Source organism: Aedes albopictus, chromosome 2 (assembly GCF_035046485.1).
Source record: "Aedes albopictus strain Foshan chromosome 2, AalbF5, whole genome shotgun sequence".
Lineage (NCBI taxonomy): Eukaryota > Metazoa > Arthropoda > Insecta > Diptera > Culicidae > Aedes > Aedes albopictus.
Genome location: NC_085137.1, coordinates 404831022 through 404955518, shown reverse-complemented (window position 1 = coordinate 404955518; position 124497 = coordinate 404831022). Strand labels below are relative to the sequence as shown.

Below are 124497 nucleotides of genomic sequence, written 5' to 3'. Positions count from 1 at the left end.
GCTTTTGGACATTGATTTGCTTTTTGCTGAGTTTCCGAAATGTGTTCCGTATTTAAACGGGACAAATCTGGTCAGCCTAAGTTTAAGGTGTAAAACTTGTAATAATTTGAAAATAACTCACGAAAAAAACCTTAGCAATGATAGGCAGATTTTACATCATTTTCGATTTTTCACGTGATTTTTAAAGTTTTTGTGATTTTGTAGAGGTTTATTTGATTTTAATGTTCAAGATCAGCAAAAGTATAATGATTCATGCTTAGGCATAAGCTTCAATCGTTAAAATATTTTGAAAAACGATAAAAGCCATGAAACTGTACCCTGTCCATTTTACCCCACCTGTCCACTTTACCCCCACCACCCCTACAAATCAAAAGACGATTGATTTGACCATCGTTCTATGCAAGGAGACAATCATAATTCAAATGAACAGCTGAGATATTAACGAAAGAGAGGGAAATCAAAGAGAGCCTCTCTTCTGCAGATAGGACCTTTAGACATGTTTGGCCTGAACTGCAATCGATAAGCGGCGAATGAAAAAGTTAGTTCATGAGTGACATTCGAATAAATGGCTGTTAGTTGTTCAGAAGGAATTCCCGGATAAAAACTAACCATGGGGTGTTTGGTGAAAACCATTTGTGCACCATACAGTGTACCAGCAACAATAAAGTGTATTGTAATCTTGATTGTAATGGAATGGTTCGCTGAAAGCTTCGCACATTGTTTATTTTTTTATCTGTATTAACGAGATTTTTAGCCCTAGGCTAGTTCATCTCGGGACCCACGCTTTACTTTCCTTCCGAAGGAAGAACTCGCATTTTGCGAGTATGTCGGGAGTGGGATTCGATCCCAGGTCCTCGGCGTGATAGTCAAGTTTTCTAACCATCACACCAGATCCGCTCCCCTCTTCGCACATTGTAGCTACTATACATTTACATCTGATCTTTATGTAACAATATATTGTACTGTTTTTCTTTTATCATTTTTGTTTCAAATTTCTCGTCAAAGTAGCCTGAAAACCACTTTTGGAGCTTCCAAAAACTCGCATTTTCGTGCGCTGAGAATGTTGCTACGTCATTTTGTTTAAAAGATATTGATGATTTTCTAGAAAAATATGCACTTTTCAAGTATTTTTCACTTGAGTTACAAAAATAACACCCCTCCAGTGAAGAGAATTGTCAGACAAAAGAAGCACAAAACAAGCAACAAAGAAGGCGCAGCGATTACTCTCTATCCCAACTGGTTACAGATAATGACATGATCCCGAAAATTTTTGTTGCAGACAAAACGGAAGCTGAATTTGTTGCGTACTTTTCAACTCGTGAATAATCAATTATTACCAACCCAAAATCGAAACTTTTTGATGATACATCTTCAGCAGCGTTGCAGTGTTTACCGACTCGAAGTTACCGCTCGAAAATCACAATGCAAGGCTTAAAAATCTCTAAACTCGTGCTGCATGACCTTTATCCCATTCTTTTAAAGTTGGGACAAACCTATGTCGCATTGGGTAGAATGCCGCAACAAATTCAAGTTGATTTGTTTTATAACATCATCTCATCTTTTGAATGCGGGCAAAAGATATTTTTTTATGTTTGCCCCTCATAACACCTTTTCAAAAAACCATGATTTTTAATAAAAACACCTGTAACTATTGAACCAAAAGAGATAACGACCATCTCAGCGCACGAAACGACGCGTTTTCGAATGCTCTACAAGTGTTTCTTGGGCGACTTTGATGAAAAATCGAAACTGAAAAAGTTAACGCTAGAAAACCGGGTTTTCTTGAACCACCCTAAGCTTATTCAGAAAAATATCTCTAGGTCGGTCAATTTTCAAGCTACATAAAAAGTGTCTTCGGCAAACTTGCTCAAAATTGATAGGTCTATAACTTTCCCGGAGAATGTATATAGATATTCTTGCAAATAAAAAGTTTGGTTTTCAATTTCTTTGAAAATAAGGACCACCCTAATTTTCATGCACATTGGAAATTTTGTAGAAGACCATAAAAACTCATTTGAAAGCGTTGAATGCATCTTTCCTCGTAAATCTGGTTCGTGGACACGGTCGGTTTTTCTACTGTATTTTTTATTCGGGTTTCTCGACCTTGATGCTTGGGAAATTCCTTGCCTGAATTGTCCAAGAAACCGTTTTTCTTCGATCACAGTACACACATAGATAGAATACACAGTATGCAGTTGGTACAATAATACAATAATAATAATAATAATACACAGTTGGTACACAGTTCCGAAAAAAAAATCAAATTGCAGTCTCTGTAGAAAGTTCTTGAAAAAGCCCAGTTTCGTGTTAAAAAGGAATCGCTCAAGAAAGTTCTTAACCGATTCCTGACAGAAACTTTCCACAGTGACAGCCATTTGAATTGTCATTCCTTCGAAACTGCATACTGCGATAGAAGAAAAATAGTTTCTTGGGAATTTCCCATGCATCAAAAAAGGCCAAAAAATTCCTTCCGAACTGCAAACAGCCCTAAAGTAGAAACTAGTAATCGATAAAGATTTTTTTGTGCGATTTCTTAACATTATTGGCATAGGCATATTTTTTACTCTTGTTTGCACTTTAAAAATATCAACAAGCTGTTAGTTTGCCTAAAGCAGGGCTGCCCAACGTACGGCCCGCGGGCCGGATCCGGCCCGCGAGGACATTTTGTGCGGCCCGCGGCACGATTGGACAAAAACGATTAGAATTTAGCCTTAGATATTATTATTCTGAATATTTTCCTTTTTCAATGGAAATGTATTTTAATAATTTTAAAAAATAAAATGACTTTTAAATATGCAAGCATTTGGTTTGAGTGTCCTACAGAATTGAAGTAAAAGATTCTTAACAATAAAATAATGTATAATGTGAAAATTCGCTTGATAAGATTGTGAAACAAAATAGAAAGATTACATCATAAACTTACTTAATTTAGGAAAAACATGAAAAAATTATTCACAATTTTTGAAGCTTTCAGAGGTTTTTTTGTGCCATTCAATATTTCTGTCTGGTACTAGAGTAGTGTGCGGTAGTTCGGCAGCAGCAAAGTTTCGCGCGCTCGCTTTGCTAGATTTTTGCGATTTTATTTTCCTCTTCCCTCTGCGGGGCTCCGACGACGGGACGCCAAGCAGTCAGTAGTGTGCGGTAGTTCGGCAGCAGCAAAGTTTCGCGCGCTCGCTTTGCTAGATTTTTGCGATTTTATTTTCCTCTTCCCTCTGCGGGGCTCCGACGACGGGACGCCAAGCAGTCAGTAGTGTGCGGTAGTTCGGCAGCAGCAAAGTTTCGCGCGCTCGCTTTGCTAGATTTTTGCGATTTTATTTTCTCTGCGGGGCTCCGACGACGGGACGCCAAGCAGTCAGTAGTGTGCGGTAGTTCGGCAGCAGCAAAGTTTCGCGCGCTCGCTTTGCTAGATTTTTGCGATTTTATTTTCCTCTTCCCTCTGCGGGGCTCCGACGACGGGACGCCAAGCAGTCAGTAGTGTGCGGTAGTTCGGCAGCAGCAAAGTTTCGCGCGCTCGCTTTGCTAGATTTTTGCGATTTTATTTTCCTCTTCCCTCTGCGGGGCTCCGACGACGGGACGCCAAGCAGTCAGTAGTGTGCGGTAGTTCGGCAGCAGCAAAGTTTCGCGCGCTCGCTTTGCTAGATTTTTGCGATTTTATTTTCCTCTTCCCTCTGCGGGGCTCCGACGACGGGACGCCAAGCAGTCAGTAGTGTGCGGTAGTTCGGCAGCAGCAAAGTTTCGCGCGCTCGCTTTGCTAGATTTTTGCGATTTTATTTTCTCTGCGGGGCTCCGACGACGGGACGCCAAGCAGTCAGTAGTGTGCGGTAGTTCGGCAGCAGCAAAGTTTCGCGCGCTCGCTTTGCTAGATTTTTGCGATTTTATTTTCCTCTTCCCTCTGCGGGGCTCCGACGACGGGACGCCAAGCAGTCAGTAGTGTGCGGTAGTTCGGCAGCAGCAAAGTTTCGCGGGCTCGCTTTGCTAGATTTTTGCGATTTTATTTTCTCTGCGGGGCTCCGACGACGGGACGCCAAGCAGTCAGTAGTGTGCGGTAGTTCGGCAGCAGCAAAGTTTCGCGCGCTCGCTTTGCTAGATTTTTGCAATTTTATTTTCCTCTTCCCTCTGCGGGGCTCCGACGACGGGACGCCAAGCAGTCAGTAGTGTGCGGTAGTTCGGCAGCAGCAAAGTTTCGCGCGCTCGCTTTGCTAGATTTTTGCGATTTTATTTTCCTCTTCCCTCTGCGGGGCTCCGACGACGGGACGCCAAGCAGTCAGTAGTGTGCGGTAGTTCGGCAGCAGCAAAGTTTCGCGGGCTCGCTTTGCTAGATTTTTGCGATTTTATTTTCTCTGCGGGGCGCCGACGACGGGACGCCAAGCAGTCAGTAGTGTGCGGTAGTTCGGCAGCAGCAAAGTTTCGCGGGCTCGCTTTGCTAGATTTTTGCGATTTTATTTTCTCTGCGGGGCGCCGACGACGGGACGCCAAGCAGTCAGTAGTGTGCGGTAGTTCGGCAGCAGCAAAGTTTCGCGCGCTCGCTTTGCTAGATTTTTGCGATTTTATTTTCCTCTTCCCTCTGCGGGGCTCCGACGACGGGACGCCAAGCAGTCAGTAGTGTGCGGTAGTTCGGCAGCAGCAAAGTTTCGCGCGCTCGCTTTGCTAGATTTTTGCGATTTTATTTTCCTCTTCCCTCTGCGGGGCTCCGACGACGGGACGCCAAGCAGTCAGTAGTGTGCGGTAGTTCGGCAGCAGCAAAGTTTCGCGCGCTCGCTTTGCTAGATTTTTGCGATTTTATTTTCCTCTTCCCTCTGCGGGGCTCCGACGACGGGACGCCAAGTAGTCAGTAGTGTGCGGTAGTTCGGCAGCAGCAAAGTTTCGCGCGCTCGCTTTGCTAGATTTTTGCGATTTTATTTTCCTCTTCCCTCTGCGGGGCTCCGACGACGGGACGCCAAGCAGTCAGTAGTGTGCGGTAGTTCGGCAGCAGCAAAGTTTCGCGCGCTCGCTTTGCTAGATTTTTGCGATTTTATTTTCCTCTTCCCTCTGCGGGGCTCCGACGACGGGACGCCAAGCAGTCAGTAGTGTGCGGTAGTTCGGCAGCAGCAAAGTTTCGCGCGCTCGCTTTGCTAGATTTTTGCGATTTTATTTTCCTCTTCCCTCTGCGGGGCTCCGACGACGGGACGCCAAGCAGTCAGTAGTGTGCGGTAGTTCGGCAGCAGCAAAGTTTCGCGCGCTCGCTTTGCTAGATTTTTGCGATTTTATTTTCCTCTTCCCTCTGCGGGGCTCCGACGACGGGACGCCAAGCAGTCAGTAGTGTGCGGTAGTTCGGCAGCAGCAAAGTTTCGCGCGCTCGCTTTGCTAGATTTTTGCGATTTTATTTTCCTCTTCCCTCTGCGGGGCTCCGACGACGGGACGCCAAGCAGTCAGTAGTGTGCGGTAGTTCGGCAGCAGCAAAGTTTCGCGCGCTCGCTTTGCTAGATTTTTGCGATTTTATTTTCCTCTTCCCTCTGCGGGGCTCCGACGACGGGACGCCAAGCAGTCAGTAGTGTGCGGTAGTTCGGCAGCAGCAAAGTTTCGCGCGCTCGCTTTGCTAGATTTTTGCGATTTTATTTTCCTCTTCCCTCTGCGGGGCTCCGACGACGGGACGCCAAGCAGTCAGTAGTGTGCGGTAGTTCGGCAGCAGCAAAGTTTCGCGCGCTCGCTTTGCTAGATTTTTGCGATTTTATTTTCTCTGCGGGGCTCCGACGACGGGACGCCAAGCAGTCAGTAGTGTGCGGTAGTTCGGCAGCAGCAAAGTTTCGCGCGCTCGCTTTGCTAGATTTTTGCGATTTTATTTTCCTCTTCCCTCTGCGGGGCTCCGACGACGGGACGCCAAGCAGTCAGTAGTGTGCGGTAGTTCGGCAGCAGCAAAGTTTCGCGGGCTCGCTTTGCTAGATTTTTGCGATTTTATTTTCTCTGCGGGGCTCCGACGACGGGACGCCAAGCAGTCAGTAGTGTGCGGTAGTTCGGCAGCAGCAAAGTTTCGCGCGCTCGCTTTGCTAGATTTTTGCAATTTTATTTTCCTCTTCCCTCTGCGGGGCTCCGACGACGGGACGCCAAGCAGTCAGTAGTGTGCGGTAGTTCGGCAGCAGCAAAGTTTCGCGCGCTCGCTTTGCTAGATTTTTGCGATTTTATTTTCCTCTTCCCTCTGCGGGGCTCCGACGACGGGACGCCAAGCAGTCAGTAGTGTGCGGTAGTTCGGCAGCAGCAAAGTTTCGCGGGCTCGCTTTGCTAGATTTTTGCGATTTTATTTTCTCTGCGGGGCGCCGACGACGGGACGCCAAGCAGTCAGTAGTGTGCGGTAGTTCGGCAGCAGCAAAGTTTCGCGCGCTCGCTTTGCTAGATTTTTGCGATTTTATTTTCCTCTTCCCTCTGCGGGGCTCCGACGACGGGACGCCAAGCAGTCAGTAGTGTGCGGTAGTTCGGCAGCAGCAAAGTTTCGCGCGCTCGCTTTGCTAGATTTTTGCGATTTTATTTTCCTCTTCCCTCTGCGGGGCTCCGACGACGGGACGCCAAGCAGTCAGTAGTGTGCGGTAGTTCGGCAGCAGCAAAGTTTCGCGCGCTCGCTTTGCTAGATTTTTGCGATTTTATTTTCCTCTTCCCTCTGCGGGGCTCCGACGACGGGACGCCAAGTAGTCAGTAGTGTGCGGTAGTTCGGCAGCAGCAAAGTTTCGCGCGCTCGCTTTGCTAGATTTTTGCGATTTTATTTTCCTCTTCCCTCTGCGGGGCTCCGACGACGGGACGCCAAGCAGTCAGTAGTGTGCGGTAGTTCGGCAGCAGCAAAGTTTCGCGCGCTCGCTTTGCTAGATTTTTGCGATTTTATTTTCCTCTTCCCTCTGCGGGGCTCCGACGACGGGACGCCAAGCAGTCAGTAGTGTGCGGTAGTTCGGCAGCAGCAAAGTTTCGCGCGCTCGCTTTGCTAGATTTTTGCGATTTTATTTTCCTCTTCCCTCTGCGGGGCTCCGACGACGGGACGCCAAGCAGTCAGTAGTGTGCGGTAGTTCGGCAGCAGCAAAGTTTCGCGCGCTCGCTTTGCTAGATTTTTGCGATTTTATTTTCCTCTTCCCTCTGCGGGGCTCCGACGACGGGACGCCAAGCAGTCAGTAGTGTGCGGTAGTTCGGCAGCAGCAAAGTTTCGCGCGCTCGCTTTGCTAGATTTTTGCGATTTTATTTTCCTCTTCCCTCTGCGGGGCTCCGACGACGGGACGCCAAGCAGTCAGTAGTGTGCGGTAGTTCGGCAGCAGCAAAGTTTCGCGCGCTCGCTTTGCTAGATTTTTGCGATTTTATTTTCTCTGCGGGGCTCCGACGACGGGACGCCAAGCAGTCAGTAGTGTGCGGTAGTTCGGCAGCAGCAAAGTTTCGCGCGCTCGCTTTGCTAGATTTTTGCGATTTTATTTTCCTCTTCCCTCTGCGGGGCTCCGACGACGGGACGCCAAGCAGTCAGTAGTGTGCGGTAGTTCGGCAGCAGCAAAGTTTCGCGGGCTCGCTTTGCTAGATTTTTGCGATTTTATTTTCTCTGCGGGGCTCCGACGACGGGACGCCAAGCAGTCAGTAGTGTGCGGTAGTTCGGCAGCAGCAAAGTTTCGCGCGCTCGCTTTGCTAGATTTTTGCAATTTTATTTTCCTCTTCCCTCTGCGGGGCTCCGACGACGGGACGCCAAGCAGTCAGTAGTGTGCGGTAGTTCGGCAGCAGCAAAGTTTCGCGCGCTCGCTTTGCTAGATTTTTGCGATTTTATTTTCCTCTTCCCTCTGCGGGGCTCCGACGACGGGACGCCAAGCAGTCAGTAGTGTGCGGTAGTTCGGCAGCAGCAAAGTTTCGCGCGCTCGCTTTGCTAGATTTTTGCGATTTTATTTTCCTCTTCCCTCTGCGGGGCTCCGACGACGGGACGCCAAGCAGTCAGTAGTGTGCGGTAGTTCGGCAGCAGCAAAGTTTCGCGCGCTCGCTTTGCTAGATTTTTGCGATTTTATTTTCCTCTTCCCTCTGCGGGGCTCCGACGACGGGACGCCAAGCAGTCAGTAGTGTGCGGTAGTTCGGCAGCAGCAAAGTTTCGCGCGCTCGCTTTGCTAGATTTTTGCGATTTTATTTTCCTCTTCCCTCTGCGGGGCTCCGACGACGGGACGCCAAGCAGTCAGTAGTGTGCGGTAGTTCGGCAGCAGCAAAGTTTCGCGCGCTCGCTTTGCTAGATTTTTGCGATTTTATTTTCCTCTTCCCTCTGCGGGGCTCCGACGACGGGACGCCAAACAGTCAGTAGTGTGCGGTAGTTCGGCAGCAGCAAAGTTTCGCGCGCTCGCTTTGCTAGATTTTTGCGATTTTATTTTCCTCTTCCCTCTGCGGGGCTCCGACGACGGGACGCCAAGTAGTCAGTAGTGTGCGGTAGTTCGGCAGCAGCAAAGTTTCGCGCGCTCGCTTTGCTAGATTTTTGCGATTTTATTTTCCTCTTCCCTCTGCGGGGCTCCGACGACGGGACGCCAAGCAGTCAGTAGTGTGCGGTAGTTCGGCAGCAGCAAAGTTTCGCGCGCTCGCTTTGCTAGATTTTTGCGATTTTATTTTCCTCTTCCCTCTGCGGGGCTCCGACGACGGGACGCCAAGCAGTCAGTAGTGTGCGGTAGTTCGGCAGCAGCAAAGTTTCGCGCGCTCGCTTTGCTAGATTTTTGCGATTTTATTTTCCTCTTCCCTCTGCGGGGCTCCGACGACGGGACGCCAAGCAGTCAGTAGTGTGCGGTAGTTCGGCAGCAGCAAAGTTTCGCGCGCTCGCTTTGCTAGATTTTTGCGATTTTATTTTCCTCTTCCCTCTGCGGGGCTCCGACGACGGGACGCCAAGCAGTCAGTAGTGTGCGGTAGTTCGGCAGCAGCAAAGTTTCGCGCGCTCGCTTTGCTAGATTTTTGCGATTTTATTTTCCTCTTCCCTCTGCGGGGCTCCGACGACGGGACGCCAAGCAGTCAGTAGTGTGCGGTAGTTCGGCAGCAGCAAAGTTTCGCGCGCTCGCTTTGCTAGATTTTTGCGATTTTATTTTCCTCTTCCCTCTGCGGGGCTCCGACGACGGGACGCCAAACAGTCAGTAGTGTGCGGTAGTTCGGCAGCAGCAAAGTTTCGCGCGCTCGCTTTGCTAGATTTTTGCGATTTTATTTTCCTCTTCCCTCTGCGGGGCTCCGACGACGGGACGCCAAGTAGTCAGTAGTGTGCGGTAGTTCGGCAGCAGCAAAGTTTCGCGCGCTCGCTTTGCTAGATTTTTGCGATTTTATTTTCCTCTTCCCTCTGCGGGGCTCCGACGACGGGACGCCAAGCAGTCAGTAGTGTGCGGTAGTTCGGCAGCAGCAAAGTTTCGCGCGCTCGCTTTGCTAGATTTTTGCGATTTTATTTTCCTCTTCCCTCTGCGGGGCTCCGACGACGGGACGCCAAGCAGTCAGTAGTGTGCGGTAGTTCGGCAGCAGCAAAGTTTCGCGCGCTCGCTTTGCTAGATTTTTGCGATTTTATTTTCCTCTTCCCTCTGCGGGGCTCCGACGACGGGACGCCAAGCAGTCAGTAGTGTGCGGTAGTTCGGCAGCAGCAAAGTTTCGCGCGCTCGCTTTGCTAGATTTTTGCGATTTTATTTTCCTCTTCCCTCTGCGGGGCTCCGACGACGGGACGCCAAGCAGTCAGTAGTGTGCGGTAGTTCGGCAGCAGCAAAGTTTCGCGCGCTCGCTTTGCTAGATTTTTGCGATTTTATTTTCCTCTTCCCTCTGCGGGGCTCCGACGATGGGACGCCAAGCAGTCAGTAGTGTGCGGTAGTTCGGCAGCAGCAAAGTTTCGCGGGCTCGCTTTGCTAGATTTTTGCGATTTTATTTTCTCTGCGGGGCTCCGACGACGGGACGCCAAGCAGTCAGTAGTGTGCGGTAGTTCGGCAGCAGCAAAGTTTCGCGGGCTCGCTTTGCTAGATTTTTGCGATTTTATTTTCCTCTTCCCTCTGCGGGGCTCCGACGACGGGACGCCAAGCAGTCAGTAGTGTGCGGTAGTTCGGCAGCAGCAAAGTTTCGCGCGCTCGCTTTGCTAGATTTTTGCGATTTTATTTTCCTCTTCCCTCTGCGGGGCTCCGACGACGGGACGCCAAGCAGTCAGTAGTGTGCGGTAGTTCGGCAGCAGCAAAGTTTCGCGCGCTCGCTTTGCTAGATTTTTGCGATTTTATTTTCCTCTTCCCTCTGCGGGGCTCCGACGATGGGACGCCAAGCAGTCAGTAGTGTGCGGTAGTTCGGCAGCAGCAAAGTTTCGCGGGCTCGCTTTGCTAGATTTTTGCGATTTTATTTTCTCTGCGGGGCTCCGACGACGGGACGCCAAGCAGTCAGTAGTGTGCGGTAGTTCGGCAGCAGCAAAGTTTCGCGCGCTCGCTTTGCTAGATTTTTGCGATTTTATTTTCCTCTTCCCTCTGCGGGGCTCCGACGACGGGACGCCAAGTAGTCAGTAGTGTGCGGTAGTTCGGCAGCAGCAAAGTTTCGCGGGCTCGCTTTGCTAGATTTTTGCGATTTTATTTTCTCTGCGGGGCGCCGACGACGGGACGCCAAGCAGTCAGTAGTGTGCGGTAGTTCGGCAGCAGCAAAGTTTCGCGCGCTCGCTTTGCTAGATTTTTGCGATTTTATTTTCTCTGCGGGGCTCCGACGACGGGACGCCAAGCAGTCAGTAGTGTGCGGTAGTTCGGCAGCAGCAAAGTTTCGCGCGCTCGCTTTGCTAGATTTTTGCGATTTTATTTTCCTCTTCCCTCTGCGGGGCTCCGACGACGGGACGCCAAGCAGTCAGTAGTGTGCGGTAGTTCGGCAGCAGCAAAGCTTCGCGCGCTGGCTTTGCTAGATGTTTGCGATTTTTTTCTTCTCTTCTCTCTGCGGGGCTCCGACGACGGGACGAGTGTGCGCGCGCCGTGGTTCGAGTCGGTTCCGAATTTTTCGCTTCCCTTCGGCGCTAGTTTCCAATACACTTTTAGTTGATAATAAATATTTTCTTTCATTTTTGCATTTACACAAAGGAGTGAAAAATGTTACTTCGGGTTCGCCGGTCGAGAAAAAAAATCCGGGCGCCGACAAGTGAGTCGCGTTCAGTGTATTTCTGTGTGGAATAGACTAAAAGTTTCTGCTCCCTAGTGCAGTGGAGACGCGCGATAGAATTTTCTTTTTGGCTAGTTCTTGCGTCGAAAAATGGTCGGTTGTTAACGGCAGTTTGTGTATATTGATCCATTGTCAAATCATATCACCAACCATAGGTGACTCCCGGACTGACAATGTACCTTACCCTACTAACAAAAAATTCCTTCCTGAGACAAACGTGGAGATGCAGCGATTCGCGGTCTTTTTAACAACGTTTGTCTTACTAACATTCCCTTCCATCCTCGATGACCGTAAGGACGTGGCCGGCGCCGTTATTGACCTTATTAAAGTTGAGAGCTCTCGACCTGTGTACATTGAGAATAGTAAGCTAGTCCCAAGCCCTATTCATTGGTTCCTTGTGCAATTTCGATTGCTCTGGTCAATCACGGAGTAGCAACTACGAATTGTGCGGTCATCTATGCTCATGCTCATGCTCATGCTCATTCAATATTTCTGTCTGGTACTACATTGAAACATGTTATTGAAACTTCCTAAATACTTTGTCCAATATTCTGCAAGAAATCAAAAAACGTGGTGCTTCGAATCCAGTTTGACTTTCTATTCTGCAGAGTTGTAACTTGTTCTGTAGCTTAGTTGGTTAAAGCGCCGGACTAGCGATAACGGAGTCGTGGGTTCGAATCCCACCAAAACAAGTGGTAATTTTTTCACAAATTTATCTCTCAATTTGCCAATTAAACGTACTTTGCCTAAAAAATACTTCAAGTTTTTACTTCTATTTCAGACATACTAGCCGACTGATATAGCCGGAAAAGGGCAATAAAATCATTGTCAAATCAAAAAAACCTTTCAAATTTCATTAGAAACCTTAAACTGCAAAAAACATCAAACTGTTCTTTTCTATTATCTAGCCATGCTCAGAAAAGATAAAAAAATAATGTATTATTAACGAATTTTTATTTCTGGCCCGTCGACTGGTATGCAGTTTCACCAGTGGCCCGCGGTCGAAAAAGGTTGGGCAGGCCTGGCCTAAAGTGTATCAAAAATTTCCAAATTGCCGCTGTCATTTGTCTATTGGTGATCAAAATTAATGGTCAAATAGTTAATATTGAGCTATTCTACATGAAGTTGGAGCAATTCTAGTTTTCAATTTTACCTGATAGCTGTTTTTAGGTGCTTTATAATGCTTTTGAAGTATTTTTCAACATCTGTTCTTTAAACCCATACATAAACCAAATCGCTCTGCAAAACAACATCAACTCAACCATAAACCCGCCATAAGTCTAAAGTATCCCCCTACCTAAAAGACCCTGGGAGAGTTCCCATAATTCCAAGCATAACTCTGCTACAACTCTGCTAAGTAAACTCTTATCATATTACATTTGTAAACATAAATTTACAAATCTGAACCAACAGTAGATGGCATGCAAACAGATGGGCACGTTTGGGTTGGATCTTACCAAATCTTACTCCTCTCTTATGCGGCGTGCCATCTTTACCAGTATTTATTATCTGAAAATCAAAAGGTAAATTTTTCAAAAGTTATTTCTAGAAAAAAAATTTGCAGACAATTGGCTTCTTTAGCGGTGTTGAGATAATACCATATTCTGAATCTGCATGCGAAACTGAGCCGAAATCCAAATTTTCATGAATTTTGGTGCCCGGGAACCTATTTAAAAATCAATTTGAAGTTTGTATGGGAGCGATTTGTTAAATCACCCCTTGTCGCATTTTGTACTGGGTAGAGCTGTCAAACAATTACCCAGCTGTCAAAAGGTGATTTCAAAAAATCTCTTTGAAATTGATTTTAGGTACCAAAATAAAGTTCTAAAAACCTGAAAAAAATCATAGTGGCTCAGAAAAAGGTGTTCTTTCGTATAAAATCAAAAAATCGATACATTTTTCTTAATTTAAAAACCCAATTCTCGAAGGTTTATTCCAGCCATTTTCTCCAAATATTATTTTTTTGGAACATTTAAAATTTAAATTTAAATTCACGAAAAACATAGGTATGAAGCAAGAAAAAAAAGTAGTGCAAGACTAACCCTCGATTTGATTTATATCATAAGAACTTCACTCTTGTCTACCTAGCCGGGGCCCGTGGCGTAGTTGGTCACACGTTTGCTTCATATGCGGATGGTCATGGGTTTGATTCCCAGCCCCGGCACTTGCAATTTTTCGTCAGTTGCTTTTCCCCCGAGAGCAACTGACACTGACCCTCTTCTGAGCCCCATGGCTCAAACGGACCCGGATACCTGGACATCGGCGAACTGCTACTCATAATGGACCCCCAATCGGACTGGAAAGGAACAACGGCCATCCATCATCATCCTTGTGCTCATCATTCTACTAGGTATAAAGTAGAAAAAGTGAAAGCAGCACAAAGGCAACCAGTTAGATAAAGTAGAATAGAATCTAGGCGCTGTACAAAATATAAGTGCAGCTGTCATTTGAAATTGCTCACGTAGTGCCCCAGTGGACAATAGAGCTGTAAATTAGGTTAAGTGATTAAGAATAAAAAAAAAACTGTCTACTTGCAAGATGTATGTGATTCTTTTGAGAAAGACTGCAGCTATTTGTCCAGCTATTTATGAGATTAATTAACTTTAATTTTTATTTGTGCAGTTTCTCACGATAACTTACCGAAGAACCTGAAGAAAACCTTCGATTGCATTCTAGAGGAACTACAAAACTCTATACATAAATTGAAGAGTCAAAAAGTTCCTGCTGTATGTTTTTTTTCTGTCAAAAGTTCTTGAAAACATTTTGAAGAATTTTCCAACAAAGTTCTTGAAAAAGTAGAAATATTTTTTTTCGGAATTTAGAAATATTTTTGAACTATTTTTTAAGAGAAGCAGGCCAAGTTTCAGTTTAAACGTCGAACAAGAAAGAAGAAGTTTTTTTTTATTTCTTGAGTTTGATTTTACTTAAAAAGCTGACGGTTTACTCAAATCGAAGAACATCTCAAAAGTGTTGAAACTTTTTTAGAGGAATTCTAGCATCAATTTAAGAAAATTATTTTGAAGAGTTTTAGCACATAACATAAGTGGAACTTCATAGTCAGAGCGAAGGAAAAAGCTGTATCCTTTTTCCAACACGCGAAACTGTTATATCCTTTATAAAAGGCGTCGAACTGTCATTTATTTAGGTGAACATAAAACATCTGATCCAACCAGTATTGGCAAAGAATACAGGAAGATTGGCGTCTGTGATATGCGCAAACTAGCTGATGGAAATCCACTTATTCATTTTGTCATAAATTCATTGAAATCTTCGAAATAACACATTCACGTTTCACATATCGATCTCCCTTTATATTTAAGGCGTATTTCTGACTTCAGTTTATAAAGTTTTATCATAATTTATGTCCTATTTAAGATCTCCACGTGCTGCCAGTCTAGATCTATGAGGTCTTTGTTTTACTGCACAGCAATGAAAAATGGTATACATGATGAAAAATGGTATGGTAACAATGTTATAACGCGCCCTGAAATCGGAAAAGCATCAACTTTTTGTGCCAGAGTTCCACCTAGTTTATGTGGTTCTAGTCCAAATTTCATTAGCAGAGATACTTGGTTACTGAAATAAGGATGAATGGCGAACTCTTAAAAACAGGCAGATTTCTTAAGAAAATTGCACAAGAAATTTGTGAAGAAATTGACCGAACATTTGTTCGGGTTTTCGTTGAAGATTTTTAAAGTATTCAATAGAAAATGTAATTGGCAAACTGAGCCGAAATCTAAATTTTCATGAATTTTGATGCTAGTTCTGATGCCCGGGAAACTGCTACAAATTTTACTTAAAACTTTTCGAAAAATTCAGCTATAGTCTTTTTGCAGTTTTTCTATGAAATGAATTTCTACTAAATCTGGGATCTAATGCCGTGAGCACCCGATCAGAAAGGCATAACAAAAATGTAACAAATTTATATCAGCGGTTGATAGATATATCAACGTTTGTTATATTTAGATATATTTGACAAAAAGGATTTGAAACCCAGATTTAATTATATCAGAACTATAACAAAGTCAGTTATAATACAAATTAATTCATTTTGATCATCTTTATATGAACATTATAACAGACTCAGTTATAATTTTGAAAATGCAGTTTATATTAAATGAACATTTTACAAGTGGTGTTTGGTACGCAGTTACGCCGCTGTGTGGTGCTACTGTGCTTGTAAAATACAGGATTTTTGACATGTTTGAATCATGATCCAGACCTTTAAGAAAATACAGGTTACTCATTAAATTTATTTATTGACATAACTTGTAGATTGAGGATTATCCCTTATTGGAAGTTCAAAATCGATTTCTTGATTATCTAGGTTCAAATTCACTAACACAAATTGAAATTCAAACCTTAAATAAACTAATGTAGTATTTTTGACATGTTTGAATCATGATCTAAACCTTTAAGAAAGTCCAGGTAGATATTGCCGCGTTAATCTTGGATTCTCAGCCAGCTGCGTTCGAAACGCGCAGTATTAGATCGCGCTAGACCGCGCACCTATGGTTTGTACACGGTGTGCACCTTGTCTAAAACTGTTTTTGCAGCCGCCGGGTGGAAGCTGTCACGTATAATCAGCCGCCTTGTACAAATCAAACGGGCGCAATGTTTCCGCGATAAACTGCGGCTGGTTAACGTTGAACTAAGGACTGTTCATTTTATAAAGAGGACAACTTTGCAAGGCTATAAAAAGAAAACGCGTAGTTCAAATTTGAGCAGCCTTGGTTAGTTGTTCAGTACATTATATTAGCAGATAATAACCATAAATAAATTGGTTTAAAATTATTGAACTTCATAGAAATGTGGCAAAGTGTTTCGAGAGATCAATTTTTCAATTCCCAAAAACTAAAGATAAACACAAAATTTCTGTAAAACATCGGTGTATCGTTTTTAATTACAAAAAAGTGTTTGCCATGCTGCAGCAGTTTGAGTGATACATATTCTGGCAAAATATAAACCTAATCGGAATAATGGTTGTTGAGATATTGAAGTTACAAATTGGACTCGATTTTCAGTATAAAATTTATTTGTTAAACAAAAATGTATAAAAATATTAAATTTTGAATGTTTTCAATGGATCTAGTCGAAAGTACTAATAATGCAAATTCAAATGCAGAAAACCGCTTCTTGATAGCATTGTTGGCTTGGTTACTGTTCTTCATGGCTGTTACCGGAGATAAAACCGCTTCGTTCTATGAAGGTTCTTCTTAATAACGATGTACTCTATTGCAAATACAACGTGACAATGATGTCGGAAATAAAAATTAACATGTAGTTATTTTCAAATAAGGTATATAATTACATAGCGTCAGACCTTGCTGAAAATAAATAATAATAAGCTACTCTAGAATCAAAAACTTGCATTTATGGAGCAAAAAGTATGCAATTTTTCATTATGGCCATCATTAAGTATTAAATTTATCATGAAGAATGTACTTTAAAGCATATTTTTCTTCGGTATCATTTAGAATGCGATTCTCTTCTATACTGGACAAATTTTGAACTGATTCCGTAGTGTTATTGCATCACTGGACCTAAATAAGTATTTTTTTATCAATTTCATTGATAACAAGGCAACTAACTATATCAAGCTGTATAATGCTTAGTGCGTTATTACTAACCAACTATTACACTCTACCTTTAGAAGAATAGTATTAGATCCCAACACATTGAAAAGTTCCTGAAAATTTCAAAGTTATGTATGTGGAAAGTTGTGTAGAATTTTGAGAAATGGGGTTTTATTGAGTTTTAACGAAAACCGCTTCAGTTCCATAACTAAGGACAATTTGTATAATGTTATATTTTTCCTACACTGTAGAATAGCTATGAAAATTTATGCAAAAAACCGATAATGATTTTATTGAAAAATAAAAAAGATATCACACAAATAAGGTGTCCTCTTTATAAAATGAACAGTCCTTAGCTTAGTGTTAAAATACACATTAGTAAAAACAACAAAAAAATCGTGATTGAAATCATCGTCATCATCAAATATTTGAAAGCAGTTTTTTCGATCAAAACAAAAGTCTTTGCTATGAAAATATATTCACTGTACTCTATGAAAGTTTTTATTCTGAAATTAGAAGTTTTATTGTTGTTATTGAATTAACATGATAGAACTGGATCAATTAGTCGTCTGCAAATGAAAATCACCTTAGTTTTTGAAGAATTGATTGATTACAAATTATTTGTGGAGCTTTGAAATTTATTTCTAGTTGAGACACGTTTCATTGCCATGCAATTAACGTCCGTATTAATTCAGTAGAAATACAGCTTCCTATAATCTGCAAACATGTGGTGTGGGTATTACATACTTTCAAAGATGAAAGAAGGCTGTTGATAAATAAGGCTAACATCAATGGTCCTGAAACCGATCCTTGTAGCTCTCCCGATAGAGTACCGATCAGGCTTCAATGATTTCCTTTAACTTCCACAATTTGAAAGCGGTTATTCAAATAGGATTTACTCAATAAAACAGAATCTCAACTGAAATCAAATAGATGTGATAACCTGTGCAGTAACTCAAAATAAGAAACTCTATTAAAAGCTTTTGGAAAACCAACCAATAGCAGAAGGCTATTTTTTTTACCGATATGGACATCGTCATGCATCTTGAGCAAATGCCGAAGCAAATGCCGAACAGGTGTTTTCAACTAGTGGAAGAATTTCTTGTTTAAACTCTTTTTTGCTGAAAATGAAAACATTATATGAGGTCACAAGGCAAAGCAAAACGCCACAGAATTGCATCAGTATGTCAATTCTTGTACCATGTAATGTTAAAATTGTGCATTAAATACTTTATTTTTTAATTCACAAGCCATCTAAATCTGACAATCTCACAGAAATGCACACTAACGCCACAAAGCAGTGAAATTTCTAACCACCAGACTACTGCATAACTTTGCCATAGGCAAGAAGTTCCTTAATGGTGAGGAACATTAGATAATTATTTAATAACATATGTCAAAATGTTCTAATTTATTTGCTCGCAAGCACCAAGAGAAGGTGAAATTGTATGCCACTCTTTCCACTGTTTAAGAGCCATTAACTATCTCTACAACTTTGATGAAGATACGACATTTATTTCTGGTCTGAATCATGAGGTAAAGCATGCCAAAATGCAGAGCAAATTCTTGAGTTACAATTATAACTAAATTATATCCACTTTTGTTATTATATCCTAAGATGACGTAATTGCGATAAAATGTATCAAGAACACTTTTATGTGACGTCATATTTGCTCTCCCCTGTACGTTGGACAAATAAGTCTATTTATAGACCAGCCGCCAAAACGAAGAACCACTTGATCATATACCGCCCTTCACTTCAAGTGCTGCAATGGCCTCATTGATAAAGGCGCCGGATTGCAGGTGAAGGTTGGCGTCCTTGGTTCGATTCCCGTCTGGGTGTGGGTTTTTTATATACTACGTGGGGCAAGTTTTTTTTATACAAAAAACTTTGCGCTTAAAATAATTAACACTCTTAATAAAAATTACCCAAAAATGAGTTAAATTTTACCCAACTTAATTTTTACCCAACATATTTATATCTAATTTATAACAAAATGTGTTATAATTTATTGATCATTCCAATATTTTTTATATCTCACTTTGTTATAAATTTGTTAAAATTGTATCAACACTTGTTATAATTATGTTATGGCTAGAGCAATTTCAGTTATAATTTTTGTTATTTTAACACCTAACCGGCGATTTTTATAACTCATTCTGTTATGAAAAATCTTTGAAATAAATGACTCCATCGGTTATAATTTTGTTATGCCTTTCTGATCGGGCACATTTGCAAAAACCACTGTTCTACATTATATAAATTTCCTTGTAAATTTCTTTTATCATTGTTTTCACGCTAGAATAACAAATCTGTTATGAATATTTAGTGCATATCAATCTTTTCCACAGCTCTGTTTATTGTTCCAAATTCAAATCCTTCTACAACGTCATCGATACCTTCATTAATACATTTTTGAAAAAATGATTGATATTTTTTTGTTCCATATGGCAAAAATATATCATCGAGTCATCTATATAAAGGGCCCCTACAACACTGTGGCCCCGGGCGCCCACATTTGTTAATCCAGCCCTTAAACTATAGGGTTATTTTTCGGAAGCTAACGATTACTTCGACATCTGGTGGAAGGTATCACAATCCTATCAATCCGGTGTTTATCGGCGTGGACATCGAGAATGATGATATTAGAAGCCATTACAAATGGAAAATACAGGGGATACACAAAATGATCGCGACAGGCAAAATTTTCACTTTCCAAAATATGTTCCACTAGCTCTAACTTTTCGAAAAGTGCATCGAATATTTTCAAATTCTTACTGTAGAGCGATTCCACGAACAAGTGGGAAATTTTTCCAGTTTTTATTTTTTGTATTTTCTGATTTGCATGAAACCTTGCATACAAGTTTTTGGGGAACAAAAATGCCGTTTTGCATACTTGGTTCGCCATTTTGAATCTAGCCTTACTTATGAGAAGGGCCTATGAAAAATGCACATGATATCTTCAAAAAAATTGTATCTCGAAAACGGTTTGTCCGATCGGTTTGGTGTCTTCGGCAAAGTTTTAGGCAATTGTTGGTGCTATATGGAGAAAATATGCACGGTGAAAAAAAATGTTTGGTTTTTGTGATTTGAACTAAAATATAAATTTTCCCTCAAAAGTGACATGTCAATATTTTTTTTACTATCCTTATGTTATAGCTGACTGAAAATGCTATCTAGTGCACAGTGAGTTGTTCTGGAGAAAAATAGGTTACAATGAAACAAAATGGTTTTAAAAAATTACGGTTTCCAGAAAAAGCTATTAAGAAAAGTCAAAAAAATTTGTCGCCCTAATTTTATGAAAGTACATCAAATTTGCAAGAAAAAAGTACTTCGGTAACATTTTTCTAAGATGCACCGTTTAGAAGATATTACTAATTTAATATTTATTTTTTTGATAACTTAATAAGTTTTAGCCCTTTTCGGATGTACTCCGTGTTTCTCCAGTTTCAAAAGTATTTTTTTCGGAAAGATTGGAAAATTTTGAGTTAAAATGACACTGACAGCTTAAATATTTGAGTGAAATTCTCTGCCTTAAAAGTATTTTGAAAAACAAGTTACAAAATCCCACTATCAGGAACAATGATTTCTTCCAGTGGTTTTTGGTGTATTGTGTTGAAAATGTGCATTCAACTCTTGCATATCGCAAGCTCCTCAATTAGCAAGATTCAAAAGAGCGAATAAGGCTTATTTTTCAGGGGTGGTATTTGTGCGCAATAAAAATACATACATCATCAGTTATTTATACATACATCATCAGTTTATTTTTATTCCTGTATTTTTATCAAATTATTGTTTACACAACTTTCTTAACAATATCGAATATTTTGGCATCATTGTCAGGACAGTTTGAATAAAGCTTTGCCTTTATTGTATTTTCTGATAGAGGAAGAAATGAGTGGAATTTTTGAATTCCTTGAATTGTTTTTCCATTATTATATTGATTATTTAGCTGCAAAGACATATTTTCGTATTCTTCTGTAGTAGAATAACAAAATGACAACTTTGTAAGTTCTTCTTCTTTTCGTTTGTTTGCCCAATTAAACAACTCTCTTGCAGTCTTTATCGGGTGTTCGCGTTCTTTGGCTAAACTTGCTCTGGTAGCCATGCGTTTTATCGAAGACGGCTAATAACAAGACAGACATCTACCCTCTTGCTCCATATACTTTGGGAGCTACAAGCACACTAGCGCCGCGAACGACTTCAGGGAACAACATCATGAATGAGTGTGCGTGCGATACTACAATTTACGTGTACGTATTGGCATGTACACGCACACAATCATGTTTTAATGTTCCTGTGAATCGTTGAGGGCGTTCCAACCATGTCGCCTGCGACAGGGTGGGAGCTGGCTGTCTTGTTATTAGCCGTCTTCGGTTTTATCGTACCTCCAATCACCGACGAACCGACGTGACAGCTAGAACAAATAAATTCAAATTTGTTGTCCACGACGCCATGATGAAAAATAGCCAAACACTATCGCCACCTCTATAACGGCTCGCGATGATTTGATAGCTCGACACCGAACCCCCGTGTGTTCGTATAGGAAACGGTTCGCGTCTGCGCTGATTTGACAGAAGCGATCGCTCGCTTCGGTGGTCGACCGTTAAATTTGGGGGGGACACTTTTGAATCACCACTGTCACGTCGGTTCGTCGGTGCTCCAATAGCATCGCATGGACCTTTTCCGTGCGATGTTGCGAAGAAATGCCATTCAGCGTCAATACCATACTTTGACTTAAACTTACAAAGGCTAGAAAAGTTTTTTCGGTTTTTATACTGTGAAGCAGCACCATCTGACATATTTTTTTTTTTCATGTTTTTATTTTGATCAATTTGTAAAAAGTTTATCATTTTATCAATAAACAAATTAACAGCGACTGAATCATGTCTTAGTTCTTCTGAAATTATAATGAAGCTAAAATGTTTATTTTGCATATTTTCATTATAATATATTACGAAAGGATGGATTGTGGCCTGTTGCACGTTCCAATGGTGTGATTGAACTTCATCCTGCAAAACGAAGCTGTAATTTTCAGAAAAGTCACAAATAGCTGAAAATTCACCATCTTGCAAGTTTTGTTTTGTAGTTTTCAAAAAATTGGATTGTTCGGTTTTTAGAAAATCATGCGGAATCAAACTTTCTAAAAATTGTCGATATTCGGTTGCCTTTGTCTCCAACATTCGCAACACAAGCAATCAAACTAATGTACGAAACAAAAATGTCGAATGAATGCGCTTGACCACGATTGCGTCTTCGGGAGATGGTTCGGTTTTTGTTATTCCTGTCTTTCCCATAAAGAGAGCTGTTTTGGATAAATGTATGTGTCGTAATCGATTTATCACACACGAATAAACTAATATTATACCAATCTTAATCAAAATTGGCTGAAATCTTGCGAAAAGCTGGAATTAGACTAATGTCATCGTGTCAGACGACGTTGATTTGATCCACTTTTTTGTTTATTGATCTTTGTTCTGCCGCTTGTGTTGTGTGTAAGAGGTAGCGGTCGCGCTCGAATGAAACAAAGCAAGCTGACACCCGACCGCGACAACGAAACGAAGGTAGTGAAAAGTGTCGAATGTTTACAAGCCTGGGCCAGCGTGGCCATGGTGGACTAGTTCCAACAAAGACCATGTTTACAATCACCAACTGTACGTAGTACAGCTAACTGGTATCTAATTACCTGTATCTTATTCCTTTTAGCACGTTTTCAGCAGAAGGCACCAAAAACCACTGGAAGAAATCATTGTTTCTGATAGTGGGATTTTGTAACTTGTTTTTAAGGCAGAGAATTTCACTCAAATCTTTAAGCTGTCAGTGTCATTTTAACTCAAAATTTTCCAATCTTTCCGAAAAAAATACTTTTGAAACTGGAGAAACACGGAGTACATCCGAAAAGGGCTAAAACTTATTAAGTTATCAAAAAAATAAATATTAAATTAGTAATATCTTCTAAACGGTGCATCTTAGAAAAATGTTACCGAAGTACTTTTTTCTTGCAAATTCGATGTACTTTCATAAAATTAGGGCGACAAATTTTTTTGACTTTTCTTAATAGCTTTTTTTTGAAAACCGTAATTTTTTAAAACATTTTTTTTTCATTGTAACCTATTTTTCTCCAGAACAACCCACTGTGCACTAGATAGCATTTTCAGTCAGCTATAATATAAGGATAATTAAAAAAATATTGACATGTCACTTTTGAGGGAAAATCTATATTTTAGTTCAAATCACAAAAACCAAACATTTTTTTTACCGTGCATATTTTCTCCATATAGCACCAACAATTGCCTAAAACTTCGCCGAAGACACCAAACCGATCGGACAAACCGTTTTCGAGATACAATTTTTTGAAGATGTCATGTGCATTTTTCATAGGCCCTTCTCATAAGTAACGCTAGATTCAAAATGGCGAACCAAGTATGCAAAACGGCGTTTTTCTCCCCCAAAGACTTGTATGCAAGGTTTCATCCAAATAAACATATATGAAAATTACTCGTTGCTGAAATGATATGGAACCGCTCTGTAAGTTTATCGACTAGTTGTGTATCAGTGGTCTAAATTTGGAAAAGATCGGGCTATTCTCCACGAAGTTAGAAAGATTCTTGAAAAAGGTATAATTATCCAATAGCCAACTTTGAGCTGTTATATCTCCGTATTCAATGAACCAAATGCAATGGAATTTTGACCATTAATGCCTTATATAACGAGCTATGAAAAGCCTTTGACATAACTTAAAATTCTTAACACGAAAGAAAATTATAACGGTTAGAATATTTGTCTAATAAAACACCAAATTATCCAAAACTTCAACATCGTTTCAAAATTCAAGATGCAAATTATAGTTCATTTAAATTACTTATATATAAATGTGTTTTGAAGGAAAGTATCAACATAGCCGACAACAAATTGAGAAAGATGGGATGCATATTAAAAATTGATCAATTTACTAAAAAATCGTGAAATAAATGAAATCGCTATAAGTTTTTCTCTTGGTAAAAAATTCAAGTTAAGTTTAACGTTTATAACAGTTCATTATACAAGTCATAAATGGTCAAAATTTCATTTAAATCAGTTCAATGAATACGGAGATATAACAGCTCAAAGTTGGCTATAGGATAATTTTACCTTTTTCAAGAACTTTTATAACTTTGTGAAGAATAGCCCGATCTTTTCCAAATTTGAACCACTAATACACAACTAGTTGATGAACTTACAGTTGAAATGTGAGAATATTCGATGCACTTTTCGAAAAGTTACAGTTAGTTGAACATTTTTTGCAAAGCGAAAATTTTGCCTGTTCCGATCATTTTGTCTATCCCCTGTAGCAACTTGTAGATTAAAATATAAAATGATTTTGAAGACGAAAATTTGGATTTATTTTATGCAAATAAATTATTCTCACTCTACAATTGGGGAGCATTCGAATTCTTCTATAGAAATTTCCACCACGAACTTCTACAGAATGTACCGCCCGTATAGAACTTTAACCAAGATCTCATAGGGCAGTTTCTTGAACAACATGCTTTAATTTTTTGGAGCCGAATTGTTTCGCCTAGAACACGTTTATTATACTCGGTTTCCTTGAATAAGTAATTTGAGAAATTCTTAGAGAAAATAGGAATTTGTAGAAATTGCTGAATGTAGTTCCTGAAAGAACGATTAAACGAATTCCTGCAGATAGTTCATCGATGATGTGAAAAAGAGTTAATGGTAGACTGGGAAAAATTCTAACTGGAGAAGAATTATAGAATGAAATTTCATTGAAAACTTTCGGAACAGCCACTGGTGGATTTTCCAGTTGTGATTCCTGGAGAGGTCTTATAAAGTTCTAATTAACCTCCGACCAATAGCATAACAAATCAAAATACACTAAGAAAACATATAAAAATGATAATTTTTAGATTGCACAATAATTTTTGACTATTTGTATGTCTGTTTGAACTGCAATAGCTTTCGTTGAAACACTTTTATCAATTAACCCTCTAATGGATACCTGGGGTCCATTGGGTCCATTGGACCCCAGAGCCACTTTGAAGTGGTCGCAATGAAGTTTAGATTGACACATCGGTCCCCTTTTCACAGTACCTTCAAACTACATCACGATGAGTTATTTGTGCAAAAATAACAAATATTTCATGGCGTACTATAGATTATTTTTTATGTCAAAGTTGAACCGGGCGATTTTGGTCCCCTGGGGTCCATTGGACCCCACGACACGAATGATTATATCTTGTGATCGTCATGTCCTAGAATAATGCTGTCTTCGACAAAATTGTTCAATAGACCAAGGGCAATCTTGTGATGAACAAATTGAATTGGAATTAGCCCAGTAGGTGGCGCTATTGTTTATTCAAATTATGGATTGAAAGTTAAATTTAGCTTGAATATCTTGAGATTCGGAATGTATAGAAAGTTTGTGTCTTCGGCAAAAGTGTTCAATACATCAAGGATTATTTGGTAATGAAAATTATTTTAAAGTTTTTCTGCAAAATGGCGCTAATTAGTTCGTATATGCCCAGCATCCTAGATTACCGAGTGGCAAGCGTCCTCAAATAAGTACGCTTCTTTTGAATTGAATATCTTGAGAATAACACAATATAATTACATTCTGTTCACAATACCAATACTTCCAATTTGGTGGATAATTTACTTCAGAATTGACTCACCCGGATACCTCCAGGAATTCCTCCCAAAATTTCTGAAGGAACTCCTACCAGGATTCTTCCAGAAATTAATACAGGGATTCTTTCAGTAATTCTTCCCGAGGTTCCTCTACGATTCCATCTGGGAAATCCACTCAAAAGCCCTCCGGAAATGACTCCCAAAACTACATCAGGAATTCCACCAGGGATTCAACTAGGAATTCGTAAAAGGATTCTTCCACAAATGCTTTCCGAGATTCCTCCACGAAATCCTCCCAGAATTTCTTCAGGAATTTGTCTCCGAATTGCTCCCGGGTTTTCTCCAGAATTTCCTCCCGGGTTTCCTGCATGAGTTTTTCTAGGAAATCCACTTGAAATTCCTCCTGGGATTTCTTCAGGAATTCCTCCGGGGGTTGCTTCAGGAATTCCTCCTGGGATTTCTCCAGGAGTTCTTACCGGTATTTCTCAACGAATTTCTCTCAGGATTCCTCCAAGAATTCTTCCTGGCATTCCTCCAGGAATTCCTCTCAAGATTCTTTCAGGAATTTCTCCCGGGATTCCTCTAGGAGTTGCTCTCGAGATTCCCCTAGGAATTTCTTCCAGGATTCCTCCAGGAACTCCTCACGGGATTCCTCCAGGAATTTCTCTCCAGGAGTTCCTCCCGGTTACGGGAAGGAAACGTTGAAATTTACATTCCATTTTATTCGATTTTTCATGAAAATATATTTTGTATCGCAGAGAACAGACATCCAAGCCTATAGAAAATTGTCTCGAAAGCTGTGCAAGGATTCAATTTTTTTAGCGTTGACAACACTAGCGTCACCTATGCGGCAAGTTGCTACAATTAGTGGTGAGTACCCATATCTACATAAGTTTTATATTCACCACCGACAACAGCGTAGGAACATTGGGATAGTAGCGCCACCACGATGTTGCCACTTGTGTTGCCATTTCAAATGATCGTTTAATTCCTTACACAGTTTTGAAACTGAGCTTGGATGTCTGATCTCTGTGCTGTGGAAAATTGTGTAGATTATAATCAAAGTATAATTGTATATATCCCATAATCTGTAATATAGACACTATAGATTCCATATGCTTTCCAAGGTGCAGACAACTGGAAGGGGCCGTCCATAGATGAAGTGGCATTTTAGGGTGGTGGGGAGAGTCTCTGATTATGCTACGAGCCATGTATTAGGTATGGGAAAATAGGGGGAGAAGGGGGGTGTCAAAAATCGTCAAAAAAATGCTACGCCATTTATGGATGGCCCCTAACCAAGCGATCTATCAATTCGTTTAGCCAAACGAGATTTACGGAACGATAACGACTGTGGGTTGTGTGACGTCATTTTCTATTAGTACACACTAAATTCACTATAAAACACTCTAAAATTGCGTAATTCAACTATTTCTCCCCAAGTCTGTAGATTCTATAGTGTCTATATTCGGTAGGTCCATGTCCTGCCAAATAACAGCTGTAGACACCATCTCTATAAATAATAAGCATACCGCACCAGCGTCTCCCAATAGGAGAGTTCGTATCAAATGACTCATCAACTGAACATTTTTGACCTACCCAACAACTAAGACACAATTTTTTCTAAGAAATCAGGATCCTGAGATATTATGAGATGAAAAATTTGCATGCTATCTAGCACTGCCTAGTGGTGGAATATCGAATCAAACGGTCCATAATCTATAAGTTCTTGCCCAACCAAACAACTTTGCCGAAGACATCAATTATATAAGTAATCAGGATCCTGAGATATATGAGATTTAAATTTTAATAGTGTTACGTCTGTTTGTCTCTGATTCCTCTTGGGTTTATTCAAATGTTACGAAACGCAAAATTTGACAACTTAAGGGCTCCTCCCTTCTCCATGCAACAACATTTGTAAGGAAAATTTTGAATGAAACGTAACACAGCGCTAGACCACCTCCCACTCCTTTGCGTTACGTAATATTTGAATGACACCTTTTGACCCGCTGGACATATATATCAACTCGTCTACAGCAGTGCGATTTACCCTATTGTTTCGGTACGTCTTGTCCTTGTCCGCTTGTTTAGGTACGTTATATCCTGTAGATCGGGGGCATTTTTCAATGCTCACTAGCACCACCTAGCGGAAACTTTCCGAACTAAATTGTTCATCACTAGATAGGCCTTGCCTTTCCTAACATCTTTGCTGAAAACATCACCCTTTCAAAAAGTAAGGATCATGAGATACGCGAGAATATATGTTGGGGTCCAATGGACCCCAGGGTCCCAAAACGGACCTTCATTTAAGGTATCCTCTTGAGGATTAAAACAACATTGAATACTGTATGTTCCCACAGATTCCTGGTTATTTTCCTATCATCTTTGAGACATTCCTTTTTCATAAACTAAATAAGTGGAAAGCTTGATAATGCTTCATAATAACAGCGCAGACACTCTGTGATCATACTAAAGAAAAAAAAACATCCCTGATATCACTGCGAACGTATTTGAAAGCAATAAGTGTGTTGTCTATCTAACTACACATCAGTTTGTCTATGAGTTAAATCAAACTTGTTTACCTCTAATGTAGAATAGCGTTTTCTTTGTTGTTCTCTAGTAACGTTTCAATTTTATGGCGACCGTGAAGAGTAAATTTTGTTTTTAGGTGCCCTTTTTTAATGTTACTTGGGTTCATTCCAAAAAGCGTGATCCTAGTTGATCCACCTCACACGCAGAATGTGCATTCGAAAAACCATCAGATCGGGATTGAAATTTTGTTTGACGCCAGTTCAAGCAGTGCAATAACTACGCAAAGTAACAGTAAGAGGGTTTGCATTTATCGAACGTCTACTATAGAATGATTTCAATCAAGGACAATATTCAATTAAAATACTTATGATTTCCAGTATCTACAATTTTAAAGATGCGTTCAAAACTAGATTTGATGTAATTGGAATTCTGTAATCGCAAATATTTATTAAAATATTGTATAAGGTCTTGTACCATTTGGGCAGGTGTACCTATTTTGGGCACTTGCCGCTATAACTAAGTCAATTTCAAACCGATTGATTTGAAATGTTGTATAGAGTTAGGTACGTACAGTATCTAACTCTGTACAAAATTTCGAATCGAAATCGGTTTGAAATTGACTTAGTTATAGCAGCAAGTGCCCAAAATAGGTACACCTGCCCAAATGGTACAATAACCTATTCGTATTAATCAGAGGAAGAAATTTAACAGGTCATGGCTGCGAAATGGAATACGCTGCACTTCCAATGAGCAAACGATCATAGTACTTGAATAGAAGTTTACCTAAGACCCGGCTGATCTTGTGTAAGGCTTCCATCAATACAAAAAAAAAAAAACAGATAACCCCTGAAATGTAGAGCTTGACAATGGACGATTGAGTAAAAGCATACGAAATGAAAAGTCCTTCACAGAACCAGGATTCATATAGATCCCGAGCAATAGATGAAAGTATGAATGAACCGAACATATTTAATCAGGACGGAAAAAATGCAGCAAGGGCAATGGACTGAATCTCATACGATTCGGTTCGGAGTGTTGCGTTATCAGCATCCCACTGCTGGAGGCTTATCGTCTTGACTGGCGGTTACAATGTGCAAGATAGAATGTGGAATATTTCGTAAAACGTGTTTTCTGATAGAGGCAGAATCCCATAGTCTATTTAACATATTATAGGAAAAAAGTAGCATTTATTACACAAAGTACTACGCAATTTCCCTTTTACTCTTTAGATGATGAATGAAGCTCTTTAAACTTTAAGAATTAAAATCCCAGAGATTTCTTGAGCGCAAATGAAACACATATAAACTATATTAAAAACATATGGTACACATTGTGGCACCATGAAACGTGCACAGAAATAAAGGAAAGCATAGAAGCGCGAACATCGTCGTTCGTTATCATGTTAGTAAAAGGAAGCGGTGTTCTCTTGAGAACATAAGTCTCAGCCAGTCAGTCGTTCTTCAGCCGCGCGCGAGAGTACACAGCTCGAAACGGAGATCGCTCCTCTGGATCATCCTAGCAGATCAACTTTGATTCTCAAGAATTCTATAAAAAGAAATTGTGTGAAAAGTTACATTGAGTAAAAAATAAGGAAGTATCCCAGTAAATATAGTGTTATCAGCGCACCGTAGAATGAATGATTCCTAGTTTCGTTCCAGGCAGTGATAGTGAATTGGGAACGTGATTTTTACAAATAATTAGTACGCTATTGATTGCAGAGGAAAAGTGTGCCATCGTCGGTCTGGAATATAAGTGACTAGTGCAAGTGTAACGGCACAGCATCTCAAAGGGAGCGTGCGCTGAATGCGATAAGAAGAGTTCGAAAACGGGAAACAGACGGAGATAATTTTGGAACATCGCAGCAAGGGAGAAACATGCAGCGGTGGATCGTTTTAAGTGCACTCTTCGTAATCACTTTCTCTGGTAAGAAGGGTGAAATTCGATATATCGTTTGAGTGTTGAGAAATCATATTTCGCGCGTGCATTTCTGTTGTGTGAGGAAGAAGTAGTAGTACTATATTTGGCGTATTGCATAGCCATATTGCTCTCAGATCCATGCATTACCTCATTCACTAACAAAACCACATTCCCGAGACATCTGCGGAGATGTAGAGGATTTATTGGACTATAAAGGACACGGACTCCGTCATTAATCATAGGCTGTCCAGACTGAACTTGTCCCACTAGACAACGGACTCATGGAGCATGCACCAGTGGATACGGAGAAGAAATTAATCTCACGAAAAGTTTCATTGTCCAAAGGGGGAATCGAACCCTCACCCCACAGCATGGTGCGATTAGAAGCTTGGTGACCCTAACCGCACGGCTACAAGACCACAGACCGTAGTGATGTAGCCAGTATCATTACTGATCTTTTCAAAGGTGACAGCTCTCGAAATCTGCACATTGAGAATGATAATCATAGGTAGTTGTATGACGAGTCTTTTTCTTCTTCTTTATGGCTCTTCTATGTCATCACTGGGGACTTGGCCTGCCTCGCTTCAACTTAGTGTTCTTTGAGCACTTCCACAGTTAATAATTGAAGGGCTTTCTTTGCCTGCCATTGCATGAATTTGTATATTGTGAGGCAAGTACAATGATACACTACCCAAGTAACCAAAAGTTCAGATAAAAGGATACTTTATAAGCTAAGCAGCTTGTTCGAGGTTGCTCATTAGCCTTCTGAGCAGCTTCATTTTTAAGTAATTTTGGAACTTGAAAGTTCACATAAGCACGCTGGATAGCCTTCTAAGCAGCTTCTAACAGAACTTTGACAAAATTCATGCAAAAACAAAAATGTGTTTTTCAGAATCACAACTCCACCCCCTGATGGTGGGTTTGTGATTCATATCTGGAAATTGCTTCTGATAATTAATATTTTCACAAATGTCGCTGCTATGTAGATTTGAACTGGATCCTCCTGCGTGATAGCCTGCCGACTTACCGCTGCGCTGCTGAAGACACCTTGACAAAGTCAAGCTAACTTCACTACTGTACAAATGTGCAAAACTAGCTGCCGACAGAAAATCGATTCAAGTTAGACTTTACCTGCTGCTCACTCAATTGCAACTGTAGTACTGTGGTAGAGCATAGGGTTCTCACGCAGCGACTATCGGTTCGAATCCGATGGGCGGCAATTCTTTTTTTTTTTTGCTCAATCCTAGTATTCATTGATTTGATAAATTCATATTTGTATTTTTTTTCGTTTATGCTTAAACAGTTGTTTTCTGTAAATGAAATAAATTTAATCTTCATCGAAACACAAGGCTACTGAACTGAACTTCTATGAACTTGAAAGTTCCGACAAAGTTTCGAGTAGCATCTTAAGCAGCTTTAAAGTTCCGCGAAGTTCAGATAAAGTTCCGAATTGAACTTTCTGGCTGCTTAGGAGGATAACAATGAGCCTTGCCGGAACTTGTGACCGAAGTTCCAGCAAGGCTCATCATTAGCCTCTTAAGCAGCCAGAAAGTTCCATTTGGAACTTTACCTGAACTTCGCGGAACTTGAAAGTGCATTTTGTCAAGGGAAGCGGAACTTTTGGTTACTTGGGTATACCCAGCATTTCACGTAGGGTTACAATGGGTATTATCGGCAGGTTTGTTCTCTTCGTCATGGGGGGTTTTTGTCAGCCAAATTGCCTGAAACTTGGTCATATGATTCAGCTCAGTTGGGAAGGATTTGACACCAACTCTGAGTTCAATGGGTTTCAAAAAACCCCCAAAGACGAAGAGAACAAAACGGCCGAGAATAGGTAATTTCCCCTATTTTGAGTTTTTTTGTTTAAATTATTCTTCCGTGTTTTGAGTTCGGCAAACGTTCTGTTGCGATCAGAATGCCATGCTTGATCGCCTGCTTATTCAATTTTTTTAAGGATATTCGGGTTTTATCGTTAATTTTGGGACCCTATTTCTAAATGCTTCACTAGGGTTGACACAATTTTAAATTGCAAATTACTACAAATTACTCAAATTTCATGGGAGTTTCAGACGGCTTTCAAGGAGGTTTCAGAGATGTTTCATATGAGTTTCAAGTTATATCTATTTAAGCTTTTCAGGGGCTGTCAGGAAAATTTCCGTGGGATTCTGGACGAGTTCAGGGAAATTTCAAGGTATTTTCAGGAGTTCTTCTTCAGAGGAATTTCAAGGAGTTCCCAACATAATTCAGGGGCTTTCAAAGGAGTTGCAACGGGTTTTCTGAAGAGTTTAAAGGCTTTTGAAGGCGTTTATGATGGTGTCTCAGATGATGGATTTCAGATGATGGATTTGGAAATAATTTCCGGAAGTTGCAGGATGTTGTCAAGGAGGTTCTAGGGATGTTTCAGACAGAGACATTGCGATGCGATTCAAGGCTTTTCAGGGAATTTTCATAAGAGTTTCAAGTGAAGGATTCCAGTTAATTCAGAGTGTTCCAATGCGGTGGAAGTGATTACCGGAAGCTCCAGGAAGCTTTCAAGTTGGGTTCGGGGATGTTTCAGCGGGAATTCAAGGCATACCAAGGCGTTTTAAGAACTTTCATGGGGGGGATTATATTTTCAGGGAGTTTCAGAGGGGTTTCGAAACGTTTCCGGAGGTTTCGGAATATGCCCAAACCTCCAGTAAACCCCTAAAATTTTCTGAAAGCTTCTGGCATACCCAGGCTTGACATAACCTCCCTCACGAGGAAATGAGGAGGCGATTTCGGCAGTTTTCTGAGGAGTGAAAATAAAACAACGCAAATCCTAAACAGTTCCGAGCGAGGGGTTAGTCCAACATGCATAATGCAAAATTCTCACATCCACTCACACTCTAAAAGCACTTACAAGTTCCACTCAGATACAAAAAGACCCAAGTAACCATGGTGTTGAAGCCTTATTGTATGCAGATATAGGGTGTACTTAGAGCAATCATTACTTTACATGCATACTTAAGGTTGATTTAAAGTGGAAATGGGCAATTATAGAATCAAATTACGATTATACTGGTATTATCTTAAATCAATCGCATAATTGCCCTTTCCACTTTAAATCAACCTTAAGTGTTCATGCAAAGTAATGGTTGCTCTAAATACATCGTATATCTGCATGCAATAAGGCTTCAGCACCGTGGTTACTTGGGGAGACTTGCGAAGCTCAAAACACAGTCCTCTACTCGCAATCATCATCATTTCCTTCTTCATCGCTCGGTTTTTATTACCTCTCCGTTAGACATTCATTTGCTCCCTCACGACGAGGCTGAAGCCACACACCACTCTAGAGCATGTTGCAAAACTCTTTTGATTTTGAAGAGTGTCATCGACACTCCATGAAACCCCTTATAACGCCCCTGAAACCCCTTGGAACCCGCTGGAACACCCCTGAAACTCCTGGAACGCCCCTGACACACCTTAAGACTTAGAAGACCCTTTAAAGCCCTTGGAACGGTCTTGAGCCCCCTCAACCTCTCTAGAATGCCCCTGATGCACCCTGAAACTTCCTTTTCTATTATGTGTGTCTGGCATCAAGGATGCTTTGGATCATCTGGCAATCGTTTGGCTCATTTGTCTCTAACTCACAATTTTATATTCTTGCTGGTTACTTGGGTAGTGTTATCCTATAATTATTATCAAGAATGCCATACCCATGCCAACAATTTGATGCTGTACATGCTGTAACATGTCTCCAACTATTTTAAATCAGCCTTCATTTGAACAAAAGCTGAGCACAAGAGGTACAATCTTTTATTCAGCTCCTAAATATCTAATTTTGGTGATTTTATTCAACTTTTAGCTGATTTGAGGTTAATTGGAAGGCTGGTTTAAGGCTTAACATGCGCTTAATCAGTAATCAATAAAATTTATTAATTGTGTAAAAATAAAATAAAAACACATTCGTGGGCCTTTTTTCATCATAAGCTGCATCCAGAAGAGATGTTTAGAAATGTATAAATTAACACTTATGTGGCCGGCAGGGTACCCGGGTACCTTTTTCAATTTCAAATCACGATATTTTAATGGTTGTGGAGACTAGGATGTTGGAACTCTGTTAGATCTTAGAACTCGTGAATATACATCTATTAATGGGGTTGACCGAATTTTAAAGTGAGGAGGGACAGGGGGAGGGGCTCCTGCATTTTTTTATTACGTGGAAGGCCGGCAGGGTACCCGGGTACCCACGAAATTGAAATGATCATATGTCCGTCAATTTTTCATAGATTTTGGAAATTTTTAGCTCATTCAACTCAGAAACTCATCATCTATCGGGGAAATATTTGGTTAGACCGATCTAATCACCGTGGTTTTCGGAAAATCCATATTTTTGGGAGCATGTCCCTCTACCATATTGAAACCCACATTGTTAAGGCTAGGATATCTTAAAGTGTTTATGGTCAACCATGGCCCCACGAGAAGCGTGTTCCGAAATCACAGTTTCAAAGTCAACACGTTTTATGATTCCAGGCCAGTCAGATACAATATGCCAAAGCAATTTTACGATGCTTGGTACCGAAATTGCTACTAACCTACCGAAAATCCCGTATATTGTATTGCATAAAAACATGGATCCGTAAATCCGGATTATCCGGTACCCATGGTGATCGGACCGGTCCAACCAAATACGATCTCGATAGATAATGAGTTTCTGAGTTGAATGAGGCAAAAACTTTTAAAATCGGTGGAAAAATCGCTGAGATATGATCATTTCCATTTCGTGGGTACCCGGGTACCCTGCCGGCCTTCTACGGGTGTTTTTTTTGCTGGCCACACTACGGTTAATCTGTGGGAAACTGGAAATTGAACTCGGACCTCCAGATTTATAGTCACTCACCTTAGCACCTTCACCACACACAATTGTATACATATCCTCGAAAACAAGAGTATTACTTGTTGTGTCTGAATTGTCAAGAACATAAGCTGAACTAAGTCTGTATTAAGGCTGTAGAAGCGATGTGGACTTCATGAAAACATGTTTGGGTCAGCTGTCAAAAATTATTTGATTGAAGGTTGAACAATAGATGATTAATTCAGCATGTTGGTGATTGTTTTAAAGCTGGTTACCCAGATGAATAATATTATATTCAACTTGATATTCAGCCATTTATGTATTGCTGATTAAAGAGGTTGAAGAAGCCAATATTCAGACCAATATTCAGCTGTCATTGAGTTCAGTCATTGACACCATTAACCAGCTTATAATCTCACTGTTCAGCATTCATTGTTACTTGGTTAGCCTTTTGAACTGAGCTATAAGCAAATGAGTCAAATGATTGCCAGCTTATCGACAACATCCTTGCCTGCTGCACGATATAGGGTCCGGGACCATTTGGGCAGGAGCACCTATTTTAGGCACTTGCTGCTATAACTCAGCATCTACAGGGGATAGACAAAATGATCGGGACAGGCAAAATTTTCCCTTCTCAAAAAAATTTCAAATAGCTGTAACGTTTCGAAAAGTGCATCAAATATTCTCAAATTTTTACTGTAAGTTGATCAACTATTTGTGTATCGCTGGACAAAATTTGAAAAAGAACGGGCCATACTGCACGAAGTTATAGGCATTTTAGAAAAAGGTAGAATTATCCGATAGCCAACTTTGAGCTGTCATATCTCCGGGTTCAATGAACCGAATGCAATGGAATTTTGACCATTTATGACTTATATAATGAGCTTTGAAAAACTTTTAACATAACTTAACTTAACATAATTCTTAACACGGAAGAAAATTATAACGATTAGATTATTTTTCTAATAAAACATCAAATTTTCTTCAATTTCAACATCGTTTCAAAATTCATGATGCTAATTATAGTTCATTTAAATTCCCTCTGATAATCTTGAAAACAGATATATTTTAAAGGAAAGTAACAACATAGGCGGCAATTCATTGAAAAAGTAATGGGATGCATATTAAAAATAGACCAATTTACTAAAAAAATCATAAAATTTATTAAATCGCTATAACTTTTTCCCAAAGTAACCACGATGCTGAAGCCTTATTGCATGCAGATATACGGTGTACTTAGAGCAATCATTACTTTACATGCAAACTTAAGGTTGATTTAAAGTGGAAGTGGGCAATTATAGAATCAAATTAAGATTATACTGGTATAATCTTAGAGCTGTCGCATAATTGCCCACTTCCACTTTAAATCAACTTTTTTTTAAAAGACACGGACACGTTCAATGCTTCCAGTGAGCTTTTCGCTCTTTGAAGGAAGCACGACACTAGACAACGGACTAGCATGCAACGCCCAGTGGCACAGCCGAAAACTTTTCCTGACAGCTGTGGCGGGAATCGAACCCGCGCTCCTCAGCACGATGCGACTAAGAGCTTGGTGACCCTAGCCACACGACCACGGAGCCGCACCAAACTTTAAGTTTGCATATAAAGTAATGATTGCTCTAAGTTATACGGTGTACTTGCATGCAATAAGGCTTGAGCATCGTGGTTACTTGGGTCTCTTGTTAATAATTTCAAGTTGTGTCAAACGTTTTTCAGAGCTCATTATATAAGTCTTAAATGGGCAAAATTTCATTGCATTCGGTTCATTGAATCCGGAGATATAACAGTTCAAATTTGGCTATCGGATAATTCTACCTTTTTCTAAAATGCCTATAACTTAGTGCAGTATAGCCCGATCTTTTTCAACACAACTAGTTGATCAAATTACAGTGAAAATTTGAGAATATTTGATGCACTTTTCGAAAAGATACAGCTAATTGGACATTTTTTGAAAAATGAAAATTTTGCCTATCCCGATCATTTTGTCTATCCCCTGTATGCGCACAAACCTTTTCTTTCAATCACGTAGGCTGTGTTCATAAGTATCACAAGTACTCGGAGTTGCGTCAAAAACGAGCGTTGTGTGCTACTGCTTAATCTCACCACTTCTCCTCACTCTACACGCAAAAAAATAAATTGTAAACACAATTAAATTCTAGTTCAAATCAACCGATTTTATAGCGACAAACTGATTTCTAGTTTAAACTGAACTGTTCTATTGTTTGATAATACAAATATTTTCATTTGTCGAAATTTTTGACAATTTGTTAAAACAAACAGAGATATGGTATTTTCAACATGAAATAATGGATTGATTCAAACGACTGCACTTTTGCTACTAACAAAACCGGAATGTGATTGTGTTGTGGCGCCAGCAACTGCAGCAGCTCGGAAATCTATTTTTAGACCGTCGGTAAGCGGATGGGGAGGAGAACGACTAAGAAAAAGAAAAAAAAAGACGAAACCGACCAACTTTTTGTGGATGCTGTCGTGAGTACCAGCGCGTTTCCATCACGGCCAAAGCTGCACTTGGAAGTTGGCGTGATGGATTTGCTACACCTTCTTCGTTGTGGCGATGTTGGGGTAAGCATTTTTTAGATGTGTGAGTGCTTTCGGACCATGTTTATGGTTTTTATTTTGTTGAAGCAAATGAAATTTTTGACATTATATGCGAGGGGGTCGACAGTAATCAATTTGCTTCAGTTACCGTGCGATAAGCCGTAATTTTCTTTGATTTTCTGAATTATTCATTATTGTTTTCATTACGCTGAACATCGGTTCGATTTTATCGGATTTTTCTCATTTTCTGCCATTTTCCAAGTTAAAATCGATTTTATGCTATTTATTTTCAGCAAAATGGTAAAAATTGAAAATATCTGAAAAAATCGAATTAAATGAAAAAAATCGTTCGAAAATCGGCGCTGAAAGCGGCTAACATCTCTTAAAATGTTACGACGTCGCGACGCCACGTCGAAAATTTTGACATCTTTTCCAGGTAAACAATCAGCTACGTCGGTCGAGGCGTCGGCCATCAGCTGGTCGCTCAGCAGCAGGAATTGCCGGAATTAGAGAATGCAACAACGGATCACCTCAGAAATATGGGAAATGCATATTATTGAGAAGATTTATTTGCTACATAACGGCATACTGAGGATTAAAATAATGCGTAGACTATGTAAACAACAGCCGCATCCGTGATCAGCTGTTGTTTATAAACAAGCTCCAACCGGAAGAATACGAAGAACAAAACAAAATCGAGAAAATTTGACATTTTTGTTCAGGGATGTGCATCGATTTTGTTCGATTTTTTGTGGATAAGCCAGCATTATAATCGATTTTAGCGGATATCTCGGATATGGTTGATTTTGATCGATTTTCTGTTAATTTCTTCAATTTTGTTGAAATTATGAAAAAAATGTGATTCCTTGTAGGTTTTGGCTTAAAATCTAGGATATCGGGAAGAGTCGTCCCCCTCGATTATATGAAATGATGATAATCGGTTGTTTTTATCGATAAACTCTAAATAAAAACAATTAAATATAACTTTGGAATAAGTAAATTCTCAGTTTGAAAATCAACCATGCGTTTTATTGTTTTAAACAAGCGCCATTTTTCTGCGTGTACGTCTGTTTGGCTGACCAAATCAGAATTACACTTGGAATCACAGATTCGTTCTGCTAAAAAGACATAGAAGCAGCCATCGAAACGACATAAAACTACAGAAGGCCATTAGTGTTTCGGAAAAACCTGTGAAAAGTGTACCCTTGCAAAAGTGACGGTCACCATGTCGGCTACTAACATGGCGACCGTGACAGTCAAAAGAAGAGAATGATGGATCAACAATGAAGCAAAGATTGTTGGGTTTCGCCGCATCAAAACAAAGGCGCCATCGTATATGGACTTAAACATAGTAACAGTAGCCGAGTTATGTCAAACACACAAGGCTACTGTGGCGCTATCTGTTCATTCCATAGGGGCCGTTTCAGTTATTTTAGTGATCCATTAATGAACATATCTCTGGTGAAATCGTAATAATGTAGTTAACCTGCTGTATTAGGATGCAAGATCTAGTAGTAATCTAGTATATGTATATGAAAGAAAAGATGGCCAAGAGTTGTGCATCAGAAAAATGTACCAAAATTGAGAATGTTGCTTACGCTATATTTTAGAATTTCGGCAGTATAAGAGGATGGCTTGTTGACAAAGTAGCTAAGTATCCAGTTTAGCTAGCAGCACAGACAAACAGACGTATCACTTGGAACAAAATGCGATAAAAATCATCGTCACGCAAACATAATCGCCCAATGCTAGTTATGCTGTGGTCCACAAACCCACTGAGTAGACGGCGGTAGTGAGCAAACGTCAAACAGGAGTAAAAACGATGCGAGCCCCATGAGCGTGCGATTTACGAACTATGAAATATATGAAAAATCCGTTATAAAGGGAAACGATGGGAAGTAAGTAGAGTGAGACGTCTGTTTGTCTGTGCTAGCAGTATTATTAGGTCCTGAATTGCGACAAACCCATACAAAAGTATTGTCAGCGTTGTTAAATACCGGGAATCTGTATATGTAAAATCGATTTTTCTTCTATTCCGTACATTATTGTATTGTCGGGCCGCCACCAAACCGGACTTCGCACAATCAAGTCGCGACGCGACCCAACTCGCGACGTTTTTTGATCATGTCAAAAGTAGTGCGCATCCTTCCCGTTGTTGTCAGCAACACAGCGCACTAGATGCGAAACAGTTGCGACACATGTGGACCAAGAAAATGGCAATTTTTGATTGAATGTCGGTCTTGATTCCAACCGGATAGACAATAGCTAACATCGGACATAGTGCACTGGGTATCGGATCAAATCCGCTGTCAAGCACACTACCTAGGCATCCGACGTTAGGTTCGTCGAGTTGATTTAGAGAAAAATCGACTTTTGCGTAGTAAATCGCAAACAAGTTTAACGACAGCATCAGCAATACAGGGTATTGAAAAATCTCTACTAAACAACATATCCTGTTCTGTTTATCCCAATCAGGCCTCATCTACTTAAGTCGAGCATGCGAGCTTGACCAGACGCAACATGGCTGCCGGATAGATAACGGACAGTGTACGTGTGCCTTTGGATGCAAATCGGAGTTCCGGTACGCTACTCGTAAGGAATGTCAAGATGCTTTAAAGGTAAGTTTGTCAGGTTTATAAGCTCACGAAGAGTATGTTAAGCTGTAATATTGTTTTTGTTTTATAGGGTCGATCAAACGATATTTGCAGCAGACAACCCTGCTTGAATGGAGGATCATGTACACAGGTTAGCACCATGCCACAGTACAAGTGTCGCTGTGAAGGAACCGGATATTGGGGCGGTCGCTGCCAGCGTGGTAAGTGCAAATCTAATAGACAAACTCACTTCAAAGGCCTGAAGAACACAGGGTCAACCATTCGATGAGGAAAGATCTCATGAAACAACATCAGTTTGACACTAATGAAAATTCGATCGAGTCAAACAAGATGTTTGAGCATTGGTTTCTTTTTGGACAAATATTTGACCCTGTATACTAACGGCTAAAGGTAGATTCAAATATTGGTGGTCTAGATAGCTATCTCCTGTTTAACGTTTTAAAAATGTTAGATATTTTCATCTACCAAATATCATCGATCTTTTTTTTTTTTCATTACAGTGTGTCCCAAACCCGAACAAGTTCCCGCCGGCACTAAATATCCACATGAATGTGTGGTGATTTAGGTTCAAATCTGCAGATAATCCAAATATGAACAGTTCTGTTACTTGATCGCCACAATAACCCGTCACACCAAAGAGGAAATTTCACCTGTGAAATTGTACAAATCCAGAACAATAATAATCACCAAACAATCAACTGATTTTCTCGAGCTTCTCTCCCCCAAATAAATCTGAAATTTGTTCTTTTCATTCGTTAATCAGTATCAACAGCTGAGCCCACAATGGGCCATGAACCGCTTCACAGTAGTTCGTAGAAACCAGCAGTCATATGAAGACTATTGATAAGCGTGCCTTTTATCAATCACTCTCTCTAATATACTCGAATAGATCAGCCGGGCACATATAACTCATTTACATTATTGTAGCAGTTCTAGCAATACGTTTTTTTTTCTTTACAGTTAATCAGCTATAAGTCGTAGATAGTGAATGTACTTTAAGTGTTCTAATATGTAGACAGAGAAGCAGAGCGAAATGTAAATAAAAGCATGCCATAACTACTGTACGGACTATTTTTATTTCATGATGACCTTTCTGTTAATTGAAGAAGTATAGTAAAGGTTTCGAGTATTGGTTTTTTTTCAGTTCTGTCTATTTTGCTCTAGATATTAGATACTTACTTACTTACAGGCCCGCTAGTTACTGTGGACAGGTCAAATTTTTGTCAACTTGCTGAATTTCGTTGATGAGGCTGCGCCGCCATGATCCTCTGGTTCTGCTGCCACTGCTGCGAATCTAACGTTTGCTTGCAGGTTTCGTTTCCGCCCCTGCGTAGAGTGTGGCCGACCCACCTTCACTTTCGCTCTCGAATTTTTGCTGGCTGTTCGGGTTCGTTTGGAAGTTGACCATCAATGTTAACTTCTTTTCCCGATCAGCCTAGATAGCTGTGTAGTGTCGGTAGCGGTTGTCTCAATCGGCTAAGAATAACACTACGGACCGCTTGATCCAGTGGTAAGAGTCCACTAAACAGGTGACCCCTAATTCATGGTGTTATGCGGCTTTATGCTTACCGTGCCAAAGAATGAATGGTTAGGGGGGGTCTAATAAAAACCTAACCACAAACGGAGCCTGTGGAGAATTAGGGCGTCCTTCACAGTATTACGCCCTTACTGCGCTAACCGGAGCAATGGTGCAGTGGACCTTGCGTTTCTCCGAGATAATCAGTTGCCCTTCTTAAGTCTCAAATTTGAGGCTAAATAAGGGCGGGGTTATTCAAATGTTGTTAATTAGCTTACATTACTGCCTAATCGCTTAATGCGTTTTCGCCATTGGCGTTTTTCAATTGACACCGATTTGGTTGGTCGTTGATGTTTCCTTTTTGAGCTGTGACTGTGAAGAGTGTAATCCTGTCTAGTTTGGGTAGTGGCTACGACAAGGAAACCTCAGTTCAATTTCGTAGGGTAACTTCTGTATAGGTAACCTTGTGAACCCAGCTTTTGCTTTTTTTTTTCATTATAGATGAACTGTCGTGCCTCGAGCATGCGATATTTTAGAATAACGTTAACAGTATGTTTCAACCTTTCCTTATGGATGCCTTCAAGCAAGCTCTTGTTTCCAGCATCTTTTCGCTGATATTTGGCATCTGAAGTAGCTCAAACATTGATTTGAGATGCTTCACTTTGATGGAATACTTAGGTAGTACAGTTCATGGTTAACTTAACATAGAATTGCACCTAACCCAACTCTGCATGAGCAGAATTTGTCAGTTGGTTGACTGATTGGCATGCGCCAGATGAGGACTCTCCATTTGACCTTTTCGCACTTTGGAGTGTTCCTTCGCAAACTTTGCGTATTCAGGCGTCCCTGCTCAACAAGCTAGGGAACCTGTAATAATTGGTTGCGATCACATTTTATGGATAACTCGCTTCCATTGCTGCTCCAAGAGAGTTTCATTATGGTTTTGTTATTACAACGCCCTTCATTGTGGTATACCATAGCTACTGCTTTGAAAGAAGCTTGTCCTCTGCGGTCTGTGCGGACCGAAAGAGGTATTCCTGAATGGAACTCGGACCTGTTCAAGTTCTAAATGTCTTCGGATAAACCAGTCTTTTGTATAGCTACGAATCTTTAGCTTCTACCCCGAGGATTGTAGCTATAGAATCGATTTAGTGGGCACTAAAAAGCTCTGCTTACTTCTTCAAATCTCCTGGAGCAAATGGGGCTTTGTCCTATTTTTCTTCAGAGGGATTTGAGTTTTTCAAACATGTTTTGAACTCTTGTAGTTTTCTATTGGGTATTTTCATGGCGTGAAATTACTCTGTAGTTTTATCCCGAAAGGGTGCGTGCGTTGTAAAAAGAAGGAATAAGTTCCAGATTTATCTAGTTACGTCGTTCTTTCTGAAATGCTCGAAACGCATTGTCGATTATCACATCTGTGATGTTCGTCTGGCTAACATGCCTGTTCATGTGAACTCACAAGTCTCCCAATTTGGGATGTCCACAGTGACTCTTTTACACAAAGTTGTATACGTTTTCAAGAAAGCACTCGCTCAAACGTAGTTTTTGCTTGGGTGATTTCTTGAATATTGAGGATGCTTTTGATGACGTGCCTTTCTATGTCATATTGAAAGTCGCATGACGTCGCAAGCTGCCTCCAATGAGCTATAGGCTCTTTTTACGCTTATGCGTTGTACAGTGTCCTTTTCAGGGCACTGATTAACCCCGTTGTGGTATGAGCTATGAGCTCTCGTTGCGCTTATGCGTTCATTCCCTCTTCTAGGGCACCCCTTCCTATTTCATCACCTTTCCCTTTCCCAATTCCCATCCCTTGTCCCATTCTCCCTCAGGTAAATGATGAAATAGGCTCATATGTATGGCGATGGCACAAATATCCCAAATGGAGGATAACGTGCCTCTGGAGCCGGCCTTCTGATACCTGATACCTGATACTTACAGGCCCGCTAGTTACTGTGGACAGGTCAAATTTTTGTCAACTTGCTGAATTTCGTTGATGAGGCTGCGCCGCCATGATCCTCTGGTTCTGCTGCCACTGCTGCGAATCTAACGTTTGCTTGCAGGTTTCGTTTCCGCCCCTGCGTAGAGTGTGGCCGACCCACCTTCACTTTCGCTCTCGAATTTCTGTTGCTATCGGCTTTTGATAACATCGACGATGGAGCTCCACGTTGGAGATCCAATTGTGAGGCCACCATGCACGAATTATATACCGCAGGCATCTTTTGATGAAGACCTGCAGCCGTTGCGTGTTCCCTACTGATACACACAAGGTTGCACTGGCGTATGGCAGCACGGATTTTATGTTCGAGTTAAATCATTCGGATTTTGGTGCGTCGACTGATCTGGTTGTTTTCCCATACATCTTAAACCCGCAAAAGCAGCCCTCGCCTTCTTGATCCGAGCACCTATGTCGATCTTAGTGTCGCCATCGGCCGACATTTGGCTACCAAGATATTAGAAGCTTTCAACATTCTCCACTGATTGCCCAGCTAACGTAAAGCTGGAAGGGTTGACCGTGTTTACATCCAACGATTTGGTCTTGTTGACGTTGATGGTAAGACCTGCCGCTGAGGAGCGATTGGCAAGATCATCGAGCTTGCTCTGCCTATCAAAGCGCCGTTGAGCTAGGAGAGCAACGTCATCAGCCAGTTTGAAGTCATTTAGGTGCTCCATGGTAATGGGCTGCCACAGCAATCCACGATTTGGTTCACGGTCAATCGCTTCTACCAGGATCTCGTCGATTACGATGAGGTACAGTAGCGGTAGTATGATACATCCTTGCCTCACTCCAGCAACGTCCCGGATGGGATCGGACCAGACACCGTTGAGCAGTACCTACTCTGCACGAAAATGCCCTGTACTGTGCTTCAATGAGGCCGATGATTTTCTCAGGCTTCCCACATGTTTCCGTGATTGAGACGGTCGAAAGCTTTTTCGTAATTAATGAACATCAGGTAGAGAGACTCTTGGAATTCATTGATTTGCTCCAGGATGATACGGAACGTGACAATATGGTTGACACAGGATCGTCCGACACGGAATTCTGCTTGCTGCCGTCGGAGAGTTGCGTCATTCTTCTTCTGTATCCGGTTAAGGATCACTTTGTAGAGGACTCGAACCAGCGTTTTAACTGGTCAGCCGGGTCGGTCAGTAACTGTCAATGGGAATCAGGCATTACCAAAGAACAAGGGCGGGTAAATAGCTAAATTTCGTGATTGTTATTCATTGAATACAAAAACAACATGCCCAATTTCTCCAGATATGTCGGAACCTTGGTCGGAACCGATACCGATAAGAAAAGAGAAGGACTTTCTAGACAATATGCGGCTAGAGTGTGGTAGCTCATAATTCATAAATGTTCTCTAGTACGTACGGACTTGTTACGGGGTTCCGATAGTGATTGTATCAGGGTTTGTTGCAAGAAATGCTTCAGGAATTCCTCCCGCGATTCCTTCAAAAATCTTACAGATACTTCTGCAAAAGTGCATCGAAGAATTCCTCCAGGAATTTTGCTATAGCTTCCTTCAGTGATTCCATCATGGATTCCTCCAGAGATTCCTTTAAGAATTCCGCTAAGGATTTCACCAGACATTCCTCCGGGAACTTATCCTGGAATATCTTTGGAGATTCCTCCATAATTATTTCAGTGCTTTTTCAAGGATACTTCTTGGGATACTTATCAGGAATCTCAAAGGAATTACACCAAACGTTCGTTTAGATATTTCTGTAGATTGCTCCAATAATTTTATCCGAAATTATCCAAGTATTTATCCTGTAATTCTTTCAGGAACTCCTCTAGAAATCCATCCAGGAATTGTTTAGATTACCTAAGGAATTCCTATTGGGATTGCTTTCCGGATTCCTCCTGGGGGATCTTCTGAAATTCCTCCAGCAATTTCTACAGACATTCCTCTAGAATATCCTCCACACACCCTTCCTGGGATATTTCAGGATTTTTTCAAGAATTCCTTCTGCTATTTCTTCAGAAAATCTTCTTGGGATTTCTTCAGGAATTCCTCTAGCAATTTCTTCAGAATTTTTTTCTGGGAATTGCTCCAGGGATTTCTCCATGAATTTCTACAGAGATTCCTCTAGGGATTCCTCCGGGAATTCCTACAGGGCTTCTTCCAGGAATCCCCACAGGGATTCCTCCGGAAATTCCTCTTAAGATACCTCCCCATTCGTAAGTAACAACCACCGAACAAACTACGCCAAAGTTGGGACTATAAATCGTATATGTATGTAATCTGCGTCGATTGACGAAATTATTGAATAAAAAATAATTTTTACAGGAATTCTTTCAGAGATTCTTCTGGGAATCACTGCAGGGATTCTTCCAGTAATTCCTCTAGATATACCTCCAGGAACTCCTCCAAGAATTCTCCCAGGAATTCTTCCAAGGGATTCCACCAGGAAATTCCTCCAGCAATTGGGGTTTTTAATTTTGAAAATATGATTGATTTTTTAATTTTACGCGAAATAGTACCTTTTTATGAACCACTTTGATTTTTTTTTCAGATTTTTAGAACTTTATTTTAATACCCAAAGTCAACTCCAAATAGATTTTTTGAAATCACCACGCGACTGCTCCGCCCAGTACAAACTTCAACAAAACGCTCCCATACAAACTTCAAATTGATTTTTAAATAGGTTCCCGGGCCCGGGTATATTCAAAATATCGGCACCAACATTTCAAAAGGGCGTAACTGCTTTTGCAACCAATGCCTTCTCACAGAGCTGTGGGTCGTATTTCATTCATCTCACGCAATTCACATCCATTATTCGAAAGAGGAGGATTTTATCTTTCTATTTGTGCTAGTGGATTGCTCGAGAGGGATGGGATACGCTCCACAGCTTTGTGAGAAGGCATTGGTTGTAAATGTAGTTACGCCCTTTTGAAATGTTGGTGCCGAATATGCAATTATCTCAACACCGTTAAAGAAGCCAATACCTCCAATTTTGGAATTGCTCCAGTTTTTCTTCAAGAAATTTCTTCAGGGAGTTCTCTAAGGAGACATCCAGAGATTCCTTTTACAATTTCTCCAGGAAATCCATTAGAACTTCCTTCTGGCCCACGCTATGTCCAAGAGAAGTATTATGAAAAGTGAATGCACCTCAAAGTTTTAGAACCTTATTTTTGAACCTCTAGATTCAGAATATGAGCGTTTTAAAATAATCCATCTTGGTTTTTTTCCTCATACATTCTTATATGGGATGAAAATCACCTTAAAATGACGATGATTAACCTGGGCTTGTTAGGGGAATATCTGTAAGTAAAAAGAAAATCGTGTTAAGTACTGTTCCTTTGAATTCCACTAAGAATTTGCATCCTTTGACAGATACGTATTTCGACCTCAACTGTAAGGTCGTACAAGACACTGAAGACGACCTTACAGTTGAGGTCGAAATACGTATCTGTCAAAGGATGCAAATTCTTAGTGGAATTCAAAGGAACAGTACTTAACACGATTTTCTTCTTGTACCGACTTTTCGAACCCTCTAAGCAGAATACCCTCTTCGAATGAGTGTAATCAGTTTCGTACCTTTTAATTCCGCCCTGTGTTGCTTATCCTTTGACAGATACGCAACACAGGGCGGAATTAAAAAGTACGAAACTGATTACACTCATTCGACGATTTTCTTTTTACTTAAAATGACTGAAGAGGTTCGATCTTTCCGGAACTCAGAAAAGAACACGCGAGTAACGAACAAGAACAAATTGGTTTATTGACAAAAAACTTCAGGTACACTTCTACACTTCAGGAGGGCTTGTTTAGGTATGATCAATACGTTGCTAACGATCGCTTACGCGCTTGATCAAAGGCATCTTCGATTACACCCCCTCTCGATCGGTTAGTCCTAGGCAAGGATGGAAATCTAGTGATCATGATAAGATCCCGAATGTGTCGCGGTTGAAGCGCATCGCGCGATCATAGCAACAACGATAGAACCTTGTCGTCAAGCATTATAACAAACCACGCTCCGCGAAAATTGAATCGCGAGGCATGTGCAGCCATGATGCGATCGTTATCATGAAGTGGAAATGATAAACACCGGAAATTATTCACTTTTTGTGTATTCTTGTTGCTGTAATATCAAGACATGCCAATGAATGTATTGTTTTAAATCATGAATTGTGTTTATTGGTCCATAAGTGGTTTAAATCGTGATGAAAATCGTGATGAATAAAATTTATCACGACTTGTAACATGATCCGATAACGTGTGATCCCATGATAAAGCGTGCATCAGATGCTTTGATTGCCTATGATCCCATGATGCAAGCACGGGGCGAGGGTGTCGGCATCATGCTACTGTAAGAGCAAAGGCAATCTTGGATTGTTCGTATCCTGTATCATTTGTCACTAGAAGTGATTTTCTTCCATCCTTGGTCCTAGGCGCTGTCGCAGGATTAGGAACTGCTCACCATCCAGGGCCTTGGTACAAATGTCCGCCAATTGATTTTTCGTCCCAATCGGCAATACTTCAATCTTTCCTTCAGAAATTTGATCTTGTATAAAATGATACCGGATGTCGATATGTTTTGCACGTTTTGATTCAAAATTCTTTGCCATACCGATACACCCGTGGTTATCTTCAAAAATCTTTACAGGTTCAATACCAGTCACGCCTAGTCATTCAGAATTCCTGTCAGCCAAATTGCTTCAGTGGCTGCAGAACTCAAAGCAATATATTCAGCTTCGCTTGAGGACATCGCAACGCTCGCCTGTTTCTCACTCGACCAAGACACCGTATTCCCGTAAACTTTGAATATAAAGCCACTTACTGATATTACGGTCTTCTTGGTCACCGGCCCAATCTGCGTCGGCAAATCCAGTCAGTGGTTGGTGGCTTTCATGTCTCTCGAACTTCATCGCCAATTGTTGTGATCCCTTCAAGTATCGCACCACACGTTTCAGTGCTGTCCAGTGTCGTTCTCCAGGCTGCTGCTGAAATCTTCCAAGCTATCCAACCGAGAAGCAGAGGTCTGGCCGGGTGCACATCATACAGTACATCAGACTTCCAAGTAATTCCCGGTAAGGTTCCTGAATAGGGCCCATATAGCCAAGGCGGTAAAAGCACGGGTATTCAGCATGACCATGCTGAGGGTGACGGGTTCGATTCCCAGTCGGTCCAGGATCTTTTCGTAAAGGAAATTTCCTTGACTTCCTTGGGCATAGAGTATCTTCGTGCCTGCCACACGATATACACATGCAAAATGGTCATTGGCAGAGGAAGCTCTCAGTTAATAACTGTGGAAGTGCTCATAGAACACTAAGCTGAGAAGCAGGCTTTGTCCCAATGAGGACGTTACGCCAAGAAGAGAGAGAGAGTTGCTGGATTTCTTCAGTAGTATTCCGTTTCAGTTGAAGGCCTCTTTCAATTGGACTTCGAGTTGAGTTGCATTCCTTCATCCGAAACTTCTCCAGAATTTTCTCAATGGCAGAGCTCTGGGACAGAAGCATTCTTCCACGCGAGTGATCATATTGAATTTTCATTCCAAGGAAGTAATTCACTCCACCGCAATCCGTCATCTTGAATTCCTGAGTCAGCTTGTTCTTCAAATCCTCGATTATGCGTAATTTGGGTCCAGCGAGGTCCAGGAGGTCATCAACATACAGCACCAAATAGATAGTTTCTTCATCGGTTCTCCCTTTCCGAACGTAGAGACAATAATCGTGCTTCGATCTCTGGAATCCGAGTTTCACCATGACACTGTTGAATTTCTCGTTCCAGCAACGGGGGGATTGCTTAAGGCCATAAAGGGATTTCTGCAGCTGACACACGTCACCAGCTCTACAGTATGCGGCAGGAAAAAAATGCGAAAGTGTTTTTCAACTACAAACCTCGTTTTCGTCCATTTGACATTAACCAATCTATGTTTCAACGTTCCATGATCTATAACAGGCTAGTTTTCTGAAAAGTTAATTAAAAATTTTCCCATTTTGGTCACTAGCCGACAGGGCGGCGCCTGAAGTTGAAGTCACTCAGAATTTTCAAACCGCAGAAAAGTACACAGGTCGCTATATTTCGTATCTGATAAAACAACATTTTTATTTTTTTCTACAATATCATCAAATATATGTACTTATTTCATCTAGTATGTGAAACCACATGGCTCTGGATCAGTGTGGCCTGATTGTTCATCAAATTTAAGCTAATTTTGATACTGTTATAGTCATTTTGTTAAATGAGCATTGGGCGCGCAGTTTATTGATACCCGCTTATTAGGCTTACATTATCACATGTTAAACATCAAATATGTTCATTTTTATTTTTCAATGCTAGAATATAGACATTGACTGATACACTGTCATGAAAAAATAGTCATATATATCCCATATTTAGTGTGTAATAGTGCCTTGAACTTTTCGCATTTTTTCCTGTCGCACCCTGTAGCGTGCGCAGCTTTTTCTTTTCTCTCACTCACTCTGGTAAACAAACACGCGAAAGAAACAGATAATAGAGGGGGAATTTGCCCCCTCTTTTATCTCGCTCTTTCTTGCGTTCAACAAAATCAACGAGCGAGAAAAAAGAAAAGGCTGCGCACGCAAGTGGTCACCAGGTTTAGCCTTCACGCCCTTCGGAACTGTCATGAAGATCGATTCTTGCAACTCGCCATGCAGAAAGGCGGTTTTCACGTCCATTTGATGGAAGTAGCATTTCTTCTGAGTTCCGACCGCTAGCACAGTTCTTATGGTAGTCAGCTTCGCCACTGGTGCATACGTGTCTTGAAAATCCACTCCAGGTTTCTGAAGACAACGAACCTCGCTTTATGCCTGATCGTATTACCGTTCTCGTCATGCTTCGTACAGAATACCCACTTGGACTGCAGCGGTCTTGCTCCAGCAGGGCATCGAACCAGTTTCCACACTCCGTTGTCGTCCATGGATTTGAGCTCGTCATTTATAGCAACAATCCAAAAGTCACGATCGTCACGTTCAATGATTTCATCATAGGAATCCGGAGGATCTGGGTGGGAGGACGTTTTAACAGCAGATGTCGCTCTTAAACCGGGGAAATAATTCAAAAACTTACCTGAGAGCCTGCGCTCCCGTTCGCTGCGCCTCGTGTTGGACTCTATACAGTCTTCACGTCTTAGTTGCGAAGGGAGCGCACCAGGATTTGCTTCCTCTTCTGCAAGTTCATTGCGTTCATCACCAGATGGATTCTCTGCCTCTTCGTATTCATCATCTGTTACTTCGAAATTGTCTTGGAAACCGGCATCCACTACGTCTGCAGTATCTCGATTTTCCCCCTCTTGCTCGTAACGTATGGGTATAACCAGAAGATCACGGCAAGCAAGTTTCGTCAAATCGGACATCCCGAGCAATGAAAACCTTTCTTGATGATCTGTCCCACAAACGGTACCCGTTGGGAGCATGACCTATCATGACCGCTTCACGACTCTTATCATCCAGCTTCTTTCTCAGTTGGCTCGGTATCCACGCATAGGCCTTGCACCCGAAGATTCGCAGCTTCCCTACATCTGGTTTAGCTTTCATCCAACGTTCGGCTGATGTAACATTCTCCGGAATAACAGCTGTCGGACTTCTGTTGATCAGGTACGTAGCAGTAAGGGCAGCTTCACACCACATGTTCTTGGGCATTCTTGAATCAATCAGCAACGCTTCCATCGGCCTACTAGGCAGAAATTTCCGCGGGCAGTGTTCCCATAAAGCAAAGAGAAACATCATTTAAAAAGATTTAAAGTTACATTTTTATGAATAGCAAATTTTTTGTATGTTTCACGTGTGTGGTATCTTCGGCAATGTGAAAGATTGCAATGGCAGCTATACGAATCCACATTGGTTTCATTTTAAACGCAACATGGGAAAAAGTTTCAACTTGTGCAAATGAAAGTTTGACTTTCCCATTGTAATTCTCATACAATCTTTAAATTTCGTGTGCTCAATCAAATTTGATCCGAATGAGCTCAAATTTTGTTAGGATAATCAGAACCTAATTTGGCATCGATTAAGCATAGGGGATCGAAAATTTCAAAATTTGCATCGGTCTAATCAGCATGCTTCGAATCTTCTCCACCATGGTGCGATTAAATCTCTCCGCCACTCCATTTTGCTGAGGCGAATAAGCGACTGTTGGCTGAATTTGAATGCCCTTTGTCTTGTAGAACTTCCGCTGGTCATTCGAGCAGTACTCTCTTCCTTGGTCCACGGTCAGCTTACTAATTTTCAAGTTCCACTGAGACGACACCATCGCTTCATACTCCTTGAAACATTCAAACACTTGCGACTATCTCTTGATGTTGTAGATGATGGCGAAATGGCTGTAGTCATCAACAAAGGACACGAAATACCGCGAGCCATCCCAGCCTCGAGGGTCTATTGGTCCACAGACGTCCGAATGTACTCGCTCCAGGGGACGGGTCGCTCGTTCATGACTGTTGTTAAACGGATCTCTACACTGCTTGCCTTTAACACACTGTGCGTAGGGCCCCCTTTGGCACGGACCGTAGATATTCGGGATGAGTGGGACAAACCTTGGAATGTGTGCTGTCTGCGGTGTGGTTGACCGTGGAAAGAGGACGAGTCAGGTCTGAGGCTGTCCACATGCCATGCCGCTGCGAAAGTCTCCGTTGAGGTCTACACACATACCGATTGGTATCTCCAAAGGGCCTTTCCTTATTGGTTCAGTCCAAGTTCATTGATAATAAGGTATTGTACCACCCACATCTCTCTTCTTCCCAATAAAAAAGAAACAGTTGAAAAAAAAACTAAGGTGTTTTAGACTATCTTTAAACAAAACTGATTGAAATGTATTTATTGCGAATTCAAGTTTGATGGTGAACATATACTTGTGAAAAAAAACAGAAAACCACTAGTTGTCCTCAATGACTTGTACGTAATCCTTCAAGTATGAAGGGGTCTTTTTATTTCTGGATGATCTTGGTAGCATCGCCTCCTCCGGTTGTGGATCTCCTACAGATGTCGGCTTGCTCGTATCGCGCCACAGGCTTACTTTTTTGGTTTGAGATACGTGCCTTTTAAGAGTGTGGCCATCGTTTCCTACAAGTGTCAAGTTTCCGTTCCGTTCTCCTGATACGACATACTGCTTAGGACAGAATCGTGAATCTCCTTTGGCACGATTCGTTCGCTCGATGACAACTGAGTCACCAGGTTTCACGCGACATGGCCGAGCGCCTCTTCGGGAATCCTCGCGTCGCTTTCCTGATAACTTTTCGTCGCGGTCAAGTTTGTCCAAAAGGTCCTCATCGATTTCAACCTTTTCGCGGTTGACAAGCGGTAAGCCTCGTTTAATTTTCCGCCCACTCATGACCTCTTCTGGTGCAATTTTAGTTACACGATGCACGGCAGCATTATGAGCTTGGACTGCAGCGCGTACTTCGTCGACAAAATTTGTACTATTACAAACCGCAGAGCTCATGGCCTTATTTATGATCTTCATGTATCCCTCAGCCAGGCCATTCTGTTGAGGGAATAGAGGGGTGGAGTAGGTCAATTCTATGCCACGTTCTGTGCAATAACGTTTGTAGTCCTCCCCGTTGAAGGGGGGACCATTGTCGGTCTTGATTACTCTGGGAAAACCTTCCTTTTCAAAGATGCTCTCAAGTGCCGCCTTAGTATGCTCAAATGATGTACTTTTCACGGGCTTAGCCATGAGGTAGCGCGACCGATAGTCGACGACGACTAGAATGGATATACCACCAAACCTGGCGTATGGCCCATTAAAGTCCAACGCAATCGTATCCCAGACGACTTTGGGAGCAAACACGCGTTGCATTGGTGTCGTTTTCTCTGGTCTTCCGTTAATCGCACAAGTTGAACATGACTCACTCCACTTTTCTGCATCACGTGGCATACCTGGCCACCACACACGTTGTCGTAGTATTGTTTTCATTTTCGATGAGGATGGATGCCCTGAATGGGCCGCCTCGAGTGCCTTTGTACGTAGCCGTTCGGGGATTATGACGCTTCCAGTTTTAATGACGAGTCCATCTCGCACCGATAAGTCTTGTTCGAGGGCTCGATACACAGGAAGATTATTGGGCCACACTCCCGTTGTTAAAGCTTGTATGACCTGTTGGAGCATGGCGTCTTGAGAGGTCTCTTCCTTGATCTCCTTTTCAGTCAAAAACTCAATCGCGTTGGCTTCAAGCGATGCTACCTCCCAAGGGCTGCATTCTTCATTGAAGGGGTCGTCGTCTCCAACGTACAGACGAGATGAGGGATCGGCGATGTTCTCTATGCCGCGAACGTATTCGATTTCATAATCGTATGGGCTTAGCCTGAGTGCCCAGCCATCCGCCCTGGTGAGTGCCCTCTTGGAGTCCTCTCTGGTTCGATTAAGTATAAACGCCACACCTTGCGCGTCGGTACGCAGGGTGAACCGTCTTCCCAACAAGAAATAGGCGAAATGTTCCACGGCCCAGACGGCACTCAACGCTTCTCTTTGGTACTGTGGGTACCGTTTCTCGGTATCAGTCAGCGCTTTCGAGGCAAAACTGATAATTCTGGCATTCCGATCTTTACCTTAAATAAAACAGATAAAAATAAATATTTTTTGTTTTCTCAATTTTCTACCGACCATTTACCTTCTTGAATAAGGACTGCCCCCAAGGCTACAGGAGAAGCATCGGTATACAAAATGGTTCTCTCGTCCTGTGAGAAAAATCCAAGCGAAACTGTGCACTGTGCAATACGCTCTTTGATTATGTCAAATGATTTCTGCTGTTGTGAGGTCCACGTCCACGAGTTCTTGGATGCAACGGCCCATAACGGTCTACTGATGTCTGCAAATCCCTGAATATAGGGGCTAATGAACGATGCTAGCCCTAGGAAGCTTTTCAATTCTGACACCGTAGCTGGAGAACGGAAATTCAAGATGCTGTCAATCTTTGCTTTCTCGACGTGGAAGCCGTTTTCATCTACCTCGTGGCCTAGGAATTGAATACGTATTTTGTCGAACTCACATTTCGAATCATTAACGGTGAGGTTGTTGGCTTTGAGTATGCTTAGTACTTGCGCCACAGTGCTACGTAGCTCTTCAATTGTTCTCGCAAAAATCAGTATATCATCAATATACACGATCACATTTTTCACGTTGGCCAGGATCCGCACCATTTCTCTCTGGAATATTTCGGGTGCGCAATTCACGCCGAACATGAGGCGCGTGAAACGAAACATCCCATCCTCCGTTAGAAATGTAGTAAGGTCCCGTGACTCCTCACACAGCTCGAGATGGTAGTAAGCGTTTCGCAAGTCCAACTTCGAGAAGTATTTCGCGCCATACAGTTTAACCTTCATTTCCTCCAGCAAAGGTAGTCTGTAGTACTCTCGCTTAATCGCTTTGTTTGGGCCTCTCATATTGACCACCAACCGGAAGTCATTTTTGCCTTTTGGCACGGCGGACATTCCGCTAATCCATTCCGGTGCGCTTTGAACTTTCTCAATGATGCCTCGGGATTCCATTTCTGATAATCGACTGCGTGCACCATCTCGATACGCGGCCGGGACATTAAAGTAAGCATTTCTGCTTGGTGGCACCGTCTTGTCCACACTGAACTTTACTCGGACACCTGGCATCTTTGGGAATGTTCCATCGTCATCTGATATTTCGCAGTTATCTACGTTAGCGTTAATTTGCAGCAATTTCAGGTCACTAGCCGTCGACCGGCCGAGCAATGAGCGTCGTCCGTTAGATACAACGTAGAATGTCGCAACCACCGCTGGTTTCGTAGTGCCCGGAACAGTAATCTCCGCCTGGAACGCACATTCTATCGGCATCGGGTTACACGAGCCATAAGCTTTCAAAACTTTGTCCGTAGGAGACTTATTTAGTTTGAGCAGTGCCTGACCCGTGCTGTACTCCCGTTTCAGCCATTTCCAATCATGCCCCCCAATTACGTTGACGTCGGCACCAGAGTCAATCATTAATTTGATTAGCGAGGAAGATCCTAGAGAACAATCGACCAACACGTCACTGAGAGAAAGCGCATTTACTTCCTGAAACGGAAGTATAAAGGTGTCAAAAAGTTAAACAAGGATTTGACTTATTACTGAAAAACAGCACTTTATTTAGTAAACATCAATTCATGAATGATTAAATACCTCCTTCTTATCCGTTTCATCATCACTCCAAGCCGGACGGGCAGGTTTCGAGTCCTGATGGTGGATCGCGTTCACTTGCTTGCGTCTGCATGTGGCAACAAAATGTCCCAGTTCGCGACACGCATTACACCGTTTGTTCAAGGCCGGACACATCTGGACATTCTGGTGAGCTGGGCGATTGCATCTAGAGCACCGTGATCGCCGTCCCAGTGCGCGCCCTCCGTTCCCTCGGTATCGTTTCGCATCGTGGTTGCCATCAGAGTCGTTGTCCCTTGTGCGCTTTCGTTGGTCGCGAGTCGGTCGCCGCCAATCGCTTTTCTGAACCGCATACACGTCTGTTTCACGCTTTGGAATATCTGCCGTTTCCACTTGATAAGCCTCGTCTCTAGCAGCCGACTGGACGATAAAGTTGATTTCGTGCCCGTACGTCCTGGCAGCCTTCGCAAGTTCCTTGTTCCTGAGTCCTTTTAGCAACTGCGCCCTGACGAAGCGCTCCTGGTCTGCCTCAGCGTAGCCGCATAGCCTAACTTTCTCCATCAATCTGGCATGGAAAATCACAGCTGATTCGTCCGGTTCCTGCTTCATGTTGGAGAAGGACTCGTGCTCCGCCGATGTGTCTGTCATAGACCGAAGGTAATCGTGGACGTTTTTAACGAACAAGTTATAGCAATCTGGTTCGTCCAATTTCGGACGTAGCCCGGCAGCTCGAACAATGCCTTGGAGCTCTTCTCCCATCGTCAAAAATAGTAACTGCGCTCGTTGTACCGGGTCGTTGGCATTTCCTAGAGAGGCCGCCATTTCAAAGTTTTCCAAATACTTATTCCAGGATTCCCACATCTTGTTAGCTGCTATGCCGCTAGGGAACGGCTTGATGTGGTCCCAACGGATAGACGCAGATGAAGCAGGAGCCTGACCGATACGTTCGTATGTTGGGTTCCAATTTTCGCGAATAGCACTGACAGGTACAGCAGCAAGGGCGCGTGGACGATCGGGCTTGTCCAAACTGTTGATCAACGTCATCAGCTCCTTTTGGGTGCGCTCAATTTTCTCCAGTGTCTCTGCGTTGCCATTCGGCGTTGTCTGGGTTTCTTCCTGGTCGGCTTGCGTGTTCGGAATTCCGTCGTCGCCTTTCGCATCCATGGTTGTCGGGTTTTCGTTCTCCGAAGAAGAATCGCTTTCACTCAGGGTATCGCTCCCAGCACTTCCATCATTCAACGTATCTTCATAATCTGGTTCGCTAGAGCATTCAGACTCCCGGTCGGCATCGTCGTCGCTGTCAGCATTCCGCACGTATTTTCCCTCGCTTGCCATTGTTGATTGGTTCGATACGAAATAACCTGAAATGTATCACAATAAACAATCCATATTAGATTGCTGTGATTACCACATTTGCTCAGTTTTAACACACACAAAATCTTGGCGGTCCGTACGAGTGTGAGCTAGAAGAAAGCGGTATTGCGATTCAAACAATTCATTTTAATTTTTTTTTACTTGAAGACTGCACTCTTACTGTATTTTTTTTTTCGCAAATTGAAGCGGGTGCCACCTGATCAACTGCACGTTGACAAGTCCAGTAAACTAGTTGTCAAAGTGAAAGCTCTACACAAACTAATTCCACTTTAGTATGCGTACACGTGCGCAGCAGTGAAACGTTGTGCGTATTGGTAAGAGCTTCCCTCTTCCACCGGAAAAGTCTGTGTGTATGTGACCGATCTGTAAAAGTTTTCGTAAGTTTTCGCGCCATGTTATAGTCTTTTTATTTCCGGAGACTTTGGAGAGCCCCTACTCGGAAAGCGATCGCGCTGCTCGCGTAAACACTGTGGAAACCATTTTTTTTTGCTTCATATATTGCTGGCTGCTTCGTCCCGAAGTTTTTCGTTCTGCTGGTTATTATTATTTTGCAAGAGTTATTCAATAACGAACGTCCCGATTCGCTTACAAATCTTCAATGCTCAACTCGCCAAATTATTTGTTATCCAAGATATGCTACTGTAGCGCTTTGAGCCACCACTTTTCCTTCAGCCACAATAGTATTCTGAAGTCGTCCCGAGCCATATTCAGAAACCATATCTAACGAAACGTCCCGTATCGCGTGCTTTTGCCTGCCTTCAGCAACTAGACTTGTTGGGAAAAAAATCACACTTTCCAGAAACTTTATCGTATGCCGCGTATCTGTATTATTCGACGCTCAATATTCAGTAAAAAAAATCTTGATGTATTCGTAGTAATAAAACTACGCTCCTGGCAGGTTCGCCAAATGTGCGTAGGGCCCCCTTTGGCACGGACCGTAGATATTCGGGATGAGTGGGACAAACCTTGGAATGTGTGCTGTCTGCGGTGTGGTTGACCGTGGAAAGAGGACGAGTCAGGTCTGAGGCTGTCCACATGCCATGCCGCAGCGAAAGTCTCCGTTGAGGTCTACACACATACCGATTGGTTGTAACCAGCGGTTACAATTTTTATTTGTCGGCTCCACCGCAATTTGATATTCCCTCTTCCCAATAGAATAATACGCCCTTTAAATAAATACACATCCGACTAACACTAAATGGGTCAGTGGCTGCACACAGTGGCTTGATGTGTGTAGTGATCGCTGCTCCACTCACAACACTCTATCGGTATGGGTGGGTGCTTTTGAGCAATGTAAGCTACTCTCCGTGACAGGATAACATAAAAATCCCGCCCGGATTTGCACTACTGTCCCATAGGTGGAACCAAAATCAATTATGGCTATGTTTAGAGCATAACTGTCAAAAATCGTTCCCGAATGTACGACGGGAACGATTGATGAACAACTTCGGCTCATCCATGATTTGCAATTTTTATAAAAAGGATAAAATCGCAGAGGAAACTCTCTTATTGCCTGGAAATCCTGAAAGTATTAGAAGTGCGCGAAGTTTATTAGAACCGTTTTTGAAAAGGTTAGAGTAAAGTTAAGAAGAAGTGGAAGTGTTAATAATTAGTGTTTTGTTTCTTTTGTTTAGGTGGTAATTGTACAAAAAACAATAGTTATTTTGTTAGTTGTGTTAAAAGCGTGCATTGGTTAGAAATTAGTACGGTTAGTAAAGAGAAATAGTTGTTAATTGTTAATTGTGAGTTAATGTGATTAAAACTGTTTATAGAATGCGTACATCCAAACGTTAGCCGAGATAGTGATAATCTACAACGTTTATATTAGGAAATACAGAAGAAAAAGGTAATTGTTAATTGTTAAGTGAAAATGTGTCAAAATTGTAAGAGGCTAAATCTATGACGTCACAGGGTACTAATTTGGTGGGCAGGTCCACGAAGCGGGCCTTTTTCTGTTTCTTTGCATTTTTCGGCAGACACCGTACCGGAGGACCGAGCAGGACACGGTGAGATAGGAAGAGGTGTGAAAACGCATCCAGGTCCAAGCAGCCAAGACGCCATTGCTGCTGGAGAAAATCCAGACATCCGTCCGGCCATCGCCAAACCCGGCCGAGTTTTGTTAGCCACCGCCGCCATCTTCCAAGCCACTAGCCACCGTTGTCAATCGCCTCGCCCTCGCTACGTCACCAGTACACCAAGCTTCCGTTTCCGTGTCTAGGATACGGTACTCCATTGTCATCCAACACGGGTGGCAATTTCCGCCATTTTGGAAACCCGCCATCAACCAACCATTCAAGTCGCTGGATCGAATCAACCAGCCAACGGTCAGTCCCAGCTGATCACTACGGCCGTCGGTATCCCCATCCCGATAGCCGGTCCGGTCGACCGTAGAAGCCGTCGACACCTAGAACAGCCTGCCACCGAAACCACCACCAAGCCCGCCAGGATCGCGATCCGCCCAAACACGCAAGTACCCCTGTGACATGACGTCAATAAACTGTAATCATTGTAATGCAAATTTGCCTCAGTAGCTAATTCATTCAAGGAACATAGCCCTGGTCATTAATAGTTCCACTTCCTTTTGCATTTTCACGTCGTCGGGTTCAGTAAGGAACCAGTTTGCTTCCGCTTTTGGATTTCCGGTTTTCAAATTGGATTTTTCTCGGTGTACAACCTTGTATACAACATTAATTGCCGTTAATTCCGATTTTGGTAAAGCTAGTGGGTAGTAGTGTAATTCGAGCAGTTGCTTGCTCTTCGTGAGTGCCCTTCCTCTGAGTGGGTGTTGAGGGAACAAGTCAATAAGCGACCTTGAGCATATTAACCCTGAGCTGGCAAGTAACAATTGGCGCCCAACAAAAAATTAAATTTGAATCCTTTTTCATCCCCCGGCCCCGGTAGGGGTGGCAAAAACAGCTTACTGTTTTGAAATTTATCTTCGTCCTCCAAACGAAGGAGAAAAAGTGTTTGAGAACTGTGGAATTTCATTCACATCCAGGATGGATGTTGAATTCGATTTGTTATATACCGGTTTGTCGATTCATCACCTCGATCGTGAGGAGATTGAATATGAATTGAAAATTCGAGGGCTTCCATTCACCGAAACCGAAACGCGCGCGGCACTGATGAGACGTTTAAAAGATCGGTTGAAAGAGGAGAAGGGAGCAAATCGCGATCTAGAGTTCGAACGGTTGAACACTACGGTAGATGATGAGATTAAAATTATCGATACGAGGGTGAAACAGATTAAAGACTTTTTAGTCAATAAATCAAAGTTTGATGGAATTCGAGAAAGCCTCAAAACGCGACTCGTACATTACTTCGCACGTGCGAAGCGGTTGCCAGATAACACGGACAGAGAAGATGATCTCGCGGATATAGACTCGTTGATAGCGAGTATTCGTGGGGCCTTTAATACACACTTTTCGTTATTTTCGGGACAACGAGACGTAATCGAACAACTTAACCAATCGTTTTCGAGAATGCTTTCAGTCAACCAGAACGCTGGTGACAAGCAAAATGAAGAGATAGAATCAGTCGTTTCTTCGAACCGTTCTAGCAAAAGAAATTTAAAATCAGTCGACAATCCCGTCGCGAGTCAAAATTTAGCAACAAATTTCCTTCCATGGATGATGCCACCGTGGATGTTTGGGAACCCCCAGATGCAAATGTGGGCCACTCAACAGATGTTGGGAGCTGGTTCTATGGGTAATTTTTCTAATCAATTGAATGTTCCATTCGGTCCTGGACAGGTAGATAATTCGAACGCGAAACTGCGAAAATCGTCCCGTCGCGTTAGACAGAGGGTCAGAAGTACGAGTTCTGAATCCAAAGATTCGTCCGGTACAGAATCCGGATGGCCATCGGATGAGCCTCCGAAACCGGTCCGCGAAAAGAAACGCGAAAGCAAACCGCGAAATCGTCCAGTGTCTGACTGGAGACTAAAGTACGACGGCGCGGATAATGGTCAGAATTTGATGAAGTTTCTTAAAGAAGTTGAATTCTACGCGAAATCCGAGGACATGTCGCCGAAAGACTTGTTCCGATCGGCCATCCATCTTTTCAGTGGAGCCGCCAAAACTTGGTTTATGACCGGTTTTGAAAACGAAGATTTTACGTCTTGGGAAGAACTCAAGGAGGAGCTGAAGCGCGAGTTCTTAAGCCCCGATCACGACCATACGTCGGAAATACGCGCGATCGCGAGAAAACAAGGTCCACGCGAAACCTTTCAAGATTATTTCATCGAGTTGCAAAAGATTTTCAACTCGTTGACCAAACCGATGACCGAACGTCGAAAATTCGAAATCGTGTTTCGCAACATGAGAGCGGATTACAAAGGCCACGTTGTTTCGTCGGAAATTGACAATCTGGCCGATCTTAAGAAGTTTGGTAGACGGTTAGACGCGACGTATTGGTACAAATATCATACACCCGCCAATGACTCGAATACACGTAGTAAACCTTCGCAAGTGAACGAAATCAATACGGGGACGAAGCCTAAAACGAAGGCCAAGTCAGAGGAGAAACAGAAGTCGCGTACGTTCCATAATTCGTCGAGAGATCGACGCGGTTCTGATGAAGAAAACGATTCGCGGCCGCGAAAGTCCAAAAGTCCTGTCCGGCCGAACGAACAACAAGATATTTTACAGGTACTAGTCGAAAAATATAAACCTCTCAAGGATGGATATTGCTTCAATTGTCGTCTTCAAGGTCATCATGCTCGCGACTGCGACAGACCGAAGCACAAATATTGTCAAAAATGTGGATTCCTCAACGTGGACACAGCCTCGTGTCCATGGTGTGCAAAAAACGCGTCGAAAACTGTTCCCGAGGGCAGACAGTTCGACCGACAATAAAGTCCCTCAACTCTGTTGCCGAAGTCAGAGAGGCTTTGCTAAACTTTGGATTAGACAAAGTTTCTCCTACCGAATATGTCCATTCACACAATTTTCAAACGTACGAAACGATAATCAACTTAGCCAATGACGACAGACCGTTTGTGAAAGTCTCCGTTTTCGAAACGCCTATGGTTGGTCTTTTGGATAGCGGAGCCCATCTGAGCATCCTTGGGATCGGTGCTCTGAATTTGATAAGAAAATGTGGATTAAAACTTTTTCCGTCCGAGGTGAGTCTGCGGACCGCCAACGGTGAGGAATTGGAAGTCACTGGTTTAGTATACTTACCTATCACGTTCAATGGGGCTACTAAAATGGTCGATACTTTAGTAGTTCCATCACTCAAAAGAAGAATTCTCTTGGGAATGAACTTCTGGAGAGCATTTAAAATCCGTCCCACGATTGGCCAAATCCAGGTTGAAGAGGTGGCCGCGGGAGAAAATCTAATACCGGAAAATCAGTCCTCCTTGGAAGGCTCGGAGACAGATTTATCCGAAGAACAAACCGCAAGCCTGGATAAAGTTAAAATGCAATTCAAAATTGCCACAGATGGCGTTCTGGATACGACCAACTGGATTGCCCATCGTATAGAGCTTACTGAGGAAGCTAAAAAGCTTGCTCCAGCCCGAATCAACCCATTTCCCACATCACCGAAGAAGCAAGAGCAAGTTAACATAGAACTAGATAAGATGCTCAAGTGTGGAATCATAGAAAAATCCTACAGCGACTGGGCCCTGCGTTTAGTCCCTGTGGATAAAACGGATGGATCGGTCCGCCTTTGTCTAGATGCGCGTAAACTGAATGAGCGTACGGTCAGGGATTCCTATCCCCTCCCACACTCCGACCGAATTTTAAGCCGACTAGGAAAAGCTAACTACATCACCACGTTGGACCTGTCTAAGGCCTTCTTACAAGTTCCCCTTCATCCTAGATCGCGCAAATACACTGCTTTTTCTGTGTTGGGACGGGGATTGTTCCAGTTCACCCGGATGCCCTTCGGTCTGGTGAACAGTCCAGCCACACTATCACGGCTGATGGACCGAGTTCTGGGCAGTGGTGAACTGGAACCAAACGTTTTCGTCTATCTTGACGACATTATAGTCGTCAGCGAAACGTTTGAGGAACACCTGACCATACTTCAGGAGGTTGCATCGAGACTAAAAGCTGCCAATCTGTCCATCAATATGGACAAGTCTCATTTCTGTGTACCAGAGGTTACTTACCTAGGGTACATACTAGGAAGAAACGGGCTGCGACCAAACCCAGATAGAGTAGCTGCCATAGTCAACTATGAGCGACCTACTTCCTTGAGGGCCTTGCGAAGATTCTTGGGGATGTGTAATTATTATAGGAGGTTCTTGGCCAACTATAGTAATTACACACAACATCTCACAGATCTTCTCAAGAATAAGCCGAAGTCTGTGTGTTGGAATGATAAAGCAGAAGCTTCATTCAACAAAATCAAAGAAATGTTAATTAGCGCCCCAATCCTAACGAATCCCGATTTTAGTCTGCCATTCACCATTCACTGCGATGCAAGCGACGCCGCTATTGCTGGTGTGCTAACGCAAACGCATGACGATATTGAAAAACCCATCGCATACTATTCCCAAAAACTGACCACTACCCAACAACGGTACTTCGCAACAGAAAAGGAAGGCCTAGCCGTACTCAATTCTATTGAGAAATTCCGTTGCTACGTAGAGGGCAGTAAATTCACGGTCTACACAGATGCTTCTGCGTTGACCTACATCATGCGAAGTAGTTGGCGTACTTCATCTCGCCTATGCCGTTGGAGCATAGAGCTTCAAAAGTATGACATGACTGTCCTACACCGCCGAGGTGCAGACAACATCGTGGCCGATGCTTTGTCTCGTTCCGTTGAGGAACTAGCCGTGTCCAGCAGTGACCATGGTTGGTATGCTGACATGGTGAAGAAAGTCAAGGCTGACCCTGAAAAGTTCAAAGACTTCCGGTATGAGAACGGACTCCTTCAAAAGTTGGTTTCCTCACAGGACGATCTGCTTGACTATCGATTCTCCTGGAAGACCTGTGTGCCAGAGTCGTTGCGAGAGAAAATCCTCGTGGAAGAGCACGACGATAAAATGCACCTTGGTTGCGAAAAAACCTTAGCTTTCGTTAAGAAGAAATATTTCTGGCCTAAAATGCTAACCGACGTGAAAAATTATATCAGAAAATGTTCAATGTGTCGGCAAAACAAACCATCAAATCAATCTCAGATTCCAGCGCCGGGTCGTCAAAGATTGACAAATAAACCCTTTCAAATTATAGCGCTAGATTTCATACAATCCCTCCCCCGCAGTAAAAATGGGAATGCCCATTTGCTCGTGGTCATGGACCTCTTTTCAAAGTGGTGCTTGCTCACACCGGTTAGGAAAATTTCGGCTACGTTAGTCATCAAAATTTTAGAAGAATCCTGGTTCCGAAGATACTCAGTCCCAGAATTCATAATTACCGACAATGCATCAACATTTTTGTCATCAGAGTTCAATACTCTTCTGACAAAACATAAAGTCCAACATTGGAAAAACGCAAGACATCACAGTCAATCAAATCCTGTCGAGCGTCTCAACCGTACGATCAATGCTTGCATTAGATCGTACGTTAAAGAAAATCAAAAACTCTGGGACACCCGAGTGTCCGAGATTGAGTATTGTCTAAATAGCACCCCCCACACAGCCACCGGATTCTCCCCCTATAAGATTCTTTTCGGACATGAGATAGTAGGATCTGGAGAGGAACATAGGATGGATAGGGAGACGGACGAAGTGTCCGACGAGGAGAGGGTGGAGAGGAAGGGAAAAATCGACGAACGTATTTATTCCATAGTGCAACAAAACTTGAGGAAAAGCCACGACAAAAACATCCGCACGTACAATCTCCGCTCTAAAACTTCTGCGCCGGTCTATTCTGTGGGCCAGCGGGTTTTCCGACGGAACTTCCGTCAATCTTCTGCAGCGGACTCGTACAATGCCAAATTGGACGCCTTGTACGTACCCTGCACCGTCCTCGCTCGAGTTGGCACCAGCTCGTACGAACTGGCCGACGAATCAGGAAAACCGATCGGAGTGTTTTCCGTGTGCGACCTGAAGCCAGAAAGCTAGAAAAAACGATTTGATTCACTCTTCAAAACACTCGTTTTATCCGATTCACAACTTACCATTCAGTAAACACGTCCGGACGTTCATTGAAAAACAAAACCGTCGGTAAAATCGCCGAACCCCGTTAACAGCTGAAAACGATTGAAAATCGTCAAGGTCACCGTCGACTAACGAAAACATAAGAAAAACAAACTTACCTGGCTAAACATAATCGCTTCCCCCAAAAGAATCATCTCCTCATCAGTCGATCCCCCCAACAGCAAGTGCCATCACAACCGGTTAATGCACCTTTTGATCGCGGATATTTGCGCACCCCGAGATTCTTCTTTCGCCGGACGAGATTTTGTTGCGAAACAGCCGGAAAACTCGCGAAAACTTCGTGGAAAACCCGCGGAAAAGTTCGACGACTCGCATGCACCGTAGTTCGATTTCGCGTCGGTATGTAAACAAACCAGTCGATGATTTGACAGTTCTCGACACCCAGTGGTGTTGGTTGAGTTACTTTGAGTTCCTTTTCTTTTTCGTGAGAGCGAAAAAGGTGAAAGACTTTCGAAAAGGGCCTATTTTGGTCAATTTGCTTTAATCAAAAAAAATTTGATTATGAATCAGATGAAAATCATAAAAATGAATGAAAATTCTTTTCATTCAAGGAGGATGAGGGGGTAATGTAACCAGCGGTTACAATTTTTATTTGTCGGCTCCACCGCAATTTGATATTCCCTCTTCCCAATAGAATAATACGCCCTTTAAATAAATACACATCCGACTAACACTAAATGGGTCAGTGGCTGCACACAGTGGCTTGATGTGTGTAGTGATCGCTGCTCCACTCACAACACTCTATCGGTATGGGTGGGTGCTTTTGAGCAATGTAAGCTACTCTCCGTGACAGGATAACATAAAAATCCCGCCCGGATTTGCACTACTGTCCCATAGGTGGAACCAAAATCAATTATGGCTATGTTTAGAGCATAACTGTCAAAAATCGTTCCCGAATGTACGACGGGAACGATTGATGAACAACTTCGGCTCATCCATGATTTGCAATTTTTATAAAAAGGATAAAATCGCAGAGGAAACTCTCTTATTGCCTGGAAATCCTGAAAGTATTAGAAGTGCGCGAAGTTTATTAGAACCGTTTTTGAAAAGGTTAGAGTAAAGTTAAGAAGAAGTGGAAGTGTTAATAATTAGTGTTTTGTTTCTTTTGTTTAGGTGGTAATTGTACAAAAAACAATAGTTATTTTGTTAGTTGTGTTAAAAGCGTGCATTGGTTAGAAATTAGTACGGTTAGTAAAGAGAAATAGTTGTTAATTGTTAATTGTGAGTTAATGTGATTAAAACTGTTTATAGAATGCGTACATCCAAACGTTAGCCGAGATAGTGATAATCTACAACGTTTATATTAGGAAATACAGAAGAAAAAGGTAATTGTTAATTGTTAAGTGAAAATGTGTCAAAATTGTAAGAGGCTAAATCTATGACGTCACAGGGTACTAATTTGGTGGGCAGGTCCACGAAGCGGGCCTTTTTCTGTTTCTTTGCATTTTTCGGCAGACACCGTACCGGAGGACCGAGCAGGACACGGTGAGATAGGAAGAGGTGTGAAAACGCATCCAGGTCCAAGCAGCCAAGACGCCATTGCTGCTGGAGAAAATCCAGACACCCGTCCGGCCATCGCCAAACCCGGCCGAGTTTTGTTAGCCACCGCCGCCATCTTCCAAGCCACTAGCCACCGTTGTCAATCGCCTCGCCCTCGCTACGTCACCAGTACACCAAGCTTCCGTTTCCGTGTCTAGGATACGGTACTCCATTGTCATCCAACACGGGTGGCAATTTCCGCCATTTTGGAAACCCGCCATCAACCAACCATTCAAGTCGCTGGATCGAATCAACCAGCCAACGGTCAGTCCCAGCTGATCACTACGGCCGTCGGTATCCCCATCCCGATAGCCGGTCCGGTCGACCGTAGAAGCCGTCGACACCTAGAACAGCCTGCCACCGAAACCACCACCAAGCCCGCCAGGATCGCGATCCGCCCAAACACGCAAGTACCCCTGTGACATGACGTCAATAAACTGTAATCATTGTAATGCAAATTTGCCTCAGTAGCTAATTCATTCAAGGAACATAGCCCTGGTCATTAATAGTTCCACTTCCTTTTGCATTTTCACGTCGTCGGGTTCAGTAAGGAACCAGTTTGCTTCCGCTTTTGGATTTCCGGTTTTCAAATTGGATTTTTCTCGGTGTACAACCTTGTATACAACATTAATTGCCGTTAATTCCGATTTTGGTAAAGCTAGTGGGTAGTAGTGTAATTCGAGCAGTTGCTTGCTCTTCGTGAGTGCCCTTCCTCTGAGTGGGTGTTGAGGGAACAAGTCAATAAGCGACCTTGAGCATATTAACCCTGAGCTGGCAAGTAACATGGTATCTCCAAAGGGCCTTTCCTTATTGGTTCAGTCCAAGTTCATTGATAATAAGGTATTGTACCACCCACACACACGTGTCGCAAAAACCAAAAAAGCTTCTCCGGGATATCATTGACCATTCCATGCATTACTAAATTGTTCATCGCTTGCTGACTTGCATGCCCAAGACGACGGTGCCAAATGGAACTTACCTCCACCGCACATAGATTAACCGTTGAAGTAACAGGGTCTGCAACCAACTCGAGCTCGTAAAGGTTACCTCTTAGATTCGCTTCTGCAATGGTTTTACCGTCGTGTTTCAAAATCGCTTTGTCTTGTCCATTGTGTTTCGTGAACAGCAACTCGATGCCGGACTCGGATAGCTTCTTCACCGAAAGTAGATTGCCACGCAGGTCCGGTAGGTAGACCACATTTTTCATCTCGAACTGAACTCCGGCCTTCGTGACCCCTCGAATTTCTCCTTCGTATTCACCGACCAACGATACGCCATCCTTTGCAACATCCACAATGAACGGCTCCGCCATCTTCCTCAGCGACTGAAGATATTCCTTGCGATTAACCAAATGGTCACTGCATCCCGAATCCACGTAGAATACCAGCTTCTTGGACTTCTTCACGGGTTCCGTGAACGATACCTTCTTCGATTCATTTGCTGCATTAGCTTCACCCTGGCCACCTTTCTTTGGCTTCTGTCGGCAATCACGCTGCATGTGCCCGACCACGCCGCACCGATGACACTTACCAGTGAACTTCTTCGGTTTCTTGGTACTTCCGCCAATCTTGTCATCAACTGGATCTTCACGACGATCGGGCCGCTTCATCTGTTCGGCTAGCAAACGCTGCTTCACCTTCTCGAGAGTTAGTTCGTCCTCGTTCATGTTCTCCAACGCTGTTACTAGAGGGTCAAAACTGTCCGGTAGGGTGAGGAACAGTTGCGCCAACTATTAAGTCTATGGTTGCGCCACCAAATCGGTCTCCTCCAACTTCGCACCCGCCGTTTTCAACTGCCGCACTAGTTCATCAAACATCTGGAAATGACTTCTCATCGACGATCCTTCACGCATCCGGAGCCTGGCCAATTGCTTCCGCAATACCGTCTGACTTGCTACAGACTTTTTGGCAAAGGTATCCTCGAGCGCCTTCCACATAGCCTTCGCCGTTTGCTTCTCCCGGACTATCTCCAAGCATTCATCCGCGATAAAACTCACTACCGTTGATTTCGCCTTCCGGTCCATTTGAAGAAATTTCTTCCGTTCCGGGTCCGCCGCAGGCACATCTTGCTCCAGCACGGTGCCCCCACAGACCGTTATTATAAAATAAAAATGTCCATCAAAACTAAGTTCAGGGGTCGAATCCTGGTGCCATTCTGCACCTCTGGGCAAATTTTTAAAATAATCCCTAGGAGGAATCTCGAAAAATCTCGATTTGATGTTTTATACAAAGAAATTTCAAAGAAATCCATGTTCAGATTCAACAATATTGCTTAAATACCTACAAAAAAAAGTCCCCAAAGTATTCAAAGTTGTTTCAAACCAGTATATATTTACCAACGCAACTTTTATTATACATATTTACTACTCACCCAAATCAATTAACTGACTAAACTGACATTATGTTTTTCCAAACCATGCATCGGTTTTAACGTAAGCATTAAAAAGCGATTTTTCCCTATTGTTTTATGAACATATTACACATCTCAGTGTTATACATTAAAATTTTCCCTAATTCATCAACATGTTTACTATATTACGAGGAACCAACCCTCCAAAGACCACAAAGGGATCTAAGATATGTGGAAAAAGTTATTGAGTGAAAACCGAATAGCATGGAAACGCTGTTTAACATGTAAGGAATAACAATAAATAATCAAATCTCGTCATTTTATCGATCGGGTAAGGCTTCATAACATTTTTCCATGAACTTCGCATCGCTTTGCGGTTTTCGGAGGTCTAATTCATCGTGAAGTTTGCTACAGAAATCATTCATCGAATTATTTTTAGGGACCAAGGGGTGAAAACAAGCGATTTTTCATTGAAGAAGTAAATTTTCTCATAAAATCGTCTGAAAAACTAAGAATAACGGGCGCAAAAAAATAATTTTCCCGATCGACCTGATATTTTGCACAGTTGATATGGGACCAAAATGGAACTCAAAAAGCATACAAGAACTAGAATTTTTGCATTTTTTATATTTTCCCATATAAACCGTGTCCCATGTTATTACATATACGTCGTAGTTTCCTGTTCTTCCAAAATTGGTGTACTATTAGATCTTTATTTAACACATATTTCTCAGCAATTTTCTACCCAGGTAACCACTAAGCACTGTTATAAGCCTCATAAAGGTCATTCAACAGATTTTCAGTGTCAATAAGCCCTACACAAGTTTTCCAAGTGCTTGTAGGCTCTGAACGCCATAAGCACTGTAATAGGCCGTATAGTGGTATATAACACTATTTTACAGTGCTTGATAACCCTGTGCCTATTAGCCGAATAAGATGGCTGTCAGTGCTTTTGAATGGCTTGGTGTACATGACGTTTATGTTGATCAAAATAAATGTCCACCAAAAACAAAACGATGACCAACGCCCGTAGTGGAATTCAACGAAAATATTTAGGAAAAAGAGCTGCTATTGGCTTGCGGCAACATTAAACGAAGCATAAACATTTCTATTTGATTATTTATTCCCCAAGGATTTTAGTTTTAATTTTTAATTACAATCGGCTCCCTCAACATTGGAATAGAACCAATTTGTAGTTCTCTAATAAATTCGTTTCAACCATGAACTTTGCTTAAACCATTGACCACCGACATTAATCTGGTCTATCTTTGGGTCTATCCAATCTTTCGAATTTATTCTGGATGAGTATTTATTTATGATGCCTAGATTTTGATTGTTTTAAATACGGGTATAAACCTGCGAAATAAGCTGTAATAAATAGCTAAATCGGTGCAATAGGAACCTCGAGGACATTATCTGGAATCTGGATCAAGCAGCAAAAAACTGCTACAAACACCGCAAAGAAAAAAAAACAGCAAAGAATCAGTCAGATAGGCGTGGAAGAAAGGGACAACTGATAAATAAACTTTTTTTTTTTTTTTGTCTCACTTCTGACCAGTCTTCAAAAATCATCATTGCAAAGCTGAGTTTTAAAAAAGTATGCGTTGAAAAACTCAATGCTTCGCTACAAATTCGATCATTCGCATTTTATTGCTCCTGTGATCATTTGATGTAAAATACTGCATCATTGATTCAAATCATTTTAACGCAACGGTGCCAAGCATTTTTGACGTTTGAGCGAAGCATCAGAATTCTCACACCAAATCAAGGATTAGAACGCTCTGCAGTAAGCGTCTCTGAAAATGTTTGATGCGCACAGATTTCAATTTAATGACCTTGGATACATTTGGGGTTCGCAATTGGATATTTCTCTAACTGACTAAATCTCTATGACACAATTTCCGAATCACAAACTATGCGTGTTATCAAATTTCACGTTTCAGATACCATACTTTATTTTTTACTAGTAAGCTGACGATAAGAATAATGTTTTCCATGAGTGCTGGTATTTTTGCCGCATAATACTTGAGGAGAGACAAGTAGTAGAACCTAGGAAAGAGCTCAAAATCAGTTTGAAAACGTACTGAATTTCTACTGGGAAATTCAACTTTACTACCATTTTGTTGGTTATTATAGTAAGATGTTAGAGAAACAATTCTTGAAACGTTGTAATCAAATCGTTACTATCCTTTTTCTGGTTTTACTAAATTGTCCAGCTGGATGTCTGGGTTTTGTAGTTCCATTATTGGGAAATAGAATGTTAATGGGACAAATATCGAATATTGTAAATGAAGAAATTAAAATACAGAAAGAACTCTTTATTTGGTTGTTATTATTTTGCTGCTCCTTACAAAATAAAACTGATGAAAAATTAGAAACATTTGGCAGCTGTCCGCATTACTTTGGATCGATTTGGTTTAATGCATTTCCGCTTGATTATTTTCATTGAGGCGATCCGGGACCCCACCCAACCAGTCAGATCCACCATGTGTAGGAAAAGCTGGAATAAGACCGGTCAATATATTTCATTTTCGCCCATTCTCGATCAATGCTGAAAGAAAAGGAAATTGAGGAGACCTTGGAAGTTCAAGTTTATAAATTAAATGTATACTTGTCTGAAGGAAGGACCAGGACTTAGTTGACTTTCGACCAGACGCAAATTATATTTGTTACTAGCGTTGCTAGGCCTACCGCGCACGGTTGTTATGCCTGAAACATTGCCCGCCGTGTGCGAAGAGTTGATCAATGATGGTCCACTGCACGAATTCGTGCTGGCCTGCTTTCTCCCACAGGAACTTTGACGTTTGAGCGGTGCCGACACCGCTCAAACGTCAAATTTCGTGTGGGAGTAAGCAGGCCAGCACAAATTCGTGCAGTGGACCATTTAGATCAATGATGCAGTATTTTGCCAAAATGAGAGGAGCAAATCGCAGCTATGTTGATTCACCAAACAAGGAGCGTGCGTTTTTCTACTCCTTAGTTTTAAGATCAAAGCAACGAAATGCAAAGGATATTTTGAAGACTGCTTCTGACAGCTGTCTGTCCAGAGACCCAGTACGGGAGGCTGCTGTAGGCCGTATATCAGCCGAATAATGCGCCAAAAGTGGCATTTGAGCAGCTCTATTGGGGAATATAGTTCCAATAAGCTCTGTAAACCATGTTCTATATTCGACTATAGAATCGATTTAATGCCTGTTTTACGGCTTATTGGTTACCTGGGTAGTGTTCATGTGTAAGAATATGTAGCACTTTTCTTTCCAAAAAAAAATGTTCGAAATTCTAGGCAAAGCAAATCAAAGATAACACTAGTTTACAGCATTTTTGAACTCGCTAAGCTGATGATCATTTTTGGTGTAGAATCATGCCCTGAGTTCGAAAACGCGAAGGAAAAAAATTACAGTAGAGCGGAAATTTTTTCGACTTTTCATACAAGGTTGATGATTTGAAATCGATTTTTGTTCTATTTTTAAGCAACGTCGCTCACTTCACACATCTCATTCTTCGTAATCAATGCTCCGATTGAGCTGAATTTTTTACTGTAACTTGCCTACATATGATGTCAAATAAAAGTTGAGAAAGAATTTTTAGATTGTTTCTTTCTTATTGAAAAAAATACATTTCTCCATATATTTTTGGAAATTTGGCTGAAATTTAAGAAGATCGTCCCTAAAACTCGCCAATATCTTGAATTTCATGAATCTGACGCAAAACCTGCATTCAGATGATCAAATGGTATTGTATTCAGCTTTTAATTTATGGAAAAAGATTTGAAAATGGTTGAACAAAACGCAAGATATTTGAATTTTAGTAAATTCCATATTTTTAAAAGTTGTAAAACTCGATATTGAGCTAAAACTCAAAAACTGCTCTACTTTAAATTTTTTAAAGCACGGTTTCGAAATCAGCACTAAATTGTGCTTCAAAAATTGTGGTCGTTGACAGAAGTTCACGACTTTCATTTTATTTTGTAAACTAGTGTAATCGTACACACCGTAGTTGCTACTCCGTGATTGACCATAGTTGCACAGAGAACCAATGAAAGCAAGGCTTGGGACTAGCTAACCATTCTCAATGTGCACAATTCGAGAGTTCAATATTTGAAAGTCAATAACGGCGCTGGCCACGTCCTTACGGTCATCGGATCGATTATGTGTCATACTCGCCCCATATAAAGCCTGCGCACTTTAGAATCGGTACGCTTTCTACCGGCTGCAGATCAAAAACGGGTTAACCTAGAAAAAAATGTTGTAAGAAGCAAATGAAGCTTATTTATTGTATTTTGTAGGAAAAATATGAAAAAAACAGTTTTTATTTCTTCAAGATAAAATTTTGACCTGATTGTGAAATTCATGCCATTTTATTCTGCACAAATCAATGATCGTCAATATTTTCAAATTTCACAGCTTACGGGCTGATATTTCCACAAGAAACAAAATTATACTCATCAAACATATGCTCAAAACAAGTTACGACATTAAAATCTTGACAAATATGGTTCACAAGACCATAATAAACTTATAGCCTTATTGTCCATTCACGCTATGTTCAAAACATAATTTTACTCAAACTATTTTTTTTATGAAAAAATATTTCCTGAGATCGTTTTTTGGATCTACAATTCCCCAATTCAAGTGGCCCAACTTAATTCATATCGAAACCTGGATTATTTTTGGAATTATTAGCAGTTTTCCCTCACAGTAGTCGGAAATTAACAGTCATAAGCCTAACTCCTCATAATAAGCCTAAAATAAGATATTTTTCGAGGATAAAACACTGAAAACCATATAGATTATAGAACTATAGATGTGATTCTATGATCACACATAAAAAACTTCTGAGTAGATTCAGTTTTATAAAAAAAAATCGTTAGATATTTCACGCCATCAAAATACATCCAATGAATTTCGTCAGCAATAGTCCATACAGCTTTCGAGTCACGAATATTTATATTGTTCTGCATCAAATCATTGGTTTCTTGTATACCAATACTATTCGTATAGTATTCTTCCCGTATGCGTATTTGCCGAACTAAAGCTTATGCGAAAACAATTTTTTTGACCTTAAATATCTATGCAAGTCTTTGATTTTTCATAAAACCCTTCAAAGGCTTACCATAGCTATATTGGAAATTTTAAAACACTCATGGAATATTTTGCCTCCCTTAATCAACAATAATAATACCAAGAACTTTTCCATACTACGTAAATGGTGGGTTTGATAATTATATATTCCTACACAAATCTTGAATCTGATAATGATTGGTTTTTGCTCAATGTGTGCAGAGAAAACTGGCACTATTTACGACTTCAGATCAATAGTTCATCTAAAAATATAAAAACAGCAAATTTTATGTTTTTCCTACAAACTACAATAGATAAGCTTCAATTGCTTCTAACAACACTTTTTTCCAAGTGACACCGTTTTTGAGCGGCAGCCGGTTGAAAGTGTACCGATTCTAAAGTGCGCAGGCTTTAGGAGCGATACATTTACAGCAAGGAACAATACAATTACTAAACACTGAATGCCCCTGTTCAAAATGCTAAGCAATATCGAAAAAAAGTATAAATTTGTTTTCGACTATTGTGACTGAAAACGTTATTCATTTTAAGAAAACTGCCTTCAAAGACCTACTCCAGTTTTCTAACCCTAACGTTGGTAATCAAAAGCACACATGACAAGCAACGTTTTTTGCATCTTTTTTTTCTGATTTTTGTATACTGCCAAATGTTTGGTAAGTCAGTTTAATCAATTAATTTATTTAGATGAGTAGTAAATATGTATAATTGAAGTAACGTTATTAAATAAATACGGGTTTGAAACAACTTTGAACACTTTAGGGAAAGTTTGTGTAGGTATTTAAGCGATATTGTTGAATCTGAACGTGGATTTCTTTGAAATTTCTTAGTATAAAACAACAAATCGAGATTTCTCGAGATTCTTCCTAGGGATTATTTTAAAAATTTGCCCAGAGGTGCAGAATGGCACCAGGATTCGATCCCTGAACTTAGTTTTGATGGACATTTTTATTTTATAATAACGGTCTGTGGGGGCACCGTGTCCAGCGCTTCAGATACTTCCACGGCCTCCAGGTGTAGCTTGACTCTGTACTGCCAGTTCGCAAAGTTGTCCCCTTTGAGCTGGGGAATTCCAGAACTCTCCTTCATCATGGTGCCCATAACCTGAAGAGGTTCGGTCTTTCCGGAACTCAGAAAAGAACACGCGAGTAACGAACAAGAACAAATTGGTTTATTGACAAAAAACTACAGGTACACATCTACATTTAAAGAGGGCTTGTTTAGGTATGATCAATACGTTGATAACGATCGCTTACGCGCTTGATCAAAGGCATCTTCGATTACAATGACTTTTTTCGACAATTGTATGGAAAAATAGTAACAAAAATCAAAAATATAAAAAAAAACCAAGATGAAATATTTTAAACCGTACAGATTATGATACTAGAGGTTCAAACCTACCATCCTGATCCTAGGAAATAACATTTGGGGTACATTCGATTTTCATAATACTTCCCTTTGGACATAGCGTGTGGCATTCCACCAGGGATTCCTCCAGGCTTTCCTTCAGAGATTCCTCCAGTGGTTTCTCTGGGTATTCCTCCAATAGTTTCTACAGGCATTCCTCCATGAATTGCTTCAGGAATTTCTCCAGGAATTAATCCAGGAGTCCCTTCAGGAATTCCTACAAACATTACACCACACGGAGAAACGAAAGTACCCAAAAGTGAGTTCATTCCACCCAACTTCGAGGTTGCGTGCGGGAAGCCAATTTTGAGTTGCTGGAGTCGATGTTTAGGTAGGTAGTTTACATTTAAGCTGATACGGCCAAAGTACCTAAAGTCAAGGTTCTTTTTACTCAACAGTCAGTTAAAATTACTCAACTTTCTGTACTGTGCCACTTACTCAATTTTGGCTTCCCGCATCGAACTCTCAAAGTTGGGTTGTTTTGCTATTCACTCTCTGACAACAATAAAGAGAGCGAATGCAACAGGATGCAAAAAAGAACTCAAAAGTGAGTTTAAAAATACTCAAATTTGGGTTCTTTTGTTTTTCAGTGCAGGATTTCACCCACGAATTCATCCAGGGAGTCTTTCAGGAACCCCTCCAAGATTTCCTCCAGAGATTACCCTAAAAATTCTTCCAAGAATTTATCCAAGAATTCCTCCATGAAAGGCTTAAGGAATACCTTCAGAAGTTTTTCCAAGACATTCTCCAGATATTCCTTCAGAAATTCCTAGAGACATTTCTCCTGGATTTCCTCCAGGGATTTCAAGAACTCTTCCATGGATTCCAACAAGGATTCCTACTGAAATTTCGCCACAAATTTCTCCAGTAATTCCTTCGCAGATTTCTCTAGGGATTTCGCCAGGGATTTCTCTAACTGCTGAGATTCTTCCAGGAAATCTTCCAGAGATTTCTCCAGGAATTGCTCTTGCCATTGTATCAAAAATTCCTCTCGAGATAAAAAAAATATTCAGGAGTCTTTCTGTTATTTCAAAATTTCCCGCATTTTTTTTTTAAATAATAATGTATTTTAAGGATTCCCAGAAGAATTACTCCAGCGATTTATATTGGATTTTTTTTAAGATAATTACTCAAGGATGCATACATGAATCATCCAGAATTTTTTTTTCTCAATTTTCTCCAAGAGATCTTTTAGGAGTTCAGGAATCAATACATGAATTGCTTCAAGAACGCGGTTGTTATAAACGAATTCCTTTAGAAATTCGCCATCCTTTCTGCACTATATCCTGAGATTATTCTCCTCGGTTGCTTCCAGCCACCGAGATCAGAGCGAACGGGCATCGAGTACCTTGGTCCTCCGAGGCAAAATACCTTGGGCTGACTTTAGATTCTAAACTGAAGTTCGATAAGCATATCAATCAGTCTCTCGTGAAATGCAACAGACTTACCCGCTCACTTTATCCTCTAGTGAAACGTCGATCGTCCCTACAACTTCACAATAAGCTTTTGTTGTACAAAGGTGTCTTCCGAGCTGTTCTCACTTATGGCTGCCCAGCTTGGATGAATTGTGCGATGTCACATGAGGCGTTTGCAGATAAAGCAAAATAAATTGCTTAAAATGATGCTTAACCTTAACCCTTGGTATCCCACTGACGAGCTTCACGACATTGCAAACATGGAAACCTTGGATGAGTTCGTCAACCGCATCGGTGGGAAGTTCCTGCTTAGCTGCCAACTGTCCGTCAATCCGTTGATCGAAGGCATTTTAGCCACCTAATCAAACCACTGTGATATTATAATTACTTTACTTACTTGGTTTTTTCTCGATTTTTCCAAGAATACGTCTTTAGTCTAAAAAAACTGTGTTTATGTTACTTTAAAGTTGTTGTTCATTTCGTAGCTGTAAATCAATTCTGTGTATCTCTACTCTGTATTTAATGTATGAAATAATTGTTTAAAATCAATAAATAAATAAATAAAATAAAATAAAAAAATCCTGAGATTATTTTTTTTTCTCCAAGAAATGCTTTAAGAAGTTATCCATATATTTCTCCAGGGATTCCTCTATTAGTTTTCCAGGAGTGTTTTTAGGGTGTCCCTTTAGAATGTCCTTCAGGGATTCCTTCAAAAATGAGCCAAGCGATTCCTTCAGAAATACCCCTGGAAATGCCTCAAGGGTTTCCTCGAAGACGACTAATAACAAGACAGACAGCTCCCACCCTGTTGCAGGCGACATGGTTGAAACGCCCTCAACGAATTACAGGAACATTAAAATATGATTGTGTGCGTGTACATGCAAATACGTACACGCAAATGATAGCATCGCATGCACACTCATTCATGATGTTGTTCCCTGAAGTAGAGTGACTGGAAGGGAGAGTGGCGTCATGTTCCAATTTTGACAGGTCTCCTGCTCGTTTGGAACGGGAATTTGTATGGATTTGACAGATGATCGCTGTTCCAATTTTGACATTGACGCCACTCTCCCTTCCAGTCACTCTACCCTGAAGTCGTTCGTGGCGCTAGTGTGCTTGTAGCTCCCAAGGTATATGGAGAAAGAGGGAAGATGTCTGTCTTGTTATTAGCCGTCTTCGGTTTCCTCCAACATTTGTTCTGAGACTTTAGGATTCTTTCAGAAATTACAAGTCAATTGATTTGGAATTGACTGAGTTATAGCGAAAAGTGCCCAAAATTCCGGCCGCTGCTCAAGTGGCTCAAACGGATTCAGCTAATGATGATAACTTATCTGAGGTAGCTCAGACATTAATTTTAAAATCTGACTTGGTTTGATCACCGCGATACTTTATATGCTTAGTTAGATTGGCTATTTTCGGTGAAATGATCAACAAACAGCATTATTTGCGTAACGCGTTTCGGTCTACTACTCTTCGACCATCATCAGACGCCTAAAAAACATTTATTTGTTACAAACACTATTCACATACAAACAGACCATTCAACAAACAACACTTACATTCAGCTGATTTACTTCACAATTACGTCAGACGATTAATACTAATTTTTCTTTTGGTCAATTTTCTCTATATATATCCCATTACCCCCCTAGTCTACGTTATAAGTTTCTCTCTTTCGTCGTCGTTTCCTCTCATGGTTGACGTCATTTCTCATTGTTGCTTTCTCAGTTGCGCCAATAGACCGTTGTAGGTTGAATTGAAATTCCCACACTCACGCTGTAGGTTCACCGTGTGTGCTTCTCCTCGTTTTTTTATGTGGAATACCTCTGCAATACATCTGGTCGCCTGGTCCTGTATACGATCCAGAATTCGTGTTTTGTTGAAGTCGAACACATGTCCTTCCTCCATCATGTGGACTGCTAAGCCAGACTTCGGGTTTCTCTTCCTACAGTCGTTTTGGTGCTCCGCAACTCTCACTTCCAACATCCAACATAGGGCAAACGAAGAGGATGTTGGAAGTGAGAGTTGCGGAGCACCAAAACGACTGTAGGAAGAGAAACCCGAAGTCTGGCTTAGCAGTCCACATGATGGAGGAAGGACATGTGTTCGACTTCAACAAAACACGAATTCTGGATCGTATACAGGACCAGGCGACCAGATGTATTGCAGAGGTATTCCACATAAAAAAACGAGGAGAAGCACACACGGTGAACCTACAGCGTGAGTGTGGGAATTTCAATTCAACCTACAACGGTCTATTGGCGCAACTGAGAAAGCAACAATGAGAAATGACGTCAACCATGAGAGGAAACGACGACGAAAGAGAGAAACTTATAACGTAGACTAGGGGGGTAATGGGATATATATAGAGAAAATTGACCAAAAGAAAAATTAGTATTAATCGTCTGACGTAATTGTGAAGTAAATCAGCTGAATGTAAGTGTTGTTTGTTGAATGGTCTGTTTGTATGTGAATAGTGTTTGTAACAAATAAATGTTTTTTAGGCGTCTGATGATGGTCGAAGAGTAGTAGACCGAAACGCGTTACGCAAATAATGCTGTTTGTTGATCATTTCACCGAAAATAGCCAATCTAACTAAGCATATTAATTTTAAAAGGCTGAAAGATCCCAGTACATATGTCAAATATTTGTCCACAACAAAACCAGCCCTCAAACATCTTGTTTGACACGATCGAATTTTCATTAGTGTCAAACAGATGTTTATTCTAGAGTGACTGGAAGGGAGAGTGGCGTCAATGTCAAAATTGGAACAGCGATCATCTGTCAAATCCATACAAATTCCCGTTCCAAACGAGCAGGAGACCTGTCAAAATTGGAACATGACGCCACTCTCCCTTCCAGTCACTCTAGTTTATTCTAGTTCGAGTTTATTCCTTGTCAAATATTGAAGACTGAGTTGCTCGACTTATGGACGAGTAACTGCCCATTTGTTACCACAGCTATCATTCAAAACAGATGGGTTATGCCGACCACAAAGCTCCTGTTTGATGCGCGGTCATCAAAATCAAAGCTGCGGATGCTTCTATCTATGAGGTTTCAATCGAATCTTTATTAAATTATATATCTACTTAGCATAATGAGGCTTCGTCTGACCACCCATCCCCCGCAAACTTACCTTAATGGACAAAACACCCTGCTCAGTTCATCTTGAAAAACTGCTTGTGCCCCCGGCCGCTCGGAATTTGACCGCGGGCCCGTAACCGCCTGACCGCCTCCCGCAGGTACTTGGGCTGGATGGCGCCCGTTTCCCCTGTGTGCTCCATCACATCCAGCGCTTCCTCCACCACCTCGCCAACGAACACCTTCGCTATGCCGGACATCGCAATAACAACATTCTGCGAAACCGAACAGCCGGTGATGGTTTGCATTAGTCGCTTGACTGCCGCCTTGGGAAAAGCCGCCCGCCGATACATCTCGTACCGGTCCAGTTGCTCTTCGGTGAAGTTGGATACCAGCACTCTGCGGGGGGAATGGTTTCAATTAACTTTTAATTACGAACAAACAGTCAATCACAACAACTTACTGCATCTTCTCCAGCTCCTCTTCCTCCATAATCTTCTTGCTTTTCATCTCTTTCCGCTTGGCTCGCTCGAGATCCTTCTGCTCCTTGCTGCCGAGCAAGGGCACGGCCGAAGAACTGCTCCCATTGCCGACACTTTCGCGTCCAATTTCCGGAAAGATAATGTCCTCGAACTCGTCCGTTTTGAGCGAGTACGACGAACCGATGCTGCTGGTGGTAGTGCGGACGATGACTTCCTCCTGCAGCTGGGTCGGTTCGATTTTGATCGACGAGCTGGGCGGAGGACCATCAAAGAAATCGTCCTCCGAGGAGAGTAGCGAATGGAGATCTTTTTTGCCATTGTCGGACGGCATGTTGTCGTCGGAGCTGCTCGGTTCCAGGATGTTTTCCATTTGGCAGCTGTTCCGGTTAATAGCAATTCACTGAGAGCACTTAAAATTGTATAGTTATTGATAAAAATAGTAAAACAAATCAAAATTCACGGAAATAATTATTTTTTAACTGTTTTGTTTAGAAATTTTTGTTTACTGGGATATTTTTTGACGTTCATAAAGTAAATAAAAGGCTTTTTGGGGAATGTTCAAAAAATACGAAACACGAGGAAAATCTAAAAATAGAGCTTGCTGACGTTTATTCACCTTTCTCTTTCAAACATGTAGGCGGAATAGGATTTGTTGTCATCAGGAAAGGTTTCCCGATGAAAACAAATCCTATCCCGCCTGCAAGCTTGAAAGAGAGAGGTGAATAAACGTCAGTAAGCTCTATAGGGTACTGCAAGCACCTGATCTAACCTCACTTTGTCTGACAGTTCAGCGAGCTTGTTTACAAGGTGTTAGAATTTTTTAAGAGCGGCGAAAATTAAATTTACGTTTTCCATCCTGAAACCATTATGAAACGGAAATATCGATTATATTCAATCCTACTAGAACAAGACCAATCGTCTAATTACCGTTTTACTGAAATTGTATCGAAAAACAGTTTTGCCGGATCTCCGCCAGAGACTAAGTCTATGTAAACAAGCTCGCTGAACTGTCAGTGCACTGCTTTGTGACGTCATCTTGCAGTATCCTATAGTGTTGGGAGGTGTTGGGGTTATTTCTACACGGAACCGCCAAACTACCCAAAATTGAGTTCTTTTGACGCAATCCCATAGTGGTTTCGCAGCGCGGTGTCACGAACACTAATGCAAATCTACTGGTTGAAAATATGCCCATTTGATTTTGCTGGGAACAGCTGATCTTTGTTTACTATTTTCAACCAGTAACTCAAGTGGTGTTCGTGTAATGCAGCGTGTACGTACACGCAACACTACTAAAAGCAGAAATCACTATAGTTCCGCCCAATAAGCCAAATTTGAGTAAATCGATTAAACTCACACTAGGTAAATTGCCTTTACCTCCAGCAAAAAAATATACTTAAGAGTAGGTAAATTCAACCCAAGACCCCCCCTCATTCAACCCAAATTTGAGTATACCTACATTTACTCAAAATTGGGTAGACGCATCTCTGTTTGTTTTTGACAACATCGGTGGGGGAAAGAGGGAAAACAACCTAATTTTGGGTAAATAGTTTATTCGATATACTCAGCTTTGAGTAAAATCGACCCAAAAATTAGGTAGTTTGATTTCTCCGTGTAGATTTAGTTTATTTCTAGATTGAGTTTAAATAAGGGCGAAAGTAACATGAGAGAGTTCTCTTCATCGACTCTCTCTTCTTCAAATTAAAGTGACAAGATGCAAGTATTGTTGAACTTTTTGGTCATAAATCGCTAGGTTGCGATGCAATCTAGCGTCTAAGTGTAAAAATGTTCGATTGAATTTGCATCTTGTCACTTTAATTTGCAGAAGAGAGAGTCGATGAAGAGAACTCTCTCATGTTACTTTCGCCCTTATTTAAACTCAATCTAGATTTAATCATATGATAATCATAGCACAGAGAACAGACGTCTATCTTTGCTTTCTGCCTTGTGTAAAACTTTGTAACGGTCATATCAGAGTAAGTAGTTATGCTCCCGTTGCGTGGCGCTAGCATCCCATCACTTACACTGCCGTGTTGTCATTTATGTTTCCAGAGCTCGCCGTTTTTGGCCGTTTGGCGCTCGTGTCGCTTTGTGGGCTAGTGTATTTTAACGATGAATACTGCCATCGTGGAGTCAAATCGACTTTTTACGTGGGGCAGTCTCCGTTGGTGGCGTTGAGGTACACTTAAATCCTTTACACACGATTTCGACGTATTTTTGTTCAAGCTTAAATGTCTGTTCTCTGTGATCATAGGTGATCTGTGTAATCGCAGTAGTAATCTTGAGTAATCTTGAGTAATCTTGGTAATCAATAAGTAATCATAGTAATCACAGTAATCAATGAGTAATCAGAGTAACTTTTTCAGTAGTGACAGGTAATCAATTTAGTTGGAAACCCCTTGACTTTTGCCCTTCACTCTAAAGAATTTTCACGTCCGATTTACGTGAAATATCACGTAGCTCATCCTTATTCACAAAATCTCAAATGTTACCTGACGTTAGCAACTATCATCAATCACGGCGTATGCACCGCCCTGTTTGGTAAAGTCCACCTAATTTTCACGTAAATCGTTTGAATGCATTTGAATGTTAGTAAACTTCTGACTTCGAAGTTTCCGCAAAACAAAAAATACGTGAATTTCAGGTGTGAAAAAAATATTCAATATGGCGTTGAGAAGTAGTTTGGTGCACAAACTGCTTGCTGATTTGAGTTTCCGTGCAAGTTGCAGCAAGTATTGAAATAATTTAATTGTGTAAGACAATTGATAGTTATTTACTTAAAGGAGTTATGACTATTTTCGTTAATTTCAGAAGCTGGGAGAAGGTGTTATTAATCACTGACGGTGACGGAGGTCCTACAAAGTTTTTGCGTCAAAATCCAAAGATTATTTGCATTAAATTATCCGATCTTCGAAGATCCGAAGCGTATATGCATTTATTAATTATGATGGAAAGTGTAGATTTATGAATTACTATTACTCCAAAATCAAAGACTGATAAAGATTTTTCTTACATTTTTAAATATTAGTACCAGCTTGTAGTGTAACGGCCAATAATGGGATGCAGTACACCTAACTATACTGTGCTGCCGAATGATCATTTTCGGTGATATAAGCAGTGTTGGTTTGAGCCGTGTATCGATCGGTCGCCTTTCTGTTGTACACTGCAGAATATAGAATATCAATAAAAATCAGTTTCGACGGGTTCATTAATTATCCGTGTCGTACCGTTATAGTAGCGTATTTGAGGAGGCAAGAGTCTTTATCTCTATAAAATGCATTGTTATATTTATTTTACGATTGCATAATAATTATTATGCTTTTTTCTTTGCATTTTGTGAGAATTTAAAATCTCTTGTCCCTTAAAATACGTTGCAAACTGGTGCGACAGCTTTATTTTCATTTAAAAATGGTGTATTAATTACGTGAAATTCACGTAGAACTAATCATGTTCTCCAGTAAAAGTTACCGGAAATTCCAGTAGCACTCACCCACATTTCACGTAAATACTTGTCAAGTTTACCTGATTTATCACGTCGATCAACGAAGCTTAAATTTATCCAGCTACCTGACATTCCGGTGAAAGATTACGTGAAAAAAATGGTGAATGAAAACTACAAATCTTTTCATGTAAATCGGTCGTGAAAATTTTTCAGAGTGTTATTTAAAATCAATCTCATCAAATTTTGATTTAAGTAATATTTGAATGATACCTTCCAAAGGCCTTTTCATATGTTGAGTTTCTCGGACGAACCACAAGTGCACTGCTGTCACATGGCGCTGCCGTCGCTCAAAAGAGAAAAAGTTGCACGCAGACGTCAGAAGAGAACTGTTTTTCACCAACATCATCATCATCGCAAACGCACCAGAGTGAAAATAAAAAAATCCAAGTTTGTATGCGCGTTGTGTCGTCGTCGTCGGTCGTAAAAAATCTCTCGAAAACGGGCACACAAAAGAGTGTTTCCTCGTTTCGTCGTCGTCGTCGTCGTCGCGGTCGATGGTCGTTTTCCGTTTCCGAAATACGCACCAGCAGGAATATCCACAGGAAAGTGCAATCCGGGGCAGATTTTTTCCCGTGAACAATCGCCAGCCAATCCCGTTAGTGGCGTAAGGCGAGAGAGCTGGCGAAGAAAAAGTAGTGCAGAGAGATTGCATCAGAGTAACAGGAGCGCCAGCAGCGGTTCTAAATCGGTAGCCCCAGCCAGCTACAGGCGCACGGTCGATCAGTGTGTTTCGAAATCGGATTGTGCGGTCGCTCGGTCGGTCAATCAATCGTCAGCGGGAATAGGAAGTGAAAATCGTGTTATTGGGGTCGAGATTATACAATAATAGAATACAATATTTGTGCCAAGAGCAACAGCAGGAAGTGGTTGGTGAGACGGGCACAAAGGAGGAGGAATATTTCCACATCAGAAGAAAGTGTTGACAGAGTACGAGGTGTTCTCGATTTTCTCTGGCGACGCACATTGGGAAAATACTATTGCAAAGGTGGTAAAAATCAATCAACAATAATAATTAATAACAATAACAATTATTGTTGATTAATACAAGACTAATAGCTTATTCAAAATAGTTATTTATGTAACGAGTTGCGAAAAGTTGATTTTTTCAGCACGAGTCGTACATTTATCCAACGAGGCTTGCCGATTTGGAAAAATACGAAGAGTGCTGAAAAAATCGAGTTTTGCAACGAATTTCATACAACATTTTATGCAATGATTTTTCATTATATCGACAATGATTTTTCATAAGGGCCTAACTGACTTGATCGATTTCTCTCCGTCGACTCTCTCTTTCGCTAATAACTTGATCAAAACAAACAAAATCATTATTCTTTTTGTTTCTATAGCAACATGTAGTCGTCTTCTTCGCATTTCAACCAAAAAATCTTTGGAAAACTCAATACACATTCTGTGATAACACAAAGAGAGGATCGATGAAGAGAACTCGAAAATATCAGTTAGGCCCAAATGAAAAATCAGTGTTCGAATATAACTTATTTTAGTTGCATAATGTTCATAATGCAACCCAAATGAGTTGCATTATGAGCATTATGCAACTCATTTCAGTTGTATAATGAATCAGTTCGGAAAAGTTGGCCATTATGATACCAAAATGAATTCTATAAAATGGAAATTATGAAACTGAATTGCATAAAGTCACATTCCTCTCACGATTTTATGTACAATTAGTTAGAATTAGTTACACTTGCAAACTGTAATTCAGTTACTAGCTCCTTAAGGGATCTGGTACGTTTGGCATAAGGCCGTTTGACATAAGGACATTTGGCATAAGGACGTTTGGCATAAAGGACATTTGGCATAAAGGACGTTTGGCATAAAGAATATGTGAAATATATTTTCCTTCTGGAGAAAAATTAAAGAACAAGCTTCAATGGAAAGAAGGCAAACTTGATAGTGGTGTTCCTTCTTTTGCATATAGGCTGTTCTTTATCGATACAAGCAATTTAGATTCCAGTAATGGTTCTTTCCAGCAAATCATTCTTGTCTGCATATTATATTCAGAAAAATTATTGCATTATAATGTATTATCCTTCTTTAGAATACTTTTTCTTTTTTGACGCTAAGTATGTGGCTCATTTTTTACTGAAATTATTTTATGCCAAACGTCCTTTATTCCAAATGTCCATTATGCCAAGTTCCCTTTATGCCAAACGTCCTTATGCCAAATAGCATTATGCCAAACGGCCTTATGCCAAACGTACCAGACCCCTCCTTAAGTATGTTTTTATCAATGTGCCTTTCCTTGACCAAGAATAAGACTTCACAGCCAACATGGTATCGTTCCGTTAATATATAAATCACAAATTAAATTAAAAATTAATAGTTATTTATACAACGAGTTGCAAAATGATGATTTTTACAGCACGAGTCGTATATTTATCCAACGAGGCTTGCCGAGCAGAACTTTTGAATTTTCTATTTCTTTGTCTTGTCAAGACATTCTCACTGGCACAGCCTTCTAGCAGCTTATAGTAATTGTGGTCTTCAGAATATAGGTAATTGAAAAACAAATTTTTGGATGTATCATTGTGAATCCCTAGAGAAAATCCCAAGAGTAATCGCTGAAGAAATTATTTGGGAAATTCCAGGTGCAATTTCTGGAGGAATCGGTGGAAGAATTCTTGGAGAAATTACCCGTAGAAACACACGATGAAATTCTACGGGAATTCCGGAAGGAATCCCGTAACTAAACCTCCAGATCAGTTCCCGGAAAAAATCCTTGGGTAATTTCCGAATGAAATTACAATTACAATCTCAGAAGAAATTCTTAGAGGCATGTCAAGCAGATTCCCTGCAAGAAATTCAAGAAGAATCTCTGCAGGGATTTCGGAATAACTCACGAGAGATGCCTAAGGAATCTTAAGCAATACTAAGGAATATCACGAAAAATTTCTGAAGGATACCCAAGATGAACCCCTGAGAGATTGATAGAGATCACTGGAGAAATCCTTTGATAAATCCCTTGTAGAATTTCTGGAAGAATCCCAGCAGGAATTCCTGAATCCTACGATTCTGTAAGAATCCCTAGGTGAATTCCTAGATAACTTCTTGGATGAATCTACGGAGTAATTCTAGAAGGAATTATTGGAGAAATCCCCAGAAGAGATTCCTGCAGAAATACTTGGGAAGGAATCGCAAAATAATCTGATAACACAGGAGGACAAAAATCTTGAGGGCATGTCTGGATAATGGTATATCATCAGAAATTCCTGGATGAATCGTATCAAGAATTTCTGGAGGAATTTCACAACCAATTTCCAATGGGAATTATGGGAGAAATTCCATGAAGAATATATTGTGGAATGTCCGAATAAAACTTGCGAGATATCTGTGGAAGGATTTTTGAAGAAATCCCTGGAAGTATCCCGACAGCAACTCCAGGAGCAATCCCTGTTGGAAATCTATCACATAAAACTGAGCCTACATACATTTCAATCGTTTTACGCCCATCTATTACTGATCGAACATAATTCTGCCGTGCAAGCAATGACTAAACTAGACAATTTTATATTTTTTGAAAAAATCTCCTTTGTCAAGCGAAGTATAAAACATATAAAAGTGCTTAGTTTTGTCACTGCATTCATGACAGAAATTATTTTCGACCAAAAAGGGTGGACGTAAGATAAGGTTGAAGTGTACCTGTAACTTTGTTAAAAAAAGGCTGACGAAATCTGAGTAGACAAAATCGGGACAAAATTTTAAGAGTATTGCTAAAAAAATCAGCTGTTCTATTTTCGGTTAAAGTTTGGATTACCGAATGTTCAGCAAATTATTACCGAAGTTCGGTGAACATTACCGAACGTTCGGTAAACTGTACTGAATCATCGGCAATGTTTACTGAACATTCGGTAAAAAAAACAATAACGGAACTTCGGTAAAACTGTGCTGAACTAGAACAGCCGAACAAGTGACTCTAAAATAAGTGTATAGGGTCTCTGTCATGAATTCCGGCTAAATATATAGATTCTATTCATTACCTACAAATATCACACTTGCCAAAAAAGCTAGATTTTTTTTTAATAATTCATCTCGTATTGCTAAAATCGGTAAGAAATTGTAATCCCGATTCAATTCTTTGTGAAAATTTTGATTCGTATAAACTATTGGTCTTGACCTTGTGACACTAAGCTTATTAATTTTTTCCCACCTTTGCGATACGTTTTTCCCGATGTGCGACGGTGCATTTTCCGCGACAGTGCAGTGATTGTATGCGGACGGTGATGTGACAAGACACGAAACTGGAGCAAACATAGGAGCGGAGGAGAACGTCTAAGAAGAAAGTGGCTTATTGTGCAATAATTGTAGGTCGAGAAAATTTTACGCGGATTTCGGAATCGGGAAGAAAACAACTCGGTGCGTCGCGAGTTTCAGTTCCTCCGGGGTGGTGTGAGTGTGCGTGAAAGTGCGTCGTGAGGTGTGATCCCAGGAGGCGACGACGTCGACGGGAAAGCTATGAGAAATAGCACACTTCGATCAATTGACCATCAGCAGAGGCATAAAGTTCGAATGAATCTATCGTCCTCGTCTTCGCAGTGAACGCAGTATAGGTAGGCCACGGGAGGCGAGAAAGGGGACAGAGAATCGATTTCGTCGCTGGTCGCTGGTGAAATCATTGTGTACCAGTTTAAAACTGGCAATTGGGAGAAGCACGGCGGTGGTGGTGGCAGTAATTCTATCGTGAAGCAGCCCAAATAGATCACCATCGTCAGCAGCAAGAAGCAGCAACAGCAGCAGACCAGCAGGAGAAAACATCTAAAGGCAAACAACACCGAGAAATATACATACACAAAGGTAAACGAGAGAAAGAAAAAGCGAAATCTTTGTTCTCCTTTTTGTTATTTACCTTTGCGCGAAGCACTGAGATATCCGGGGTCTGCTTCTTGTACCACCACCCAGTGCAGTGCTGCCACATGTTTGTCGATTTTCATCTGGCTCAAATAATAATAAGTTATCATATATTAGCAATCACTATTGTTGAAATCAGGCACGTGATATTGGAGATAAGCACTGTCGCTGGAAGGTGGCAGCAGCTCGTCCTCTCTGGAGCCACCATATGTTGACGACGGGCACTTACACTCCGTGTGGTGTTTCTGTCAGCTGCCGCGACGATCACTTGGCGATGACGACGACGACGATGATGGTAATCACACCACATCAGATGCACGGTACCGTTGCGAAGGGAGACGGTATTCGATTCCGCGTGTGCCGATCAACAGGCAAGAGAAACGCACTGAATAAACTGTCGACGACCGAAACTACTTACTGATACTCGGAGGATTGAGTGGTAGATAATTAAAGTCGATTGGTCCAAATCGAATGTGGGAGCAATCAACTGGCCTTCCTAGATCCGGTCAAATTCTTTCGCATTCGAAGACGTGACTTAGTCGGATGAGGAAAAGTTGATCGCAATGCATTTATATTTTTCTAGACCCATGCCAAAGTTACTCGCATTCGGAACCGTGGCGTACCAGAGTGAGAAAATAAATGCTTGCCCACACTTGAATCGGTGTCAAACTGGCCTTTTCAGACTCTTGCCAAAGTTACTCGCATTCGGAACCGTAGCGTGCCAGAGTGGAAAAAGTTTGATCGATTCAGTATGATTTAGGACTTCCTCGATTCTAAGTACCAAGTAACTCTTTTCAAAGACTTAAGTTTTCCAATCAAGCTCCAGCCAACTCCTTTCGCATTCGAAGGCTTGGGTAATAGGAGGGATTAGAAAAGATTAAGCTTCTCAAAGTGCTTGGTAAGAAGGATTTCGAGTAGCAAGTAAATGAGCGTTCTGTATCTTGTGACGTACAAGGCAAAACTGCTACTGTCTTTATTGTTCGATCGCCTTTTATACTCTCGTCCAGACATTATTCGCACCCTCTTTTAACATGTTTCTTCCTGATTCCTACGTAAAGCATATTAATTATATGTGTATCGTCCAGAAACTATGCTCACCCTCTTTACATCATTAATTAACTCATGATTCATCAAAATTCTAACTTGTATACATATAATCCTGCAATGAATCTTTCTAACAAGTTTTGCTAACAAATAATTAATCCCTGATCAAAACCTTTTCTGGTACTTTGACCATTACAATACATTGGGGTTGTGTTCTTGGCTTTACGTTAGTTGTGAGCATAGATAATTGATTACAATTTTATATCCTATCGGTGCATGTCTGGAACTAACAATTACAAATGGCGTAGCTTGTATTCTAGTTTAATGAATTTCACAATATTGCGTAATTATATATCATGCTTATGTGTAAGTGCTATCTGATTGCGCAACACTAAATCCGATGGTGAAAATCCATACCGCGCTTGCGCATTAACGCTGTGAAACCGTGAACATACTTGAATATGATATCGTTTCTAATATGAATTAGAATGATTCATCCCCACGTATGCTATGAGTATGCGTTCCGGGCTAATCGATTACTACGCACGCGCAGTTTGTTCCGTTCTTGATCAGTCATCCTCGATGCTGCGCTATCGTAGCATATCGTATACAACGTTGTGTGAAAGGTCGCTCGTTTTTAATTCGATCTAATTGATTTTGCATATTGCAATTTACACTGGTTATCATGAATATGTGACCAACACGATTCACAAAACGTTACCTCTACGATTATTATACAAGCTTTTGCGTTAGATTATAATAAGCGATTTGTTTAATGCTAGATGTAGGAAATGATTGGAATTAGTGTGCTCTAGTTGTTAGAAATTGATGAACTTCACGCGTCGCGTTCGTAACAACTATCAACAATCTTCGTTTTCACCTGATTCCACATATTTCTAAAAGACGACATTTCTTGTGATTTAAAACTTATAGGATGTTGTTACGGTATTTCTGAATGCATCTGATATACCACGAATTGATAGGTTTCTTAACCCTCCTTTGGCATTGGATTGGGGCCATTTTTGACCCAAACCTTATACTACGTCAGCGAGCTGCTGCCAAAATAAAGCAAAAGGAAGGTTAAATTATGTTTGAAATATGTCAATGATCTTACAAGAAGATTGCTGAAAGTATAACTTTGAATTCTCAAAATAACTCTCTAGAGAGTTATTATACATATTACATCATTACATCTATACTGAACGGCTATAAGGTTTTGGCAAACTTAAAAATGTGAGTACCTATTCTTTTAAAAATCATCTGACACTACTGTGAAAATCTGTGAAATAAAATTCTAGATCAATCTTTGAATATGGCACGACTGCCACCACCCTCTTCTTTACACCCTACGAAATAAGTAGGCTCTGTGACATGCTCTGGGAGCTCTACTGATTCCCACAAAGAAGTGCTTTCAATCACAGCCTACTATAAAACGGCATGTTCTATGAACACACCACACCGTAAGAATGCTTGTTCAGCAAGCAGCCAGCCAGCCAACTAGATTGACTGACAACTCACAAGTAAACAATTTCGCGCCAGAGTGGCTTATCGGGGTTTGGCTATTAGCGTCATCAACATCATCCGACAAAAACTGCCACTGGAACTGCTGTGCTGGCTGCTAAACCTACCCTCAATGTTAATGAATTTGCGCGCGCGCGCCCGCGTAAGAGCAGGCGACTTGAGCAGGCGCAAATTGTCGTTTAATTGACCTGTCACACACTTCATGTGAATGTGCCGGGAAAGGTCAGCTGTTTTGTTGGAGTGGAGGTTGTAGTTGTTGTCATTGGTTTATTAACGATTGTTTCTGGATGGTGTTTAATTCATTTGGACTCGTACAAAATATTGAGGTGAACTCTTCTTCCTCTTATGCTTTTTTTGTGGCTATAAAGTTTCAAATGTGGCATAGGGCACTGCACGCCGCGGTTGCTTAAAATAAATTGTCCTAAGTCTTGGTCGTTTCGTGGCCTTGTTGTTTACGATTCGGGCTCAGACAAATGTTGTCAGCATTTCGTGGAAGATTTGATTGAGCTCGAAATATAGGATTCGCGTGGAAGTGTGTTGATTTATAACTTGCTGGCGGTACCCCTAAGAAACTCCTGGGATTTCACGGTTTCGCGGTTTCTCCACATTTTTTTCAGGACTCCTCCAGGAGTTTCTTAAGCTCTTTATGAGATTCTGCTGGGGGTTTATTTAGAATTGCTTCAGACAAAAGTTCCCTGTGGGATTCTTACAGGAACTTCTTCTGAGATTCCTCAACAGGTTCAATCTGGTATTCCTCCAGGAAGTCCTCCCGAGATTCTTAAAAAGATTCCTTCCGAGATTTCTTGGAGTTCTTTCTGAGATTTTTTTTTTCAGAATTTGCCTCTGGGATTCCTACAGAAGTTCCTTTAGGGATTCCTCCAGGTAATCTTTTTACGGATTCATCCAGTGGTTCCGTTTGGAAATTTATTCTGGGAACTAGAAGGTTTTTTCCAAAAATGCTTTTTGGGATTGCCTTAAAAATTCCTTCAGGAACGCTTTTCGATATTTCTTCAGAAGTTCCTTCCGGGATTCCACCAGGATTCCTCCAGGAATTCCATTTGAGGCTCCTCCAGAAACTCCTTCAGGGATTTCTTGCATTCTTTCTGAGATTTATCTAGAAAATCCTTCCAGGAGCCCTCCAAGAACTTCATGTAGTATTTCTCCAAAAAATGTTCCAGGAATTCCTCCAGAAACTTCTCTCGGCATTCTTTCAGAAATCACTTCTGAGATTCCATCAAGAACCAGAAGAAGATTCCTGAGGAAATTCTTCCGGGAACTCCTTCTAGGATTCCTTCGAGAACCTCTTTCGAGATTTCTCACGGATTTGCTTCCAGGATTCCGTTTAGATTCTCCTACCAGCATTCCCTCGGGAACTCCTTCCGGAATTCCTACAGGAACTTTTTCCTGGATTCCTCTAAACATTTGTTTCGAGATTACATTGGGAACGCCTTCCGGGGATCCTTAGGAAACTCCTTTCAGGATTCCTCCAAGAACTTCTTCCGGGATCCCTCCAAAAGTTTTTATCCGGTATTGGTTCAGTGATTTTTCCGGGATTCCTCTAGGAATTTCTATCGGGATACCTCAGCTAACTCCTTCCGGGTTTTTGCTTCCGGGATTTCTTCAAGAACTGCTCCCATGAGTTCTCTAAGAATAATTTTCTGTATTCCTCCAGAAGTTTTGTGGAGTTCCTGCTCAGATGCTCCTAGTCTCAGATATTCGCAAAGGAAAATCTCCTGAAAGTTATTAGAGAATTCTTTCAGAAGTATTTTAAGAAATCCCTCTTGCAGGTTTCACATAGAATTTCTTGTAGAATTACTCTAGGTCAGTGAATCAAAATTCAACCATCGCGCAAAATAATGACAATGTCGCAACCTGTATTTGTTGCGACAAAACAATCCATGCGACATAAGTTTGTCCCAACTTGAAAATAATGGGATTAACGTCGTACACCACGAGTTTAGAGATTTTCAAGCCTTGCATTGCGATTTTCGAACGGTAACTTCGAGTCGGTAAACACTGCACCTCTGGTGAAGTTCTATCATCAAACAGTTTCGACTTTAGGTTAGTAATAATTGATTATTCAGGAGTTGAAAAGTACGCAACAAATTCAGCTTCCGTTTTGTCTGCAACAAAAAATTTCGAGATCATGTTATTATCCGTCACCAGTAGGGATAAAGACTAATCGTCGCACCTTCTTTGTTGCTTGTTTTGTGCCTCTTTTGTCTGACAATTCTCTTCACTGCTCTAGGTAGGAGTTCCTCTTGAAATTCCTTCAGGAGTTCATTGAGAAATTTCTACAACAAATTCTTAACCCTCAGGCAGTCGCGTCTTAAGCCACTCTCAGCGACACAATGCACACGCTGTGTGCTACAAGGGTGCTTTTTATGGTGCGTGTACACGACCGATGCGACCGTTCCCGGGTTAAGGAATTCCTTCAGCAGCTTTGCGAAAAATCTTGCAAAAAATCTGAAGACATTCCAAAAGAAACGATTACTAGAATCTCGGAAGGAATTCCTGAAGGATTCCCGGATCTGCTGGATAAATACCGGAAGGAATTCCTCAAAGTCCCAGCAAAAATCTCAGCAGAACTTATAGTAGCTTACTATTAGTAGTAGTTTGAAAATTTTTGAGATCCCAGAAACTCCAGGAAGAATCACAGAAGGAACTTCTGAAGAAACCTTAAGAAATATCGCAGATGAACCTCTCTGAGGAACCACAGAATGAAACCCTAGAAGATGCAGGGAATGAATTTCTAGAGAATCCTCGGAAGAAATTATGAAAAGCACTCCTAGAGGAATCCCTGAACTCCTGAAGGAATTCCGAAAGGTATTCCTAAGGAATCTCGAAAAAATCTGTGTAGGGGACAGCCTTATAGTCAATCAACCATCATGTTTTTTTTTAAAGGAGGGCAATTGGACTTCATTGTGCAAAGAAAGAACATTGATTGATTGATTTGTCTTTATTTAAGAGACTTTCAGCCCTTGGCTGGTTCGTCTCTCGAGAAAGAACATTTCAAAACAGAAATATTTCCCATAAAATACATTCAAAGGGTAATGTGAAATTGTTGTAAACTCTGCTTTGATACCTTCCTTTGCGAAACTCTGCTGTTGTTCACGAGTTTTCTCAAGATCAATGAAATTCGGTAAATATCCACGCAATTCAGCTAATTTAGGCATACTCGCGTGAAAACTAGTGCATTGAGCTGAAAAAGTTGTGTGGCCAGGCCTTTTAGCTCTCCTTGTGCATAAGGGCATTTTTTACCCTAACTGTACACTACGTCAGCGAACTCTTCCCAAAACAAACCTTTTCCGCCGGCTAGACCGTCCCCGACGTCTCAACTTGAACTGCCTGTTATTCCCAGAGGATTCCTCCGGGTACTCTGAAAGTTCCTTCGGGAACTCCTCTGGAAGTTCCTCTGGGAACTCCTCTGGAAGTTCCTCTGGGAACTCCTCTGGAAGTTCCTCTGGGAACTCCTCTGGAAGTTCCTCCGGGAACTCCTCTGGAAGTTCCTCTGGAAGTTCCTCCGGGAACTCCTCTGGAAGTTCATCAGGGAACTCCTCTGGAAGTTTCTCCGGGAACTCCTCTGGAAGTTCCTCCGGGAACTCCTGTGGAAGTTCCTCCGGGAACTCCTGTGGAAGTTCCTCCGGGAACTCCTGTGGAAGTTCCTCCGGGAACTCCTGTGGAAGTTCCTCCGGGAACTCCTGTGGAAGTTCCTCCGGGAACTCCTGTGGAAGTTCCTCCGGGAACTCCTGTGGAAGTTCCTCCGGGAACTCCTGTGGAAGTTCCTCCGGGAACTCCTGTGGAAGTTCCTCCGGGAACTCCTGTGGAAGTTCCTCCGGGAACTCCTGTGGAAGTTCCTCCGGGAACTCCTGTGGAAGTTCCTCCGGGAACTCCTGTGGAAGTTCCTCCGGGAACTCCTGTGGAAGTTCCTCCGGGAACTCCTGTGGAAGTTCCTCCGGGAACTCCTGTGGAAGTTCCTCCGGGAACTCCTGTGGAAGTTCCTCCGGGAACTCCTGTGGAAGTTCCTCCGGGAACTCCTGTGGAAGTTCCTCCGGGAACTCCTGTGGAAGTTCCTCCGGGAACTCCTGTGGAAGTTCCTCCGGGAACTCCTGTGGAAGTTCCTCCGGGAACTCCTGTGGAAGTTCCTCCGGGAACTCCTGTGGAAGTTCCTCCGGGAACTCCTGTGGAAGTTCCTCCGGGAACTCCTGTGGAAGTTCCTCCGGGAACTCCTGTGGAAGTTCCTCCGGGAACTCCTGTGGAAGTTCCTCCGGGAACTCCTGTGGAAGTTCCTCCGGGAACTCCTGTGGAAGTTCCTCCGGGAACTCCTGTGGAAGTTCCTCCGGGAACTCCTGTGGAAGTTCCTCCGGGAACTCCTGTGGAAGTTCCTCCGGGAACTCCTGTGGAAGTTCCTCCGGGAACTCCTGTGGAAGTTCCTCCGGGAACTCCTGTGGAAGTTCCTCCGGGAACTCCTGTGGAAGTTCCTCCGGGAACTCCTGTGGAAGTTCCTCCGGGAACTCCTGTGGAAGTTCCTCCGGGAACTCCTGTGGAAGTTCCTCCGGGAACTCCTGTGGAAGTTCCTCCGGGAACTCCTGTGGAAGTTTCTCCGGGAACTCCTGTGGAAGTTCCTCCGGGAACTCCTGTGGAAGTTCCTCCGGGAACTCCTGTGGAAGTTCCTCCGGGAACTCCTGTGGAAGTTCCTCCGGGAACTCCTGTGGAAGTTCGTCCGGGAACTCCTGTGGAAGTTCGTCCGGGAACTCCTGTGGAAGTTCGTCCGGGAACTCCTGTGGAAGTTCCTCCGGGAACTCCTGTGGAAGTTCCTCCGGGAACTCCTCTGGAAGTTCCTCCGGGAACTCCTGTGGAAGTTCCTCCGGGAACTCCTCTGGAAGTTCCTCCGGGAACTCCTCTGGAAGTTCCTCCGGGAGCTGCCCTGGAAGTTCCTTCGGGAGCTGCCCTGGAAGTTCCTTCGGGAGCTGCCCTGGAAGTTCCTTCGGGAGCTGCCCTGGAAGTTCCTTCGGGAGCTGCCCTGGAAGTTCCTTCGGGAGCTGCCCTGGAAGTTCCTTCGGGAGCTGCCCTGGAAGTTCCTTCGGGAGCTGCCCTGGAAGTTCCTTCGGGAGCTGCCCTAGAAGTTCCTTCGGGAGCTGCCCTGGAAGTTCCTTCGGGAGGTGCCCTGGAAGTTCCTTCGGGAGCTGCCCTGGAAGTTCCTTCGGGAGCTGCCCTGGAAGTTCCTTCGGGAGCTGCCCTGGAAGTTCCTTCGGGAGCTGCCCTGGAAGTTGCTTCGGGAGCTGCCCTGGAAGTTGCTTCGGGAGCTGCCCTGGAAGCTCCTTCGGGAGCTGCCCTGGAAGTTCCTTCGGGAGCTGCCCTGGAAGCTCCTTCGGGAGCTGCCCTGGAAGTTCCTTCGGGAGCTGCCCTGGAAGTTCCTCCGAAAATTCATGTGGGAGTTCTTCCGGAAACTCCTCTGGAAATTCCTCCGGGAACTCCTCTGAGAATTCCTCTGGGAGTTTCTCCGGAAGTTCCGCTTCTGGGAGTTTCTTCGAGAAAGTTACTGACATTTATTCCAGGAATTCCTTTAGGAATTCCCCCAGGAAAACTCTGGGAATTCTTCCTGCAAATTCCTACGGGAATTCTTCTGGGGACTTTGCCAGAAATTCCTCTGGGAGTTCCTTGGGGACTTGCTCTGGGAATTTCTATGGGCATACCTTTAGGAATTCCTCCGGAAATTCCATCGAGAATTCCTCGGGGAATTCCTCCGAGAACTGCTCTGGACGTAAAAACTTGAAGTATTTTAGGCAAAGTACGTTTAGTTGCTCTGGATACTCCTTCTTCCAGGAATTCCTATGGAAATTCCTTGGGAATTTCTCTGGTAATCCCTCCGGCATTTCTATGGGGATTCCTTTGAGAATTCTTCTGCAAATTCCTCCGGGAACTCCTCTTAGAATTCCACAGGGAACTCCTGTGAGAATTCATCCGGGAATTCCAATGGAAATTCCTCCGGGAGATTCTCCAAGAATTCCTCTGTGAATTACTCCGGAAATTTGAAAGTTCCTCCGGGAGTTCCTCTGGAAAATTCATTGGTAATTACTCCGGGAATGCATCAGGGAATTCCTTCCGGAGTTCATCTGGGAATTCCTCAGGAAATGCTCCAAGAATTCCTCTGGGAATTCCTCCGGGAATTCTTCTGGTAATTTCTCCAAAAAAAATCACTGAGGATTCTGGCAGGAATTCCTTTTGAAATTCCTTCGAGAATACTCCGAGAATTCTTTCTAGGAATTCCTCTGGGACCTGTTACAGATATTCCTCTGAGAATTCCTTGGGGACTTGCTCTGAGAATTTGTCTGGGCATTATTCTAGGAATTCCTCCGGAAATTCCTCTCATAATTCCACCGAGAACTCCTCTGGGATTTCCCCCGAGAATTGCTCTGGACACTCCTTCCTGGAATTCCTATGGGAATTTCTCTGAGATCTCATTTAGGAATTTCTATGGGAATTCTTTCGGGGATTCTCCAGAAAATTCCTTTGGAAATTTCACCGGGGAATCTTCTGGAAATTCCTCGACGAATTCCTACGGGAATACCTCTGGGAATTCATCCTGGAATTTCTCTGAAAATTCGTCCAGGAATTTGTTTGGGAATTCCTCCGGGACTTCCTCTGTGAATTACTCTGGGAATTCCTTCGAAAATTCCTCTCGGAATTCCTTCGAAAATTGCTCTCGGAATTCCGCCAAGAATTCCTCAGGAAATTCCTCCGAGAATAGCTCTGGACACTCCTTCTTGGAATTCCTTCAAGAATGCCTCTAGGAACTCCTCCGGGAATTTCAATAGGAATTCTTTTGGGAATTTCACCAAGTTTTCCCCTAAAAATTCCTCAAAGAATTCCAATGGGAGCACGTTAGTGGCCGCCCACGAAGTCGCCGACCTCTACCTAGTTCCCCGCTGAATATTGTGTTTTCCGTTCTTTATTACGACATTCTCGCCCGTGGCGGGAGATTTTCGGTTTACCAGTGTAGACGTTGAGCATAATGAACATTTCGAGAGGATTCTGATCTGTATGGAGTGTAGACTTTGGCCAGACCCCCCTTCCCTCAAAAAGTCTACGTGGTTTATGAATGGTCCCGTTTCATTCGTAAAAAAGCTTGCAAATCGGTCAATTAGAATATCGTTTTTTTTACTACCTTTTTCAAAATGGCCACCCTAATGGCGAAACAAAAATATACGGGTCCAATTATGGTAAAGCAAAGATCATTCCTACCGAATTGGAGCACTTTTTTCGAGTCTTATTCTTTTTCATGGAATGGCTGGCATAATATTTTCTTCTCTAATTTCAGCTTTTTCCTACACGGCCCGGTTGCTCGCTCCGAGCAAATAAACCAGCAAGCTGCAGCCGCAAACGATAAACATGACCGCGACGGACAATACGATCCGCTTCAGCGACCACACACTGGACAAAGCAACGAAGGCCAAAGTGACACTGGAGAACTACTACAGCAACTTGATCACCCAGCATGGCGAGCGGAAGCAGCGGCAAGCGAAGCTGGAAGCTTCCCTCAAGGACGAAGCCCTCTCGGAGTCCCAGCGGCAGGAAAAGCGGATGCAGCATGCCCAAAAGGAAACGGAATTCCTGCGGCTCAAACGGTCCCGGCTGGGGGTGGAAGACTTCGAAGCGCTCAAAGTGATAGGCCGGGGGGCGTTCGGCGAGGTGCGGCTGGTTCAGAAGAAGGACACCGGTCACGTGTACGCCATGAAGGTGCTACGGAAGGCGGACATGCTAGAGAAGGAACAGGTGGCGCACGTACGGGCGGAACGGGACGTCCTAGTCGAAGCCGACCATCAGTGGGTGGTTAAGATGTACTATAGCTTTCAGGTAAGTTTGGGAAGTTTGGAATGTTTGGGGGTAACTAATGGTATTGTCTTGCAGGATTCGGTCAATTTGTACTTGATAATGGAGTTCCTACCGGGCGGGGACATGATGACGTTGCTGATGAAGAAGGACACCCTTTCGGAGGAATGTACGCAGTTTTATATCGCCGAAACGGCACTGGCTATCGATTCCATACATCGGTTGGGATTCATTCATCGCGATATCAAACCGGACAACTTGCTACTGGACGCCCGCGGACATTTGAAGCTGTCGGATTTCGGTCTGTGTACCGGATTGAAGAAATCTCACCGTACCGATTTCTATCGGGATCTGTCGCAGGCTAAACCTTCGGACTTTATTGGAACCTGCGCGAGTCCGATGGATTCCAAGCGACGGGCCGAGAGTTGGAAGCGGAATCGGCGGGCGTTAGCATACAGTACGGTCGGAACGCCAGATTACATTGCGCCTGAGGTGTTCCTGCAAACGGGTTACGGACCGGCGTGCGACTGGTGGTCGCTGGGGGTCATCATGTACGAGATGCTGATGGGATACCCGCCGTTCTGTTCGGATAATCCGCAGGACACCTATCGGAAGGTGATGAACTGGCGGGAAACGCTGATCTTCCCGCCGGAAACGCCCATTTCCGAGGAGGCGAGGGATACCATTGTCAAATTTTGCTGTGAGGCTGAAAGGAGGTAAGCCGATGATTTAATTTCACAAGCTCGGAACTATTTCTTAAACGGCTTCTTTTTAATCATACTAGATTGGGCTCGCAACGTGGCATCGAGGATCTGAAGCTGGTCTCTTTCTTCCGCGGTGTCGATTGGGAGCACATCCGCGAACGGCCGGCAGCCATTCCGGTTGAGGTACGTTCGATCGACGACACGTCCAACTTTGACGACTTCCCTGACGTTGCCCTTGAAATACGTAAGTACATTGTTGTATTTGTTAGATTTGTCTGTATTTCATGTATAATTGACCGCTTTTTTTAAATCCAAAACTCTTCAGCCGCCCATCCCACACCGGAGGGTGAAGTTCTCAAGGATTGGGTATTCATCAACTATACCTTCCGACGGTTCGAGAGTCTCACGCAACGTGGCACCCCTACGAAAAAGTGAAACCCCCACCCTTAATGTGTATGTGTGTGTCTTCTCCAGCTTCCGCCGGCAACTACCTATATTTATGTGTTTGCTGATGATGTTCTAACCACTTCGCCGCACCCCTTTGACTCTTATCTCTAGCACTCTAGAGAGGCAAGGTGGAGAGCCACTTTGACCTTAGATAGCGTTCGTTAGGAATCCCGCCCCGCGCAGGGCGCCGAAAATCAATAAGAAACCGACTCAATTGATGGAAGTAAAGAATAAGAAAAGTTGGGAACCCGTAACTAACAATATCCTCTATATAAAGTACACAAAAGAATATAAAGTAATTTAACGTAAAACAAACACACTAAGCAAAACAACTCGTGAGAAGAAAACGAATCAAAGAATATCGATAGCAGAACGTAATTTTAGGATTAGCATTGTCACAGTTCAGCGTATCTCCCACGCTCGTTTTTTCCCCGCATCATCCTGCGCGTTTTCCTGCGCCCTCCCATGATGATAGGTTCCTCTCTCTAATTTCACAGCCAAGTAGACTTACAAACACAGCAAATACACTGCAACGTATAACGTAATAAATGGGAAATAGTCGCCAACAGAAACAAACCAACCACACAGAACGACGCTTGCTTTTAGTAGGATTAATATTTAGTAAAAGTTGATGTGGAGTGTTCCGCCCCTCTGCTACGCTAAATGAGAGGTTTAGGTTTGTGTGGTATGGTGTCACGGTTTCACTTTGATGGACGGTCTGGTTTTGGTTATGTTGGATACAGTGAAATGAGATTTGTTAACTCGATCCAGATTTTGAGTTATTTGAATTCATTTCTAGATCCTTGAAGTTATTCTATTAGATATTATAGCAACATAACATTACTATAACGGTTTAGCTGTGTACTTCGAACGCTGAATGTGCAAAGTACTGAATGATGCCGGAAAACATTCAAAAACATTATTGTCAAATGTATCGTGACAGCACCAAATTCCAATTACTTTTTTCGGTTCCTAATTCCGTTCACATCGTGCAAAACAAATGGAGTGAACGGAATTAGGAACCGTTAAAAAGATATTGGATTTAGGTGACATCACGGTATACCACGATGAAAGAAATGCGTTTGTATAACGGTCGTGTTGTGACGATGTCCACCAGAGGCCATATTATTCATAGGTCGTCCAACACGCTTCTTGGTTCTATCAATTGAAGATCATTTGATTTAGATGGTTGTCCAACACTTCTTCCGGTTTCATTATCGGAAGAGCTGTCTTATTTCGACGATTCCTTCAATCGAAGATCGCTTCAAACACACGGATGTCTTCCATGTCTTGCGAATTATCAAGAGAAAAATTAACTCATTCCGACGGTCGTCCAACACATCTTTCGTTACATTTAATGAAATATTGCTTCAGCAAGGCGATTAGAACGTCTTCTTGTTTCATTAATACGATTGTCATACACTTCTCTCGGCTCCTTCAACCGAAATTGATTTCAAACAGATGGTTGTTCAACAAGTCTTCCGAATTTCTGTACAGAAAAATCAATTTACTCATATGGTTGTCCAACACGTCTCTTGGGTTCATCAACCAAACAGCAAGCTATGAGTCACGAACTGGAGAAGTTTGAAAAACCCTGGTTTGGTGATTTTTGTCCATGTACTTTCGAGTACTATTTTGAACTATATATTGCAGAAGCACGCTTTCTTTCAAAGTACTTTGTCTGAATTTTCCACGCATGACGATATGCCTGAAAATTATGCTCTTCTAAGAAGGTCTCACGCATTTTGGTGCAGAGCAGTTATAGCGTGTTTGAAATGAATCGACTCTATATCAAACGACATCATGCCTTTCATACCTAAACCCACCCACCAGCTAGGAAACTAACAAACTCACAAGAAACCTGCAATACCGTAATCCGTTCTTGGGGGGAAAATCGCTTATCACTTACACACATTATATAGTTTATGTATAGCTTAGTAGTGTCAATGTGCAACTTCTATGCAATATAGAAAACGTCCCTAGATGAGAGGTGAAGAAACATGATTTAAGAAAGTAACACTTGCAAGCATATGAAGCCTACTTCTACGCGTATCGATTCGATATACCTATCATGACGCGTCATGACGTAGAGAGGGACAGGTGACGCGAAACGTGGGAAGCATTTCTGTTCGAGTCGACCTGCAGAAAAGCAACAGCAAAGGATTTATATATTTAGAAAAAAAAGCTATAATAGTATTAGTAGTTTTTATTATTATAATTATTATTTTTTAGAGATCGCAATCATGCTTTTACCTTTAAGTTTGGATGTTTTATAGTAGAACAGAGCAGAGTAATGCACTTATTTCGACTTAGGCAAGGGAACTATTATGCTGCAAGTGATAGTTTTTGTATTTTTAAGTTCATATGTAAATAAACAATTATGCGAAACGAAAAATTTTGAAAATTGGGCAAACGGTTCTCGTGTTCTTAGGAATTTCGTTAAAAAGTTTATAGATATCTTTCTTTTTGGAGAATTTGCTTCAAGCAAAATATGGCATAAAATTGTTCTCGTTTTGGTTCTATTAGAAATTTTATTTATATGATTGTTTTTTTTTTCTTTTCCAATTCATAATGGATCTTCCGTCACAGTTTTCTGCTATTTATGTGATCAAATTACTTCTCTGTTTAACTTTAAGAACAAGAAACACGTTTTGCTGAAGAAAAAATGAACAATAGCTGTAATAGGTTAATTTTCGTCCGATCCAAATCATGTCGTCACACGCAAGTCCATCTCGTTTTCGAATATTTTTTCTAGCCTTCTGAATTGTAACAAGCGAAAATCCATATTTCGTTAGGTGAGATTGATTTGCAGTTGACGACAGCTGCTACATAGTTTGCGATAGATTTGTGGTCTCGTGAAAGCGTTAATTCAAAGTTCTGTGTTCGCATATATCCCCCGTTTTTTTCCTTTGGGAGGAAATCAAAGCAAGAAGAAAACAAGATATAACAGTGAGATACATCCCGCAACCCTTACAAGCATTGAACAGAAATAAAGTGATAACTGAAATTCAATGGAAATGAATCATGAACGTGGTGCAGTCAGTATAGTCAGTGGTAATATCATATCCATCATTAATTAAGATTTGGGAATCGCTTGGGATTTTCCTTGGGATACTTTCAGCTCTGAGTAAAATGAACACTTCAAGAATATGTGGTCCTTGTGTAGTCTTAGCCTTAGACCTTACTTTCTTATTGGTCAGACTAAGGTCTCAGTGTCCTCTGCTGTACGTGGGAGTGGTCTCCATTCTACTCGGTCCATGACTGTGTGTCTTCAGTTCCGCGCTCTGCAAAGGGTCCGCAAATCGTCCTCCACTTGATCGACTCACATAGCTCGCTGCGCACCACGCTTCTTGTACCGGTCGGATGATTCTCGAGAACCATATTAATCGGGTTGCGAAAATCTGGAGGCTACGGTGGGGAGTAACGATATCAGGTGTGCTCATTCTGCGAATGGAGTGACGTGAGAAAAGTCGGAGTCGTATATCGAGATGAGGAATCCACTCTCGAATGAAGTGACTCGCCGTGTAAATCAAATGGAGAGTCACCTCATTCGAGTCGAGATTTCTCACCTCGATATACGACTCCGACTTTTCTCACGTCACTCCATTCGCAGAATGAGCACAAGGATAACGTGACTCCCCACCGTAGCCTCCCGATCTTCGCGGTGTGGACGATGGTTGGTTTTCTCAGCAGCTGATGCAGCTCGTGGTTCATTCGCCTTCTCAAAGTTCCGTTTTCTATCTGCACTCCGCCGTAGATAATACGCAACACATTCCGTTCGAAAACTCCAAGGGCGCATTGGTCCGCTGCACGTAGAGTCCATGCTTCGTGCCCATATAGGACTACCGGTCTAATCAGCGTTTTGTAGATAAGGTACACCGCGGCAAGTTGAAACGGGTGGGGCAAGATGAAACGCGAAGTTTTGGAATAGATTTCTAAATAATATGGAAATTGTTCTTTCGCTAAAAGATTGTTTGGATCAAAAACTATGTGTTATGGTATTCAAGCTGTTTACCATCATTGGATAACATCATGTTAACCCGCTGTTTCATCTTGCCCCACCCGTTTCAACTTGCCCCGGTGTACCTCAGTTAACTTCGTGTGAGTTCAAAGTATGCTCGATTTCCTGCTACAATGCGTCTCTGAATTTCTCTGCTGGTGTCGTTGTCGGTGGTCACCAGTGAGCCCAAGTACACAAATTCTTCAATCGCCTCGATTTCATCACCGTCGATAGAAATTCGGGATGGCGGGCGCGGTGACTCCTCCCAAGAACCCTTTGCCATCATGTACTTTGTCTTCTACACATCAATGACTAATCCGATTCGCCTAGCTTCATCCGTTAGTCGGATGTACGTTTCCGCCATCGTCTCAAATTTGCGACCTTTAATATAGGCGAAACCAAGCAGCTGAACGGAATTCGCGAGAATCGTTCTACTAGTACCACGGTTCCCAACATTGGCTCTCGCGACCCCCCAGTCTGTCGTCACTGCGCTTTTCGTAAAACAATCGAAGCGTGCCTGCAAGCGGTTGGGGGGTCGCGAAACAAAGGTTGGGAAGCTAAGCTAGTACATATCCCCGTTCTCCTTACTACACCCTCAAAGCAATGTTAAACAGCAAGCACGAAAGACCTTGCCGTAACCTTCTACGAGATTTGGAAGGCCTAGAGAGTGTTACTGAGATAATCGAATTACGCACATCACTCAATCCATCGTCGCCTTGATCAACCGTATCAGTTTATCCGGGAATCCGTATCCGTGCATAATCTGCCATAGCTGGTCTCGAACGATTGTGTCACACGCCGATTTAAAATCGATGTACAAGTGATGTGTGAGCACGTTATATTCGCGGCATTTCTGCAACACCTGGCCGATGGCGAATGGCCATTGTAGCGCGGTCACCTATTAATGTAGCCTGATGTTGCCCCACGAACTCGCCTGCAATCGGTAATAGACGACGCAAGGTGTCAAAATCTGAGTTATTATCGAACTACATTAATGACCCGATTTTGTCAGCCCCTTTTCAGAACACATTTTTAGCTTTCCTCAAAAACCTGAACAGTTTTTCAAACTTTTTATCGCTGCATCTTCTGTATTTAAGCTGTAGTTTGATGATAATCATGAATGATTTGGTTGAAGTTAGACCGTAAGATAACGAGAGCGAAAAGTTTGTCGCCAAATGGGGCTCACAAAATCGGGTCCTTACTGTATCATGTACCTCATGTTTTCTTCAAAAATGATTAGAATTTGGGCTATATTTTCATAATCCGAAGACAAGAAAATATTCTATCGGGAAAAATGTTCCCATACATTTTGTATGAGACGTTTTTCGGCTCAAAACGGTACTTCATGAATTTTAGTATGAAAAAAAAGCCAAAAAGTTAGGTAAATCAAAATTTCCCCGATGGAATATTTTCAAACTTTCCAATTATAAAATATAGCCCCTAACAAATTCTCTGAAAGTAAACTTTACATGTTTAATATTTTTAAAACAAGTGCTGGCCGTCTGAGTATGTGTTAAGCTACTCTAAAAAATATTGTAGAACTTTAAAGCATGTTTAAATAGGCTTAATAATCTATTTTTATATTTTGTTGATTTGGGGTAACATTGATCATGTCAGTGATCAATGTTCGTTTGTGTTGAAATACCGTTACCTACTCAATTCGGGGTCGCTGATTTTGCATATGTTGTCCAAATTCTTACAAATTATGTACTTTTTGTGTTATTTTATAATTAAAATCCTCCAAACCTCAAATAACGCCTAAATATAGGCAATGGCTTAACGAATTAATGCCTACTTTTAATAAATTGTATATTTTATTGAAAAAGAGCATTTTCATAAAAGTTTCGTTTATTATATCCAACTCTATGATATCATATTGAAGTAATACAGTGATTTCGAACTTGCATTGCGTCACGAAACACAATTATGGAAAAATCAATGTTTATGAAATTCAATAGCTAAATAATAGCATATTACGATATACCATGCAATAGCTGAAACTGATGCAATGTAAAATGCTTGTTTGAACATTTCCCGATCAATGTTACCCCGCTGATCAATGATATTCTGTTTTACGGTACATGAAAGTTCGATAATAATCGAAATTTTGACACCGTGCGGCGGCACAAACTTCTAGAGAGTATCTTATAGGCAGCGTTCATTAGCTAAAAAATAATCGTGTCAAAATTTGAAGTCCATATCTCAAGGCAGAGGGGCACGAAGTTCTCAAAAATTGCATTGAAGCTTAAAAACATGATATATTTCTACAAAACAAACAGCTATTCTAATAAAACTGATGATTTTATGACCCTGCAGAATTGAAATTTGGTATTTTGACTCGTTTTAAGTTATTGAGCAAAATTGGGTGTCTGCTACCTGAAAAAATCTGGAAAACCGGGAAACCTCAGGGAATTTGATTTGACAGGGGAAAAACCTGGAATGATCAGTGAATATCATTTTACACTGAATATCAAATTTACACTGATAAAAAATACATTAAGTGGTATAAATAACAAGCAGTGAACAATACTACTTGTAGATCTACGCAGAAGTAGAGTCCACAGAGTTTACTACATTTTGTTTGTATGAATAAAAAATAGAAAAAATAAACGCTACATTACTTCTTTCGAACATGAGCTTTTACTACATGTACCAATCTTTTTCTTCAGCATTACGAAGGTTCTTACTGGAAACTTGTTGTTCCGTGAACACGTCAAAATTTCCTCCGGATTATTATTCAAAAAGTAAGTTAAATCCAGAAGGAATCTGGATAACCGTGCAAGAGGAACAAGAGAAGAGCTCCTAGATCAAACAAATATTTCCGACAGGCCGACGATTCCTATAAGATGCTGTAATAATCACATGTGAACGCGGATGAATCTGGTAAATGAAATTCATCTAGGAAAACCGCTACAAGGATCTGTCCAGATATTCCGTTTCTTTTCGAAACTTCTTTAGAAATACCTCTTAGAATGCCTTCCAGGATTGCTCACAAGATTCCTTCCTTATTTTTTACGTTATTTTTCTTGGTTCTTCTTTTTCTTCTTCTTTATGGCTCGATGTTCGCATTGGAACTTGGCCTGCCTCTCTTCAACTTAGTGTTCTTAGCAAGGTTGCGACCATTCATTTGCAAAGATTTACATTCATTTGCTATTATCTCAGTTCAGAAGCATGCTATCGAAAAACAATATATGGATGAATTAAACCTTGTAGTTTTATATGAAAGTTTGCCGAATAACATTGGGGTCGTACACGCATACCAAAGTCGTGAGCGAGCTGTGAAGGCAACTTTCCACAGCGTCAATGTAATTTACATTCACCGCGTGGAGAGTTGCCTTCACAGCTCGCTCACGACTTTGGCATACGTTTGCAACCCCAATGTTATTCGGCAAACTTTCAGATAAAACTACAAGGTTAAATTCATCCATATATTGTTTTTCGATAGCATGCTTCTGAACTGAGATAATGGCAAATGAATGTAAATCTTTGCAAATGAATGGTCGCAACCTTGGTTCTTAGAGCACTTCCACAGTTATTAATTGAAGGGCTTTCTTTGCCTGCCATTGCATGAATTTTTACATTGTGTGGCTAGTACAATGATTCACTATGCCCAGGGAGTCGAGAAAATTTTCCTGACCGGAACGGGAATCGAACCCGCCGTCTCCGCATTGGCGACCCATAGCCTTAACTACCAGGCTAACTGGAGACCTTGGTATGTATTCCTTTTTGAATTCTTCCCCGAGATTGTTCCGGATTTGAGTAGTGTGCGGTAGTTCGGCAGCAGCAAAGTTTCGCGCGCTGGCTTTGCTGGATTTTTACGATTTTTTTTTCTCTTCTCTCTGCGGGGCTCCGACGACGGGACGAGTGTGCGCGCGCCGTGGTTGAGTCGGTTCTGAATTTTTCGCTTCCCTTCGGCGCAAGTTTCCAATACACTTTTAGTTGATAATAAATATTTTCTTTCATTTTTTGCATTTACACAGAGTGAAAAATGTTAGTTCGGGTTCGCCGGTCGAGAAAAAATCCGGGCGCCGACAAGTGAGTCGCGTTCAGTGTATTTCTGTGTGGAATAGACTAAAGGTTTCTGCTCCCTAGTGGAGTGGAGACGCGCGATAGAATTTTCTTTTTGGCTAGTTCTTGCGTCGAAAAGTGGTCGAGTCTGACTTGGTTCGTCGTTGCATCGCGTCGTCGTCCTGCGTGCGTGCTCGTCTTCGTACGGGGCGGTTAAGTGTGTTTTGGTGGCAAAGTGGAAGTGCCGCTTTTTTCATTCGGATCGGCCGCGTCGTCGTCGACAATTTGAATGTGCACATCGTCGTACCCGTGTGTTGTTGTAGCGGTTCAGTGTGATTTCGAGGCCAGTTTGTGGAAGATGCTGCAGCACATACGCACTGGACACTTCGAAGGATGTTTATTGGTGAGCTCGTTCCATTTTATCACAATAATTAATGCTATACACACTTAAAAAATATTCGCGGGCTCGGCTTTCCGCGCACAGCCGACTACTCAGCAAACTCAAAAACTGATATCTCAGTTAAAACTGCATCTGTTAGCTGATTCTCAGCAAAACAGTTGCCGAACCTCAGTAATGAACTGTCAAAGTTGCTGAGATCTCGGTTATGTTGTTGTTTGCCGAGCGCTCGGCTGTGCGGATCTCGGCGAAAGTTTGAGAGAATGCTGAGATCCCGGCATTTCAAATTAAGTGTGTAGGATGTATAAAATTCTGCACTGGGTTTTGTGTATTTATCTAACAAATATTGAAAAGTTCGTCACGTCATGTGTCGGCGCTAGTTCCAAATGCACATTTAGTTGGTAATAAATATTTTTCTTTCATTTTTTGCATGTACACAAAAATTTGAATGGTTCGTCATCTTCGGTGTCGACATTTGTAATATTTTAGCCCAAATGAATAAATGTTTTGACTCAAATAAACGTTGCATGAATTTCTGGAAAAAGAGAGGGTCGGTAAAAGATAGACGGCGAACCATGCGGTAAGATCTTTCTGATTTATTTATCCCGTGTTATTTTGTTAATACTTGTGAATCGATCGCGTTCAGCATTGTCTCGCGCGGAAACGCAAACTACAGATGCGTCGGTGTTTAGCATTGTTGTCTCCTTAGTTGCGAATGAATAACTTATGTAGGGTGAGTTTTGAGGCACAATAGATCGCGTTCGTCGTCCAAGGTTTAGAAGAGTATTTCTTCGCGAGCGCATTATTAATCGCGAATCAAAACATTACATTCGTTTACCACTTCGAAATCCTCAACACATCTCCATTTCCCCTGTCCAAACTCCTAGTGATTTCTCGTAGTAACGCAGAGAATTCCTCGGTTATTGGCCTAAGCGAGAATCACGTCATCATTTCCTTCCCTATCCTCAATTGACCTGCATTCGGACGCGGCCGGTGCTGGTATTGCTTATTGAAAAGTATTGGGATTGCAGCATTTACACAATGAAGAGAAAGCTAATCCCAAGCATCATCTGTTGGTTCTTTGTGTAAATGCAGTTGTCCTTGCAATAACAGAGGAGCTAACGCGGGCGGTCAATCATGCTCATGCTCATGCTCATGATCTTCCCCGAGATTGTTCCGGATTCCTACCGGATTTATATATATTTTTTTCAAGCCTTGAACAATTCTTTCCGGGAATCGTCCTTGAGAATCTTCCGGGATTCCTGAGTTCCGACCGATTTCTCCCGAAATTTTTGACGTGAATTCTACAGAATATCTTTCCAGTAGAGTTTTCCGACATACCATTGCTCCGTAGATTTTTTTTTCAGAGCTGCTCCTGCGTTTTCCCCGAAGAAATTTTTGCTAAATTTCTTCACAGGATTTATCCCGAAATCTCCACAAGAGCTTTTCTCAAAATATTTCTCAGATACTGTCGCGGAGTTTCTCGTACAGTTTCACTCAGTGTACTCTTGAAAACTTTCCGCGATTCCTTCCGATACTCCTCTTGGGACTTTCTGTGTACTATGTACTGTGTTGTACATATGGACGGAAGCTTCTATGCAAGCCCTATACCAATGAATCTGGCGAACTTAGTCCACATGTATATGCTGTGCGAGCAGCTTCTGTGCCACCAAGTCATAGCTCTTTTTTCGGCTCCTATGTAACCACTAACTGAATAACATCTTGAGAAGGCACTTTTTCAGCCTTTTCACAGTTGTTAAATAATAGTTATACGGCATCCCCAAATTAATCGATCAAATATAATTAGGTTATGGATACCGTGATGTTAATACATGTGAAACTGGAATTATCGCTTTAAAATACCTGCCGCTACTTGGAATCAAACTTCCAATCTCCGTATCCACTGATCCCGATGATGTCCTCGCTGCCACACTGCTATATATAAGTTGCATAGAAAATAGCCCGGTTTGTTTCACTCCAGACAAGGCTTCATACCATAATTGGGCCACAACAAACCTTACCCAACTTCATGTTGCTGCAAAAGCTTGTGAAATGTCAAGCGCAATATTGTTTACATTGAACAAGCTGTGTTGCTGCGCCAACAGGTTCTTCGTCACAGCTTCTAGCTGAAAGAGTGTTCTTTAAACAGCTATGAAGCGTTGTTGTTTTGTGTATTTGGCAACATACAAAATATACTGTATAAAAGCAGCAGCTTTATTGGATCGGACTCTTCTTATACGATTGGCACATCTTCCGGCAAAACTTCCGGAGTTGAATTAAAGTGCAATAAAAGCAACCCAAATAATTTCACATTTCACATAATTGGTCTATGCGATACGACTAGAGACTCTCAATGCAAAGGTTAAGGTTTCAATTCTCATTCGTTCAGGAAGTTTTTGTCGTGAAATTTTCTAATATAATCAGTGTATGAGACGAAGCTCATGAGACACATCTTGAGAAAAATGAGGCGCACAACTTTCAGTCTCAAAATGTACAGTGCTCCTGGGAGCTCGCCTGCAATGAGACTCCCGTACATGGGAATACAGTACTGTACATCAACTCTGCTTGGTATACCAACTGTTTCTTTATTACCTACAGCTGCTAGCTGTAATGATATCGCATATCAACCTTTAAAGCGCTGCTGGTTGGTGGATTTATCAGTATTACGAATTGCACTGTATAGTAGCAGTTGTTTTGTTAGTGGGGACTCCTATTCGATTTGTTCAAGTTTTCACATCCTTCGGGAAATCTCCTGGAGTTGGGATAGAGTGCAGTAAAGGCAACCCCAGTGAACGTGCCTCTGGGCCGACCTACTGATACCTGAACCCCAGTGATAAGTGATTGATTTCTGAAAACCGAGTTTGGTGCTTGTTTTGCAACCGCGTATTAGCTTAAGGTTTATATTTAACTAGCTTCCCTTTTATTCAGCGTTGCCTGCTTCAATTCGATGGTTACACAACAGAAAGCTAATGACTTAAGCTTATAGCGCTAAAATGTTAGTTGCGCTCTCTAACAAAAAGTGTCCTGAGATTCTGGGTGCTCCTTTTGGTATTTCTTATCTTCTTCATTTAGATCAAACTCTATGTTAGGCATTTGGGCTGTTTTTATGGGGTATTTCTTAAGACATTTTTATACATGATATTTTGTTAATTATGTATAGATTAACAAATACATGTATGCTCAGGTTGAGCCTTTCTTTGGCCTCACATTCAATTGCACTATGATGCACAACACCAGTTGATTCTTAACTTTTCCGTTGATCTCAACCTCCCAGTAGGTGGTACCACTTCCTGGCATATATCTGTAACAAAAAAACACCAAGCCTTTAGTTTCCATCAAACCACCCCACCCAGCATCGTACATACTTGACCAAATCATCATCCACCAGTGTTTCCCCGTACGTATAGTTGCCCTTCCGGAAGGGACATATAGCCTTCGGACTGATGCTATTCAGGTACTTCATCCACATCATTTCGCCTCCTATCCGCAGCAGCATGCACTGGTCCGAGTTGGCAATGTTGTTCAGGTAGGGCCGACAGCTGGCCGATGACCGGAAGTCATCGCACTTTTTCACCGTCGCCGAAACGTCCCATCCGTTGGGAAAGTCTTCTCGGAACTCGATGACACCGCTGACGGCCATGTTGGTGGCGTTGTACGGTGCTACGCGCATATCCGGCACAAATATGGGTAGATTTTTCTGGCCCGGACATTGACCGACCCGGTGCACTACCAGCTTCTTCTTTCCGATGCCACTGAGTTGCGGTGATAGGCCGAACAGATTTTGACCGATTATCAGGGATGGTAGGGTCGTTGTCAGCAGCAGCAGTAGTAGCCCGGTTGGCACCGATGGTTTTCCTGGGTCGTTCATGGTCGGAGTGACTGGCGAGTGATTGGGCATGAGAGAATTTAAAACATCGTGCAAGCGTGCCGCACGGAAATGGGATGCATTTATAGCAGGGGTTCCCAAAACAGGAATACATGGGTAATCATACATTTTCGAAGTTCAAGACCTTTTGAAACATTAAAATTTAAAAATTGGTTTACGATGATGTATGATAGAGTTCCTTACGAAATGTCTAGTGGAATTCACGACTAGTTTCGATATCTCGGAGAATAACCTGAGGAATTGAAGTAAATAGTTTCTAGACAGACTAGCCTATGACAAAAAAATCGCGTTGAAAAGATAACAATATTGAGAAAACTGATTTATTCTAGAAAACAAGAGAACATAAAAGAGAAAAAGGTTTAAGAAGATGAATATAAGGAAAAAATAGGAATGAAGTAAGAAAATATGAGGAAAAACGAAGGACAAAAAGACAATTCGAAGAAGAGGAAAAAAGTTTTAGTTTTCTGATCTCAGACTGAAATAGAATAAGGAACAATGTGGAAACCACTGGCCCGCGCTCTAAAGCACATTCCCTCACGCATCATTTCGGAAATGGTCCATGTAATTGAAACGTTTCGACCGTTTTGTTTTATCACAGATTTTATTACCAAAATTTCAATGAAAAAAGTTCAGTTTTCCCTTCTGCCAAGATTCGCTTCCATTATTATTAATGTAATTTACCCGCAGAATTAAATTTGACTCTGCCTGCCCCCTTTACTCTACACAGCAGTGTTCGCGCGCGTTGGATTTCGCTATATATGCATTTGCTTATCGGATGATGATCGGATAGTTATAAATTACGCAGTTCGATAGATTTGATTCAAAATTCAAGCAACTACTCCTTCTGGTGTGACTCTGATGTACAAAGAGTCGCACATACATGTACGCGCGGTGGAATGGGCGGGGAGAAAAAACGATTCATTTTCAGCGTGTTTACTTGTTTGGTTCTGCGTACGATTGCGGAAAAAGTTTTTTTTATATAAACTTTGGGAAAAGTATTTGAATTTGCTTAGTCACTTTGGTATTTTTAAGTTTTTCTTTTAAGATTCACAACTGTAGAAAAGTTTTATTCGATTTTTTTTTCTTATTTTGCTTGTTTTTTTTGTGATTGGCGATTTATTTTTACAAGAGTTGATTTGAATTAATTTTCCTTTAGATTAGGATATTTTCGCAACTGAGTCCTTCTTCTTTTCGGTTACAATTTCTTCTATCCGTGAATATTCGTAATCAAGTATTAACAACAACAATCAATTGTAAACTAAATAGATCATGGTGAGTAATAGGCAGAATATTTTGACTAGGTAAATAGTTTTCTCTTCAATTCAGCAATCTTTTTAACAACGGAATGTAACAATATCTAGATGAAAGTAAGGTAACTGCAACGTAGCTTTCTGTATTTTGAAATTCATACCAAATCGTTAATTCCGTGTGATCGACCAATGCTTTCCGAAATGCGTGTGAAATCTTTACAGTCATCGTTGAAATGCCAACATGTTTTTCTTGTTTGTAACTTTGTTTTATAATTTGACTCTGCTCCCCAGCAATAGATCAGAGATTCCATGTGTATTTTTATCGTGTTTGGTCATTTAATCTCTTGAAAGATCTTGGATGGACTCCTCTCGAAGGTGCCTTAGGCTAATTGTTGGACATTTGACGTACGTTACGTCAAGTAGAGGAAAAAGATTCGGAAGGATCTCGCCAAGCAAGATATTTCGAACAAACTGAGCATAGTTTAACCAGGAATTCCTTCAGTGGAATTCGTACGAAATTATATAAAGAATTTCCCGCAGAAATATACCCCGGGGTTCTTCAGGTATGATATTCCTCTAAATGGAATCCCCGGAAGAATTAATAAAGAAATTCCGGATGAAATACCTTAAATTTTTTTGGAAATAATCCCTGGACGAATCCGTGAAGGAATCCTAGGTGAAATGCCTAAAGGAATAACTGGAGGAATCTCTAGAGTAATCATTAAAAAAGTTCTAAGAGGAATTCCTGATAGAATCTCTGATAAAAAAATTGTAGGCATTCCTGAAGGGATCCGTTAAAGAGTTTTTGCGGTATTCCTGAAGGAATGCCCAAAAAGAGGATCCGAAATCTTGAGAGGAATCACTGGAGGAATAAATGCAGAAATCCCGGAAAAATCCCTCAAGGAATCCTGCGAGGAATCTTCGAATGAATTTCAGAAGGTATCCTTACACGAAATCCGAGAAAATCGGTGAAGGAATCCCTGCAGAGAGACCGGGAAGAATACTGTAGGACATCCCGTGAGGAATCCCTAAATCAATCCCAAGACCAATCCCGGAAGAGTACCGGAAATAATTCTAGAGGCAATCCCGAAGGGATCCTGGATATTGGGGAATCTCTTGAAGAACTTCGGTAGAAATCGCTGAAGGAATCTTGGAGGAATCCTCAAAGGAATCCATGGAGAAGTCGATCATACCTTAACGAGTCCCTGGAAGATTCTCGGGAGGCAGATTTGGGATGAACCTGCCTACGAAAGGAAAAAAAATCTCGGGAGGCAACCCATCACAGGAAGAAGCTTTGATCAATCCCTGAAGCCCTGAGGATTCTAGATGCATTCCTTAAGAAATCCCTGAGAGTACCTCTAGAGCATTCCCTAAAGAAATCGTGGGCGGAATCCTTATAAGAATTTCCAGGCGAGTTCCCTATATCCGGAAAAATCGACTATCCCGGGAGAAATCCTGGAGGAAATTCCGGTAGAAATCCCCGAAAGAATCTTGGAGGAATTCCTGAAGGTATATCGACAAATCTCCCTCAAAAAATCCTGGGAAGTAAAGGAATCCGGGCAAAAAAAATCTATAAAATCTCGGATAAACTCAGAATTTCTAAAGGAAACTCAGGATAAATAAGCTAAGGAATATCCAGGGAAAAATCCCGGAAGGAATCGATCATTGAATGCCAGAAGTAATCCTTAAAAGAATCACGGAAGGAATTTCTGAAGGAATTCTGAAAGAAATCCCGGGAAAATCCCTGAATAAATAACGGCAACAGTTCCTAAAAGAATCCCAGGACAAATATCTGTAGGAACCCCGGGAAAAATTCGTGAAACTCAGGAGAAATCAATTGTCCCGAGAGCAATTCCTGGAAGAATCCCGGGAAGAATCGAAAATGGAATCCCGGGAAGAATCACAGGGAATATCCCGGGGGAATCCCGAGAGGAGTTCCAATCATAAGAAGCTGTGAAGGAATCCCTGAAAGAATTGTGAGAGGATTTCCTTAAGAAAACTTGGGAGGAATCTATGAAGAAATCTCAGGAGAGCCCAACAAGGAGTACCGGGAGAAATTCTTGAAAAACATCCAGGAGAAATGCTTGAACCCGGGAAAATCGATGAACGAACCCTGCAAAGATCCCGGGAGGAATCCTGGCAGAAATCCCGGGAAGAACCCACAATCAAATCTCGCAATGTCCCTGTAGGAATATCGACAGAAATCCCTAAGAGAATCCTGGGAAGAATCAATGAAGGAGTCGCAGGAAAAAATCCCTAAAGGAATTCTAAGAGAAATCAGAGGTATCCTAGCAGATGCTCAGGGAAATATCCCGGGAGCTATCTACGGAGGAACCTCGGAAGGAGTCGATCAATGAATCCAGGAAGTAATCCTTGAAAGAATCGCGAGAGGAATTTCAGAAGGAATTCCGAGAGAAATCTAGGGAAAATCCCAGAATAAATAACAGCAACAATTTCTAGATAAATCCCGGGAAAATCTCTGAAGGAGTCCCGGGAGGAATTCGTAACGGAAACCCAGGAGAAATTTCTAAAGGAATCCCGAAAGAAATCCCTATCGGAAACTCGAAAGAAATTAATTTTGCCGGGAAAAATCTCTGAAGGAATCCCTGAAATAATAATTGAAGAGAGTGGTGAACCAGCGCAGCGTCTGGGTGAAAGCCTCTTTAATAAAGAAAAAAAAATTGAAGATATCCCGGAGGGATCCCGGAAGGCATCCCGGGAGCAACCCTCGGAGGAATACCTCCCTCTCTATCTTCATGGAGCTTATCAGAAGGAATCCAGTCTCAGACGGGAATACCGAAAGGGATCACGGGCGAATTTCTTAGGAATACCGGGAAAAATTTCGAAACAAATCCTTGAAGGATTTCTGGAGGAATCCCTAGAGGAATATTTCAAGAAATCTCTGAAGGAATTCTTAAAGAAACTTCCGTAGCTTCTGGAAAGATTCTTGAAATGAATTTCGGCATGAATTCCAGGAGTAATCCCTGAGGGAATAACAGGAGGATTCTCTGAAGAAATCTCTAAAGGGATTTTCGAAGGAATCCCTAGAGAAAGTTTCGGAAGGAGCCCCTGGAAGAATTCTGGATGCATTCCAGAAGGGATCACTAAAAGAATCCTTGATTCATTGCTGAAGAATCCCTCGAAGGGGATCTGAAATCTTGAGAGGAGTCCCTAAAAGAATCGCGGGTGGAATCAATGAGTAAATCCCGGAAAATCCCTCAAAGAATCCTGCAAGGAATCTTCGAATTAATTTCAGAAGGAATCCCTTAATGTAACCTGAGAAATTTGGTGAAGGAATTCCTGGGGGGGGGGGGGGGGGGGGGGTGGGGTCCCGGATAGAATCCTGAAAGCAATCCCGCGAGAAATTCCTTAAACAATTCTAGAAAAAAAAAACAATGATGGAATCACAGGAGTACAAATAAAAACTTCAGGAGAAATCAGTTAAGACATTCAAGGAGGTATTCATGGAAAAATCCCAGGAGGTATCTACGGTAGAATCCCGGAAGGAATTGATCAATTATTCCCGGAAGTAATCCTTTAAAAAAATCGCGGGAGGAATTTCTGAAGGAATTCTGAAAGGAATCCCGGGAAAAACTCCAAAATAAATAATGGTAAACATTTCTAAAAGAATCCCGGGAGAAAACTCTGAAGGAATTCCGGATGAAATTTATTGTTGGCACCCCTAGCGCCGACTCTGTTATCCTTCTACTGTCAAAGGCTCGGGTCTAACTGCCACGTATACCGAGACTGTCATCGTTCGTTCACCACGAGTAGAAGTACCGCAACGTGCGCGTCCAGTATATTTTAATTCGTACTTTATTTGTATATTCGCTTTAATAAAGTTATTGTTTGTTACGAGTCATAATTCTCGGCCTTATTTCCCATCGTAACAAAGTGGCGACGAGTCTGCGGAATTTTCGCGTCGTGTCTATTTTCGCGTCGAAAGTTTAGACAATAACCGCCGTGGGGGAAACATGTCGCAGTCGCAACCACCTCAAGCACAATCATCGATGTCGGGCGGCGGAGAGCAGCCATTCAAGGAAACGATCTTGCAGATACTCAGCAATCAGCAGGCGCTGATGACACAGTTATCGCAGCAGGTATCGGCAATCCAAGGGAACGTCCAGAATGCAAATCGCAATGAACTGATTTTGGACTCCTTAGCGACGAATATCACTGAATTCGCCTATGACCTTGAGAAAGGTTGTTCATTCGATGCCTGGTTTTCGCGTTATGCTGACCTTTTTGAGAAGGACGCCGCTCAGCTTGCGGACGATGCGAAGGTGCGGTTGTTATTGAGAAAACTGAATCCCTCAGCGCACGAACGGTACACGTCATTCATCCTCCCCAAACTGTCGAAGGAGTTTACGTTCGAGGAAACCGTCGCCAAATTGAAGATTATCTTTGGCACACCTGTCTCTACGTTCCATCGACGTTATCAGTGCCTTCAGACGATGAAGGACGAAGATGAGGATTTTATCAGCTACTCGTGTAAAGTAAACAAGGCGTGTGTTGACTTCAAGCTCCAAGAACTGAAGGAAGATCAGTTCAAATGCCTTATCTTCGTATGTGGGCTGAAATCATCCAAGGATTCGGACATCCGAATGCGCCTTCTATCCAGAATGAACGAGACCAGCGATATGACCCTCGAGAAGATCGTCGAAGAGTGTAAGAGTCTCATCAATTTGAAGCGGGACACGGTGCTCATTGGGGGAAAACCACCCTCGTCAACTGCGGTCGCCTCGAATGCCGTTCGGACGCAGCCGAATCGAAAGGAGAAACCGAACCGAGCGAAGGATCAAGCACCGAAAACGCCATGTTGGTCATGTGGCGGCATGCACTTTTCAAGCCAGTGCAACTTCAAGGATCACAAGTGCCGGGATTGCGGTAGGACGGGCCACAAAGAAGGCTATTGCAGCTGTTTTTCATCCAAGCCTCGGCCAAAGCCGGGAAAAGGAAAGCAAGGAAATTGGAACAAGCATTCAACGAAAATTGTCGTCGTTAAAAATGTCACGCGCAGCCGGAGATACGTCGAGACAACCATCAACGGTGTTCCGGTCAACCTCCAGCTAGATTCCGGCTCCGATATTACCATCATATCCAGACAGAACTGGGTCAAGATCGGAGCGCCCAAAACATCGCCACCGGACTGTGAAGTGCAGACAGCATCCGGTGACAAGCTGGGAATCGATGCCATGTTCCGTGCCAACATTTCGATCAGTGGCGACCAACGAGAAGGTAACTGTTACGTCTGTAGCTCTAATCTCTCTAAACGTTTTAGGCTCAGACCTCCTCGATGAGTTTGGGCTGTGGGACGTACCATTCTCGTCCTTTTGCAAACTGGTGGACACCAAACAAGAAGACCACCAAGTCGCCGAACTGAAGTCCAAGTTCCCGACCGTTTTCACCGGCCAGTTGGGGTTATGCTCCAAAATGCAGGTGCATTTGTCGCTCAAGAAGGACGCCAGGCCGGTGTTCAAGCCAAAGCGACCGGTTTCGTACAATATAAAGGCCGTTGTGGAAGATGAACTGAAGCGACTCCAGGACAACGGTATCATCACGCCAATTACGTACGCAGATTGGGCTGCACCAATCGTGGTGGTACGTAAACCAGACCGCACTGTCAGGATATGCGCCGATTTTTCCACCGGACTCAACAACGCACTAGAGGCAAACAATTATCCACTGCCTCTTCCGGAGGATATCTTCAATCGAATGGCTAACTGCACAATGTTTAGCCATATCGATTTATCCGATGCGTACCTCCAGGTCCAGGTGGATGAAAAAAGTAGGAAGCTGATCAATATCAACACTCACAAGGGCCTCTACCAGTTTAACCGGTTGTCACCCGGTATCAAGAGCGCCCCAGGAGCGTTCCAACAAATCATGGATGCGATGCTAGCCGGACTAGACTGCACGTGTCCGTACCTCGACGACGTCCTCGTTGGGGGACGCACAGAAGAAGAGCATAGGAAGAACCTGTACAAAGTGCTAGAACGCCTCCAGGAATACGGATTCACCGTGAAAATTGAAAAATGCCGTTTCTTCATGCGCCAGGTGAACTATCTGGGCCAACTTCTGGACAAGGAGGGCATCCGCCCTGATCCCGAAAAGGTGAAAGCGATAGTAAACATGCCCCCGCCAAACGACGTCCCGACGCTGCGGTCGTACTTAGGTGCGATAAATTATTACGGGAAGTATATTCGGGAGATGCGACAACTTCGTCACCCGCTGGATGGACTGTTGAAGCAAGGAGTCAGTTTCGAATGGACAGATGAGTGCCAACGGTCATTCGATCGTTTCAAGGAGATTTTGCAGTCTCCACTCATGCTGACGCACTATAACCCCCGAATGGACATAGTTGTATCAGCAGACGCATCAAATGTGGGCATTGGCGCCCGCATAGCTCATCGGTTCCCAGACGGCTCCGAAAAGGCAGTGTACCATGCTTCCAGAAGCCTCACCCCTGCTGAATCCCGATACAGCCAAATCGAGAAAGAAGCACTGGGGCTGGTTTACGCGGTCACCAAATTTCATCGAATGGTCTATGGAAGACGCTTCACCCTACAGACCGACCATAAACCGCTGGTGGCTATTTTTGGTTCCAAGCAAGGAATCCCCCCTTACACTGCCAACCGCCTACAAAGGTGGGCCCTAACTATGCTGTTGTACGATTTCCAAATCGAGTACATTTCTACGGATCACTTCGGACACGCAGACATTCTGTCACGACTAATAAATTCTCACATCAAGCCAGATGAGGATTTCGTGATTGCTTCCATCGAAATCGAGAAGGTTATCTGCAACATCGTCGGCCAATCTATCGAGTACCTACCAGTGTCATACAAAATGATAGCGGAGGCGACATCCGAAGACGACACCCTCCGCATGGTGAGGGATTACATCAGGAAAGGTTGGCCAAGTAAAGCAACATCCGAAGATCCAGGCGTACAACAGTTTTTCGCTCGACGGGAATCGCTGTATGAAGCCCAAAAGGTCCTGATGTACGGCGATCGAGTTGTCATTCCCAAGAAGCTCCAACAGAAGGTGCTTCATCAGCTACACAAAGGACACCCGGGGATCGATCGAATGAGATCCTTGACGCGAACTTTTGTGTATTGGCCAAACATAGACGACCATATCACTGCTTTGGTCCGAAACTGTCAGGAATGCGCAGCTGTAGCGAAGACGGACACAAAAACGAAATTGGAATCCTGGCCAGTCCCCGAGAAACCATGGCAGAGGGTTCACGTGGACTTTGCCGGACCCGTCAACGATACCTACTACCTTGTGCTAGTTGATTCACTCTCCAAATGGCCGGAGGTAGTACCAACCAAGCGCATCACATCAGAAGCCACCATAGCAATTCTTCGCAAAATCTTCAGCCGATTCGGCATGCCGGAGGTCCTAGTCTCCGACAACGGGGCCCAGCTTACCAGCGACGTTTTCGAACGGTTCTGCGAGTCCAACGGTATCACCCACTTGAGAACAGCGCCTTTCCACCCCCAAAGCATTGGGTTGGCAGAAAGGTTCGTCGATACTTTCAAAAGAACAATGAAGAAAATTCAAGCAGGAGGGGAAGATCTAGAACAAGCCATAGATACTTTCTTACTCTGCTATCGCTCTACACCCAGCCGAAATGCACCAGGAGGAAAATCACCAGCCGAGATCCTTTTCGGCAAGCCGCTTCGAACATCGTTTGAGCTCATGAGACCACCAAGCAAGTTCTACAAGGATGTCAACTCCAAGCAAGCTAGCCAGTACAACGAGAAACATGGGGCTAAGACAAAGTGTACGCGCAAGTACACCACGGAAACGATTGGAGCTGGGTACCAGGAGAAGTAGTGGAGCGTATTGGGCAAGTCATGTACAACATTTGGCTGCCTGATCGACAACGGCTCATTCGCTGCCACGGCAACCAGTTACGAAAACGCTACGATACTAGCAGCAGCCCGCCGGAGGTTATCGGCCCTCAAGTTCCGCTCGAGATCTTGCTCGACACTTGGAGTTTGAACCCATCTAGCTCCGGTGCTACAGTAGAAACAGTTGAACCGCCTGCGGAGCCTGAAGGACTGGATGAGTTGCAGTTGGAATTCTTGCGTAGCTTGATGGAGCCTGATCAGCAACGACGTCGACTGCGTACTCCGGTTAGGCAACCTGAGTTAGAGGAAGTTATCCAGCGAAGATCGTCCCGGCAGCGGCGCGCACCAGTTCGGTACGAGCCGTATCAGCTTTATTAAACAGGGGAGGTGTTGGCACCCCTAGCGCCGACTCTGTTATCCTTCTACTGTCAAAGGCTCGGGTCTAACTGCCACGTATACCGAGACTGTCATCGTTCGTTCACCACGAGTAGAAGTACCGCAACGTGCGCGTCCAGTATATTTTAATTCGTACTTTATTTGTATATTCGCTTTAATAAAGTTATTGTTTGTTACGAGTCATAATTCTCGGCCTTATTTCCCATCGTAACATTTATGACGGAAATCTAGTGCAAATTCCTAAATAAATCCTTATTCCTAATAGGAAACTCCGCAGAAATCAATTATCCCAAGAAGAATTACATACTGCGGATATCGCAGGGGAATCCCGAATGGCATTCCAGGAGGAACCCTCGTAGGGATGCCGGGAAAAATTCCGCAAGGAATTTCGGTAGAAATCGACTAGGAATCCTAAAAGGAACTCCGGGAGGAATCCCGGGAAAAAATCTTGATGAAATTTTACAAGGAATTCATGATGTAATCTCGGAAGAATCATTGAAAGAATTCTGGGAAGATATCCGACAGGCATCCCTGAAGGAATTTCGGCAGAAATCGTTGAAAAAATCTGGAGGAATCCCAGAACATTGAAAGAATATTGGTGTAATCCTACGAAGCAATCCTCAACAGAATCCCACGAGAAATTTCTTAACCAATCCCGGATAGAATTTCTGGAGGAATCTCCAGCAGAATATTTTAGCGAATCCCAGGAAGAATCCTGGGTTGAATATCAGGAGAAATTTAGGGGAAATCCTGGAGGTATAACAGCCTAAGAAACACAACTAGCTGAATAACAGTTTATTAAGCTTCAATTTGCTTAAGAGTGGTTTGTTTAGCTCTTATACAGCAAATATGTTCGTTGGGAGGAACTACGAGATGAATTCTGACATGAATTCTAGAAGAAATATCAGGATTCGCTGAAAAATTTCTTGGAGAGATCCCGGTAGAAGTTCATGCATGCAGACCAAACTATCGATGATATAAATTATTCACATATCAGTGTCATCTATTAATGCAATCATTTCTAACTGGAAACCTTTTCAATACACTGCTCTTATGCATTGGTAACGGTTGTATTTAAGATACCATCTTTATATCTTTTCACTGAGACGAGATATTAGGAACAGAAGTTATTTTTCACCCCATAACCACCTGTTCGAAGGATTTGCTCCTAATAGTTATATTACTGGACCAAGCTTGGCTAGATATATATTTGCAAAACATACGAAAATTGTATATTTTTGTTGAACTGATATTTTTTCATAACAAATTCATTTTACAGGACATTTGTAACATATTGCTCGTATAAAATGTAGTTAATGACCTGACCATGTTATGCGTAATTTTATACGATAAATCGCATAAGATGTAGCAAACGTGCTTTATGCGTACAACAGTGGTGATATTCGTGCATTGGCAGAGCAATAATAACGCTACATATAAGATTTGAAGTGTTATTTTATGCGATTTTCGGTGTACACTATTGCAGCGCAATATGGCATCCTATACGACATGATGATATTCTAAAAAATAAATAAAAATAAAAATAAAAATTCTTGCCGCCTCCGTGTCGAATTAATGAGACTTGGATTAACGAGCCATTCCTTACACTTATCACCACACACTACTTATGAAATAGGCTGAGTACTTCTCGTGACATTCTAACTCACCTCAATTTTAGGGGAAATGTGCTGAGTTTACCTGCGATGCGCCTGTTTGGCATCAGACTATCTGGAGTCAAAAACGACGAAGCGTGATTCCCCACGCTATTTCCAATACCACTTCATGGCCAGGGTCACCCATGGTTGATTATCAGGGCCACGAAAACAAAAATGTTGACTGTAACAATAATGGTGGCTGTTCACTTTCTTCACTAACTTTTTGGCATTGTATACGCAGTCAAACAGCAGATCTTTCCATGTAAGTACATAGTAAATCGCATTATGTCAACATATACGATTCTTCCTTATATGGGTTTGTATGTACACTTGTACGAGTTCATTTGTGCATTTATGCGACTTTATTCTTACACCAATGCGGATTGAACTATAATAAGATAATGAACCAAGTGAAGTCGTATTATCATGTCAATACGTAATTAGGTGAATCACAAGGTATCAATTGTAAAGTGTCCCACACAATGCATACGTTTGCGTGTGCGTGACAGTAGTTTGACACATTTCCCATGGGAAAACTGTCAAAAAACGCAAACCTCGACGGAACGGACGCTATGTGTTCCAGGTTTAAGTTCACCCGCACGCTTATGTGGATAAGTTTATCGCATAAAAGCACTAGAATGTCGTTCATTGCGATCGAATTACGTCTCGATTTGTATTCTTCTACGACTTTACCAGATACATCGCAATAAGTTTAAGAAATAATATCCTATGCGATTAAAATTGTCCGTCCGTCCGCGATAGTACATCTATGCGATCACTCACTTTTGCAATAGTAATAGACCAATCTAATTGGCTATTAAGATATCTATAAAAAAAACTCTGATATTTACTAGTAAATACAGTCTCTTCCGATTTTGGCAACACGAGGTGAATTTTATGTTGCCAAAATGGGGTGTTGCCAAAATCGGTAATTGTCTTTGTAATTTATTTTCAACTTTTATGCGTTATTTTGGC

General features: G+C 41.9%; 6 protein-coding genes across 11 annotated transcripts; 3 read left to right on the top strand and 3 right to left on the bottom strand.

The window, feature by feature from the left end:
* Nucleotides 1–29270: 29270 nt before the first annotated feature.
* LOC115268466 (sushi, nidogen and EGF-like domain-containing protein 1) lies at nt 29271–40799 on the top strand. The gene is made up of 4 exons (XM_062848956.1): nt 29271–29751; nt 39596–39738; nt 39806–39935; nt 40236–40799. The coding sequence occupies exons 1-4, from the start codon at nt 29703–29705 to the stop codon at nt 40298–40300; spliced, it is 387 nt and encodes a 128-aa protein (XP_062704940.1). The 5' UTR covers nt 29271–29702; the 3' UTR covers nt 40301–40799.
* A 10901-nt stretch (nt 40800–51700) lies between these two features.
* LOC134288447 (uncharacterized protein K02A2.6-like) lies at nt 51701–55185 on the bottom strand. Its single transcript, XM_062853362.1, has 2 exons — nt 53825–55185; nt 51701–53762 (listed from the first exon to the last, which is right to left on the bottom strand). The coding sequence occupies exons 1-2, from the start codon at nt 55161–55163 to the stop codon at nt 52090–52092; spliced, it is 3012 nt and encodes a 1003-aa protein (XP_062709346.1). The 5' UTR covers nt 55164–55185; the 3' UTR covers nt 51701–52089.
* Nucleotides 55186–79632: 24447 nt separating this feature from the next.
* Nucleotides 79633–80668, bottom strand: LOC109408071 (transcription initiation factor TFIID subunit 11). The gene is made up of 2 exons (XM_029860879.2): nt 80136–80668; nt 79633–80071 (listed from the first exon to the last, which is right to left on the bottom strand). Exons 1-2 carry the CDS (start codon nt 80522–80524, stop codon nt 79750–79752), a joined length of 711 nt encoding a protein of 236 aa, XP_029716739.2. The 5' UTR covers nt 80525–80668; the 3' UTR covers nt 79633–79749.
* Nucleotides 80669–84046: 3378 nt separating this feature from the next.
* Nucleotides 84047–103090, top strand: LOC109413849 (serine/threonine-protein kinase tricornered). 6 transcript variants are annotated; one of them, XM_062853358.1, is made up of 7 exons: nt 84047–84638; nt 87871–87975; nt 88208–88465; nt 98406–98941; nt 98996–99633; nt 99702–99865; nt 99947–103090. In XM_062853358.1, the coding sequence occupies exons 4-7, from the start codon at nt 98477–98479 to the stop codon at nt 100054–100056; spliced, it is 1377 nt and encodes a 458-aa protein (XP_062709342.1). In that variant the 5' UTR covers nt 84047–84638; nt 87871–87975; nt 88208–88465; nt 98406–98476; the 3' UTR covers nt 100057–103090. The 6 variants fall into 6 exon arrangements, with proteins under 6 accessions (XP_062709342.1, XP_062709344.1, XP_062709343.1 ...); XM_062853360.1 differs by lacking the exon at nt 87871–87975 and having other exon boundaries at nt 84047–84519; nt 87980–88465; XM_062853359.1 differs by lacking the exon at nt 87871–87975 and having other exon boundaries at nt 84047–84523; nt 87980–88465.
* An 8349-nt stretch (nt 103091–111439) lies between these two features.
* LOC109408072 (uncharacterized) lies at nt 111440–112541 on the bottom strand. Its single transcript, XM_019681295.3, has 2 exons — nt 111839–112541; nt 111440–111774 (listed from the first exon to the last, which is right to left on the bottom strand). Exons 1-2 carry the CDS (start codon nt 112465–112467, stop codon nt 111654–111656), a joined length of 750 nt encoding a protein of 249 aa, XP_019536840.2. The 5' UTR covers nt 112468–112541; the 3' UTR covers nt 111440–111653.
* Nucleotides 112542–117583: 5042 nt separating this feature from the next.
* Nucleotides 117584–121454, top strand: LOC134286850 (uncharacterized protein K02A2.6-like). Its single transcript, XM_062848536.1, has 3 exons — nt 117584–118847; nt 118891–121138; nt 121244–121454. Exons 1-3 carry the CDS (start codon nt 117584–117586, stop codon nt 121452–121454), a joined length of 3723 nt encoding a protein of 1240 aa, XP_062704520.1.
* The last annotated feature ends 3043 nt before the right edge of the window (nt 121455–124497 follow it).

What these genes read in the sequence shown, in the direction of transcription:
- LOC134286850 (XM_062848536.1), top strand. Translation starts at nt 117,584, where the DNA reads ATGTCGCAGTCGCAACCACCTCAAGCACAATCATCGATGTCGGGCGGC. An exon ending in CAGTGGCGACCAACGAGAAG is followed by an intron (nt 118,848 to 118,890) that starts GTAACTGTTACG and finishes TAAACGTTTTAG; the next exon opens with GCTCAGACCTCCTCGATGAG. An exon ending in AGCATTGGGTTGGCAGAAAG is followed by an intron (nt 121,139 to 121,243) that starts GTTCGTCGATAC and finishes CTCTACACCCAG; the next exon opens with CCGAAATGCACCAGGAGGAA.
- LOC109408071 (XM_029860879.2), bottom strand. Translation starts at nt 80,524, where the DNA reads ATGGAAAACATCCTGGAACCGAGCAGCTCCGACGACAACATGCCGTCC. An exon ending in GAGGAGCTGGAGAAGATGCA is followed by an intron (nt 80,072 to 80,135) that starts GTAAGTTGTTGT and finishes TTCCCCCCGCAG; the next exon opens with AGTGCTGGTATCCAACTTCA.
- LOC134288447 (XM_062853362.1), bottom strand. Translation starts at nt 55,163, where the DNA reads ATGATTGACTCTGGTGCCGACGTCAACGTAATTGGGGGGCATGATTGG. An exon ending in GGCAGTCCTTATTCAAGAAG is followed by an intron (nt 53,763 to 53,824) that starts GTAAATGGTCGG and finishes GTTTTATTTAAG; the next exon opens with GTAAAGATCGGAATGCCAGA.
- LOC115268466 (XM_062848956.1), top strand. Translation starts at nt 29,703, where the DNA reads ATGCAGCGGTGGATCGTTTTAAGTGCACTCTTCGTAATCACTTTCTCT. An exon ending in AATGTCAAGATGCTTTAAAG is followed by an intron (nt 39,739 to 39,805) that starts GTAAGTTTGTCA and finishes TTTGTTTTATAG; the next exon opens with GGTCGATCAAACGATATTTG. An exon ending in GGGCGGTCGCTGCCAGCGTG is followed by an intron (nt 39,936 to 40,235) that starts GTAAGTGCAAAT and finishes TTTTCATTACAG; the next exon opens with TGTGTCCCAAACCCGAACAA.
- LOC109413849 (XM_062853360.1), top strand. Translation starts at nt 98,477, where the DNA reads ATGACCGCGACGGACAATACGATCCGCTTCAGCGACCACACACTGGAC. An exon ending in AGATGTACTATAGCTTTCAG is followed by an intron (nt 98,942 to 98,995) that starts GTAAGTTTGGGA and finishes ATTGTCTTGCAG; the next exon opens with GATTCGGTCAATTTGTACTT. An exon ending in TGACGTTGCCCTTGAAATAC is followed by an intron (nt 99,866 to 99,946) that starts GTAAGTACATTG and finishes AAAACTCTTCAG; the next exon opens with CCGCCCATCCCACACCGGAG.
- LOC109408072 (XM_019681295.3), bottom strand. Translation starts at nt 112,467, where the DNA reads ATGTATGATTACCCATGTATTCCTGTTTTGGGAACCCCTGCTATAAAT. An exon ending in GTGGATGATGATTTGGTCAA is followed by an intron (nt 111,775 to 111,838) that starts GTATGTACGATG and finishes TTTTTGTTACAG; the next exon opens with ATATATGCCAGGAAGTGGTA.